Source organism: Ciconia boyciana, chromosome 1 (assembly GCF_034638445.1).
Source record: "Ciconia boyciana chromosome 1, ASM3463844v1, whole genome shotgun sequence".
NCBI classification, from domain to species: domain Eukaryota; kingdom Metazoa; phylum Chordata; class Aves; order Ciconiiformes; family Ciconiidae; genus Ciconia; species Ciconia boyciana.
In genome coordinates this window covers 29,418,723-29,562,901 of record NC_132934.1, presented here as the reverse complement: position 1 = coordinate 29,562,901, position 144,179 = coordinate 29,418,723, and the positions used below count along the sequence as shown (strand labels likewise).

At 37.7% G+C, this 144,179-nt stretch overlaps 1 protein-coding gene and 1 long non-coding RNA gene across 10 annotated transcripts; one reads left to right on the top strand and one right to left on the bottom strand.

Moving 5' to 3' along the window:
- Nucleotides 1-51,168: 51,168 nt before the first annotated feature.
- On the bottom strand, nt 51,169-62,278 carry LOC140651768 (uncharacterized). 4 transcript variants are annotated; one of them, XR_012042512.1, is made up of 4 exons: nt 62,059-62,278; nt 59,907-60,125; nt 58,909-58,999; nt 51,169-54,317 (listed from the first exon to the last, which is right to left on the bottom strand). It is a non-coding gene; the product is annotated as an uncharacterized lncRNA (long non-coding RNA). The 4 variants fall into 4 exon arrangements; XR_012042515.1 differs by having other exon boundaries at nt 51,169-53,621; XR_012042513.1 differs by lacking the exon at nt 59,907-60,125.
- Nucleotides 62,279-62,350: 72 nt separating this feature from the next.
- MDFIC (MyoD family inhibitor domain containing) lies at nt 62,351-117,891 on the top strand. Of its 6 annotated transcripts, none has more exons than XR_012042508.1 (6): nt 62,351-62,492; nt 64,582-64,737; nt 76,240-76,371; nt 99,264-99,539; nt 111,948-112,270; nt 116,518-117,891. XR_012042508.1 is itself a non-coding variant. In XM_072861608.1 (5 exons), the coding sequence occupies exons 2-5, from the start codon at nt 64,647-64,649 to the stop codon at nt 112,193-112,195; spliced, it is 747 nt and encodes a 248-aa protein (XP_072717709.1). In that variant the 5' UTR covers nt 62,351-62,492; nt 64,582-64,646; the 3' UTR covers nt 112,196-115,712. The 6 variants fall into 6 exon arrangements, 4 of the variants coding, with proteins under 4 accessions (XP_072717709.1, XP_072717737.1, XP_072717727.1 ...); XR_012042510.1 differs by lacking the exon at nt 116,518-117,891 and adding an exon at nt 115,651-115,712; XM_072861608.1 differs by lacking the exon at nt 116,518-117,891 and having other exon boundaries at nt 111,948-115,712.
- Nucleotides 117,892-144,179: the final 26,288 nt, after the last annotated feature.

Sequence of the window (144,179 nt, the reverse complement as noted above, 5' to 3'; positions counted from 1 at the left end):
TGATCTGTAGTGGCTGGAAATCTTACATCACTCAAAGAGTTAACCTGCTTAGACACATTTGTGAATGTTAGCCGCAAGGGACTTTTGTTTGCATCTAGGCAATTCTTTTAAAAACCTGCTGTCTCTGAAAAGGCTTCAGCCATGCTGACTTGCAAACTGTGCAACCCTATAACCCGCATACCCCTCGCTCCAGCTCCTCCTCCTCCTCCTTACTGTGTAAAGGGGAGTGTAAACAATATTTTTATCTTAAAGACAGGGCTTCATGACTGCTCCTCTACTGCATAGCTTTTTAGCCACTACGCAGCACAAGGCAAAGGTATTTCTCTTGTGTAATTTGTCACATAATCACCACAGAACACTCAGTCCTTCAGAGGGCTGAAGGAGTCTGAGCTGTCTAATAAATTCACCCTTTGCACGGAGAAAATGTTTCACAATGAAATAATAAAATGGGGTTTCAGTTAGGAAAAATGAGATAAACTGGTGTAGCAAATAAGTAAAGATTATACACGTAGGCAACCCACTGATCAAATATTTCTTAGGGCTATCGGGAATCTATCAAGGATACTGAGCCAGTTAGATAAAGAAATTACTGAAGAGTGATTTACTGAGTTGTTTAAGAGTCATGTTAGAAAGATTATTTTGCTCACAGCAATGTGCTAGCTCTGTTTTATTTAATGATTAGTTAAAAGCTGTGGTAGAATATTGCACATATATGGGAGCTTCAGTCATTTATTTAACTATTGGTTATGCTTACCTCTACACTGTCAACCTGAAAATATTAATCATATTATCAAAAGCTTAGCTTTACAGATCTTTCCTCTACTCAGAGTCAGCATTAAAGAAATACTGTACATTAAAGAAAACACCAGCATGTCTCAGGACCTTACCATTTTGGTAGGAGACTTCTGTTATTTGGACATTTGAATCACTGGACATCTGGCCAGAATGGATCTGAAACGACTGTCTGTACTTTGAGTCTCAGGAACCAAGAAATAAGTATAATTACGATGCTGATGAATTTGTCTTTGACATATTCTAAGCATCTCCATTGAGCAGGCAAGAGGACAGTGCTACGGAAAAAAATCCCCAACTGGTGACTCCCTATGCTGACAGTGGCCCCTTTCTGCAGATCACTCATCTCCGGAGCTCTGCAAATTCAGAACTGCAAGGAACGGCCACTCCCAAGAATCAGCATTTCCCTCCACAGCACTTCCCCGTCTGAAGCCTCTGCCACCTTCCTCTTTGCTGCTAGATGCAGAAGGGAACCTTTGGCCCTGATTGGCACCTATGATTTCAGAATTTCTGAAGTGAATCGGTCTCTTTCCATTGCTACTTGCACTTAATGCTTCCCTTCACTTCTATGTTTCATTGTGCAAAAGCACAAGTGGGAATTTTCATTTGTGTCTATTTTTTAATGGACAGCAGAGGCCATTTTTTTCTCCTTCTACTTCAAAACCTTAACATTTTCCCGAGTTTTTTTAAATTAATTCCACACTGGTTGCCTGAAATAAGGGAATCTAAAAACATAAATGTTGATTTTCAGTCTTCAGTCTTTTTATTTTCTTTCCCAGCATAAGTTGAGACCTGAACTTATTTGAGGCCATGTTAAAAAACTTTTAAGACATAATTAAAAAAAAAAAGGAGAGAAAATGAATTTGCCTGTCTGCAAAGGTAACTCATGGCTAAGAAGTAAGTATTAGCATGTTTGTTTCCCACAGAGTGCTCAAGTAAAAACACTCAGTTGTCAAAGACTCCTAATGATTTATGGTAAATCATTATTTGTGATTTATGGTAAATGATTTATGGTAAATCCTTAACAGGTAAGATTAGGTAAATTCTGGATACATCTCATCTTAATCTTCATGATGTGAGCTTCTGGATTTTCAGGGGTTACAGGTGAGGAAGGCATTAACCGCAATTTTGGAGCTATTTTTCTTCTAACTTGCTTTCTTTTGGCTCAGACTGTAAGCTATGATGAAGCACAGGAGCAACCTTCACACTTGCCCGTATTTGCAGTATTAGTTTGTCAACTTTATACAGGTGAACATGCCCATTACCAGCAAAATCATAGGAAGGGATCTCAGAAGCTAATTGACACCAGCATTGCAGCAAATCAACTTAAATAGCAAACATACATAGTATAAGCTCTGGAATGAATGCACTCTAATAACAGATATTTCCAGGCTCTGGATTATGATGGATGTACCCAGCAGGGATAAATTACTTCTCTCCACAGCATGACTGTGCCTAGGAGACACATGCTCTGCCTTGTGTACTTTTATCTTTCACTATACTTCACAGAATCAGAGCAGCACCAACATATAAATGTTCTTGTTTGCTTGCCCCACATAAAAGACAACATGCCACTACCCTGTTCTTTGCAACTCAGGCCTATACCCACTGAACTGGATGCCCATCTTCACAGGCAAGTGCACAAGCGCATTTCATTTTGCTGTTAGGTTCGCTCTGCTGTGTTTTAGTTATTCCCTTGGGGCTGGTATCTAACATAGGGGAGCTTGACAGTTAATGGATGGCGTACACTCTGGCTTCCTGAGTCCGATCCAGCAAACACATATGCATAGTGGCTGAGCCATTTAAATGCAGGCAATGGGGAAGGGAAGTCTGAGAGTTGATGTCTTTCTGCTATTACCGTGCTACGTAGAGTGCTTAAGTTGTGTTTTATTGCTGCTGGTTGGAAGGGTGAGACTAAGTTAAGAAAGGAAAAATGTTGCTAAAGGCCAGTGAAAATCTTGTACTTGCTGAGACCTTTTAAGGTGTGCAGTAGCCTCCCAAGAGAAATACCAAAGGTCCCTTTGCTTGCAACATGTAGGTTTAGAAAGTAGAGAATGTGACAAAATGTGCAAGAATGAATCATTCTCTATTCTCAGGAAGACCTAGGTGCAATAACAAGCCTTCTCCATCTTCTAGTTTTATGACGTTAGTTCCTATTTGTGTATTTCTAGATTTAAGAATCTTGTTAGCAATCAGTTCTTAAGGAGATAATGTACTTTCTCAGTATTGGTCGGTAGAATGACCAATCAGCAGTAATATTCAGCTTTTAGTTCCCAATACCACATTATTTTTGTGACAACTTCCACTTTGACCAGGCTTCTAATACAAACCCTGAGTGTCTTGGGTCATAAAACAACTAACTTCTGTCACAGGTAAGGAAGACATTTTCCTGATTGTACAGCCACAGTCAACTACAGAATTGCTTGAACTTTCCTTTAAAGCATAGGGTAAAACCTGGCTTTGCAGAACAATCAAATAAAAACAGTTACAGTCATGAACAAGGTAATAAAGAAGGCTAGAGTATCAGTAATAGTGATAGGGTCCTCCTCCATCCAGGCAACAAATTACTCAGTTGCATCTTGGATTTTTGCAATGGGGGCATAAAGAAAGAGTTGGTAGAAAATAGCCTAGTATCAAATGATCACCAATTTATTCAATTTAATTAACTGGAAGAGAAGTAGCTTGGGGGGTGGGGAGGCCTGCATCCTTTCCCGCTAGCAGCGTTCGGTGGGGCACGGGCACCAACTCATGTGCCAGCGCAGCAGCTGCACCATGATGCAGCCGCCACCCCCACCAGCACAGCTGCATACAAGCTTGCAAGGATCTCAATTTCAAAAGGATAAACTTTGAAAAATTAAGGAAACTAGTTAATGAGGTCAACTGGATTAAAGAGCTTAGGGATTTTAATGTGGAGAAGGCGTGAAATTTCTTTAAATCAAAGGTGTGAAAACTGTCTGGAACTTGCATCTTAATCAAGGGGAAAATCTTGTAGGGAAGGGCTCCAGAGCTGACTGGATAAATAACCATTTCTGAAAGGGCAGGAGAAATAAGCAGGTAGGCTAAACGGATAGGGAGTATTCTATGTCTGAGAGGCCAGGAAATAGAGAAGTAGAGATACATGCCAAAAGTCAGGCTGAATTAGACCTTGTAAATTAACAAAAAACTGCATAAAGTTTGTTGTTGTTGTTTTTTTTTTCCCCCAGCCATGTATGTATAAATAGAAAAGAGAATAGAAAAGGAGAAGCTCAACGACAGCCTAATGACTCGCGGGTCAAGAATAAAATTGTTCATGTGTGGCATCAAATTTAAATCAAATGTCTTGTTTTCTGTAAGGACAGGAGTGCTGACTATGGGAGGTGAGGACAGGCTGGAAATTAGAATATCCAGTCTGAAAGTAAGGCTAAAAGCCCAATGCAGATATGTCACATAGGCCTAAGCATCTCTATCCCAAAACCACCCAAATAGGTAAGTGCATGAAAGTGCAGGTACAGTGGCAGTGATCTGAGCGCATCTGTCAAGTGAAGTGAGGAAGTTCTTGACAGGGATCAGCAAATAGAGCCCTTATATTTTAGATGATGGTGGGATGTAGGGTAGCTTAAACACTGGAGGCCCATTAGTCTGATTGCAGTATTACACAAGGCTATAGGGAAAGTCTTGAAAGCAAAATTAAGGAACAAGGTATAATGCATAAAACGCAACCTAGACTTTCCAAAGGGATGTCTTGCCAAACTAACTTGACCTGTTTCTTTAATAAGATAACCGATTTCCTAGCCAAGGGAAATGCAGTAGGTCTAATCTCTCTGCAGTTCAGTAGGGAATTTGATTTAATGCCACTTGCGAAGTGGTTCAATGAAGTTTAGTAAAATGCAGGTAACCAGGCTACCAAAATAAGAAAGAATAAATATCAGTAAGTCTGACACAAAAGCAACGTGCTCTCCCTTCCCCCCTGAATCAGTTCATACTACTGGAAAAAGCAAAAGTAAACTAAACCCATCATACTTTAATTTTGTTTTGCACTGTAACACAGAGCTAACTGACATTGAGAGAAATGTGTGTTGCATTAACCAATTTCATGTTATATTTATTAATGCACTAGCTGGACACAATATTGCTTGTTTTTCATAGAATTAATGAAACAAAATGAAATTACATCATTAGAAAAATATGTTCATTTTAAGTGCATCATATGGAAAATAGAGAAAAATAGTTATCTACCCCAGTGCCCAAATTAATCAAGCGTAGTAATAGATTGCAGAAAATCCATGTTTTTGTTTAAATGTATTAACTAGAGAGGCCAATTGAGATTAGTACAGGCAAGCCACCCCTGGACACTGTCTCATTTACAGCACTGCCTTGGAGAATAACGTGCTGGTGCATATTTCTGTGTTGTTGACTATGGTTCCACTCACTCTCCAGCTGGGAACATGTGCTCAATTTTTTATTGGCAATGGGTGTTTTCATGCTTCTACTTTCTCTGTTTACCTGAGTGTTTGCATGAAGTCTATCTAATTTATGATTGGAGGATTGATTGTGCTCCGAAGAGTTCTAAACACTTTTGGTGAATCAGTCATGTTCCTTAGTTTAAAAGAAAAAAAAAAAGAAGAAAGAAAAAAAACGGGGGAAAAAAGAAATAAAACAGAAAAAAGCCTCTATGTGTGTAATGTCACTTCTCCCAAAGAGTCTTTTCCTTCCCTTTCCCGTACTGCTTAACAGTGTTTGGTATATCTGCGTTTTTAAAAGCCTGAATTTGGGGAAATAGCCAGTGGTACTGTGAAATTTACCTTCCTTAGCAACAATTCCAGAAAACAGATCCCTGAAGAGTTTTTCTCCTGCTATAGTCTCCCACGTATGGGGACAGAAAATGTGATGGGGAATCCTGAATATTTTTAAAGTACTTAAAGCTTGCTAAAACACTTTGTAATTCACTTGCTTGCTGGAGATGCTCTGATGCAGATTATGTTTCAACGGATAGTGATTTGCGAATAAATACTTGGCAAACAGTTGGGAGGCAGAGATGTGAAACAATCATAGCCTTGGCTATTGCATTAGCCACATTTTAATGATTTTTTTTCTTTCAGAGGGAAGCTCAGCAAAATTATAATTTCTTTAATAAATAATTAACAGTGTATTATTTCAATAAATAAATTAGTGTTTATATAGTAAAGAATACAAATGTTTTGTGCATACATTCTGACCTACTTCTCCAGTCCTTCTTGGCTGTTTCCCAAAGAATTATTTTTAAAAATTAATGATGAACATCAAAATATTTCTGTTTATAACATCATATCAATGGTAGTTAAATCTATAAAATAATTCAATCGTTTATCCTTCTTATCTTGGGAATGTTTAATCAAGCTTGATATTTGCTTTAAATTAGCACTGTCAAATGTACATTTGTATAAAATCTCCCAAATCATGAAAGATTTATAATTTGAAATGTATTTGGATTATTCTCTAGTTAATCAGCTAGATAAAAATTAGTGGTACTGTAACTAGAACAATTAATTGGATTTAAAAATTAAAAAATAACTGGCACATGCTACTTCATGTACTGCTTCACTTTGGAAACACAAATAATATCATAACTACATCAAAGGAGGTTTGTGAACTGTTCACTAAATCCTAAATCCCTTATTTTTTCTTTAACAGCCAAAAGTTGTATTTTTTCTAAGGGAGTTTTAAACCAGAAAGGGAGGAATACGTTCTTCAGGTAATGATTTATAAAATTATTTATGTGTTACAGCTCAGTAAAACACATATGCATCAAACCACAGATGAAACTTTAAGTAGAGAGAATTTCATATTTAGTTTAAGTTTAGGAGTGGGTATTCCTTTATTTTACATTGTCTTAGAGGTTTCCAGGCAGCAAGGGCTATCTACAGAATATACTAACTTTGCTCTGTACATTATTTTAGTTAAAAACCCTTTTGCGCTTAGCATCATTAATGATCAAGATCAGCTTGTAAGTAAAGCACCAGTGGGCGGACTTTGCTGCACGTCCCTGAGAAATGACTTCACTGATGACTTGCAGAGAGTGATCAGTATACCCCATTTCTGTGAGGGCTGGGCTGGACTGGTAGGGTAGTGGCAGCATGGAAAGCTTCAAAGACAGTACTACCCACTTCTGGGCTGTCCAGAAGAGTTAGCCAGGGGGCCGGGAGTTTGGTGTCTGGCAGGTAGGCTCAAGGGGAAAAAGGAGGTTTAGAACAGAGGCATGTGGCTGTTCTTGCTTGGGAGAGACTAAAGGAGCTGGAAGATACTGGCATGGGGGAGGAGAGGCTTAAAAATATCCTTTGCTCTTTACACTGAAGGAATGCCAGAATTTAGATGTTCTGGAGGTTTGGGGAAAGATAATGAAGAAAAATACTTTAACAAGAGAAAGTGAACACAATCGTCTTAGATTTGTAGCCTGATCCTCATCCCAGATCCCAGTGCCTCTTATGCCAGCCTGTATATCCCAGGACTGTGAATATACTTCTGTCTGTCTCACAATGCATTTGTTGAAAGGAAACCATCAGGGGAGCTGCCATTGGGGTGAGTAGGACTTCAGCCTTGCTCAGGGTTTCAGGAGACCACTGTGATAGAAATAATCACTGATGTGCCACATCTCTGGTGTTCTCCAGAACTGTTGCTATTTCTTGCTGCTGTAAGCAAGTATTAGTTTATTATCCTTGTACTCCACTGAACCCCCAGTCTCTTTCCTTGTAGTCCAAAATGTTAAACTGATAAAACGTAGGTCTCCTCATTCACAGCAGGATGTGCTTTACTCATTCTAGCAGGCTAGCTATGCTTTGTGCTTTTAAATTATTTAGACCTGCCAGATAAGTCAGAATCTGTTTCATCTGAGCCTTGTCTTGTACGCTATTTTTTCATCTCACAATACTGCCATTAGTCATCACAGGCAAGCTTACAGGCTAATACAGCCCTTCATTCACCTTCTGGCACTGGAAATGCTGCCTTGGGCCTTCCAGAGCATTGGAAATTCTTCAGAGACCTCTTCCAGTCCTCCAAGGCAGTTCAGAAAATTCTGTGGAGATTTGGGAAATAAGTAAGAAAATACCATATAAGATGGATGGAATTTCCTATAATCATTATATATACTGGGCAAACTTTCTCCAGTCAGGTCTAGGTTTCATAATGTGAAAATGACTATGGACTTTCATTTGTGAAAGAATGTTAAATATTCACAATGGTGACTAAAATGGATTTTTCTGAACCCCAAAATAAAATAAGCGCCTGTAATAATAATGGCCTTATAGTATTGAAATGATGGAAATATGGAGCTGGCTTTCCTGAAGGAGCAAGGAGAAGGCTGAGTTGTTGCAAGGGATATCAGCTTACAGCCACGGCAAACTTAATTAAGGCAAGAACTCCACCAGGGTCCCTTTGCACTGCTCTGGTAGTGTACAGAACTAGACACCTGTCCTAAGTAGGCAAGGGAGTATTTTTGGATTGTGCGGTATGGCCAGGCAATGAGAGGTATATTACTTTGCCGTTCTCCTCTGGCTGGTGAAATGGCTCCTTGGTGGTCCCATGAAGACTTGAATATTGAGTGTGCAATTCAGATCATCTTCTGCTCCTTGACTAGTGGAATTATGTCTTGTGCATTTACAGCTTGTCCCAATGCCTTTTTCCTGCCTCTGTGATCTCATGTGTTATCAATAGCTTCTGGACAGATGAAAGATGCTCTGCTAGGTGCCCAGGTCCACAGCTGCAGCCTAGCACACATACCTCTGCCTTCCAACTTCCGTGGTCCAACTGCAGTCCTAGCTCAGCCTTCAGAGTCAAATGGCTTGGAGAAGTCTATCAAATGGTGTTGGGAATTGCAGTGAGGGCTGAAGTTGTCTCTAAGCAACCTAAAACCCTGGAAAATCCCAGGGGACACAAAATAATTTCTATTTACTTTCTGGTTCTCTACCCCAAAATCCTGATTGGGTGTAAGGGCTGTGGCTGCAAAATTGAAAGCTGCAGTCTGGCCAACCTGAAATACGAATGTCCTGCCTTGAAAGTATGGTGTTGTTGGGACATGATGGTGCCTGCTGAACGCATACACTTGCCAGGAGGAAGGGAAGGCACAATTGAGGACGCAATGTTTGTCCTGGGCAATCTGATCTGCTCACAAGAGGAAATCATGCCCACAGCAGGAAAATGCCTTGAAAGCATCTTTCAGATACCTCAGGAAGGTGCTTTATTAGTTTTGTGGAAAACTAGTTTATGCTCGGATCTGCATGAGGTTTCAAAAACGATTAAATAGGAAAAACCTAGTGCTGCCACGCTAGGTGAGGGCTGTCACGTTCTCAGATGTGCTTCACCTCTCCTTCGTTTTCTTGAGCGCGAAGGATTACCACCTGCAGACAGGCTGCCCTTCAACCCCTTCAGCTTTGGAGGGCTCCTGCATGCCTCCCTGCCCTTCCCCGGTGCTCAGCTGCGTGTTGCGTGCAGGGACCTTGCTGGATGTCCCAGCCTGGTTGACCTTGCACGTCTCTGTGGGGTTGGAAGGCACAGTGTAAATGAGGAGAGCTCTGGCCCTCTTATACCTTAGGCAATACAGAAATATCCATGTGTATCCTCTACTGCTGGAAAATAAAAGAAGATCTCACACTATCCTGTTGGTAGAGTGCTCTCTGGGGTCTGCTGATCTGGCAAGCTGTATTTTTCATGGCAGTGAGTTCTCATGCAGTTTATCAATTTAAGAGTAAAGAATGCTGGAGGTTGGTTTGGGTTTTTTTCCTTCATTTTCCTTGTTTTGACTTCCTAAAAATTCAATGAATTTTTTTCAAAGGGAAGATAGAGGTTCATGTTTCTGAGATCAACAGCAAGATACAATGGTTCGGTTTTCTCTCTGGTGTGTATTTGCTCTGTGGTATGGCAACCACTGCACCACAGCTGCTTCCCAGCCCTGCAGCTCCCCAGACTTCCCTTAATCCTGGCCATTTCTTCCTAAAACATCTCATCTCAGTAGGCCCCAAAAATGAGAACATTCCCACTATTTTTTTTCATGTAACTGCGTGAGGGAGGGCTGTACATCAGCAGCAAGAGGCTGCAGTACTCGTGTTCAGGAAATACCACAAAGCAGAAATATTTACCTACTTTGCAGACACTGGCACTCTGTCCTCACCACAGTAGCTTGGGCTGGAGACCAGGACATGGCACACATTCTCTCTCTTCCCAGTGGTATTAAGGTCAGAAAGTAAAATACAATCTTGGGAATTAAGCTTTGGAAAGAGGGGCTAAGAGGTGACTTTCTATCTCCTGTCCCTGTCCTCTCCACTTCACTAGCTCAGCACCCAAATCTGCCGTCCTCCTGCTGGAGGAAGGACTCTGTAGACCAGGGGGTTTCTACCACCATGTTATGCTTCACCCACGGTGCAAAGTTCTCAGCTTTCAGTGAGAAGTTATTAATGCTGTGACATTTGTGCTGCAGCCATCGATCAGCTATGGTGTGATTTTCTTAGTGATTTCCCAGTCAAGCAATCCCTAGATAATTTAAGAAAACATGACATAGTTGTGCTTCTTTCTGCTGCTTATGTGACGTGATTGTTTTACTGGCAAGGATAAAATCAACACCAAAACACACACACGACGCTGCAAGTTTTGGAGATAAATGTATTTTTGGGCTGTGATTTTTTTTATTTCACTAATGTGTCTATAAAGGCAGGTTTTATTCCCTGGATGCTGAATGTGCTATCTCTGTATCAGACCAGCAGGCCTATATTACAACTGTGGGTTTGGATCTCGATTCATATTTTAAGTCTCACTAAAATCCAGGGTCTCTGGGCAAACTGGGGTTTGGGTTTTTCTGATGGCCATGCCGGTTTCCCTTTTTAGAGAAAAAACAGCTCAAAATGTACATACAATTAGATTTCCCAGCGCATAGGTTAGCTTTCTTTCTGGTCTCCATGATAGTGGTATTTTGATATTGGATTCTGCTTCTGTTGTAATTCATAGCCTGGACAACATCAGTCATCCACCAGTTGTCTTTATTTATTCTTTATTTTGTGCTTGTTTTATTGGACCTCTTTGCATTTGAAGGAGAAAGAAGGTGTGCTTTCAAACACCGGCCAGCCTTTACATCCTCACATTTAATCTGGTACTTTTGGTGTTCATCAAGAGAAGAGGTATAACGTATGCACCATCATATATGAAAAAGGAATGAAAAACTATGTGGCAGTGGTAACCTGTAGTCTGAAAATATTTTGGGGGAGTTGTGTTCGAGGGACTGGACATTTACCTGGGCTGTTTGTAGCAGTGGACAGAGCTGGGTGGTGGCTGGGAACGGACCGGACAGCCTGCAGAAGCTGTTGGTATTCACACATGCTGGAAGAGCAAGTGGGATGAGGAACACCAGCCAAAAAGCTGCAGGGTAGATATCCCTGACACAATTACACCGCAAACTCATAAATCAAACTTACCTCAGAGATCATACAAAGTGTGCTTAGTTCACAGGTTGCAAAATAAATTATTTCAGCTGTTTAATTTGGTTTTTGTTATTTCAAATTAATTTAAGCAAAGGTTTTCATCTGAGGAGCATGCACCATCAAATGAAAGCAAAATTTTACCTAGGTGGTTCCAGAGGAGATTGAATGTTTTCCATTTTGTAAAAGTACAGTGCTAAAAATGTTTATTTCTTAATACTCAGTTGCCCATAAAGTAACAAACACAACTACAGTATTTCAAAGTTTATTGCTCTGGGTGGGCTTGGATAAAAGGCCATATGTTTCTAGCAGGGTCTCTTCAGACCAATAAATGTAATGTTGCTTTGCTCATTCAGAGCAGAGCGATTCAACTGTATAACCATTTCAGTTTACTACAGAAGCTTTTACTGTAGAAACACACCTTTATCCATGGGGGTACTTGCTTTGTTTCCATAATGCTAGTAATGTCTTCCTTCTTTCTGGGAGTGTTTAAAGAAGATTATTACAGCTGGCTGGCACTGCCTCTGAATGCCAAAGCCTTCTCAGCCTTCTTAAAAATTCTGCATTGGGTATTATTCATTTAGTTTTTAATTATTAGCATTTATATCTGTTTTTATATCTTTTGCATATCACTCAGCTGTTCAAAGAGAGTATTCCCACACTGCCAGTCTGAAGAGCTTCTGTTTGAAGGCACCGGCAGCCCAGGGAACCCTCCCATACGCCGTCTGTGGCCAATCCAAAGAGCTGACGATTGGGTTCTGACGGTGCACATTAAACCAATACTATTTTGGAGTCACTTTATCTGTGATCTTAAAATAATGAGCTCAAAAAGATTATTTCAGTGTCTTTCTAACGAACTATGCTTGCTTTGGTCTCTCTGCTATTTCTTTTTACTCACATACGGTTTATTTTCCATTACATACTTACCCTTTATGGCCTGATATTCTATTTTCTAAATAAGCTGAAGGCTGTTGTGATTGCTATGGCTGGGAAGCTCCTGCAGAGGCTGCCAGAGAGATAAAGTGCAATTACCAGCATTATCTGGATAACATAAAAACTGTGTTAGATGACATCTAGAACATTTTTCAAATAAATTACTCAGCATTTCCATTACCCCCTCCCCCAGTTTCCTTGTACTTGGAGAAGTAATTTCATCCATAGCTTAAATGGGATGTAAACAAAAATTTTGTAACTTTCTCCCTCTGTTTCAGGGTCAAAATTAAATTCCATTTTTTAAAATTGGCCTTTTGATATATACCCATGCATTTTTAAATCTCCAAGGATAATCTCTCTGCCAGGTCTTGATTTCCACTGTTCTAGCTTATGCTAGCTTCTTTTGTTCTCATTTTTATCTTGTTTTCTAAAGAGTCTGTTCACATTGTACATGTTTGTGCTACGTGTATGGGAGATCTAGGCATTTTAAAACCTACTGAACTATTTCAGTGCATATCTGTAAATGCCTACCAACTTCATCAAAATACTTAAGACAGATCCTGGTAATTCCTCTACTGCAGGAACAGTTGCAGTGTTAAACTTAATTTGTATTAGACATTAGAGAATCAACATTTAAGTTGTGGGGAAGAGGGAGAGAACTTCTTCTAAAAATTAAGGACTTCTGTAAAACTGAAGTTTGCACTGTATTACAAATCAAACAATCCAATCTTCAGTTAGGTTTCTCTGTCCTGTGTATTTTTTATTTTCTATTGGAGATCGTATCTTGAGTTACATTTTTGCTATGGTTAGGTCTTTTTGCTATTTTCTCCCCTATGGATTATTTGATATCTAGGCTTGGCTTACACTGCAGCCTTAATATAATTAAGTAAAAAATGTCAACCAACACAATTTCTTTTGAAACTAATCTGTCTTAGTTCCACTGTTCACACAACTCCTTAGTTCCTTCCATTTGGTTTCCAATTTCCTCTAGCCCTTGAATCCTCTAGCCCTTGAGTATCTTTATATCACATTATCATCTGCAGACTAGAAAACTCTTTCTATATGATAGGTATTTTGTTCTAGATATCCTATTTGACTTCCTAGTTGAATAGCTTGTCTGATGTTTAATAGAAGGTAAGTGTCTGCATGGGTGTTAGTTCAGAGGAGTTAACGAACCACATATGTGCATATACCAAATACTCATGTGAACTGAACTTGTTCTGCCTTGCCCCACTGATTCTGTCTGCACACTTCCTATCACTCTTCACAATGAAATATATTGAAAACTTAAGTTTATGTGATTTTTTAAATGTTTTTGTCTTCTTTGGTAGAAAAATTGTGACCAGCTACAATTAGTGACTGAACTTGCAGAATAGCATGCTGCCTGTGTTTTGCTTCTTGCTTTTTTACAGCTTTTTTACCTAATGATAGAGTGCTCTTTGGAACAGAATAGTATGCTGTGATTTCAGATTTTTTTTGTGGGTGTTACTGCCTGCTGCAGTTGCTGTGCCTGCATAATGAACTGCAAAGGCCCCACTGTGTGGGTGCAGCATAGGTCAGCAGAATTAGATTTTCTGTTGATGAAGTTTCACCAGTTTCCTGAATGTAAGTCAAACTCACTTCAAACAGTAAGGCTCTGTCGGCTGTGGGGTTTCATTTTTCGGATTTTGTTCCCCAAGCACAAATGTAACAGTACTACATTCATGTAGCCTTGCCCTTTCTATTTACTGTCATTTAAGTGGATCTATTTATAAAAACTAAACCTGGCTAGAGTAAACATCAGCCACGGCCAATCTTTGGGGCATTCCTTTGTACTCACAAAGGAAACATCATTAGAAATGCTTGTAAGACCAAAACTTAAAGTCTTTGTGTTATGTTACAGATATCTCAGGTGGTTTCACATTGCTCAGAAAGCTCACAGGGGTGTCATGCAGACACGATCCACTTGCTGGATTGCAATGAAAGATGCTTGAGTATCTGGCACGTGCCAATGAAATGGTGTAGAACCCCATTCTTTCTTTCTTGAGCCACCAAGTGCTATTTTTGTCTTCACAACAGGTAGCTCTTCTGCTTTTTTGTACATCATGGAGATAATTTTTCAAAAGAAAGATCCTAGTCAGATGCTAATTTCATTATTTCTATTATTACTTTTATCAGCCTATGACATTTCAATATCAGTTTGAAATGTTTTGTAACCTTGAGACAAGTGACACTGTGTAGCATCTTTCAAAGGAGACAAATCAAAAATTAAGTGTAAGTATTAATTTTGCAAAAATAACTTGAAATGTTGTTTTAATAGTTTTGGATACATGCTGTTGTTTTTACCTGGCTGCTTTCAGTGACTGCAATGTTAAAAAGGGAAGTAATGTTGAAGACTTTTTTACAAGTTGTTGAAATCTTTGGCAGTCGTGCCAAATCAGATCACGTAGCAAAAAAAGTGCACATGTATTGTACCATTGTTATCTCTGGTACATAGGGACATCTAGATATAGTAGAAAAGAATGTGTACTTCAAGTCCATACAGCAATGGTTTCCTGAACAGGAGCAATGGTACCTACAGAAGCATATGGCACTTTTAAATTTCCACTCTGATATGTCTAATTTCATTGTGGACATTGACAGAGAGAAAGATGGGGAAAGACAAATTTGCGTACCAATCAGGATAGGATATAAAGAATGCTGGTATATTGCAGTTTAACAGAGTATTTGAATTCAGGATACTCTACCATCAAAAAGTAAGAGATGTGGTACAAAGCTGATAGAAACGTGAAAGCCCGCAACATGGAGAAAAAAGAAAATTTATCTCTAAGAGGAACTGGTTCAGAAATGTCATTTACTGTGCCTAGTTAACTTACTAGTGCTTTGAAAATCTGAAACATGTGTGATGCACACCATCAAATAGGGGATTTCTTAAATTACAGATGTATGCTAATTACTCACTTTAGGCAGTGGTTTGTCTGAAGCAGTAAATGATCCTAGACTTTTTGTCTTAGCAAGAAAAAAATCTTACCACTAAAATGTTGGGGACTGTTAGTCACCAGTGCAGGAATTGCCACTTTTCTAAACCTTGAATAGAAATGAATTCAATAAAAAGAGACATTATGACGGATTTATAAAAGCAACGTTCCTTTACATAATGGATTTTCTATTCTAATGTTTCTTTACTGTAATCCTTTAAAATTATGCAAAAAATTTATTATTTAAGTGATAGTAAAGAATTCATTAAAAGATTAATAGTTCTGGTTTACCAATTCGCTTACCAGGTCACTTAATTATTTAGTTCATTAATTCTGTAAATGTCAGACTTACCGTGAACTCTAGTGATTTGCATAAGTAAGGTTATAGTTCTACGAGCAATTGTCGTCTAACAACTTCAAACAAGAATTTGGCATTATTTTTACATTTCAAATGAAATAAAGTGTTTGTGTCTACACACACACATATATAAAGATGGGAAAACCAATCTAGCTAATTGATCTATCAGTATTAAGAATGGCTTGAGGGGGGTTATTTTTTTCCAAAGCATCAAGAAGATAGCCTGCAAATTAGACTATGTAAGTGGGACTTCTTTTAGGAGCCACATTTCCCATTAAAAAAGAAATAAAAAATCAGTCTTTGAAGGAAAGATGAAGTCTTCTAAAGCTTTATTTATTTATTTATTAAAAAGTATTACTCATTGGAATAGTGAGATGATGGTTCATTGCAATTATCAAAAGGATCCTAGTACTGAGGTGACATTTCAGATAAAACAAACATTTACACTATACTAATGTGATCCCAACACTAGTACTTACATGTATAGATTTGTATGTATACACACACATATATATGTACATAAACATGCCTAGAGGTACAGAAGAAATACTTTAAAGAACATTGGAATTAGTCTAAGTAGCCACTAGCTGTTATTTGATCTTTAGTAGCCATCAAGGCAAGACACTGTACAGTATGGCACGATGAACCTTCCTTTTGCATAGGTGAAGTTTTCCATTCACTTGGTAAGCCTGAGTGGAGAACATCAATAGCTGGTCATTATGCACCATGTAAAATAATTTGATGCCCTATGATGCATACAGGCTAAGTAAGGCCATCTTAAATAATTTTTATTGTGGAATGATTTCTTCCATTACAGATTCTATGCACTGTAAAATAGCATGGGGCTGTAACAGTCACAAGCCAGTGTGTACTCATGTATCTTGCTGCAGCGAACGGTTCAATGTGAAAATGAATCCTTTCTGGCAGGCTAAACTCACGGCCCTCTGTATTAGTGGCATCTGCTCTGGCATGTGAATCAGCTTACTCTTAGTGGGTGCATGCCAAGCAAACAGAGGTTTCTAGGGGGCAATACATAATCTGTTCAGACCCACTCCCGCAGCCCCCATGAGTGGATCCATTAAGTACAATTAGTCTTGTAATTAAGGGCCACAGTATTAAGCTCTTCAAGCATTTTTTTTTCTTTTTGACAACATGGAATCAATCTTGTGACAGCTTCGCTGACATACAATCTTAGATCTTGATAAACAAAGTAGGAGGATTATAGCTAAAATTATGTGAAAGCCAGTAAAGCATGAGGTGCTCTTACACAAATTAGACTCATTCAGATCTGTGGAGTAAATAGGTATAAATAGAAGGAGAATAAGTCAGTGTTACATATACACAAAAGAGGCATAAAGGTATAAAAATGTGAGCTTTAGAGACAAGAACCTTTGGATTTTTTCACCTAAGACCTTTGCATGTGTTGGATGTTTCCTGCTGGAATACACTGCACCTTTTGCAGTGTCCGTAATTTTGGGAGCAGCAGTGTGAGTTTTTGTATGGTCTTAGGAAATGCTCAGCAGGTGTAGTACAAAGAAATGTAGAGGGGAAGTCTTGTGGATTAATCAGCTATGTGATTTCCTGGGATCGTCTGTATGTGTTTATGGGTAGAGAGGTAGGGACTGGGCTGATCTCAGTGACTTTGGGACACAAATAGGCCATAAAACTCCTACGTCCTTTAAAAAGTTTTGTTACATTAAAATGGGATCTTTAAAGAGAAATAGCTGAACAAAAAAATCAATGTAATGTCATCTAATGTGAATCACCACAGAGCTGGCTCTGAATAGGACACAGAGTTCGTAGACATTCAACAATGTTTGTGGACAAACCAAAGTGATCCTCAAAAAATGGCAGAAGTCCTATAATCTGATCCTATTTTACTTGCAGCTAAAAGGTCAGATTTTTGACTGTTTGGTGGTGCACAATAGTTACTCAAATATTTTTACTAGCTCTGAAACCTTTTGGGGAGAAGAACACAAACTCAACCATACTGAAAGCATTTAACTTTGCATGTAGCAAAGCATTTAATTTAACCATGTTCAAATATAGTTACTTACAAAATACTGTAGCCAAAATAGTTTTAAATTTGCTGCCATATTTCATAGTTTAATCAATGCTTTTGCTTAATTGGGTACTTGCTTTCAAAAAAAAAAAAAAAAACAACCAACCACCAAACCCCCAAAACATTAGTGTAATAAAGACAAACCTTTGTGACATTACGTTAGTCTTTAGATCCTAGAAATCTGAGGGTTGGATCTAACCTGAAGTCATGGTATAACAAATCTGAAGATCCTGTACAACTCTACCACAACAGCAGGTTGTAAAAATCACCATAAAATCTGATACAGCATGACAGCACTAGTGGTCTTGCTTGAGCTTCTCGTGCTTCCGTTCTTCCTACGTGTTGTACCTGTATTAGCAAGGAGGTTCTCTAGGTAATCATATGAACAGTAATACAGCTGGTGAAAAGGACTGAGTTCCTTAATGCCTGATTTAAAATTAAACCAGCTGCCTTTTCTCAGTTCCTCAATCATCAGTGAAAGGACAGGCAGAAAGATGGGCTGACAGCAATCTCCCCCATTTAGGTGAGAGGAAACAAGTTAGGTGGGATTGTTGCCTTACCCTACAAAAAATACTGGCTGATGATCCCCAGGTGAGTTTACTGTTGAGTAGTATGTCAGTTAAACTTTGATTTGTCATTTTCCTACATCCTTTGCGCAATGATATGAATACTGCAAACGGAATGGCAGAATACAATGCCAAATCCTCTGCAGCTCAAACTAGTTGCTGTAATGTCCTATGGTTAATAAGCATTAATTTTCTGACTGTACAGAGCTCGCACATGCAGAAATCCTCTAAATTTGCCTGACACCTAGGGCACATAAGAACAACAGCATTGTACTTAAATCTGTAACTGTTTGCGGTATATTGTCTTTAAGCACGGCAAGGACTGATGATACTGCACATTCAAGAACAGAAATAGTCCGGATACAGAGTTTGCAAGGCAGCCTCCTAGCTGCTTGCAGATGCAGCTGGTTTGGGTTGGAAGCTGCAGCTGAAAATGAAGTGTGGCTGGATGCAGCTTCTAAATATCAGGCCAGAACCCCAGCTGATGTATACTGGCACAGCTCCGCTGAAGTAGTTATGGTAGTTTATGCCAGTTAGGCTCTTGCTCAAGAGCTTTTCTGATGTGCTAACTTGGTGTTGTTGGCATTTGTCTTTATTGCTCTTCTGAGCTAGATAAGATAATCCTGATTTCTTAAAAATCCAACGTTAGCCCTCCCAACCCAGGGGCTGTTTGTATGTGTGACATTATCAAAGTTTAAAAAGCTGTCAAAACAAAAATGCTACTTCAGTGCAGGAGAAACCTCATGTAGTCACTTTATGTTGAATTATCCAGCTGTGTTGCAAAAAATAGTAGTGTTTGGATTAAGAGAACTGTCATTTGTAGGGTGTATTTTGAAATATGGTGTATTTTGAAGGTGATGGACATCAGTGTTTCATCAGCTTTGTATTACTGAACAATTTGGGGATTTCCTAATGACTGTTAATAGCCAATGAGTATATATTCTTCACTACCTACTGGTCCGTAGATTATTATGGAAACATCCTTCCATCTATTTCGGGAATACAGATCAGGTCAAAATCTGTCTCCTCCATTACTGTAGTCAGTATTAGGTGTTTCTGATGAACAACTACTCGGGCTTCCTGATTCTAATAGTGCTTTGAAATGTGAAGATTTAATAATGCTTATAAATTATGCAGCACACAAACTTCAATGTTATAAAGTAAAAATTGAGACCATTTACAGTTTTATAAATGTCTGCATGCTAACTGTTTACCTTTTGTTCTATATCGTGCAAAACATGTATCTCCTCAACAGGTATTACAGGTTGTTTGGTATAAAAGGATTTTAAAATTTTTTACTATGAAATCTGAAACTTGAAGCAAAAATATTTGTTCTGAAGAACTGGAAATATCTGACATATTCAATTCTATTTGGAATGATAGAGATACAGCATTACAAAATAATCATAGGATTAGTATTCAGCCTGTGACTATTCAGACTATTGCTCAGATAAAAAGACAAAAACAAATGTGAAAGTTCTATGAAAAAACATCCAAGGCTGTGAAAGTCTAAGTACAGGGGACATATTCTGTAGTATCTATTCCCCATCTTTCTATGGTTTAATCAAGTACCATGTTAATAACTCTGATACTGTAAGACCTTTTACTAGCTTGCTCTGATGTTTTTCTGTCAAGGGCTAAATAATAGTTTTAGCTCTCCAAAGAACAACATAACAAAGATAAGGCAAATGCCAGGAAATGTATTCATTAAATAGTCAAGAGAATGCCAAGGACAAGCTCACTGTATAATGTGTTAGGAGAACATCAATATTTGAGAAAAGGAAGATGCTGCTTTGGTATAACATATTTGTGAAAACTGGAATAAGCATGTTTTAAGCAAGGCTTCTCTTTAATTATTGTCTGAGTTTCACATAAAGTCTGCTTCATCAACTGGATAAATATTTGACTGCTGTTCAGTAAATTGCATTAGTTTACTTTAACTGTATGCTCAGCCTTATTCAGGCATCCTACATTAGGCAATGTAGTGTGTAATGCATCTCTGCAGGTGACCAGAGCTATTCTCTGTATGAGGTAAATTAAAACTCATATTTTAAAAATTAAACATTCTTGCACTTCATGATTTCAATATTTAATTATAACCTGTGTCAGGGCCTAATCTCTGACTGAGTCAGGCATGAAATTAATCAAAAACGAGGCAAAAGCTTAGCAGTTCTACTGCACTGTAAAATAATTTTTTCAGCAATTCTGTGATTCTGACAGAAGTTTTATGAGAAAGATGCCGGTGAGCATGTAGTTAGGGCAACAGTTAAAAGTAAGTAGCCAAAACAATGATGATTTTTGTTAGTTGCCTTGAAAAAAACCCAGCAGAACAGTTTACTCCTGAGATGTGAGCACATTGAGGACGTTGTAACATTACAGACACGATCAGACAAGGAAAGAAATCTTTGACTCTTTCTAAATCTATTTCAGGAAGAAAACCCAACTACATTAACAAAGCACAGCTTTGACATTCTCATGGAAGTTGCATCAGGCTACTAATATAGGAGTAGATTGTTTTATGTCAAGCTAAGTATACTGCAGCTATAGACAGTGTAACTATATTTTACTTTGCAAAGTCCTTGTGCAAATTAATTTGCTGTAAATGAACTATTTGTAGTTCATTGACTGATGGAAAAAGCTGGTGCAGAGCAGTTAGTTTCTTTTTCACGGTGCATAATAACCTTATCTTTCCCCCCTTTTAATCTGCTCTTTTAAACTCAGCAAGTTCAGCGCCAAACTTTGTAGCTGAGAAACAAAGGAAATGGTGAGGTGCTGAAAAAGGCTGAAAATAATTCTTGAAATTTCACAAAGTTCAAGCTTTTTCTGCAAAGTCAGGAGATTGTGCTTCGGTTTTACATGAAAAACATAGTTTCGGTTGGGTTTGGTTTATTTTGATGAATTTGTGTATTTTCTGTGGCCTCAGCACTTCCTGAAACGAATCATCCATAAAAACAGGAAGCGCAGATGCGGCCAACAATAGTGGAAAAATTCCCAAATGGGCTCCTAAAAGCTGACTGAACTACTTTAGGCATAACAATATAAAGTATATAAATATGTTTGAACATACAGTGTAAACGGTAACTTTCTCCCATCCCAGCACAAAGCTGACTGGCTTCTGAAGGCAGTCAGGTAGCAGGACCGGCAATTATTTTATTTAGCTCAGCTCTATATTCTGCTCAGACACAGGCTGCCTTTGTGGGTTTAGGCTAATCATGTGTAACCTCCTTAGTTTTACCTGTTGTAAAACAGTTCACATTGCTAATGATTTGTCTGAGAATTAGGAAGGTGTTTGGCATATGTAAAAATTCTTATTATTGCTGGAAGAAAGATTTGGAAGGCGGCAGCTGAGCATGAACTTAACTGCTGGTTTGTTTATTTGGGAGATGGAGCCATTCTAGCAGGCACAGATCTTGAAGTGCCGCATTTTAAAAAGAAAAAATTTTTTGCAGAGTTTTTATTCATATAAGCGTGCTGCCCAAGATGGCCAAGAGCAAGTCTAGCCTTTGGTGATAGTTTGAGAACCACCAACTTACACCCAGTTTGTTCTTTTGTTAAGACTATCCCTTAGCCCTGGAATCACACTGGATCTCATCACTAAGAATATTTTACACTCATTAAAGTACCTTGGCTAGTTGCAACTAGAAATCTACCTGGCTTTGCCTAGCCAAGCTGGTGTTCTCGGGGAAAGCCTCTTGCTCCCCAGACGTACAAGGTATGAGACAGCTGGTGTTGATATTGTGCCACTATCATTTCTTTAAATGCAGGTGGGTTCACTGCTTTCATTCCCCCCAAAATAAAGCAAGTAAATGCAGACTAAATAATTTCCTCCTGTATTCAAAAGCCAATCCAGTTGTCCTTGGGAAGCCAAATCTTGTGAGGGCTGTGATGACTTACCAGGTGGGACTTACCAGGCCCAACTCTGCCTTGTTGCCTGAGCTTAACTGAACCACACCGCCTAAACAGGATTTGCAGTCATTAACATACCTTCTGGTGAATCTACCAATTATTTTAATGCCACGTACTCATCCTTTATACGTAATTTAACTTTATGATAACATTTCAAAAATATACAGAAATACTGCATGAAAAACAAGCTATGTGATCTAATGCACTGGTAAAATAAATTATTACAAAGTATATTTGGTTTTAATACTGTTGGACAGCTTCTGTTATGTGCCATGAATATTACATTTAGTCATTGAGCTGAATCTGTTAAGAAAGGTTTAGCAGACTTTCTGAGTATATATTTTTAGTAGACTGGAGTACAGTAGAGAAATTCAGAAGCTTGTTTTTCAGCTGATTTAAGAACATTTGGGTCACATTAATATACTTTTCTGATTTCCTTCAGGCTTTTTTGGGTTCTTTGAGATCTGGAGTTTCTGTTGTACTTTTGGTTACAGGATAAAATCTGGTTCTTTATAGGTTTCTAACGTGTGGTGAATGCAAATGATTTAAAGCAGTTTGGTAGGATTATATTAGCCAGTGTAACTGTTGCTGTCACTCGAGCCTCCCCAGGTATTCCTCGGAGATGCCTCAGCTGTTGACCAAGCAGAGTCCACACAAACTCTTCAAAATCAGGACCACACATCTCATGCATGCTGCTCCCTTTTCCATGTGGGGGAGAAAGATTTAGACCCAGAGAAAAGATATTTCTCCAACACATTGAATAAAAACATCAGCTTAGAACAGCCCCAACTTTTAAGTGAACTCAAATAGTTTATTCTTTTTGAAATAATGAATGTTATCATTTGTCTTTGACATTTTTTAGAGTTGAGTTGATATGCTAAAGAGTTATTGCAGAGTATGTGTGGTTGCATTTGGTGAGCCTTACACAATTACATTTGTTAAAACTTATTTTAACTTTTTTTCTGATTTTGAAAATCAGAAAATACACTGTACTCTGAATGATAGCTGCTTTGCTTATAAAACAAGATTTATCACAACAAGGATTTGTTTTACATATAGCACAACAAGGATTTGTTATACATATAGTTATTGTTATGCGGTAAAAGAAGATAGATGAAAAAGTAACCACTCTTTTTTTCATGCAATTCAAAAAGGCTTTTTTTAGCAGCCTGAAGGTTATTTGGTGTAACACCCTATTTACTGGGAAACTTCAATAATTTCCCAATATTTTCATTTCTAATAATGGTGTAAAATAATTACAGTTTTAGGAGTTCTATAGCCCTCACTGCTCTAGAGGTTTTCTAAATATTTTCATTATCTGATAGAAAATGGCTTTCTGCTCAGTATACCATACAAATCTGACCATGAAGTTACTTACTAGGGTAAGTGAAAGGTGTTGGTCTGTGCTTTTATTGCCCTATTTATGGAGTGATTGCTAAACCCAACAGTACCTTATAACCTCATGAATAAATCATGGAATCAGTCACTGTATTTATAAAAATGTCTGATACTTCTTTCCAGTTTCCAGCATTTGAACATCTTTGGGTGACTGAAATATATAATTCCTAAATGGCGATCAAATAAAGTTATCAGGGCTGGCTTTTGTGGCTCAAAATGCTTGCAAGCAAGGGCTCCCCTGAATTAAGGAACTCTGAATGTCAAAGCTAATTCATCTGTGTTTACACATACATACCACGTTCATATTTTCGTGCCTGTCTGGCTAGGAAGGATTTTATGGTTCTTTTCAAATGCAGAGACAGCCTGGCACTGAGAGGCAAAAATCTCACATTTGAAGCTGTGTCACAGTGCTGTGCCTCCTACCTAACCCTCCCCTTCCTGCACAGTCTTTTGGACCGGAGGACACGAAGCTTATATGGGTGAGCAGAGCAGGCAGCTCCTTAGGCAGACTGGTGGAGCAGCAAAGCAGTTCCACCACGGGGCAATGACAGTGCTGCTGACAGCACACCTGGTCCCACTGCATGCTGGCCCTGCTGCCATCCCCCAGCTCCATCCCGCCCCATGGCATCAGGGGGTGAGAACCAGCAGGGACAGCAGCATGGCTTCGGCACGGCAATACTGCATGGCGTTCATGGTCCTCTTGTGCCATTGAAGCTTTAACCTGGCTCCACCTGAGGCTCAAGAGAGCAGTGAGATCTTCTTCCTAACATGCAAAGGCAGAATCAGGACGATGGCATATGTGTTGGGAAATCTCACGTTGCTGCCGGGTCCTGAAAGCTTTATCATGCTGCCCTCGACGCTTATATTGATATTGCCAGCTATTTCCCATCTCATGGCTGAGTATTGCAAGAAAATGACTACAGCAACAAATCTCGCTAGACGCCATACAAACATAATGCTGCATTAATATCCCATAGACTCACACACTTGCTCTAAGCTGTGTTTTGTGCCTTTTATTTAAAATGCCATCATCCCTGTTGATGACTTTACTAATGTGCTCCAGCCAACTGTGGCAATGATTGACAATGTCTCAATTTAAAACAAACTGGCAGTGCTACTTCTTCCTAGAAGACAGCCCCTGAACACTCAGTGGTCCTGGGGGTCTCGCTGAGCCTGGACTTGCTAGTGAGTCCTGCAGGCGGTTGGAAAGATGCTGAAAGTCATTGGTACTCACCCTTAGGCACTAATCAAATACCCAGTGGATCCTGTGGTAGGTATCACAAACCTATGACCAAGGCTCACAGATTCCTCACAAATTGCATACTTGAGGCAGTGAGAGCCACCACTTATGCTGGCTCTTTGACACCAAAATCTGGGAATGTTGCTCCTGAAGGAAATTCAGCTCCTTCACACAGCTGGGCCAAACCCCTGTTAACTCTCCTGTGCCTAGTGGTAGTTTAGAAAGCTGATTTCATTTATTGAAAGCAAGTAAAAAATCTCATAACAGGGACTATGTCTACATGTTGCTTTTAGTCCAAAAGATTCTAGCTGGTTAAGTCTTTGTTATATCTATGTGTGGTATATTTGGCTGTAAATAGTCCAGTACTGTAAATAGGGAAATGATAAATTAGTTTTCATTTCAATGCAGTAAGAAGTAAGTTTAGATGATTTACCTTGAAGGAAGTGTAAACACTTTCATGCAAATTGGGTCAACCTGGGACTCATTTGAAAAGGACATGGGAACATTTATTTCTTTGAATGTCGAAGATATCTAACCTAACAAAATGTAGATTCAGTGCTTCTGACAGGCACAGACTGTTCCTTGGAGCTCTTGTGAACAGTTTCTCTCTGTGTCTCACATGCCAGGTATAAACCCTGATCTATCTCCAGCACTTGCTGCATTGTTTCACTCCTTGTGAAACACTTGCTCCGATCTTATTTTGAATAGTTTTATGTCTTCTGTACTATTTTATTGTATATTTCAGGTGCCTGAAAGTAAATCACCAGTACACACCTTTTAATATATGAAAGGCTGGACATATATATATAATAGATATATATAAAGTGCTAAATATATATATATAAAGTGCTAAAATTAAATACACAGGTAACTGAAACTTGGATTTTCACATCATGACTTTTTTTGTGCACTTCTGGCATATTTTTAGTCCTTTTCAGACCTGACCTTCTGTCTTTGTAAGTAAAACATGTAGAAATTCAAGTCCACATTTACCATCTTTCCCCCCCCCCCTACACTCTAGTATTAAATGTGTACACATTAAATCTAATGGCTGATTGTTTTTGGAAGCATTGGCAGCATTCATCCTCCACCTGCTGGTATCCTTTCAGTGACAATTTCTGTGCTATAAGCATTTTTAAATAGTTCCTGATACATGAGAACAGAATGGTCTCAAAATGTAGGCAGTTTAAAATGTATGAAAAGGGAGTTGTCCTCATATGTAACATTCACTTATGAAAACATCAGTAATGTATAAAAGGCATTTCTCAAGTAACTGTGCTAGCATATATAGGAAAAAGTATAATTTTCCATGTAAACAAGGAAAACAAACCTATTGGTAGTCTCAAGCTTCTTCTCAGATAACTGGAAGCCCATTTTCATTTAGATAATTTGAATTACTTGTTAATATTCCATTAATATTTGGAGGGCAGAACCAGTATGAGGGGCAAATACATTTTTCTCAGGATTCTTCATTATTACTGTCTTCCAAGTCATATAAAATATCTCTTGACAAAGGGAAAGGATGATTCAGAAACCAAGAATGGTTGATGCTGCATTTATCTTAAAAGAAAGAACCATTGGGTGACTATATGAAATGAATATCAATCTTTGTTATTAGTTTCTTCCTATGCTAGTGTCCACATAATGTGGACAGCCTATTACTGCTTTTTGTCTGATTGCCACCTATATTTGCAGTGTCAGTGGAAAGATATTAAAATGAATGAACTTAGGGGCTAAACAAGTCTGTCTTCAGTTCAGATTTAAGGCATATTGGCAAGGTAATGTGGGTGAACTCCCAGGGGCAAATAGACAGTATGTCTGTCATATGACAAAAAAACCCCTAGAAGATCTGAGTTTCAGAGCAGCATTTGGGGAAATATTTGGACACTTAGGCGTAGGATTGCAAACTTTTTGGGGGAATTTTTTTTCCCATGGAAATACAGATCCATGATCAGGTTATCTTACCTGCAGTGAGTCTGATTTATTCTCCTCTGAATGTGTATGTAGAGCTATGTGATTGCATTAGGCTATTAGGATTCCCCAAGACCTCTCAACCTTTCTGATGTTACCAGACATTTGGAATCTTGGATGAAGTAGGATGAATCCTGCCCAAGCAAAACTTATAGTAGGAAAATCACCAAGAGCAGGAAAACCCAGACATACAGTAGCCTTATTAAAGTTGTTTTTCCTTCAGAATGTTTCTGGTCAAATACTCTGGTAAGAAAAAACATAATGCGAGAGATTAAGTTTGTGGATAACTTGTATTGTTTCAAACCTGTATTATTTTAAAAATCAAATACCTCTCTATATAAAGTTAACATGCATTGCCTGTATTTTAAACTCCTCTGTATTAGCCATAACTGAAAAATTATTTTCTCTGAGTTTAACTTTTTTTCTAATATTTATGGTCAACAGCAAGCCAAAAGTGTAGTTATTTTTCTAATAGGTCTTGTTACTCTACCCTGCTCTCAAAATTTATAATTCAAATTCATTTTAAATAGCAAAAAATAAAGAAATACGCATACTGAAAGAACATTAAAACTTCCATTACCCATGACTTCTGGGAGAGATGGCAATCTACAAAACAAAGTTACTATGATGTGATGTGGTACTTCATTTCACATATGGAGAACATTCAATGAATAGCTTCATAGAGAAGCACTTTTACATCTGTTTAGCTATGTCCTCTTGCAATGAATTTTGATTAATATTTCTGTGGTGACTACAACAATCAAATTTGAAAAAAACGTTCTAAGGAAAAGCCTGTAATGTATGTTTAGCTATGTTAATGCAGTGGCACTGCAATACATGTGAAGAATTGGGCTGAAAAATGTAAGTTGGCATGAAATATTATTTACAGTGTGCAGCGGTCAATCGTATTTGCTTCAATTTAACTTATATTTGGCCCATATTTATTTGACAGTCTCTGTGAGTAACTTGCTTGTCATACGCCAGTGGCGTCTGGGTTAGAGCGATGAGCCTCTGCTGCTGGAGCAGGTGTGGCGGCTGCTGGGTGTCGTGGTTTAACCCCAGCCAGCAACTCAGCCCCACACAGCCGCTGGCTCACTCCCCCCTGGTGGGATGGGGGAGAGAATCAGAACAGTAAAAGTGAGAAAACTCGTGGGTTGAGATAAAGACAGTTCAACAGGTAAAGCAAAAGCCACGCATGCAAGTAAAGCAAAACAAAACAAGGAATTTATTCAGTCCTTCCCATGGGCAGGCAGGTGCTCAGCCAGCTCCAGGAAAGCCGGGCTCCATCACGCGTAACGGTTACTTGGGAATACAAACACCATCACTCTGAACATCCCCCCCTTCCTTCTTCTTCCCCCAGCTTTATATGCTGAGCATGACATCACATGGTATGGAATAGCCCTTTGGTCAGTTGGGGTCAGCTGTCCCAGCTGTGTCCCCTCCCAACTCCTTGTGCACCCCCAGCCTCCTCGCTGGTGGGGTGAGGAGAAGAAAAGGCCTTGATGCTTTGTAGGCACTGTTCAGCAACAACTAAAACATCCCTGTATTATCAACACTATTTTCAGCACAAATTCAAAACATAGCCCCCTACTAGCTACTATGAAGAAAAATAACTCTATCCCAGCCAAAACCAGCACACTGGGGTCGGTGTTGATGCTGGAGCTGGTGGGTGCTGCCGCCCCTCAGCACTGCGGTGCTCATGCACACGACTGCAGCTGCTCGCTTACCGTGGCAGTGGCTGCCTGCCTTTGCTGCATCACTGCTGGCAGTGTGTTATGCCTTTTGTTTTTCTCTAACAAGTCAACATAGACAGGTTTACAGACCGGACAAAACATGACTCTACACATAATACATGTAAAGCAGAATTACGCAGTTTCATCAGTGGCCTCTAATTGGCTCCATTTATCAGCCAAATAGTAAGCATGTAACATGCTGTGGGCAATGTTTTGCTGTTGGCTTTGGTTTTAGCTTTTTATTTTATACTGGCATGAAGCACGCCAGAAGACCTTACGGGCTGCCAGACTGGGAATTACTGATCTAATGGTTATAACAGAGATTTCAGAAACAGGACATCTGCTGCTTCTTCCTACTAGTTCCACTGGCTTTCTGTATGACATGAAGTAGATCGTTTCCCTCCTCTCTGTCTTAATTAACTCACCATCTATATTATAAAGATATTAATTCCTACCCATCTTGGCCTAAAAATTATTATTATTACTGTGCTGTGGCTTCATATGAATGTGCATTTAATAAGTAAGGGATATTTCATAAATAAAATTATTTGCATGCCTTTCTTTTGTTTTGTGCTATGTCAGTTAGATGCTCTCTTCAAATCTGAACATGGTTGATTGTCTCCTATATCTTAAATGATTCTTCTGTCTGACTTAATCAAAAAGAGTTGTTTCAATGATGATTAGAACTCCTTCATTTGTCTCTAATAAGACCGTTTTTCAGATTGGAAAAGCTGTTAGTCCCTCTTCCGTGCAATCAAACAACCTTTATCTGCCATTTGGTATCACAAGTAGCAGTTTTCTTTATGCCCAGAATGCACCCAGTCTCTTTTGGTACAAGAAAGAAAATTTTATCCTTTTCCTCCATTTTCTCTGCTTCATTTTCACTGAATGAATGGGTGGGATATGCCCTTGTTCTTACAGAATGGGATGTTATAATACCTGAACTTTATCCCTTGTATTTCCAAGTGATTGGATCATTTCTTCCATTCTAGTAAAATTGGATAGTGAACTCAGGTTTTCATAATACCATGACATAGACTGGCAAATAAACCACAGGATGCTTTTTTTTTTTTCGTATTTCAAAGTGACAAGATCATCAGAAACTCAGTAAAGACACTTTGCAAGGGGGTTAAGAACATTTTTCAGACTGTTTCTTCAGGAAGATAAAAGTAACACCCATTTTTTTCATTTGGCTGTGGGTGGCCAATTATGAAGACCTGTCTTTGGATGAAAGAAATAGGGAGAGTGAGGCACCTGCCTACTTGAATCCATTTCATACAGAAATATTTTGCACTATGTGGCTCCTCAGCCCAGCTAGCTATTTGCTAGTTGTGCAAGTACCTAAGTTTCAGCCAGTGAGCAGGGTGGGGTGCTGATGCTCGTGAGTCCAGACACTTACCACCTGCCTAAATACCAACAAGATTCTCTAGCTTGAGTCCAAGACACAGGTTCAAGCCTCAGAAGTGTTCTCAGACCTTACAGGAATTGGACACTGTAACAGAAAATAGCTGGAAAGAGACACTGACTTGGCATGTGTCTGAAGATACAGGGCAGGACCTCCTTAAGATGCTGCAATTAGTGTAATCTGAAACAGGAATGTGAAGCCAAATCCTCCATATCTAATGTGAGAACTTCCTAATCACCAGGCTTCTAGAAAAGGAGGTAGAGCTTCCTCAATGTTTCCTGTTAAGGCTATTAACTGCTGCATTAAATAACTAAATGTGAATTAGGAGAAAGGGTAAGGGAGGAGGAAGCAAGGACATTCTCCTGGGACACAGGAAACTTATATTCACGTACCTGTTCCAAAGAATGCTTAATTATTTATATGAAATGCAGGTCACCTGGTAGAGAGACTAAGTTTCACCTAATAACTGTCAGATAAACACCCTGAAAGTGGGAAGACTAAGCAGGAGACAAATATATTGCTCTTGTCACTTCAGCCCCTGTGATATTGCAACTGCTTGTTCTGTAGGTAATTTCCTTTTGATAAAATAAATGGTGAAAAATAAGTCTTTCCATATTACCCATTTAAGCTGGAAATGATTCTTCCCCACCCCCTTTTTGAAACAAAGTAGAATGTCATCATGGTACATGGAAGGGCAGCAGGAGCTGTGAACTGGTAAACTAATTTAATTCCTCTAATTTAGATTTAGTTGCAACCCCTTATTGTGGAACCAGCACTCCCAGTGAGTAATCAGGGAAAGATGGTTTACCTTTGAGTTTATACCAGTATGGCTTAGGCTGAGTAAATGCTAGGTGTGCAGAGTATCATCTAATTGTCTAGTTTTCCCTACGGGGGTCTATCCCTGTTAGGCAAATGCTGTGCCAGCCCAGCAATGGCTTGAACCTAACCTGGGTAATAAGTGCACATGAAATTTAGTAGCTCAGCAGAACCCAAAGCTTTTGACAATCAAATGGTTAACCCTTTCACAGACCTGTTTCTTGGGAATTGAATAAATGAGGGTATTGTAATGTAAAGAACATTTGTTGGCTGAAGGCCACCATGAGGGAGATTAGTGGGGGGTATTAAAGATGAAATTATAAAGTCTCAGTGAAAGAGATTCAGTTGAATTCAATGATAAATGACAGTGAAAGGAAGAGAGGGATATTTCTGAGATGAGCTGTATTTCCCTAAAGAAAAATACTTGTGAGATCAGATTTTTAAAGAAGGAGTATTCTTTTTTTATTATTGAAAAGGTTAGATTATATCATTTTTGAGAGCTCTGTTCTACTGAATGTAATAAAAATTGACATGAAGTGTTTTAAGTTTGTTGATAATTCCATACTATTCTGACCCACTTTATCTGAATATCTTAAAATTCAATTTCACTTGTAGAAGGTATTCTCATATTATCCTGCTATATAGGCTACAAAAGGCTGGTAAATCCATAGATGTTCACGACCACTCATGCAGAAATGAAATATTTAACTACAAGGGTATCTTGTATTTCAGAAGTTATTTGCTGACACTTCACTCTCTGATCCTTGTAGTCCATACAAAATGATTTGCACATAGGAAATATAAGTAAATGCTTTACAAATTTACTTTTTGAATATTTTGTTACTACTCCTAATAGATTTTATTAAGTGCTTTCTGCTCAGAAATGTTTCAAATGTTGTGGGTTTTTGTCATTTAAAAGCACATTGCATGTACTAATCCTCTTAAAGGATTCCTCGGTTTTCCTCAACAAAAACAATAAGAGCATAGGGGTGTACATTCTCATAACAAGACATATGAAAGCTGATGTGTATTAATTATGCTTATTAGTTTAACTTTTGTTAAAAGAAAGATTAATTATAATGCTTTTATTATAGGAAAAACTCCTTCCATATTTTACCTAAGTATAAACAGGTAGAAGTCACTGATTTTTTGCTTAGTTTGAGTGGTTATTAATATAGAAATCTAACTAATCTTTCTCCTTTAACATTTAGAACAAATTACAGTGCACATTTCATCAAGTAAAAATGCAGCCTCATGTCATTCTAAATCACATTAAGAATCAGTTGAAGTTGGGGAGGTGGATGTCGAACTGTCAGTTTTTAGAAAGAGTGGAAAAACTTGAGATCAGATTTTCAGCCTACAAATTCAGATGGAAGAATTTAATCAGCCACTTTCTGTGTGCTTCACTGACTATCAGAAGTTCTGTCTGTCACATACAGATGTGGATGTGAATGTCTGATGTGTGTTTCCCAGGTCTACCTAATTGGATAACTACAGAACTGGTATTAGAATAGACAGTTAGTAGTCAGACCTGTAAACGGACAACAGCCAAATTTGGAACGGGAAGCTATATATTTTCAGTGTAACTTCTATGTCAATAAACTAGTAAAAAATATTAGCACCGAACCAGCCTTTTCATATTGGATTTTAGGATACGGTTCCTATTATAGAAAATAGGTTTCTGTTGTTTGTTTGAAAGCATAACTCTTCAATTTTCATGTGTATTAAATAGCCCTTATTTTTATTTTGTGCACCCTGGAATGGAAGGAGAATAGAATGACACTTAGCAAATACTGAGAAATGCCTATGAACCATCTCACCCCAAAGATTTTCATTCTTAGTCACAGGCCCTGGTAACCCATAGGGAATCCCAAAGTGTTACTAGCCACTGTCATGGATAGAAATGAGAACATTACAAATTTTACCACTGTAAAACACTTTCTGAGCCTGCCTCTTGTGCTATGCAAAGGCTATTACCCCATCCAACTCCGCAAACAGACTGTCCTTTATTATGTGTGCGATAGCATTAGCATCACAGGCAGTGTTCATTTTCTTGCCGTTCCCCACTACAGGACATGTAGAAAAAAGATTCATGATCGGAGCAGACACTGTTCAGCGGGATTCGAGCGTTGACAGAGCAGGTTGAATAGTAACATACGTTTCAAACATTATATTGTAAAATTCCTGTAACACATCTGGTCAGTGCTCTTGCTAGAAGTCATAGCCTGACTCCACTGGGCACACCGTTTTGCCTCAGTTCAGTTACTTGTATTTAAATACAGCCTAGACAGAATGGAAAGGCAATGAGATTTTTGAATAATTTGCTGGAGGGCTTAAAATATCTTAGTAGAACAAGACGACTATCTAAAAAAAAATAAATTCTCCTGGGTGGCACATTCATGGCTTCATGACTAATTTGAGATGGCATAATTTTAGACATACTAAGAAATCCTATGACGAAGACAGAGCTGCCGCATCCTAAGATTTCAACCTACTGTCATAATGTGAGGGTATAAGGACTCTAGAAAGGGTACAATACTTGTCAATTAAATTAAAAGTGCCAGGATGGTTGTCCATGTTGTTGAGTTCCTGAAATGGCAACATGTCTTGTTTTGTTTCAGATGTTACCAAAATCCATACTTTCATCAACTCAGCTATGGAGCATTTCAGGGGAGATGATACACTTTAAATCAAATTGTTAAGTAAAGCAGGAGATTAATTCATTTCTGGTTCCTATTTGGTTTTGGGTAGAATTGGAAGTTTTGGGTTATGCAATCTTAAACAGTTTGAAAACAAATTATTTTTGAGGATTTTATCTCTCTGTGAGGTGCTATGCCAAAACTGCAATTGGAAGGATATTTAAAGTAAAGTTTATTCCTATGAGCAGGGGATCTGGTACTTGGTGTTCTCCAAGGTAGTTCTTCAAACTGGCTTGTTGCCTTGGTCTGAAATAGTCCAAACAGTCCAGTTTACAGGAAACACAGGAAGATCAGATCTTATTTAGGTTCTGAGGAAGGGAAATTATGATGTGGAACAGCACTTTAAGGTATGATAGAAAACTGGTAGGATTTTTTCGGTGGGTTTTTTTCTCTTTTTTTTTTTAAAGTATAGTATCACTTACTGACTTCCTTATACCTGTGTTGGAGGAAGCACCTAAAGAATTTTTCTTTTGAGATCAAAACAAGAAAGATAAAGAGGTGTCTAAGTTAGGAGAGGCCCTCAAGTTAATATAGTTAAAGTGTATTTATTAAGGGGGGAGGGAGTAAGAGGATTGTAGGCCCTCTCCCCACATTTAGTGCTCTTAGGTATGACACGTACAGTGGCATGGCTGCTTTGCTGTGATATCCTAGCATATCCCCTCCATCTACACACTCCTCCTTGTCAAGAACACTCTGCCTGCATCTTGAACATATTCACACTTTACTAGTTGTAAAACTAAATAAACAAAGAATGAGGCTTTTTAGGAATTTCCTGGAAATCCAAAGTGTTCCAGATTCTTAACTGTAATACCATTTGAGAGTAGGGTGTGTCTTATTAAACTACTGATACTACAGAGCATGTCTGAAATCTTGATACTGAGGCCTTCCAAGATGCAGCTATATTTATACTGCATAATAGTAATGATTTAAAAATAATATTCAACAGCACTGAAATGCTCCTTCTCTGGCAAACAAATCCTGGGTTTCTGTTGGATTATTACTGTTGTTCTAGGGGCAAAATGGGTTGACTGTGTTCTTTTACTGTCTTACCAACCACCAGGACACAGCAATGCCAGATGGTTGGGGTTTATAGCCAGCACTTTATGTACATTAAAAAATATTTAATGACGCTCTAATCATGCTCAAGAGTAGCCTGGATTTAGAAATAATGTCTCAGCTACCAATCACCTGCAAACAATGAATAACCCCTGAGAAAGTGTGCCAGAAAAAACAAGAGATTGTGTATACCTTCCTGGAATTATGAACAGATTTCTGACTTGATGGAAATTCAAGTAGTGTCAAAAGTTGTGGAAAGGAAAGGTGTAGAAGGGCCATATATATAGCAACCCAGAAACACAGCTATATTATTAGGACAGAAATGTTTAAGTTTAGCATGACAAGAAGTGTGAAGAAATTAAATTGAAGTGTAGCTAGATATGGAGATAGTGTCTCATTGAAATCTTTCACCTCACGCCTGGAAAAGGTCTTTAGAAAGTTTAAATAAGAAGAAAACAACACAAATATTATAGTACTTGAGTCATGCCAGGCTCATTTTCGTGTCTTCTGAAAGTGTTAGAGATCTTGCAATTATAAGTAAAGAACTGAATGGAGAAAAATAAAGACAGTAGAGTAAGGATAAGTATGTGGGATGTAAAAAAATTAGTCGAAGTCAGTTATTTTTAAAAAGTTACTTGTGTACAACCTGTTTACACTCAAATAGAGAGAGCTCATCAATCCTTAAAATTGCTTCACGCTTCCCAAAATAAGAGCCTGTTTTCTTTACTTGTAATTTTGCCAAGCCTGAAACATCTGTTCGAAAATTTCCCATACAGACTGAATTTTTGGAAAATTTCAATCCTAATAGATAAGTTTATTCCAAGAACAAGATTAGACTGAAAAATGTGATGACTTATCCAGGGCCACAATGGAAAATTGAAAGAGATGAACTAAGCCTGCACCTTAGAAATCGTAGCATAGTGTCTCAGTCACAAGGTAGCTCTTCTTTACAAATCAACATGATATGTGTGTTTCATAATTCAGCGTGATTTACTAAAAATCTGTGTCCCTGGAGAGAAGCACTTGCCACAGTTATTTTTTTATATTAACCCCTCCACACTTTAAACACAATAGGCACGTAAAATTGCAAGAGCATAACTAAGTAGCAATGGTATCTCCTGGCTGCAATGTGTTGCTAGTTATCAGGATGTGATCATGTGGAAGCTAAAAAGGAGGGAAGTGATCTTGAAGATTTTTTTCTTCATGTATATCTCATTATTATTAACTACCAAAAATAATACAAATGCATTTTTAATTGTACAGTGTTGGAAAAAGAGAAACTGTGTCAGAACATGATAGAGCTGCAGAATTACTAACGGGGAAGGTTTTATTTTTCTCAAAAGAAAGTTAGTTACACCAAGAGATTTCAGTTCAGTTGTCAAAAGAGCCATTTAGACTTCATTGTTAATAGAACTGGAGAGGAGCCTTATGTAAAAACCGAATTTAGCCCCCTCTATTAGGAGGAAACCTGGATCATGAGCCCAGCTTCACACCTTGGGCCCATTTCCATAAAATTCAGAGGGGTTTAGTTCAACATACACTGTTTAAGATGCATGTAATTCAAATAGCCTTCTGTAGAGAATCTTCAGTGCATTCATCCTTCCACAAAGAGGTTCTCCATAAAAGCTCTTTCTTTCAAGCCTGATAGCTCCTGCACATGAATAACTTTCACCATAGGAACTCACTAAGGCAGCAAACCCTGATCTTAGTGTCTTTTCAGAAATAACAGGCTCTTGGAACAATATTCTCTTAGCTCCCTTCAGAAGCAATTAACTGCTTCAAGTACACCTGGAGCTTATTAAGTCTGGGAGAGGCCTTAAAGCTACAGTTCACATTTCACTTCAGTCTGGTAAGAAATCAAATAAAAGGGTGATTTTAAGAAGTCAGGTAATGCTTATTCCATATTTCTGGCAAGCAAAATATTCTATAGAAGGTGCTTGCTTCCTTTGGCAAGAGAAACCCTATTTCCAGCCTAGGAAGCTTCATATCGTATGAATATTTCATTTCCCTTCACTTTAACTGGAGAAAATGTACAGTAGGACATTTTAAAGGCTTTTCTCAGTTTCCAGCTGTGTGATCTATACAGCCGCATAAAGATCTATGGCATCTGCTAAGACTGCCTGCTTTCACAAATGACATAGGTGTAGCTATGGTCACCGGCTTGTGGGGACTCTGAGATGGCTGATTACGGGACACAGTATCAAGCTATTAAATGATAATGATACTTGATGATATACATTAATTAAAACCACCAAATTAATGACAGCTGTGTTTCTCCAAATATTCCCCTTTTGGCTTTGGGTCTGTTCTCAGCATGAGGATGATTTGGACAAAATTCTAGTAAAATTATTTAGTAACCTCTGTTTGGAAAGTGCATGAACGTTCTCCGCTGAAATTTGTGTCCCTCAGACTATACCAATTCACAAAGGGTGGTATTACCTGGATGTGAATTTCCCCTTCTCTGAGAAAGTGAATAAAACCAGAAAATTGTTTGGAGGAATCAAAAGCAATTAAAGAACACCTAGGGCTCTAGTTTTCTTTTAAAACTCGGATAAGGTTTTTGGATGGTCCAAAGTCCCGATAGTCAAAGAGGACAGGAAACGGCAGGAGTAAACACATCTGAGTATCTGGCATCGAACAGACAGATTTCATATGCTGATCCCACTAATGAAATCCCTGTCACATTTGATCATGCTTTAGGTAAAATCACAAAGATGTGGATGAGATAACCCTGAAATAAACTTTTTGCTTTAGTAAAACTACATGGATCTGAAACAGCTAGAATCAATCTAATTGGGATCTAGCAGAAAGAGTAAAATACTGATTTCTAATATTAAAGAGCCAAGACCTAAATGTAAGCATAATGCACTTCAGAATGAATGTGACAAATCAATGCGGTTGGCTTTATTAGCTAATAGAGGCTATAGATGGCAGATCAACCTCTTCCTGGAAGATGGATGAGAACTGACCTGCATTTCACTCTTGTTCCATAGCTTGCCTTGCAACTGGCAAGGAGTGTTTATACCTATTTAAAGAGTAGTGATTTTTTGTTGGTGGTCTAAAGGCTCCACATAAGGTCCAGATGATGTTCTGTGAAGTGGAAAATACTGCATGATCGAGGAGCCAAGGACATGCAGATATATATGAAATTTGGGTAGATAGCCTTTCATCTGGCATTCCCTAATATGTGAATCCTGTCTGAAATACTGGCTATTCAACTTTAATGTTCTTTGAACATATTTTAAATAGGCACAATATAAATGATATTCCCTTCAATTGGCACTTCTCCTGGGACTTGCATGCCTTAGAGCATTTTTAATAACTTAGAGACATTATATGAATGTAATGGAAAACTGTCTATTGTTCTTCCACTGGCCAAGGAGCATTTACCTTTATAAGAGTACCAGGATGTTTTGTGACTCTTTCTCTCCAAAAACAGCTCCAGCAGGCTGAGAGCAGAAAGAAAGACTATACTGACCATGGCATTGTTTTAATGCTAGGTAATCTGTCAGACTGGGCAAAGACAACGGGACAGCTCACAATATACAGATGTGTGTAGATTAAATGAAAATATCAACCTAGCTTAAAGTGAGACCTGTGTTCCTATTAGCAGTAACTCTTCCAAGGTTGGCAAGGGATCGCTCTGTATGTTTTCAGCACACTCAGGAGAAAACACAGAGTCAGTCTGGGAACATTGGTGAGAGTGAGGACATTGGTCTCAAAGAAAGCAATGGTAAAGTTGGGAGGTTATTCTCAGAGCATGGCTGGTAGCTTGAAGAGTAGCATCAGGATTGCATTTAAATGTTTTCTGTTCTCATCTGTTTATCTGGTGTTTTGATAAGCAGTTGAACACTGCCATAACAAAAGTGTCCTGAAAGTAGTGCTGTGCTGATTCTTCAATTTACATCTTCTCAATATCTATTGCATCAAAAATTTAGAGAGGATTTTTTTAGTTAACTTTTTTTTAGGATTTTCTATTGGTGGTGGTGGTGGGTGTTGATTGCATTGATCCCTGTTACTATTTTTTCTTATTTCAATTGAATCAGTTGTGGCATTAATGATGGGTAACAGTCTGAGGGTTTTTTGTTTGGCTATATAGCACAGCACCCATTATAATTATGTAAATTAAACCAAGGTAATAATAATAAGTAAACAAAAATACATAATAATTTCATATTGTTTTTTGCCCTTCATTTATTGGGTAGATAATTTCTGAGACTCACTGTAGCCTTTTAAAAGTTCATTGTTATAAAGTAACAGGAATACAGTATAATACTTAGAAGTAGGATTGGAAAAGAGAAGTTGTGTAGGAAAAAGAATGCTATGTGAATAGCACAAGATAAACAAGAGAAACTAGGAGAAAAATATTTTAGAGGCCTGCAAATTCATTTCACTATGGCTTTGTGAAAAGTGTATATTTTTGTGGGATTCCATATTCTACAATTGAGACAGAAAGTGAGAGCCTACATATTTGACAATTAACTTTATCAGTTGTATATATTTGCATTTATAACTTTGAAGTGAACTTTTCCTTTTGTAAGTGTTCAACTATAGTAATTCCTAGAAAGAAGTTATGAAAGAACTTTATGTTCAACGAAACCAGTAAGTTTACATTTTCCATGTAATATGTTTCTTTCTTTTTGTATTAGGTTTGCAGGAGTCCTTCTCCCCCGCTCCCTCAGATTAGTTTATTTCTGTTTTATAAAGAGACTTTAGCAGAAGAGAGGAAAGCAGTTTAGATCCAGTCTCTGTGAAAGCGATTTCATTCAGTAACAAGTTATCTTCTTTTAGCTTGCATTTTTGTACTTATGCCAGGAAGAAAAAGGATGCGGTGTTAGGCTTTGAAGATTATGGCTTTCATTTTGTCTGTTTCATGCGATATTTTGTAGCTATCTTGAAAAATCATATACAAAATAAAATTGTTTTAGCACTTATTCTGGGTGTTGCTTTTATATCTAAGAGTGTCTAGCAGACACTCTTTCAGTACCAATGGATTTTTCACCAGTCTTCAGCTTTAATGCTTCTGGAAGATGCTCTTCAGATAAGTCTTCAGGCCTTGCTTCTGCAATTAGATCCACTTGGGTGAAATCATGTGAAGGCCCATTCACTTCAGATAACTTGCAGGTGCCTAATGTCTTCAGGTCAAAATTTAGATCTTCAAAGCCATTGCTCTACTGCTGTTGCATGTGTCCAAGGTGCTGCCTATAAAGTACTCGACATACATTTCTGGATATCACAACCACAGTCTTGGTGGTGCCAAACAAGCCTATGGTTAAACACCTGAAGATTTCAAAAATTCATCTTTTTGCCTCATACATTAGCCATGTAGATATCCTCAAATCATACTTACCATATAAAAATAACGAGGTTGGTTTTGTTCCCAGTTGATCTAACCTCTGCGCCACGGGGAATGCTCTTCAAAGACCTGAGAGACTGAGTCAGTCAGAGGTGGGATTTGAGTACGGGTCTCCTGCAATCCCAGGTGAATGCTCCAGTTGGGTCTACTGTGTGTAATATCTACACTCTCTAACTTACTACTCCCAGCTCTATGCTGTGGTTGTGGGGATCGACCTGTGTTAAGTGCCTAAAATCAGAAGAGAGTTCACATCTGAGAACCTCAGCAAGGGAAAGAGTCAATCAGTGTCCAGCCAGGAAATGGGTGGCTCCCTGCCTGGGAGTGCTGATAGATATCCTTATTCGCATTTCCTACTTTGTGTCATTTCCCTGCCTTCGGTGGATGTTATTCTTACAAGCCTATTTCTTTGTGAGCTTCAAGGCAGCAGGAGCTTGTGTGCCTGAGCGGGGTTACAGATTCCACCGAGCAGCAGGGTAATTAGGTTCAACGTTGCAACAATTTACTTTGAAGTCCATTACGTGGACATAGCCTTGTTAGTTTATCTCTGAAGACTGGAGAATGGAATACAGGGATAATTATCAAGAACGGTAGAAAAGACAGCCCCAACAAATAATGTCAGGAAAATTAGGAGGTCTCAAAATAAAGGAATTGACCTTGTAGTGTATAAATAATGACAAACAGTGGGACAAAGGTTGTGCTTTTATTTTGAGAAATGAGACAAAGGACCTGACAATACTCACAGATAAATAGAAGCATAACATCCACAGCAACCCCAACTGTCAAAGGTCATTCTGGAGTCACATTTTAGAAGTCACTGGCTTCAAGACTTCTTTGGTAATATTTCAGCAAATAAAACAAAACTGAACTTCCAAGATTTCTCACTAACCGTAGCAGCTATTCATCATTCTAAATCTCTACCGGCATTTTTGGAGCTTTTCTGTCACCGCCACTGGAGTGCCAGGAAATTCCTGTACGGAGCTTGTCTTTTCACCCAGCAGTTCCAATTACTTCGGTCCTTGACTGCCGCTTTGACAGCATCACTTCTGAGCCATCCAGCAGTGTGATAAAAATTAGGAAACAACAAAAACAACGCGTGGCTTTTGAATAGGCTATTTCTTAAAATGTGTTTGAATACGTGTCAGTTAATTACCATGCTCCGCGGTCATAAACCAGAGTGGATTTCACCATTTGTATTTCTTTCATCTGTAGTCAAGCGTTTCTTCTCCGAGATCTGTCACAATAACTGATACAGTTTCCCTGTGTCTTCATTGTGAGGCAGAGTTGGCTTTTTTAACTATTATTGGAATTATCCTATACTTTGTAATGAGTATAAATGGATTTTTACAAAATAACTAAGTATGGTCAGAAATTCCTTGAGATTTTTATAGACAACACTCTTGCATTTTAAAAACTAACAACTTCAGGTACATGTATAGAACTATTTTTAATGTATTAAAAATCTGAAGTAGAAAATAGAAACAGTATTTTGTGATGAAAATTATACTGTCTCAACATACTTTTGCCATTAGTTAATAATCTGTGTTTTGAGTATAGTCACAGCCTTGCAATTTGAAACAATTCCCTCGGAACACTTTTTACAATAATAAAATTTATTAACGTATTTGTGTCCACTGGGCTGGTAAAGACCAATTCCTAGGAGAGTCTGAATAAAACCATGACAGTCCTGCTGAATTCTGTGAAGCCTTAAGACTGAGTTTCCCTTTGTTAAAAATCAAAATGTGTCAGAAATCTACTGACTCAGAATAAAATTGCAGGTTACAATTTTACCCTTGGGCTTAATCAAACATGTGGTGTAATATCAAATTTATTGTGTACTTTTGCTTTGAGCTTTGCTGACATTTCAATGCCATCAGCTCTAGAAATGTCGAAAAATGTGATTGTCTTTTTCTGCATTTGGATATGGTGCCACAGTTCACCTTGGCTTTAACAAGTTTCATGATATTGTCCATTTTTAAGCTGATAGAGGCCATTTTAAAGATCGTATTTGTGTATATAAAGAATCTCATATCACTAAGGTTATTATCATGAAAAACTACTGTACTACTACTCATATGCTACTATATCATTGATTTTAAAGTCCACAGTTCTTGATTACCATATTTATGAATGCAAAGATTATGTGATGGAATATGATAAATATATAAATAATTTACTGGCTATGTTTTTCCTTTCAGATATTCATAATTGTTATATTTTAGACCCCAAAGCATATTCTTTTAATCTTAATCAAACATAGAGATGAACCTGTAAGAAATGTATGCATTCAGTATCATATTGCAGATACACTTTGTTTTTCAAGCAGATAAAAAGCTTTCAAGTGGCTAGGACACATGCATTATTCCCACGCATGTGTATAATATATATATATATTGTTTTAGCGTATATGCATATAAAAAGGCATAAAATAAAGTGGAGGTTTTAAATCTTGTTTGCTTTCTGTATTAGTTATGTTGTGAAAAATACTGTTCATCTATATTTGGAATTAGTGTTGAGTTTTCTGCTATTAATTTCTTATTTTATTCAGGCATGTCAATTTTGTGTAGAAATCTTAGAAGAATACCACCTTTCCTGCATTTGATACAGAAATAAAAAAGTAATTCTTACTCAACAACGCCCTTTCTTCAAGGATCTCAAAGTACCTCATATAGGCTGGAAATGAATGTTTGCACACAGTGGTGAAGTAGGTATTACTACTGTATTTTAAAAACACAAAAGGTGAGACATGGGAGGACTATATGGTTACATCCACAGATCTAGGCGTCTAACTGCATCTCTGTGTTGAAAGCCCTCTCAGCTCACATGCTCACATATGGAGGTTATGGCAGTAGCAGCTCTCCTATGTATGGCAAACCCTGCTTGTCCCAGCTGCCACTGGAACAGGGTGCATAGGGATGGCAACTCCTTACATTGGTGGTGTCTCTCGAGACCCTTTGTCGTGAAAACACTCCCTCATCTGCCATCTAATCAGGGTGGTGCTTATACTCTTTTTAATAGAAGTTTCTATCAGCTAAGTTACCTAAGCACCCGTTTTCAAGTACATCCAGGCATGTTTGTCTTAATACTGCTGACCCTAGTGGTCACCCATCTGCTGCAATATCACAACTGAAAAGATGTGTTCAAGCACAGCGTTAACACAGAACTGGTGCAACATTTGCTTAAGCTTGCACAGGATCTTATGCCATAACTGAGAAAATGCAGCTCTCCTGAAAGCCAGTGCTAAAACTTTAAAGCTGTGTTTTCTTCATGTTTTGTTGCTGATGCCCTTTAGGAAATAAATTTTTTTATTTTTTTTCTGTAACTATGAAGTCCATATGAAATGCTACTTATTCAGTGCCGTGTGAATATCAGTGATTACCTTTTAACATAAGTGCAACTCAAAAGATTATTACACTCTGATTAGTGCTTGTTATTATTGTTTGTTTCTAGGCTCCTGTTTTTCTGTAGACCCTCATCTGCTGCCTACAGAGAATGCTGGATAGCATATGAAAGAGAAATGAGCTTTAAGTGACATTCACACCTCCTAATCTGAGCTATTTGCAATTATTTTATAATCTTACAAGAGAAGCATTAACAGCTGATTGAGACTACAAATGCTGCAGGTAACAGCCACAAGGATAAGTCATGGAGAATTTGCAGGTCTGGCTGGGATCCTTCAAATTGTAAGCCAAATGCTAAACATGCTCCATGACTGACTGAATTATGAACTGCTCTTTGGAAGTCCTCCTAAATATGAAGTGACTTTGTAGCAGGGAGTATTGAAAGCTATCACATTATCCAAACTTCTGTGTTCAAATTTTGTCTTACCTATTAGGTGAATAAAATTTACCACCCTGTCAGGTACTCGCCATCCTGTAGCATCTCTTACTTTTCTTCACCCATTCTGTACAGAAATCAGTTACCATCTCTGTCCCATTTAATGTCATTTTTGCCAGTGTTATCCCAGTTTTCTCTTTCTATTTAGTGTTTCCTGTTGTATTTGGTTTAGTATTTTGGGCTTTTCCACATAGTCCAATCTGTGCAGGTCAGTCACAGTCCCATTTTTGGGGGTCAGAGGCTACATACAGACTGCTCTAGGTTGGAGGATCATCTTGACATCCAGACTGCAGGTTAGCTGCCATCAGGTGCTCATGGAAGGCATCCCTAACATGCTGCCCTTTATTTCTTTTGATTAGCCATCTTTTCTGCACCATGCATGACCCATCACCTCAGCAAGCAGCTCTATACAGGGGTTCTGCCTGTCACTTCTCTTCACCACCACAATGACCTGACTGCCTGAGTATACTGTGGCAAGACAATACAAATACAAGAAAGGTGTCAAAAAGCAGTGAAACTCTGGGAAAGAAGTGAATGTGTTGTCATATGAGGCAATATCCCAGTGCTTGCTATGGGAGCAATCATCTGTTCTGCCTGGGCCTGAGAACTGCAAAGTGGTGCTGACAGTGGTCTTCAGCTGAGCAATACACATGGGACATTGTCCAGCTGCCACTGGCTGGAGCTGATGTGAAGGTCAGTTGCACTGGGTGATGCTGGTTTTTGGCTACTGTCATTCTCTATCTTTGAGATGATCAAGAACAATCTTAAATTCCAGGATGCTTTCATTTCATTCAAGTGAAATGAAATGTAAATAAATGTTAAGTGATGTGCCTGGGGAAAAATAACCTCAGCTTTAATCATATACTAACTTAACATACACAACCTGTCACTCAGGAATGAGATCTTCAAGTTATAAATAGTGGATAACTGTAGAGAAACAGTTGTATGAAAATGTCAGCTCAAAACAGAAAATATCATTTTGCCTCTCTGTAACTCTACAGTGTGCCCTCATCTCGAACATGGTATATACTTCTGGTTCACTTTTCGCCCCTCCCTCCCCAAGTCAGAAAGATACAGAGAAAATTACAAGAATGATCAAAAGTATGAAACAGTTTCAACATGATTTTTAATTAAACATCTTAAGACTCTTCAGGCTAGAAAAAAAGACAAGTGAAGAGGGATGTAACAGCAGTTTATAAAATCATCAAGGGAATGATTGTGCACTGTCTCTTCTAGAGAGAAAAAGTAGCTATCAGATGAACTTAGAATATGGCAAGTTCAAAACAACAACAAAAAAAGATATAACTCTTCATGTAATTAAGTTACTACAGGACATTTGTGGTGTTAAAAGTTGACAGAGGCTTGAAAAAGAATTGGAAAAAAAATCCATGAACTACTCAAAAAGGCTATTGAATAAGAAGAACTATCTAGTTCAGCTAGTTCTGAACTGCAAATATGTGTGGCCTGGAAGAGTAGACTCAGGAAATATAATTGTTCTTGCATAGGCTGGCTAATGCCTTGCATAGGCTGTTCTTGCTGCTGGCTAATGTCAGAGACAAGAGAATGAGCTACTTTGAACTTGGTCTTACCTGGTACAGAGATGAGTGTCTATTATGTTCTCTACTTATTTTTTATATTTCATTAAACAAACATTCCTTTTCTTATATATCCCTATAAACAGAATTAACAAGTGCTTAATTCTGCTTCTTGTTGTATTTGGTACATTTTTCTTTGTACACAAGTTTATTCGAGTTATTAAGACACGCAATGGAGCACAGGACACTGCTACTGTAGCCATGAAGAATGGTGACTTTTTGGTTTTGAGGGGTTCATTGTAAAAATATTATATTGCTATTAATAATTACCTTTCATTGTGCTAAGTTCTTGCTTAAGACTGCTCACATTTGAGGAGGCAGGGATTTGTAAGCCTTTCTTTGTTTTAAAGACTCCACTAGCCCCACAAATTAGAATTCAATAATCAAGTGGAACATGGCATATGGGTTACACCTACATAGCCAAGCTGACCATCCTCTGTTTCGCTTGAGGGTCAAATTTCTGATTAGCAACTCTGCATATATGTTAATCTCCAACCTCAGCTAAAAGTACTTTTGGCAGAGAAGCCCAGGCATGAATGAGAGAGAAGTTCTCAGGCTCAACACCCGACCTGCTATAAGGACATGGAAGCAGTCTGCACCAGCTTGGGCTGAGGGCCACAGAGCATTTTCCACTGCAGACTGGAAAGAGGAGCCAGTCCCTGAGACCCTTTCCTTTCTGCCCTGATGTGTTCTCTGAGGAGGGAGTGACAGAGCAAGGAGCTTAAAGTGAACAGAGCCAAGCAGGCACTTTCTCCTGGACAGTGTGCTAGCAGTGCCGCAACTGCCCTTTCCACTTCCATGACTGAGATCTGTTTCCCAGCACATTTCATATTTCACATGGCACACAACTGAATTAATCTTCACAGTGTTCCTATGCAGTGGGTAAATGCTGCCATTAAATAAAAACCCCCCAACTTGTCAGGAGACAGGAGCCAGGCAGTGACACGAAGGCTTCTGAAATTACCCTGCCGCTGGGCTCAGAATTCAGGAATTCTTTTCATTCCTGGTACTACGTTGAGGTCATCTCACTCTTTGATGTAGCCTAGAAAATGAAATGAGCTATTAAAATCTGGATACATTTCCCCATTAAATTAGAAACATTTACAAGTCCAGCATTGCACATAAAACTTAGATACCTTTTCTAGTGATAAAACCATAACTAGATTTTGTTTCTCATACATTTTGGATTGTGTGACCTGTGGTCTCTCTTTCTCTATTTGGCTTGTGGTTTACATCGTTATGTAATTGTTACATCTACTTAAAGGTCAGCCAAAGTAAACTTATATTTTGTCGGAGGTGAGATGTAAACAACTGTTTGATCTTGCCCTGCCATTTTTCTTAGGCCTTCTGCAGAGCTGGGTTATAATGTGCCAGTAATCATAAAAGGAGATTATATTTTAGAATCTGTATTGTATTATTCATAAATATTTCAAGGTACCTGCAAACCTAGGTTAAGAGCTATCATGTCTCGGGAAGCTAAAAAGGCAGCTATTGTGCATTCATTGCATTCCATACAATACAAGCATGTTTCTGCGCAACTGGACACATATGAATATTGACAATGCCCACTTTCGTCACTACTTCCTCACCTTAGCTTGAAAGTAATCAACTAAACTAAGAAAAGAAAGCCAGGAACTCTTACAAACGCTGTTGCTCTGTATCTAAAATCTAAACCCCAAATATAAATTATTGAATGCTTTGTTTTGAGAACTTAAGCATTTGTTCACTGCATTTTTACTTTAAACAGATGCTGTAGATAGAGATGTAGTCTTTTTGCATTTACATAGGGCTGGTGTTATTAAGAATATCCACATGAGAAAAGGTTACAAAGATTATCCCTGTAAGAAGGTGAATCAGATAACATATATTGTAATATAGAGTACATTTTGCTGTAGCTGACTGACACGTTTAGAAAAGCTGATGCTTTGATGAGAAGATCAACTGCACAATATTCTCCCAGCATCTTCTCCAGAGTCTCAATGCAAACTAACATAAGGATGCAACGTATGTGTCAAGAGAAATAAACACACATTAAACTAGACATTCATTTTCCTCAAACTAAGCTCTGAAAGCATATGCAACAAAATACTGGGAAAAGGTAGAAATGCCAACTTTACGGCAACAGTCACATTTCAGATAAAGAAAAGCTTTTAAATGAAGTTGTATCCACAGTCCCTAGCATAAAATATTAATAGTTCCAGCTATACCACTTTATAACTGAGGAGGAAGTGTTCCTAGGAGAGAATAATTTGTTTTAAAAAATCGTGCTGTTCAACAAGTATTTGTAATTAAAAATGTTTATCTGTTGGCTAATACATAGGAACATTGCTGATATATGTTTGACGATTTTATTCAGGTGTGTGATCAGAGCTTAACATAAAGCAGCCTCATATAAAATTGCAAAGGACTATTGTTGAGCTCATATACTGAGGCATTAAATTATCTTATTTTTGATAACTTGATTAACCTAAAATGGTCTTCCTGTTTTTCGTGTAGGAGAACTCTAGTTAAATGTTGTGTTCATTCGTCTTCTTTTCTTAAAATAGCCTGGGAGGAACTGAACGGCATTGTACTTCCCCTCTCTATATGCTGGAGGTCAGGGATTTTTGTTTCGCACAGGGCACCTCTGCTGTACTCTGCCTCACCCCCGCTACAACGTCCAGAAGAGGTGGCAAGCTGCTTTTGACAACGTGAGCTCCGCTACGTTCAGTGTGAAAAGGGAGCTGGTTGTGGTCAGGTGTGGGCAGCAAGTTGTCATTTAGAAAATAGTTCCCAGCTAATGGATAAAGTATTTTTAAGCATGCTGGAATGGTTCCACAGCCAAGCTGTTATAAATGAATAGGTCTTTTGTTGTGAGCCTTGATCTCTTCCCTCCTTCCTCCCCTTCTCCCTCCCCCCCACCTTTGTCAGGATGAGTCAATATCTTTCTAATTGGGTGTCCTTTCTGGACTTTTTTTCCAGGTTTTAGGCATTAAGAAAGTTCAAATCCTTAAACACATAGCCCTGGTGCCCAGAAACCATTTTTTCCTTTAACAGATTTATTGCTTCAAGAGGTATTCATTTCTGAAGGCTCAACAGTATTGTTATGGGTTTTTTTGCTGCACACAGAAAATGTAAAAGGAACTCAGTTGTACTTCAGTGAAACGGCATTATCATCCCAAGAATGAACAAACTGATTTGTTATGTCCTTAACAAGAAGCCAGTCAACTTCTAAATCATGTTGTGAGATTGTTCTGAAACTGTGGACCAGTATGCTTTCAGAGATAACTACCCTGCTATCTCGATGGTAGCTCTCATTTTGTTATCACATCCTTTCTGACTGCCTGAGGAAAGCAAAAGCGGGTAAAGCCATCTCTGTCAATAATACCACAGGTGAGACAGGCCAAACGTGAACACTGATAGTCGGGCAAGACTGAAAATCTGGTAATGGTGCCTCCTAATGGAGCCTCCTGACGTGGGCCTGTGGAAGATGACTAACAGGTGTATTTGCTGATTTCCTAAATTCTTGTCTTAAGATTTTTAACAAATAATTACTGCTGGGAATTCATTGGTACCTGCTGTCCCAGGATCTCAGGCAAATATAACCTTCCTGGGAAGCAAATAGTGCCATCCTTATTTCATAAATAATAAAAAGAAGACATGCAAAGATTAAGTGTTTTGCTTGTAGATACAGTGAAAGTTTGTGGTAGAGTTTAGAAGAGACTTGAGGTTTCTTGCATTAAAAAAAAGGCAACGGTAGATGCAGAAGAAACTGTGTTTAAAGAAATGCAGCTGGGAGTCAGAATTTAGATGCACTGACACTGTATTCAGTTTGAGGCTTGAGCGATTTTTAGAGAAAAAAATGGAATCCCTCATTACATTAGAGTGAGATTTATACATTTCTTTGTGAAGAGCAGAATGTAATGATTGAACTGTATAAACCATTTATGCATAGGGACAGTTTCTTGTATGGACAAAGTCTGATGTTTGAGGTAAAGCAAAAGCAGCTCTCTGCAAATTAGTATAAAATCTCATCATGTGTAGATGGGAAGGAATTATTCCACGTGATTATTACTGACTTCTTCCACTCTTCCCTGAAATACCTGGTGTTGCCTGCTCTCTGAGACAGGCTGCTCTGGGAGAGTCTCGGGGTGACTCAACACGGCAGTTCCTCGGAGTTATAACTCTCAGGAGTTATAGAGCATCTGTGAGCAAAGGGGAGTGAAAATCAGTGCCACCCCCTGCAACGCTGCATACCTCTGCTTCCTACCTTCTTCTGAAATTACCTAGGGAGAAGAAACTAGACACTGAAATTAGACATCTAGCAACCATAAACAAAAGTAATAATCTATTTTACAGTGCAGTAATAGTCCATCTCCAGTCCTTGCTAGGATGCTGTTAAAAAAGACTATCAGGTACGTTCAGAAATTTGGATTTCCTCCCTTTTATCTCTGTGAATCATTGCTAGTGGTTATGAAGTGAGAAAGTCAGAAAACTGAAGACAGAAGACTGTTGGGGCAAATGAGGCCTTCTTTTCTTTTTCTCCATAACCGTCAGTGAGAAGGACAAACACTTTATGTTTCTTTTCTGACTAACGGTTAAGGAAGTGCCAGCTCGCCACTGCAAGCAGTGTTACCTGCTTCTGCGTAGTCTACTTGGACAGACTCTCCAAACCTGCCTGCCCAAGTCTCCAGCATCTTCCTTCCAACTTTCTTCTTCATTTCCACTAAATGAAAGCAGGGTTGAATTTTATACCGCTTTAGGCTGACGCATATAAGTTCAGGGGAATAGGAAGAAGGAGAATGATGATGAGAAATGTCACTGGGTGTGTACAAATTGGTTGCCCCAGATCAGGAAGTCACCAGATTACAGCCTAACGTTCTTGGGTTTAGTAGTTCAGCTGCAGAAGACATTACCTCGTTTTTACATGAGTACTAGTGATGCCTTCTTTGTAAAAAAATAAAATAACCAAACATTGCTATTTTGTGTATAGCAGACTACTGTATGGGATCTGTGAATGATTTGAGTCTCTTGGTATTCACTGTCTAAATAAATATGGAGTAGTATCCCTGCATTGGCCTTTTACTTGTGACTCATGGCATTAACTAAAAACAAAAATCAAAAAAATCCCCCAAATCCTCGACTCCAACTTCCTCTCCAAGCTCTTACGAGGGTTTTCCACCAGAGCCTCCCTTCTCCTAATTCTGTAGTGGCCTCTTCCTAAGGCGTCATTCCTTACTTCATTTATATTTTTGGAGGTATAAACGAACCAAGCCTGTTCCCAGGAGATTGGAGAATTGCAGCCGCTTTGGACTTGTTTCCAACATGTGCTAACAGGCCAGTTTAGCAGATGATAATTATTACTCATTTACAGTAGCAATATGAAAATGAGTCATAAATCCTAACTGAAATCATGTATGTTCACACTTCAGTCTCAGCCCTCAGTTTCTACACAGGTAATTCCCTCATGCAATTATTTGTCCTTCACCCTGCTCTTAGGGAGAGGAACATACTCCTTCTGAATTCTATATATGCTTTACCCATACCTGCCCTTCATGGGACATGAGTGTGGGTTCTCGACTGCAGTTACATCATAGAATTTCAAACCTTCATTTACCTAGAAAAACCTGACTTCTTAATGTTGTTTGTTAAATGTGCTTCTCTTACTGGCTGATGGGAAAAACGTTCATGTGGCTGGAATATTCCAGCAATAAATAGCTCTTGTGATTATCAAATGCCTCGGCTCCACTTCAGCATTTAATCACCCTCAAAAGCCATAAATTGCCTCATATACTCCTCCACTACGAACACTGTCTCTTAATCAAACTGGATTAATAAGTTTAAGAGACATTACCCATTTATATGTGAATTTTGGTAGGTCATGAGAATAATGAGCCAGATGTACAGGAGATGTAAAGAGCAATATAAGTTTCAAGTCCATAACTTAAAGCTTATACAACATGCAGAGAGCAGAAATATGTGATATTAGCAGAGAAAGCTACCAACAGGTTCATGGTCATTTACACTTGACATAATGTATTTATTTACATTCAACATGGAAATGTTTACATTATTTCTTGTCCTTAATGGGGTCAAAGAAACGCTTAGACCTGTTGACAGGGGTAGTTTTCAGTACTGTCTGATACTCGGCACTGCCTGTATTTTTACTTGGAAAGGGTTTTGTATCCAGAACCAGAGCTAAAGGTTTGCTCCAGAAACCCTTCATGTATTGATTTTATAGCACTGTGAAGGAGATTGCTTAAATGGTTTCGTTATTGCCATTTTTGAAGTTTAAATTTACATATCAATTACTGTATATATGTTATTTAACCATACTTAAAGAAAATAGCCCAAACACATGCTTATTCTAGCTGCTGCAAGCATTCTTTCCAATAGCTGTCAATAAACATCTACCATACACACACCTTACCTCTGCTCATTAGCTGTATTAGAAATTAAAGTTTTTAACTGCTTGCTTATCCCAAAGTATTAAAACTCAACTATGTGGGCTGTCACAAAGTACAACATAAGCAAACCCCGTCCGTGCACAGCAGCACGGAGTGTGTGTGTGTGTTTGTGTTTTGAATCATAAGGTTGTAATGAAAATATTTTATGGTACGATCCTCTCAGTCCCAGTTCAAGAGCTTCAGATCTGTGACACTATGATACAGGCTGCGCTAATCTACATATAACACTGACTTGGTACAGTAGTGTGTGTGTTCACAACTGGAAATAAAAAAGCTGGGTTTTGCTAGGGGACTGCAGGTGTAGCCTGTGGTTTGCAAAGATAAGTGAGATACCATAACCTGAACAAATTTAAATCTTCTGATTTTGCACAGACTATAGTGCAGGTGCCAATAGTACAACTTTTCCAGTCTTAATAGAGCCACATCCCCTTTAATTGATTTATTTATTTTATTGTCCTGGTTTAGTCCCAGCTGGCAACTAAGCACCACGCAGCCGCTCGCTCACTCCCCCCTGGTGAGATGGGGGAGAGAATCGGAAGAGCAAAAGTAAGAAAACTCGAGGGGTGAGATAAAGACAGTTTAATAGGGAAAGCAAAAGCCACACACGCAAGCAAAGCAAAGCAAGGAATTCATTCACTGCTTCCCATGGGCAGGCAGGTGCTCAGCCATCTCCAGGAAAGCAGGGCTCCGTCATGCGTAACGGTTACTTGGGAACACAAATGCCATTACTCTGAACATCCCCCCCTTCCTTCTTCTTCCCCCAGCTTTATATACTGAGCATGATGTCATGTGGTATGGAATAGCCCTTTGGTCAGTTTGGATCAACTCTCCTGGCTGTGCCCCCTCCCAGCTTCTTCTGCACCTGGCAGAGCACGGGAAGCTGAAAAGTCCTTGACCAGTGCAGCAACAACTAAAACATCTCTGTATTATCAACACTGTTTTCAGCACAAATCCAAAACATAGCCCCATACCAGACACTATAAAGAAAATTAACTCTATCTCAGCTGAAACCAGGACAGTATCCACCCCTTATTCCATACCATTTACGTCATGCTCAGGTCTCACGCTATCCAATACATTCTCATTACCCACCGTCACCCTTCCCATCCTTTGATATAATACACATGTATCATTTCCTTAGTCTATGGACCACCCCTACAAAATATTTGTAAAATGTCCATAAATGTCCACAAAATGTCCACTGAGTTCATTTAGTCCATGACTTTGGGCTTCATCTCTTATGGTTGTTACTCAGGACAGGAGAGGTGGTGTGTTTCTTGGAGTTATTGGGCACCAAAGCCAGCTCAGGTCAGGTCACTGCTGCACTTGCACTGCTTCTTGTAAGGCTTCTCCTCCATTTGTTCAGGTGGTTCCGGCTGTAGTAATTCCTATAACATGCAGCTCAAATCATGGGTGACAACAATTTAAAGGTATATCCATTACAATCTCCACCCCTGGTCCTTTTGGGCCAGGTTATAGGGTTTAACATTGCAATAAACTCCTCCCCTTGCTCCTAGCCTGGCTAGCAACAAGGGGTTCCTGCTACAGTAATTCCCACAACATGCAACTCAGATCCCGGGTTACAACAATTTAAAGGTATTTCCATTACAATCTCCACCCCTGGTCCCTTTGGACCAGACCATCAGGTTTAACATTGCAATGAAGTCCTCCCCTTGCCCCTGCTCCAGCTTGGACTTATCCACAGAATATAGTACCTTCAGAAGTAAACTTGCTCCAACATGGCCTCATCCACAGCCACAGATGCTTCGAGGTGTACCTGCTGCAGCATGGACTTCATCCACAGCCACAGATGCTTCGAGGTGCACCTTATCCAGCATGGACTTATCCTTGGGCCACAATCCCTTCAGAGGTATACCTGCTGTGGCACAGACATAACCACGGCCACAGATGTTTCAAGATATACCTGCTCTGGCATGGGCTAATCCATGGGCACAGGTGCTTCAGGGTGTCCTGCTCCCACGTGGATTCATCCACAGGTCACAGTCCCTTCGACTCGAGTTCACACTGGAGTTCCAGCCTGTCCAGTACAGCAGCACAGAAACAGCAGCGATGCCCTGGCCATCTGCCAGCCCAGGCGCAAGGCCATTGCTGTTATCAAAATGTTCCCAGGCACAGCAGAGTAAGACGATCAGCAGTACAGCAGCACGGCAAGCAGTGAAAGCAAAAAGCAGCCACTAACGAGCCCTAGACTCTAACATACAGTAAGGCAAGCAAGCCTATGGCAAGCACAGAAACCTGCTGATTAATAGCTAAACAGCAATAACAGCTATAAATTCTATCTGGCACATTCCAATCAAATCTGTCATTATCTCAAACCCTTCAAGCCCCACACTGGGCGCCAAAAAGGACTGTCGTGGTTTAGCCCCAGCTGGCAACTAAGCACCACGCAGCCGCTCACTCACTCCCCCCTGGTGGGATGGGGGAGAGAATCAGAAGAGCAAAAGTAAGAAAAATCGAGGGTTGAGATAAAGACAGTTTAATAGGTAAAGCAAAAGCCACACACACAAGCAAAGCAAAGCAAGGAATTCATTCACTACTTCCCATGGGCAGGCAGGTGTTCAGCCATCTCCAGGAAAGCAGGGCTCCATCACGCGTAACCGTTACTTGGGAAGACAAATTACACCACTCTGCATGTTCCCCCCTTCCTTCTTCTTCCCCAGCTTTATATACTGAGCATGACATCATGTGGTATGGAATAGCCCTTTGGTCAGTTTGGATCAACTGTCCTGGCTGTGTCCCCTCCCAGCTTCTTCTGCACCTGGCAGAGCACGGGAAGCTGAAAAGTCCTTGACCAGTGCAGCAACAACTAAAACATCTCTGTATTATCAACACTGTTTTCAGCACAAATCCAAAACATAGCCCCATACCAGACACTATAAAGAAAATTAACTCTATCTCAGCTGAAACCAGGACAATTATCAGTCTCCCAAATTGCACATGGCATGCAGAAAACTGATTCTTTCCCAACAGTGATATTTTATGAGATTGCCAGTGGATTTATAAATAGCCAGAATGTTTTAAAATGCAACCAAAATCCAAAGACCAAAAAGGAAGACTTAAGTAGAAAGAACCTAGTCATAAATTAATGAAATTAAACATTCTTCATACATTAAAAAATAAATTGTAGTATTGATTAATGCAGTGAGAAGCACAATTCCATCCCATTACTACCATATTATTGTCACTTCAACCTGAACTTGCAATTTTCACAAGTTTCAGCATTTATCTTTAGAACTGTCACCTGTCATGCTTAATGAAACTAAGTGACAATTGTATTTCTTTTAGTACATTAATATAATTAGGGTTTTTTTAAAACCCACTTCAGGGTTAAAATAAATCAGAGAACTTCATTAACTATTGCAAGATAAGAAATCCAGCTTGCTGCTTTTTTTCTAAAGTACTGTAGGTTTGCCTTACTGTTACTTTGTCTCCTTTAATAAATATTGATTAGGATTAAATACTTTATAATATATCTTTTTCCATTCAGGAGTTCTAGGCATCCACCTTCACAAATGAGGATAAATGTATAATCTCATGGTCTACGGTAGCATATCCTTTACACATGCACGTTGTGAGTGTAGTTAACTACGGGTGTCTAGACAGATACTTAGACAAACATTAATGTATATGTACAGAAATCTGTTGTTTGTTTCTAAAAACTTCACTTTATTTTACCATATTCCCAATGTATTTCCCTGCAAACTGCAGAGCAAATTAATGCAATATTTTACATATTGCTGTATCCATGGGTCAAGATTCTGATGTCGTTTGCAGTAATTTGAGGCCAAAGCCACTCCATTGTTCCCAGGTTCACTCATTTACGTTGAGAAAATGAGATCAAATATCTTCTGCTTTATTTTAAAAGTATTATACTGTCTCCTTTGTCACGGGAGGTTGTTGGTGCTATTCACCACTTCCCATTCCATAACAAATCTCATAAAGGAGAAGAATTTAACGTGTGACAAGATATTAGAAGCTGTGGTTGTCATAAAAGAGTTCTTTTTTGGTATTATAAAGGAAAAAATAGCATACCTTTGTGTTTCTGCTTACCCTCCTGTTTTGTCTTTTCCAGCTACAGTTTTATAAAAAGAAAATTCAATGGCTGATCTTTCTGAAGTTTTAGCGTTTTTGTACTAATTCTTCATATATGGTACCAAGATTTTACAGTATGACTTGCACAATTTTCACATTCTCACAGACTATTGAAGGTGTTTTTTTTAATTCTTAGCATATTTGATCCCATTACAATGGCAGGCAGAAGGAGATACTTACAGAGTATGGGCCTTGAGTGCTCCTTCACATAAATTTCCGGATGTAAATTGTGTTTTTTTCCTCAAGAAAATAAGACCTTGCTGATGCTACGGTGTTTTGAGATGGCACTTCAATAACCCTTTTCTAAATTTTATATGATTCTTTTTCAGAATTACCCACAAATGGTAATACAAGGAGGCAAGATAGATGCAATTCTGGTGAGAAGTATTTATTGTTTTGGGCTGAGAGTGCGGGGTGACCATAGGAGGAGTGCTCCCATTCTCAGCCTCAGGACAGACTGATGCTGAGGTAGGGAAAAATGGAGCAGGCTGGAATGTCTCATGTCCCCGCTGCAAGTGACAAATGCCTGACAAAAAATGGCAGTAGCATTTGTGCTACTCCTTTGATTTACTCCTTAATTATATGGTGTAAACTAATTAAAGTATACCTTTTGCCCTAAAAAACAGGTGTCAAATCTTCTTGAAGCCCACAGTAAAAGTGTGCTTGCAAGTTTAACTAGACTCTGGAGAGTATTGGATCAAGCTCAGGATTGGTTTACCACTATTACATTAAAAAATCTGACTTTTAGAAAAAATGTATTTTACTAACATAACAAAATTGGGCAAAAATCGGGGAACTGGTCAGAGATCCAGGACTGGAACACCAGAGATTCTACAGTGAAAGCTCCCATGCCACAATTGCTTAAATTTTACTTGGCTGTAGATCATGGTTATCAGAACTTTACTTTTATTATAATAAAGCTTATTAAACTGAAAATCCAAATAACTTATTGAGAAGATGTAAAGCTCACTTTGGAAAACCACAGAAAATTATTTAACTTCTTTTGTTGATCATTGATGATCAAGGTAATTTATGGACTGCTGGCATTTATATCTTGAAACAACCTCTGAGAGAGAGCAGCTAGTATGTTAGAATTATAAAATAATTGAGTACAAACTATCTTACTTTTATTTACAATCATAAAAGAAAAAAAAACAGCTCAGACCTGAAAGTAACTGCTTGTATAAGTTTACAGGAGCCTGTTTATAGCTCTTATAATGTAAAACAATGTTAAATAAAATTATACTTTAACATTATGACTTTTACTGCATTTTCATTAATACTTTAAAATGTTTGAAATAAACCACAGAAAAAGGAAAAGAGAAATGAAGGAATTTGTACAGCGTAATAGGCTTCCTCACTAAACTAAAATGTAACCATTTCTTTTAAAGGGAAAACACTAAAATTCCAGTGATTTTATGTCCACATACACGCACACTCTCTCTCTCTGATATGTGGTAGATATTACACACCGTAACGGGGAATATAATTGTGTCCATCATTCAGTGCGCAGGACTGCATCCCCATATATGTGATCCAAAAGTACCAGCTATATGGGGGACCCTTTGAATCTAAATTGTGTTTTCTGATTGTATTAATATTTTAGCTGAGGTATTATTATATTCATGCATAAATATTTGGTTCTTGTATGGTTGGTAGTTTATACTTGCCATTAATTGCCAGAATACTTATCTGTATACTTTTTGGAGTTAATGTCTCTGCAGTGATATCAGAACTATAAAATATCTTTCAGTACTGCTTATTAAAATAATACAACTGAAAGTATTTTAAAACTAATACTCAGTATGATCACTATGCAGTCCTTGAAATGGCATAGATAATTTCCTCTTGTGTCTTTCTAGCTGTTCCAGCAAGTCTAAAGGATGAGGAAGGGAGCTGGGCAAAAGCCAAGTTGTCCTTAGCTTTTATTTTGCTTCCTGGGCAAAATACATGTTCTGTGAGCGTAGACACAGAATTATATCAGAACTGGACCCAAGATTTGCATTACTTTCATTCAGCTAAGCAAGAAACTGAGGCAGAAGACTATTTTTCTTTAATTCCCTGTTTTGGACAAGTAAGGGTGCCTTTTTCCATCTTTACCTGCATGGATTGCCAGGATGCTCATCTGCCAGTGTAGAAAAACAAAAACTTTTTGATCCAAATGAATTCTTGTAATCATGTTACTTTGTAATGTTATTTTGTAATTGTAGTTCTGTCCCATCTAGAAATTAGTATGTTCCTGGCTGGCAAAAAACCCCGTTATTTTAGGCAAATATACAAACAAACAAAATCATGATAGTTAAAAATACTAGTAGAACTGACTGAGGTTTATTTTTATGTTTGTTTTTCCTATGACCTGTATTTTACATGTAATATCCAAATGAGCATTTGATGCTAAGACCTTAGTCCAGTCATTCATATGGATGCCAAAATGAAAAACCAGGAGGATATAGTCAGGCAATTAAAGAAAATATTATTATGAGATGGAACAGAGAGGAAAAAAAGACCTCATGAAATATTTTACTTCAAGAAAACTGTAATTCACAGAACTGTTGCAGTACTGGATTTTTTTTTTCTTTGTGAGTTGTAAAGATATGGGTGAGAAATGACTGTGCAAGATGGCACAGTTGTGAGTCAGAAGCATGAGAAAATAACTTCTGCTTGTATGTATAGCAATGACGTTTTATAAAAGATTTGATTGTGCATTCAGTATTATGGACTCATAATATGCAAATGCATTCTGCTGTTAATACACATTCACAGCATACATGTTAGTGGTTCCAAAGGAGCTGTTACGATATATACTCTGAATATGTATTAGGAATAATACACAATATGTAAGTAAGAGCTTTCTATATTATGAAAATATAACACAGAATGCACAATATTTTTAATATTCATAGTGTACTCTGGCAGCTCAAAAGGAGCAACTGTACTGCGTATTATGAACTCATATTGAAGATGCACAAAATTAACTAATTTTTATAGATCTCTGGATGCGATACCATGATCTCACACAGCAATATAATATAGAGTCTTCTGTCCCACTGCATTATTTATTCTATTTGTAAAATATACTTTTTTTAGTATTTTTCATTGTAGTATTTTTGGGAAGGATTGACTAGGTATTCTTTTTATATGGAAAGATTTTTATTTTTGTGGAATTCTAGATACGGTATTTTTGCAAACGTCATTTGATATTGGCAATTAGTTTGATACTGCTGAGAAAAGGTAATGTAAATTTCATGAATACTCACAATTGTAAGGAATGTGCATAAAATACTAATGTAGAATAATGCCAGACCCAGATACTGCTCAGGTTGCAGGAGCAAAAGGAGCCTTGTTAACCTGAAAACCAACAGAAATATTTGGCTTAGTTTTTTTTTGCTTGCTATAAGTACAGCCTCTAGGATTATTATGACTAAGTGGTTCACATAAATTCATTAAGCTATTCTAAATTTACTATTTCTCTATATAGTACATGTTACAATATTCTGTGTTCAGTTAGCCACGCTTTTTAATCAATATTCCTTTAAAAGTCCTGTCCCATTAATTCAAAATATCCTATGTCCATTATTTGTCTTTGCTGGGAAGATCTTTAATGTCAAGACAAGTTCCAAATAATCATGAATGCATTAAAAAATCAGTAGTTTGAAACATTCACTTTTGCTGAATTTCAGGTTTCTTCTGAAGTCCTAAATAAGTTTTTTTTATTAAGGTGCAATATTAGCTGCAAGTGAAAAGCTGAATAACTGAAGAGAATACATGCAAATAAATTAACTGTTGCAATCCAGCACGCTTAGTTGTAATGAATACTGAATATTTCTTCTTGACTTATTTGTAGGAATGTAATGAATTACTAGTTGACATTTTGTTGTGATGAAACGTCACTTTGCATGCCTCAATATATGATCTGTTACTTTTTCATGTGAGATCTATTACCTGCTTGAGTGAGCTACTTGCTTGAGCTTGCTAAGGAATAGCTGAAACTACCATAAACCATACCATGTGATGTGTTCTGCCCTAAGTAGAATAAAGCTTGTTGAGCTGAATTCATCTTCATGCAACTCCTTGGACCTCATTGGAGTTACATCAGAAATACTTCATCTCAGAATATTTTATTTTGTTTTACTTCCTAATTTATCAATTTTAATGAAATCTTTCCCATCTGTGTTAGAAAATATTTTACAGAAACAAAATATTTCTTATACTATTATACTTACTATAAACAGAAAAATAAAATGGAGAAAAATACCTTTTTGTATTTTAAATTCATGTTTACACTGAATTTAATTCTCAATTGCCAGCTTGAGCCAGCACAAAGCAGTCATTAAGCCTCATATTCCCTTTCTCCCCATGGTGGAGTCCATCCTGTGGCAGAAAAACATCAAACCCGGACAAGAATCATATACGGTAGAAAGATTTCTTCTTGCTCCCAGGGTAATGTACAGCATTACTGGAACCAATTGCTTCTCTAAAAGAGAATGCATTTCTTTATTCCATTTCTGGTTATGGAAGGAGTTAAATCTGCATGTCTCTAATTTCATTTTAGGCATCCTACTGTTTATTTGTTTCTATGTTTATGCTCTGTGGAGGTGGACTTCCTTGGACTAGAAGGGGCTATTTGCCCTGTTAGGACCAGCTAGCTGGTGTCTAAGGCACTGTCAAGCCCACAGCACTTTGATAGTTGTATTTTATAGAGTACAAATCCTCATCTACAACACAGCTGCATCCAGCTCTGTTCTGGCACCTGACAATTTACATGGCTTTAAACAGGATGTTTTGGAGAAGGGTAATATACAAACTAGGCCATGAACACCAGGAACCAAAAGTACACCAAACCAGGCATGGTAGTGACCTTCAAATTCCCTTTTACTGTGCTCTTATGCATATACTGCATGTATTTCTGCTTTTGATCTAAACTTAAAACTAAACTTAAAAAAAAAAACCAAACAACAATTTGTAAGCTTCACTTGTAATACACTTATTTTATAATATAATTTAGCTTTAACTCCAAGTCTTTTCTTTAGCCCTTTTAACTATAACAGTCTTCCCATTTCAGTGTTGCCACACTATAAAATATTTAGAATAGAGATCCTGCCATGATCCTAATACTGAAAAGAGCTATGAAGTTTAGAGTAATACACGTGTTAAAAATGCATATTAGAAAGTTGAAAATGGTATCCTCTGGTATCCTCTGTTCCTGCTGATGGAAGGAAGCCAGCATCAGTTAAAGAGTAGCCTTGAGGAGGGACAGGTAAGTTTTATTATGGGGAGAAAATCTGGGTACCTACACCTGCACTGATCCGTAAGGAATAGTTATTGATCACTTCTCTTCGCTGTGCAAGCAGTAATATTTTTAGTAAAATATTTTTTATTTGAAGAGTTATGCACAAATTTTCTACAGCACTGTTGAGATGAGCAACTCTGCTATCCTAAACCTCCTCCACAATAAACTATCTAATATCCAAAAAACCTCAAAGACTGAAAGTTTGCCTTGGAAAATTCAAGCTAGAAATATAGCTTGAGTTTTTAATAATATAAGTAAATAACCTTTGCAGCAGTTAATTCTGGGATATTGTGGGTTTACTTTAAATAAACAACTTGTGTCTTTCTAAAACACTTTCTTTCATTCAGTGACAAGTCTGTTTTGGCTGGAGGTAATATCTATTGTATGGCTTGTGTAGGAGCTCAGACTAGAAAATGGTGATGACCAGTTTTGTCCTGAAGACATATGATTATATTCTTCATTTTGTGCACTTTTAATAGGAATCAGTTTTACAGGAATTTTTTAATAGGGAAAAAAGCTTGGAGTTTTGTTTTTGGGTTTTTGTTGTTTTTTTTTTTCTTTCAGGAAATTTTTACCTGCCTACAAAGTATACTTATTGCCTATTTACAAGTGTTTTGAGCTTCTCTTCACTTTCATCCCAAAATCTGCCATTAATGGTCTAGAAGACCATACCTGAATTTTATGATCTAGCAATGGAAGAGTATATTGGAATACTACGTGCAATGGCTTATAACTTGGTTGCTGTAGTAAAATATAACATATCTCATATTTGCAGCCTACTTGAAAGGCTGCTGATGTTAATGTCTGAACTGCCCACTTCCTGAGAATATTCAATAACATTTTAGAATGATACATATTTTAAAGGAAATTAATAAAACAATTATCTTAGATTAGCTATGTATTTGTTAGAACTATGTTGTATTGTCAAGAAGTGCTGTATGGTTGGCTTATGCCAATGAACTTTGCCTATCTGTGGTATCTCATTAACAGTGATCACATCTGGACCCAACTTTTTACAATCATCGTAGTCTTTGGTATGTAATGTATTATGTGTTGCACAGTATTTTTAATGTGCTATTTCAGTTAATTGTGCTTTTTGTATATCGAATTCTCTTACCTTTTTTTAATCTGATTTTGCTTAGGGTTATCTCCCACTGTGCAGATGCAATATGGCAATATCAGTTGAAGATACTCTTCCAATCATTTACTTACTTTAAACTCTATGTAGGCTGCTACACAGTTGAACCTTGGCAGGGTGAGCTCATCCCATCTTTTTTAAGCTGATAAACTGGACGCCATGGAGTTTACCATGTGGGTTTCACAGATAAGGTTAAAAAAAAAAACAACAAACACCAACCCTGGATGGTATCTGCTCTTCATAGGCATTTATTATCCAATGAAATATTTTGAAGGCAGGGTGTGGTTGGCTAAATTATTGCTCCTCCCACTGTTCTCTGCTATGTTTCCAGTTTCAGAGGGAAAAACACAAGCTTGTATGTTGCATATGAGTCATAACGTCTGCTCTGCTCCTGACTCACTTGGGAGTTTGAGGTAAGTCATTCTACCTTATGTCTCAATCGCTCTGCCCCCAGGACAGCAAGGGGAGAAGGAACTAAGGAAAGTTACGCAATGTTTTCATAGATGAAAACTGTAGATATTGAGACCAATACTATTATTATGCAGTATGATAATAATTTTGTGTGTCCAAATGGATTTTTTACATAGCTTCTTCCCCACATAAAACAATTTTTTTGCATTTTGTCATGAAAAAGTTTAAAGAAAGATTATGTTGTAACATCTTCGGTTACAGAAATACTTATACACGATTGTATTTCTCAGAGGAAAGTATATGCACCTTTCATCACACTGTTCTCTTTTGCACCAATGACTAATAATAACTCGATACAGTGGTGCAAAATTATTGATGACTTCTGAAATAAGAGGAGGCCCTGAAGTGTGTGGAGTCCCACACAGAACTGGCTCCTACTCAGGTACTTACACTCTATCCTGGTTGGTTTGCAAGCATCACAGGGAAATGCTAAACTTTAAGAAGTGAACTTTTAATACCTGAGCATATTCCTTAGCACTTATGATATCAAAATCAATATCCATCAGTTATAGTCTCTTATGTTAGGATGTAGATAGCCTGTAACTTGGCTATTTTGTCTTCCTACTTTTGTTTCCCAAAAAATACCTGGCTGTACTGTGTCATGAGACATACTAGTAAAGTATATTTACTAAAGCATAATAAAAAATCTGCTTGTAAGTTTTAAGGAAATTACAGTTTAAACATGGACACACTTTGATAGAGAAAGGTGATATGCCGTGATAGGGTAAGCAAGGTAAAGCATGTAGCTTATGGACACCAGCACGTGTGTGAGCAGTAATTGCAGTACTGCATGGTGTGGGCAAGAACAGAGCATGAGGCTGACGATGAAATCAATCTGTGCCATGGGAAAGAAATGTATATCCTATATAGAGAAAGCACAGATAACACCACTTGGCAGGTGATAGTGGAGGAAGTAGTTTGCTCTCTAGGGTTTAACTTTTGAAAAATGCTTGTTCTGCCCTTCGTGCTCCTTTGAATATTTTTGTGTGCCCGCTTGAAAGTCCTTTTTATAGACATGTATGTATGTTACCAGTTAAGGTACACGAGAGGGTTAGGTTTTGTTAGAACTGACCTTTGACAGGGGTGGAAAGACCGGGAGGACAGGCGTGGAGGCCTACGGCGTTTCACGTGCCTGCCTACCGGCTTCAGAGGCGCAACTGGTTGAAGGCAAGCGGTAACCGCAGCGGACAACTTCTGAGCCAGCGGTTGCACCATTAAAAGTGCCCCTGCACCGCTGCCAAGCGCTACAGCTGCAAACCCTGTCCAGGCATGAAAGCCTCCCTTTCAGATTTTCTTTTTTTTTTTTTTTCCCTTCTTCCCTATTTCTGCTTGACGGGTTTCGGCCTCCTGGGGGAATTTCCGTGGCTGGAGGCCCGGCTGGGGGCGGAGGGCAGCGAGGCGCCCCGCCGGCCCCCCCCCCGGCCCCGCGCAGCCCAGCCCAGCCCGCGGCCCGTCGCTGGCGGGCGGCAGGAGCTGCACCACCGCCGCCCGCCGGAGTGGGATGTTTCATTGTCCGGAAATGATGGGGAAGGAGTGACTGTGGCGGCGGGGGGACAGCGGGTGTGAGTGCCCGTGCGTGCGCGCCCCTGTCCGGGGGGAAGGCCCGCGGGCGCGGGGCGGGCGGCGCGAGAGGCGGCGGCCGGCGGCGGCGGCGCGGGGAGCGGCGCGGAGGTTCCCGCGGCCGGGGCGCGGGGGCGCGGAGGAGGGCTGGGCGCCGCGGCGGAGCGGGAGGAAATGCGGAGGTAGGGCGCGCCGCGCTGCTGGCCGGCTCCGCCGCGGCGGACGGGGCCCCCGGCTCTCCCCCGGTACCTCCCGCGGCCGCCCGGCTGACGGCCCGCGGCCGCCCCCGCCCCGCAGCCGCCGCCCCCCGGCCCCGCGGGTGCTCGCCGCGGGGGGCGGGCGGCGCGCCCGCCGCCGCGCCGCAAAGTTGCCGCCGCTTCGTTGCTGTCCCTCCTCAAACCCTCGCCCCCGAGCCGTGAGTTTTCTGCATAAAATACATTAACGAGCCCTTTCATTTGCTTGTTCCTTCAGGGTCGCGTGTTAGTTTTGGTGGAGGGGGGTGCAGGCTCTTCATTACTCGGTGAGAGAGCTGGCAGATGTCCCAAGTGAGAGAACCTCTTCCTCCGGGGCCTGAAGGGCCAGAGCAAGCTCCGACTGAAAACAGCTCTTTGATCTCCCTCCCTCGAGGTAAGTTGCTTTAAAGTTCCTCTGTAATTGTTGCGCCTTTTATTTGAATGATACATTTACTGATTTGTTTTGTGGGTTTTAACCCCTCTTCTCTTTCCCTTCGCCTGACCTCCCCTCTTTGGTGTAACTCTGTAACACTTTCACTTCTCCTCTTTATTGTTTTAACAGCACCGGTGCTCAGTACTTGAAAAGCTGCAGTCAGAGGCAGATGCTGGTGCTTAAAAATCGCTTTCTTGTTTCTCAGCTTCGTGGTTATGTTTAGAAGCTCTTTCCTGTAAAGCTCTCCTTCCAGGTCTTGCAGTAGATTGAGAAAGGTTGATCCAGGAGCAGGAGCATTGTTCAGGTTGGAGGTCACTTTCCTGTTTTTTCCTTAGATTACTCTGTGATGCTGCAGCTAAAACCAGTTTCTGAAAGTATTAACCTGTTTGGTATCAGCTGTTCAAAAGGTTGTTTAAAAGTACATTCATCTTAAAGAGAAATTCTTTAAGTTCTGTTTTATTTGCGTTTGCTCAAAATACATTGATATTATGATCACCTTCATGTAGGGAAGTTTGGCAAGGTGTATTGGCAGGTTATCCTTAAAATAGGGAAGTATGTTTGCCCCTTGAGTCCTGGTCTGTGAAGATGAGACTTAATTATTCTTTTTCATTTACAGCTACAGCTTTGTTTTCCAGAATTCTGACAGGAGTTTAAAAAGTCTCTGAAGAACTGACAAATAAGCTTGTTCAAAAACTGTAACTTTATTCATAACTGGTTAACTGGAGCAGAGCCTGGTAACACAGTTGTGCAACTGTGGATTAAAGATGCAGTCTTGTTTTTGTAACTTGGAAAATCAATAGCTATGTGAAATCAAAGTTGAAGACTCATTTCAGAAACCAGAAAGTATCCGTAACTAAGTGAAAAATGTTCTGGCAGGGAGACATATTAAATTGGCTTATAGTTATTGTTGGGGGTTTTTTTTGTCCTAGAGAATGACTCATAACTTCTAAACAGTAAAAAATAATAATAAAAAAAGATTAGATACAGAAGATCAGGCATGCAGAACTGAACTGTTAGAATCATGTTTTTGCCAGAAACATCAGTATCTGTGATACATGTTTATTTTGAATGTGTTGTTTTTATCTGTCATGTGATTAAGTGGCCACACTGGTTAAATTCTGCATGTAGGCCATACATCAAAGTTGCTGAAGCTGTAAGTCAGTGAACTAACTAGCCTGGAAAGTGGTCTCGTTCTTACAGTGCCACTTGAAATTGAGTTTTCACTATGAAATAAAGTCTTATGTGATTCCATTTTGTAATATTTTCAATGCATGCTCTTCTTTTTATGAAAAGTAAGGAATTTGTTTTATAAAAAACAAATACTGATCTGTCCACGGACAAGTTATGTGCAGAAAATCTGAATGACACAATTACAGCTCACAGCTGTTAAGGTGGAGGATTATAGAGTTACTTTCTTAGGGATCAGTAAGGTACAAACAAGTGTAATATATTGATTCAGGTTTGCTCACTGGCCACACCTTTCAAGGCACATGCTCAATTTTAAAGCATATATATAATTCACAGAAAGACGAGGCTGTTTTTTTACAGAATTCAGCATTCAAATACCTAATTTTTATTCTAATGAACTTAGATTTAAGGATAACTGTGCATATTTGTTGCTTTTTTCTAGCCTGAGTCTGTTGGGGAAATGGGGGTGGAAAGAGGAAGAGGTGAGTTCATAACATTTCCAGTCTATATTCCAGCTTTTCTGTTGTCAGCTTTGCAGTGTGTGGTTACAGGGTAAGGTAGTCCAGATATTCCAGGACTGAAGATCTAAGATAATATGTCTGGGACTTTCAACACCCCCTGCTCTTTCTGTACTACTCCCAGGACATCCAAAAGTACACTGACTTCTCTAGAGTTTGGTGATAATTTTAAAAGCTGAGGTTGAAATTCATATTATTTCTGGAAATAGGGTAGAGGTATTTGGAAAAATCTGCAATAATTTGAGATAATTACTGCTTTACTTAGAATCACCTCATCATATTTCTGTGATGACTCCATATATTTACAGTGAGATACTTGAAATCTGTGTCCACCTAGGAATAAAGATTCCTTAAGCAGAAAAAAATGGCTTATGTTGTATGTATAATAAAGTATTAAGTGCATTCTACTGAGAAAGAATTTTTGATTGGTAACAGCATACTTTAATATGCTTTCTGTATTTTTTTAACTGGTATAGATACCTTATATCCTGAGAACAAACTTCTCTTCTGTAGTTCTCTGAGGTATCTTCAAAGTGCTACTTTTGGTTGCTATCATATACATTCAGATGCTGAAGCCAAATTGTGTTTTTCCATGAAAGGAAAAGAAACTTCAACTGAATTTTAAATATTCAACAAATAACCTAATTAAAAACCAGACAAAAGTAATAAAGCTTAGGCAGATTTCAGGGATGTACATCGGTTGTGGACACGGTGAAAACTGTGGGTTGAGACATAGTTTGGCCTACAGATATGGCATGCTCTGGCTTTCCCAACTTAAAAGAATTTTTGTGTGTTACTTTAACCAACATGTTCTCTCAACATCTCCCCCATCACTGTTCTTCCTTGTTAGTTCATTTTTGAATTAATGCATAAATATTAGTGAGATTATTGGACTTTGCCCCTCCACAATTAGTGTGCTATGAGAGAGAGCAAATGAAATCATAGCGTCTTTTGTGGCAATGTCTGTACTCAATTTCAGTCTTTAAACTGTTATCTGTGCCAACGGAGTCTGCTGCTCTGAGGTACAGACTACAGGATGAAAGGTTTAACCTAATTTCTGCAAACATCTAGTTAATTTTTGCCACATCCTTCCAAAAGTGTAGCTCTACTCATGCACCCTTGTTCAAGATCCTGGTCATGCCATCTCTCTTCTTCTCCTGTAGCTCCACAGGCCTTGGAATCAAATTATGACTACTTCTGCCTGTGTGCTGTGTAATGTAGTCAGTGAATAGTGTCATCTCTATGCTCAGACCACTTCAGTTTGGCTGTGATCAAGTATTTTCTCCACTGGTAGGTACCAAAATAATGTCCCTAAGCAAGGAATGGGACAATTAGTGACCATTAGCCTCTCTGCTTTAAGAAAAATGTTTCATATGTTAGAGGTCATGTCGTGATTATTGCCTGGACTATGGGTAGACTTTTTTCATTAAATTCTCTGCATTTGAATAAACCATGGAATACAAGAGAGAAATTCAATGAACATGGAACTATATTTAGAGAATCCAGGCTACATCTTAGAAAATGTAGGACTGTCATCTATAAAGTATTTGGAATGCTTTTACCTTTGCTTGTTGGTAACTACATGTAACCTAGGATAATAAGTGAATAATATTTAGCTTTCTCAATTTAGAAATTAAATAAATAATAATAATAAAAAACCTATTACGAAATTGAGACTGGGAATTGCACTTCAACTATAAGAACTTTCTAATAACTCTTTAGATGATGGAAACCACTAGCATTTATTTTTTTTAATGGGGTGGGGGAGGAGGATGGGGAAGTCTAGTAGAAATATTAAGGGTCAAGTGACCTTGAAGGGTCCATAAGGGTCCATAAAGGTCAAGAAGGGTCCATAAGTGACCATTCTCTCTGGTGCAAATCATGTCACTGTTGCTGGATGGAGATGCAGTTCTGATTTGGTGTCTGAAGAAGCCATATTCAGCAACTAATACTTCCATTCAGAAAAGTACAAAAAGCATGTGCTCCTTTTCAAGAATGTGATTCAAACCTCTTCATGTTTTCTGTGCTTAACTGTTTTCATGATGAGGAGCACTAAAGGAACATGCTGGCTAGATGAGATGGGGTGACAGAAGACTTACTGTGGGGAATGTTTGGACATTCTTGAGGCAACAACGATTACTATCACCATAATTATTGCACTTTACCAGCAGTGCCTCAGTGTTATGAGTAGTGGATTTTCATTTTAACGGTTAACCAGTGCACTCAGATTGCTCAAACTTACCTAATACTTCCTCTATATTTGTGTTCCCACTTATAATCTGGTAAGAGCTGAGTGAATCTGTGTTAATTTGTTTCGGCTCTGTCTGTCAGTACTGAGGCATTTATTGAACGTTACTGACTGAAATAAGTAAAACTTTCATAAGTGTCTAACTCTAGTTTGTCATGAAAATATACTTCTGCTTTCAGTTTCACGTGCGTGCCATTCCAGTAAAGTGATTCATGTCCACGTGGGTGTGATAGACTTGTATTTCATAGAGTTGACTGTAAAGGTCTTGCATCAAATTTGAAATACTTTTGTTCCATCTCATAGGCTAATTTTATACCAGAATAATTCTTCTCAAATTCCATTCCAGGCCCTCAGAAGTTAGATTTCTCTTTAGATTTCTTTGTTTTAAACACTTGTTTTTCTCCTAATAAGTAGCATCCAGCAATGAGTGTGTTATGCTAGTGTTTTCATTTGGATCAGCAATGTGGTTTGAAGTGAATCTCCTGCTCACCCCCGCTTTGGTTTGCATTGTGGAGTGATCCTGGGGAGTGACCTGGACTGGATTCCTTTTGGACAAAATAATCTGAAAGATGCACTGCAGGAATGTGCCTAATTCACTCCAGCCACTAATAAGCCTTCAGTCTTTGAGATTAAATCTGAGAGCTAGTCCAAAGTAGAAAGCCCCTGGAACATGTATAATACGGAATGTGTCCTTAAAATCAACTCTTTCACCGTACAGGCCCACTTTTGTTGCCCCATGCTGTTGCTAATACAGCCATAACCACTGAGTATTGCTTAGCACTTACGTGAAACTCATTTGGACACATGTGAAACGTTGTTGGATGTATGACATAAACTTATAACTGACCGCATGACTATTAGTGTGATTATTTGTGAAGTTTTCACTTATGTATTTGAACTTTTTAATGCTTTTAATAGTGCAGAGTACCTATTTGCATGTTGCTATTAATTTTTAATTTATCACGACTGAAATTTGTCCAGGGCTGTCAAACTTGTAGTACATTCATAGTTGTTCCATAGCTTGCACCTGGAAAATTCTCTGTAAGAGCTTTCCAAGAAGTTCAGTTGAATTGCTCTAATTTTAAGAGACTGATTTTTTCAGTGGCAATTTTGAGGCCATTGAAAGTTGCAATGAGACATTTAAGTGAAAGCCACTGAAATGAAATAAAAATAAATTATTTATTTTAGTTTTGAAACAATCAAACATCTAAATGGAGGCTTCCAACTCCATAATTTGTGGATTATCAATATTAATTAGATCGTACAACCAGTCATTAATGAAATGAGATCGTTTCAGGCAAATAATGAACTGGAATAGGCATTCTGTTACACAAATAGCACAGTTGAACTTACTTGTTATGTGAAATGCCTAAAAGTTTTAGGCATTTCATGAAGTAGCTGGTGGGTGTTACTGTTAATGGTTGCATTGTGAAACCTGGTATTATCGTGGTTCCTTTGTGTTATTGTTGTGAACAGTGGAATTTTCGGTAGGAAATAGCATCCTCAGTGGTTCCTTGCCAGCGAGGATATTAGTGAACAAAGGAAGCGTTAGAAATGCAGTGTTTGCCACATGCTCTTTAATCCCTCCCAACTGCTGTAGGCTTGAGACAGAGAACCGTTTTGTTGTCTTTCCTTTTGGAAACATTCTTCAACTGTTTTGTTCCTCATAGATCTACTTTTGTGTTTGGGTTTGGGGTTTCTTTTTTTCATTTTTGTAATTTTTCTTTGCTTTGAAGAACAAAATTCCATTTGGGATGGTTTGAGCTTTGCACATGTATGTTTAAATCTGCGTCTGCTTGTTCAGGGATAACTCAGGCCTTCTGAGGATTCATGTTTACATCCCAGCAGCTGGGTCAAATTTAGGTGCCTAAGTAAGCTTTGCCCTGTGCTTCCATCATTCCTCTGCCCTTAAACAGTAAAACTGTTGGGCTGTTCCTGACTCTGCATTTTTGGAGGTCACAATGACTCCACTGTGCCAGTCCATTCTGCTTGTCCCTCTCTTCTTGATGAGAATGATGCACTCAGGTTTCCAGAAGCCTTTCCCAGCAGTTGGTTTTGCTTTACTTGTTATTTGGTGCGGTCCCACCACATTGTTGGTGAACAGCAAATGAATGTCATAGCAACAAAGCCTTCTATTGTTGCAGTGACAGGATTTTTAACTCATTTTACATCCACAGTGTCCATGTGTCAATAGACAAACTCTAAACCTGTTTCTCAAGTCTAGTTTGTCGTGGTGCTAGTCAAGCACTCTTATAGTTCACATGCTTGGAAGAGATGGCTAACTCAGTATGTAGGCTTATGTGTCATCTAATGAATAGAAATCAGCTGCCAATCACACTCTGAGGACGTGCAACCCACATAATGTGGGCACTTGTTTCCATTTTTTTTTGCATGTTCAGAGATTGAATATTACATAATTACTTATGCATTAAGGTATGATGCCATGTTTGAACACAATGAGACCCATTTCTGAGTAAACTCAAGAGATGTAGCGGGGCATGCGGGGGCAGCTGAAGTGCAAATGTACAAATGGACAAGCACTCGGAGAAGAAAAGTTGGTTATTTGTCAAAGACTTGAGCTCTTTGAGGTGTGTCCTGCAAATGTACATCCATTACCTATCTTTTTGTATTTGCTATCAGTTTTGTGTATTAATTCCACATCCACTCAATATGCTCTACATTATCATAGAGAAAGATAGAATAAATATAGCTCTGAAAAGAGGGATACTTCACTGGGATGTTCTAAGAAATTTTCAGGAATTAGTTTGATCTATATACCAGCAACTTTACAAAGGCATAGAAGACAGGATTGGAAGGGGTCTGGAGAGATTGCCTTGTATACCCTTCTTGCCTAACTATACCTAAGTCTTTCTTGACAATTCTGGCTATTTGTTAAATTTTCTTTTTGATAGGGCTATTGTAATAGTAGCCTTGTTGCTGACCCAGACTGCTGACACTATTCTGTTGGTGGTGGAGTCTTGTAAAATGTATTTGTCATGATGCAAAGAAATGTATGTAACCAGAGGCACATACTCCAAACAAAAACAGGAGTTAACAATCAATGTTAAAATAGTCTCAAGGGTGAAAACAAGTTTTGATTCTATGAAATACATGTATTGCTGTGTAATTTTAAAAATAAATATAACAAGATTATGGTAAAATGAATGTATGTACCATAAAAGTGATTTATATATACTGTAATAATTCCAAATGACAAAAAATTAGGAGTTCACTTTGTTCACTTATTTCATGAAACAGTAATTTTGAGATGTGATTAAAATTTTAAATTTTTTCACTAAGTGACTTACCAGTTGACTGTAATACAGATATGATTTGGGCTGTTAACCATCTCAATTCTATACTTTGCCAGCATGCTGTATCTCTTCCTTATTTAAACCTTAAACTTGCATTAACCTCTACACAAGTAGAGTTTGTGCCCAGGCTTACCTTCAGGATAAATCACAGGGTACTCTGTGTGGGTGTCACTCCTGCGGGGCTTTTGGCTAGAAGCTCTTTAGCTCAGGGACTGCTGTTAGTTCAGGAGAGGTACGCAGCCACACAGCCAGGTTGCTGGTCTGGGGGCTGAACCGTGGTAGGTAAGAAGACTATGTTGCTTTTGTGACATGACCTAGAGTAACTTACTGTGGTTTTGAAGAGAGATTGGATTTCTACCTCAACACTGCTGGACTCAGAACATAGTGAGTCTTTTCTTTCCATTATTTGAGCTGCTAGGAAGAGTATCTCTTTTTCTTCTTGGCTGTCAGTTTTGGAGGTTAGTCACATGAGAGTGGAAGGGTGTACTAAAGGAAGCAGAAGCTAAAATACTAAGGAAGTATTACATAAAAATTCTTAAGGTGAAGCTTGATTAAAACAGAGAAGTGTTATAAATTTATTTGAAGGTGCAGTAGAAAAAAGCCATACCTGTCTATGGCCAGATCCAGCCATTAGTATTTGTGCCAGCTGTAGGCTCTATGAAAACTGGTCTGCCACAAGCATGGCACATCAGAGAAGATTAAGGTCTTTGCGTCGATTCTTACTGGATTTATAAATGCCTTATCTTTCATAAAGTACTCTTATCACTATTCTTATGTACCTAACAGAAGAATAATGGCATCAACAAAACACACACTGGAGTGTTCTTGAGGCTGTCTTCATGTGTGATTGGTTGTAGTTGGTATGTTGTAGTTGCACCTCTAGAATAAAAAAAAAAATGTTATGATCCTATCATCAGCTGTTTATTATAAGGGAACAATCAAGAAATTCCTTTGTGCTAAGACTGAGACCTGGTGCACATTCAAGAAGAAACAATCAGGACACCAATGTTTGTCTATTTTCAGTGTTCTGACGCATCAGAAGAGATGTATGAAGAAATCTGAAATAAACATAGCTTAAGGTGTAGTTTTTCTAAAGCCCCATTGTACTAAGTCTGGCTGGGATGGAGTTAATTTTCTTCATGGCAGCCCCTGTGGTGCTGCGTTTGGGCTTGTGGCTAAAACAAGGTTGGTAGCACACCAGTGGTTTGGCTGTTGCTGAGCAGCACTTGCACAGCGTCAGGGTTTTCTCTTTTCCCACTCTGCCCCGCCAGCGAGTGGGCTGGGGGTGGGCAGGGGGCTGGGAGGGGACACAACCCGGACGGCTGGCTCAGGTTGACCAGAGGGATATTCCACGCCGTATAATGCCACGCTCAGCAATAAAGACTGAGGCGAGGAGGTTTTGGGGGAGGTCTCCATTGCTTAGAGACTGGCTTGGGCATCAGTCTGCTTGTGGGAGGTTGCGAGTGATTGCCTTTGCATCACGTTTGTTTTGTTTTTTCTTCTCCTTTCCTTCACTTATTACACTATATCTCGACCCACGAGTTTCCTCACTTGTGATCTTTCTGTTCTCTCCCCTGGTCCCGCTGGGGGCCGGGGGGGGAAGGAGCGGCTGTGTGGTCCTTAGCTGCTGCCCAGGCTCAGCCCAGCACACCCACAGAGCAGCATCTGCCAGGAGATCAGCTGCTCCCGTGGGTAATCCTGGAGTGCAAAGTAAGATACGAATACATGTTTAATGGTGTAGGTTTCTGTTATGCACATTCCTGGGGAAATCTTCATGTGAATTCAATAGATCAAAGAAGAGATACTCAATGTTAATTGTTGTAAACTTCCTATCAAAATTGTTTGGTGTTCAGTTGCAACATTGGTTTTTTTTTTACTTTTTAGTAGTGTGTCTTACTTCTTTCTTGTTAACTGTTAATATCGTTTACATGGTTTTGACTGGCCGTTTACCATATCCAGCTGGAATAATAAAAGTAAACATGAAAAATACGCTTACAACCTACATAGTTTAAAAAAAAAAAGAGAAAAAGATACTGAACCGAAAGCAAGCAGAGGAATGAAAACTAAATTCCTATGAATAATGATGACTGATTGTATTCTGCACTCCTTTGGATTTCTTAGATAAAAATGTAACCTAGAACACTGAGGGCCCCATAATATTAACATTAATGTTTCCTTAGAGTCATTTATTGTTTACTACATGAAATAGTAGGGCTCTGCAAAGTCATATCCTATACAAGAAAATTGTATACAGTAACTCTGCAGTTTTGTACTACCACTGCTGGGTAGATATTGTTGTAATCTTGGTGTTGTTACTGCAGTAAAGTAATTTAAGAGCAAAATCTCTTATAATAGCTCATTTAAGCTTACTGTATGTGGAACGCAGAGTGCTTTTACGCTAGCTCTCTCCAGGACACTACTTATTTTCATTCAGTCTATTTCAGGGCACTTTTCAAACACTTTTGAAACAAATTTGCACCTAATACCTAACTGCACAGGCAAAATCATCTTCCTTCAATACAGTCGAATTTGTATCTGATAGATATCGGGTAGAAATAATTTGTATCTAATGTCTGTCAAAGGGGTCGAAAAAATCTGGGGGTTTTTTTGGACAGAATGAGTATCTGGTTGAGATTAAGTCATCAGGGAAAGATGCAAAACTCACTGAAGCTAATGGATATCTTCCCAATCACTTCAGTAACTTTATGGCAATCCCAGTGAAACAGTTCATCTCAGAATGGGCTTGAGGAAATATTGACAAGTTGTTGAAGAAATGGTGATGGGAGGGAGGGCTGAGAGAGAAGTACCATGGAGGTAGCTGGGTCAGACATTTCAGAGGTGGAAATTAATAGAAGGGGAGCAGTAGTGCTTGAAGGCACATGCTACTATACATACAATATGGCATATATTATTTTGAGTGATGTTCTGTGCCTCAGTTTAATAGGGTGGATAACAAAGGCAGAAAGTTAGGATTTAAAATCAAACTGCTGTTGGTTACATAAAGAAACTAACCTTTAGTATGTCGCAGTAGCAATAAGTGATTTTTCTGTGTCTCAGGACTGGAATTGTTGCTTTACTAGAGGAGATGGTATCATTACATTGTGATAAGTGGTTTATAAACACCTTCTTGTTTGAAACAAATAAATAGAGCTAACAGCCTTTTCAACAGTTGCTTGTTTAGATTTACTGTAAATATTAAATGTTGTACATATACTCAAAAAATACTCGAGACTGAAAATGTTTAGTGTTTTACAGATCCCTCGAGTAAGTGATATAAACTGATAATCTGTCACTGTGAATAATGAACGAAGTAATTCCAGATTTGGAAATGTTTCCTTGAATGCCAGTAGGAAAAACCTGTAGCAATCAAGAACAGGAAGATTTGTGTGTGTGAATTTGACTATTAAAACATTAGTGACAGCGCAAATGAAAGCTGTCACCTTGGTTTGGGAAAATGCAGGTCTGCATGTGTTAACTGGCGAAATCATCAAAACAACAAGATCTGCTATCTTGTGAAATAAGAATGCCTCAAATAATCTTACCATGGAAATTTCCCTGCATCTTGTATATACTTGGAGAGAAGAAATAATTTTTCCTTTCATCATGGGCTAAACGTTGACTTTTATTCAGGAATGGCTTTTAAAAGGCTATTTCTTTCACTGAAAAATAGGTAATTGTGTTATAATAAATTTTCTGAATTTCTGTACTAATCAGTTTTGAGGTTTCAACAATATTTGTCTTTAATTATATGTTCAATTGTAAAAAACAGAGAACAGACTTCTGTGGAATTTTTGTGGCTTTTATATGCCAGAGACACGTGTACGTGGGCAAAAAATAATGTTTTTTTGTGTGACAAAGCAATTCAAATTTTTATCTGAAAATTTTGTGCATGATAACTAAATATAAAGAAACTCAACCGTAACTTCTTGTTACAAAAGCTGCTAAGTATTGTTTTGCATGATTAAACACAATATGACTAAAAGACTTTCCTAAAGAAAGGTCTTCTTATTTTCATCTGGACAAGAAAACAAATTGAAAATCAACTTTATTAGGAATTATTTCTAAAGAAACTACATGAGATGCTAAGACAAGTTATATTTTATACTCTCTTGTTTTTAATTTTCAAAGATGAGTTTTGTTCACATAGAGAAAAGATACCATAGAAACTAATATCTTAAAATTTCTTTTGACTTAGAAAAAACTGACCAAGACAATACTGCGGCAGGAGATAAAGACATAAAACAGCCTTCCAGTAACCAAAGTATACAACCAGAGATTCAAAACCAGTCCATCTGGGGAAATCGCACTGATGGTGACCTCATCAGAAGTAAGTACTTCCAGAACAAATTGCTGCCATTTAGGCTTGCTTTCACAGTGTAACGGGATACTGCCTGTTGACTTAGTTAAATGTGTGTCAAATGCAATTGTGTTGCAACTGTAATGCATGTCTACTGAATTTATTTCCCGGAATGACTTGTGTCAGCATGCATAAGCAACGAGTTCAAAGAAAGGTGTGATTTGAGTGGTGCGGTATAATATAGACCTCTGCAGCATCTACATTTTAAGGCCTTAATGTTATATTCTTCTCTTTTCATTCATAATGGGATCTGTATATTTAGTAGGCACATGAGCTGCAGTATGCAACTGTGCTAGGTGTCATCGCCTTTGATTTCTCAGGTTATACATTTAAGTGGCAGAGTAAACTATGCTGAGAGCAGTTGCTTCCAGATACACTGAGTACTGGTCAGATGTAAGTTTATAAAGAGGTTTGAATCCTAAAGTAGCTAGTCCTTTCAAAACTAGAAGAATGCTGTAAGACAAGGTTTTAGGCCTTAAGTGCTACGGAATTGTGGTTTTGGTTTTTTTTTAAATTAGTTTTTACAAGTCCACATTCCTAGTGTATGTCTTGGATGCTTTCAAACATAAAAGGGTGTGCAAGATTATTCCCATTTTTCTGTCTTGAATTGAAGATCATATGCTGTCCAAAAGATCATCCACAATTGCACCCTCCTGAGGCGAAAATACTTCTGTCAACTGCCAGAGCTAATACTGCTTTAAAATGCTGTGAATGCTTGAGTGTTAGTTACTCAAGGGAGGGGCAGCATGAGAAACTGTTCTCTAATTATAGGGTGTATTCAGAAAGCAAATGTACTAAATGCTGAGTGGTGCTCCAGCTCTCTGAGACTGTTGTCTGACCACATACTTCAGGGTCAGTCTGTCTTTACACTGCACACGTACTACACAATACACAGTGGGGTAAATTCATATTTCTGAACCTGCTGTTGCTATAACTGGTGATTTTCTCCAGTTACCTGTTTCTTTTTAGTTTTGTTTTGTTTTTTAATTTTATCTACACAATCAACTTCTCCTGAACTTTGTGTTAGCATTTTAAGTTCTTTCCAAACCTTAGTTAATACTTTTTTCTAAATAATGAATCCCAGTAAATACTTATATCCTTAATGTATTGAATAGTTATCTAGATCCTTTACAGGAAACTTGAATTTAGCATGTCAGATATTTATCTGACAATTTAAAAATAATTCTTAGGGGGTTATAAAGAGGAAGACTTTTCCTTCACAGTTTGAGAGTTGCTGTCATTCCAAAAGATCATTATTTTAGACCTAACTGTCCCTGGACGAGCAATTGGTTTGTGCTTGTGTTGAGGACATGGGAAGGTGTGGACGGCATCTGCTGATTTTGGAGTGGCCTCCTTCTCATTCCCTCTTCCTAGAGGCTTCCTTATTCCTAGACCCATGGGAAAGCAGATTTATTTGGTAGCAGTTGGCAGCGTGCCTGAACTATGGAGGAAAGGACCAAGGACAGTAGGGTGGTGCTGTGCTTCCTCTAATCCGTTAAACACAATGACATACTGTAGTGGCTGCACTGGGGAAGTGGGAGAGGAAAAGGCAGATTTTTCAACATATAGTAGAAATTGCAGCAGATTGTGCAAGTCCCTGGTAAAGTGACTTGACAGTTATATGCAGTTACATGTCCCTGTGATGGGAGGGTTATCTGTTGCTGAATTTAAAAAGTAACAGGAAAAAGGGCAAAGATAGGATAAAATTCTGAGGTATAATGTACTGCTCCACTGTGCATAACTGTGCTCCTCCTGGAGTGACTAGTAGTTCTACCTTTGACTTTGTGAAAAGCAAGTTTAGGTGAAAGCTGGAAGTTTCTAAAACTCCTAGTCTTAATAATTGAGTTTTGTGCAGTAGTGGCTTTATTGTGAGACATGCTTGAGTAGCTGCTATGAAGCAATCCTCTCTTTGTTTAAAATTCATGATTTTTTTTTAACCTTTAATGTTAAAGTCTTCTAGATGAAAGAAACAAAAATTATTAAATTAAAGCAGCTTCTTTTTCTTCTTTTTTTTGGGGCTGTGGCTATGAGTAGGGAAGTCTGTTCTACTTTAAAAAATTGAGGAACAGTGTTTGGCTCAATTATGAGTACTTCTTGCAGTTTGCAGAAGTTTTACAACTTGATCTACCTAGTAACGATAGTTTGAAAAAATAGAACAAGTAGAGCAAAGAGAAACTTGTTTATCACAAACATTACTTAGGTTTTTCCTCTTAAGTAACAAGTATTGTAGCTCAGAACAGCTGTGATTCAACCAGATCTATTACCCCACTAGACTAAAGTTTGCAGAATATTGCATATTAAAAGAAGCTTGAGGTTAGAAATAAACAGTGTTTTGATCATTACGGTCTAGTTTAAAACTGTTTCTTCAAATTGTTTTAGACAGGGCATACTTCAATTTTCTCAGGTATTAACAACCATTCACCACTATCCTAATGATTCTGTTTCTTTTTTTCCCATACAGATTGTTTTCCACCCCCACAGTTGATACATACTCCATTTGTGTTAGCCTTAGTTTTCACTTTATAAATGTTTCCAGCATTTAATTTCCAAGGTTTTCCTTGTTTGCAGCTGTTTTATCCTGCTGTTATATGGAATTAGATTAATCAGTCAGTTTTATTGGCAAACCAACAATGAAGTCCAGTGTTAGAGACTGTAATGACTTCATTATGTATGATTTCTCATTTGCACTTGTGAACTCAGTTTACCAGGCAACATCAATAAACTAAAATGCTGCCCTGGTTTTCCACAGTGAGATGTTTTCAGTTCACCTTGCCCTGCCCTTGCAGTCCTTTTTTCAAGCCCCCTCTTTTTAATCTCTAGATGATGAGATTCCCCCAGATTAGCCCTTTCCCCAGCTCCTTTGGAGCATCCTTTCTCCCCCCAATGAAAACAGTCATAGTATCCCGGGTAAATGGGTAATCTTATGGGAAGCTTCAACCAAGGAATTAAATCGTTTTTGAAAAGAGCTTGAGAGTCATGGCAGAGGAATATTAGCTTCCAGTGCACCACTGCTTCAACAGTATACAGGCTACTGTATACTGACATATAAACAGAGGAGAGCTAAATAAGAAGAAAATTGTTATATTACCTTTCTGTAGTAATTGTTAATGCACTTGCATAACTGTTACTGGAATACTGCATTCAGTTGGAGAAGGGTCAGGGGAGAACCACAAATATCTCAGGAATTACTGGAGCAGTTGAAAACATGCCTTATTGTGGAAAAACTCCTGACGTTCAATCTGTTTAGTGTTAACAAGGAGGATAAAGAGGGGCTTGCAGAGTCCTTAAGAAGCATGATACCACAACGAACAGAAATTTGGTAAGACAATTCTTCAACTGTAGCAGACAAAGGGAGAACTGAATGTAATGGCTGGAAGTGCAGTTAGACTAGAAATAAAGTGTACATTTTTAAATTGAGTATTTGAGAACAGGAGGAACTGCCAAATATTTGGTGGTTTTAGGTGTATTAAATTGGCCTTACTCTTCACAAGGTGGCCATTGCTATCCATATCCTCAATTTTAGAACCTGAGTAAGGGAGACTCTCTTTTCCATAGTGATTCCCCCAAATTGGGATAACCTTAGGTTTTTCATCTCAGGTATTCTTCAAGGCAATGTTGAGACCTATTCCTTTCCCTTCACAGATGCACACATATTTTGCGTTTTATTTCAGGCTGTAGAGGTTCTGCTTTTCAAAAGAGCTTAGCCTTAGAATAGCTCCATCTGCTTTTCCTTCTTCAGCAGTGCATTTTAGGTATCCGCAAACACCTTCTGCTTATTATCATTGTATGATCTGGTGGCCTGTAATGGAGATGTTCTCTTTCTGTTATCACTCACCTTTGGCAAGTGAGGAAGAGTGGATGTTAAAACATGCAGCAGGGTAACCTGTAGGAATATAGGTTACAAGAATGAAGCTGTAGGAGTTTTTTGCTGCTCCACATGCCCTGCTTTGTTCTTGGGAAAGGTTGGGGTTTTTTTTTCCCCCTCTTAAAAAAAAAGGCTGTAAAGGTAGATTTCAGAATATTTAGGCAGAATTTTTACAGAGGGTACTAGGTTATCATCAATGTGTGCTGTTATGCAGGGGAAGGAATGTTTAGGAGGGAAGAAAATGCCAGTCTTGAACACTATTTGCTTGTGAGGATTTAATCTCCTTTCCAGTTCTCAAGCAGGACCTTAGATATGTGATATTTAAGAAAACAAAAAACATCTACCATAGATTCAAATTGTCATGAATAATTGATTAATAATAATCCAATTCTCAAGATTAAATACCTAAAATATGCCCATGTTTTACAGATAGAAAGGTCATTGCTATCCATCATTTCCTAGCTTCAATTGCCTCTTTCTCCTCCATGAAAAACCCTCCTGATAAGAGTGGTTCTTCAGAGAAAGAGATGCTTCATTCAGTTCTGTGGGTATTAAACCATTTTGAATGTTCTTGTGCCCACTATTTTATTTACTACATTCTTCTTTATAGTGTTTTGTTTTATTGAAATACAAACCTAGGTATTTTTCATCATTTTGTTTTCTATATTTTTATGTTGACAATTTTACTTTACATGACTATTTATTTAATTTTAATGTCTGGAGATTCACTTTTCCTACTATTTAAGTGAGTGAGTGATTTCCTTAGTTTAAGTTATGCAGTTTGGGTTTGGGACTTTTTTCCCAAAAAGAACAAGATAATCTGCTGTTAGAACTGTTCTTTTTTTTAATATATTAATCCAAATATCTTTTCTTGGCTAATTTATACAGTCATCTTACAATTATTGTGGTTTCAAATAACTGTGTTTATTCTGTCTAAAAAAATAGTGCAAAGTGCTTGAGATAACTTAAGTGGTGCTCTTCAAAGCTAGAAAGTATGACAGATACAGTCTTCTTGCAGTGTAACTGAGTGTGTGAGTGCAGAAATTGCACAAACTAGATTAACGGAAATTATTCAAAATACATTGCTGAGTCTGAGAGGTGTATTCTTTTAGTTACAGAAGCGATTTGTGTACAGTGTTCCAAATATACCCAGGTATTCACTTAATCTGGCTGTGAAAAAAATGTGAGCTTATGAATGAACAAAACTTTAGTCAGTTCAATACTTAAATGCAGGAATGCAGTACTTGATATTTAGATCCTTCTTTAAAAAAGATAAATCTTTGCAGAATTGAGCGGTAGAAGTAATGGAGGTGTGAAGGACCTCCCTGAGAACTCCTCTGCCGAAGAGATTTTCTAATCCTCTCCCCCAACACCTAGCCTGTGTTACTTCTGTTTCTCCCTCCAAACTGGCAGATCTCTTACTACTTCTGTTCCAAAAGTCCTCAGAAAACTCCTCTCATGCCTATTGAGGGCTCTGATGGGTTTTTAACTTCTTCCCAACCAGTTGTAAGATGGCTGACAACGCATGCATTTTTGAAGACATTCTTTAAAAATACTGTGTGTCAGCTAGTTCCCTTAGCACAACACAGGAGGTAAAATGTGATGTATTATAATAGCTTTGTACTGGTTTTGGCTGGGAAAGAGTTAATTTTCTTCATAGCTGCCTACTGGGGTTACACCACAGCAAGTCTTCATCTACTAAGTAGTGAAACAGGACTTTGATTATATAAACTGGAAAAAAGCGAACTATGTTGTACAGCATATTGGGAGTATTCATGCCAGTCAAGATAAAGCATCTCATAAAGGTGGTAGTGAAAATTATGTTGTTTAACAAAATTTTGGAATTTAGTTGCCTTGAAGGCAGGCCAGTGTGTTGTGCATCAGAAGTACTAGGGCCTGTGAAAGACCCATGGATTTACTCCTACTGATGGTGCACCAGTTGAAGCCGAGGAGAAGAATGAATAACAGTGCTCTTGCAGTAGGCTGAGAAATATAAATGAGAAATCAGAAGTTGCTGCTATCAGGGTAACAAGAAACCAAACATTTTCAGTACTCCAAATGAACTAATCAGAGTTTGCAGCTCATACACATATAGGCAACTGGAGCTAGTGTTCGCTACTGTTCACCTGAGTCTTGAGATGATTCAGCTGGGGCTATTTAGATTTCCCTCCCCCCTTTTTTAATGGATGATGATGCACTCTTTCTAGTCTCTACCTGAAAGACTTGTGCAGAAAGATAGGCCTTTTCTTGCTGAAAGTGTATCCATCTTCTTGCCATTTTGATTTCCCCTAGGAATTTCTGGGATCAAACCTCTCAGCTGAGACAATTTTACATCTAAGGAATTTCACACCTCATTGTTGCACAACCATAGCATTTTCATTTAATCCCCTCCTGGGCAGAGAGGCGTTTTCACAGATAGCTGTATCCTTACAGTTACAGTCTTCAGAGTTTAAGACTGGGTCTTCGGTGTTTACAGAAGTCGCCTGTGGAATGACCCAAGTGTCGCTGAAGTTAGTAGTCCCTTACTTGTAAACAGAGCTGCTGTGGGATGCAGATGTTTTCTACGTAGCCTCTCCCCTGCGACTCGGTTGAATGTTTTGAAGCAATGCAGTTAATGATGGACTGTGATAGGTGAGGCATTTGTATACTCTGTGGTGACTCCGTGTGGAGAAATAAACTTCTTGCTATTGTTGATCCACTTACAGAACAGTAGTCAAGCTCCAGTGAGAACTTTAAGCTGCACCAGATGACCATAAGATAGATGCATGTATTCTGCATATCAGTAGTAGCCAGAATTACCTGGAGCCTTTCGTTTTCTGTTTTACCTTACTTCTGACTCTCAGAACATCATCTGAATTTATGGTCTGAGGCTGAGGAAGTTTGGATGGCAGTAATCATCAGTACCAGACAAAGGTGAAATTCTTCAAGTTAATGTGAAGATTACTGTGCTTGCTGTGTTTGAGCCTGAAGTAAATTGTATCTTAATTTCAGAATATTTTCCTTTGTTGTATTGGTACTGTCTCAGAATTAATGTGCTGTTATGCCTAGATGGGAAAGAATATTTATATTCTTTTTCTGATTAGTTCCTCATATAGGGGAAAAAGTACAATATATTTGTAGTGGTTCCTTAAAGAGGAAGAGTAATAAAACTCTAACTGTGTTCTACGTGAAATGTTACACTACAAAACCAATGAGTCAGTATGGTTTCAGTCTATTTTTGGTACTAATGGTATTCAGTTAGCCATTTTGAGCAAAGAAAACACCAAATTACAAAGTGCGTGAAAGTATCGTCATGCAAGTTTTACTTTTAGGAACCTGTTTTCTGGCAAAAATGTCTTGAACTGAAACCATGGCAAAAATTCTCTTAGTTTTTCTCTTTTTAAATTTTATTTTATATTTGCTGTCATGTGTGGAATGCTTGGAGTAAGTTTATACAGCTGAAAAGTAGTACTGTATATTGTGTGTACATCAAAATAATTAAATTATTTATTCAAAATTTAGAGAACCAAAATACTTTTTAATCTTTTAATTTTATATTTACTGGGAAAAAAGTGAGAGATCAAGAGGGGCTCATGGTCACAGCAGAAGGCTTAGTTAAGTAATTATGGTTAAACATTTTTCTTCTTTAAATAGCTATCCAGAGGAAAGAAAGGTCTGAATACTACTTACTTGTTCTGCATTCTGGTAATATCTGCAGTGCAAAAGTACCCACAAGTACCTTTCCCAAAGGTATTTTTGTAAAGGACAAGAAAAAACAGGAGCCTATGACCTATTTCCATGTTGTTGTGGTGGTGATGGTGGTTTTTTGTTTTCCCTTTAAAAAAAAAAAAAAATTCTTCATGATCCAGACCCAAAGGATCCCTTTGAAAAACATTCAAATGTCAAACAGCTGTGGTCACTCAGGCTATTTCTAATACCAGTTTTGTTAACTCATTATACTGATGAGGTAGGCCTCCAGAAATATTGAGGCTTGATTTAAGAGAATGATGAATTATTTGCCACCTGAGCCTTAACTATTTTTAAATGAACTGTAGTGTTCTGCCATGTGAGAAACATGTTTTTGTATGGAGACTGCTGTTGAAATTTGTGGTCATGAAATGCGAACCCATGGCATTCTAACACAAGAGCTTTCAAATTCTGAGTTTTATGTGTGGACCCATTAAAATTAAGAGTCTTAAATTTTACTTTTAAACCTGCTTCCCTCAAATTCTGTGCAGTATCTCAATTGTTATGTTTTTACTTTAATCTGAAGTTATAATTATTATGACACTTTTTTAGAGAAAATTGTAAGATTTAGCAATGCTAATATTAATTACAGCAGAATTTCAACTAAGAGGCTATTTCCTGTTGCAGAGGTTCCTCAAATTTAAGTGAGTTTTATTGATTTACAGCTCAGACTTAAGGTTGTATAATGTTTGCATAAAATGTTACAAAGTTTGCTTTTGAGACAAGTCAAGTAGAGCAAACTGTTAGGCAAGCCTGTAAAATATGTGGCCTATGAGTCAGATTTGACCTTCAGGGCAAGTTTTTGCCCCTGAGAGACAGCACAAGCTGTTTGCCCATTTCTTGTCGGAGCAGGAGCAAGGTTGCCTTCAAGTCTGGGTAGCTATGAAATAAGTCTTTCTTCAAAAATAAAACCTCTTAGCCAGTTAGAAGGCATGTGCCTTTTCCCATCTCCCTTCAGTAGGTGCATATTTTAACTGCATTCTGTAAGTTGCAAGTTGAAATCAAATTCACATTTTAACAGAAAAGCAATGGAAGATTCTTACACTGACCAAAATTGGCCGTAAGAGCACTGCCAAACCAGAGTGAACATCTTGTATTTCTGAGTTGTACAGACCTAAAGGAGATTAGTCAACAGTGGTCCTTTTTCTTGAATTTCAAAATGAAGGAAACATTAAGTTTTGGTGAGAAGATTTGGGATCAGCCTGCCTGAAAAGTTTTATCTGAGTGATCAAACCGGGTTTTTCATAGAAGTGATATAAAAAAATATTTGGATGGTGAGGCAGGATACGGAGCTAACTTTGAGTAACGCACATGTAGTTTTCATATATGTAATTTTATTAAATTACACCAGCTCATTTAACAATTTAGTATTTCCTAGCTACTTGCTTTGTAACTATGACCTTATAAAGTATTTCCCTACCTCAATATATATTATTCTTACTGTGTGCTGACTTTTTAGTGATAATAGCCACTATCATATTTACAATGTAAAACCAATATTGAGAAATACTTTTTATATGGGAATAGCTCTTTCAGCAGACTATACACTAATCACTCTATAAAGTATCTAGCAGTGTACGTTCATGCATCTGGAGTGTTATAAAGACCTTTCTTTAAAGATGAAACATCTTTCTTAAAGACGTTTTGTCATAGTCTTCATCACAGCCATTCTGTAAACTGTTTTGTGCTGGACCAAGACTTGGGAACTTGAAACTAGTGTGTGTTTTATATTTACAACAAATAAGACCGTATTTAACTTTTAAAAGATACGGAAGGGAAAAAAACAATACACAACACCATTTTAAAGGAGGAATTCTGATAAAAGTTATCTTTCTTTTCTTCCTTGCTCTTCTTTTTCCTTTCCTTTGACTGTTACTTCATCTACTTCTCTGTCCACTTGATTTTCTGATTCCCATCTGTAGGGTAGTGTTACGCTTGAGGAATCTTTTCCCTACAATTTAATCGATAAACTCAGTCTTAATTTTAAATAAATCACCGTTTGACCATTTGTGTATTACAGAGCATCTGCTACTATAGCTCTGTGAGAAGAACAGCCTAACGGAGAGAACTCTTTGCAGTGCTGTGCTGCCTCCTTTAACAACAGAAATAACCTGGCAAAAGCTGTCTTTCATTAACATGTTAGCATTCACAACAGATTCTGCTGGGATAGCTGGAACAGGGAAAGAAGTTTAGCCCTCATTATCAATATTTTGTTGGATACTTGTGGAACAGATCCTTACGGAAAAGGAGAGAAGACTTGTTTGATTAGCACAGGGAAGGTTCCTGTAGAATGATCCACTTTGCTCTCAAAATTTAAACTTGGAGTTGGAAATCCATTTCACAGTGACTATAATGCAATGGCATTTCAAGGTTTTGATTATTTAAAAAAAAAAAAACCTTTAGGAATTACGGTAATTTTGGAAGAAAGTAAAGGATGTGGATTGGTGATATGGTAGAAAGAGAAGTGGTGGCTGTCGTGGTGGAGTCAAAGTTGGAGGAGTGCTGAAGGTTTGTTCTCCTTCTTAATAAATTGTGCTGTGTCCTCTTTCCCTTATTTATTTTATAAAGTAAAAAGAGAGAGAGAAGACAGACCCATCCCTGTTATAGTCACTGTCTTTAAGCCATTTTTCTTTTCTGTTTGCATAATTTTCTCTAATCCCCCCTTACCCTCTTTTTGTTGTTTGTTTGTTTTAAGAATCCTTTTCCCTGTTTCCCCACTTCTTTGTCTATGACAGTTACGTATCTGAGCAGTGACGGGAAGGTTGTGCTTAGAGGATGACTGCAAATGTTTTTAAAGGGCTTCACTATAAAGGCCTGTTCACTTCAGCTTCAGTGTGTTAACATCAACATTTAAGCTATTTTGTAAGTAGCAATGAACCTTCTTATTAGAATTAATATTTTGACTATTGGAGAATTAACAGTAAATTAAACATTATGAAAAGGTACTGTGCATTCAAGAAAAAACCAACCCTGTTAAATATTACAACAGACTATGAAAATATCAGCTTCTAGAGTCATGTGGTTACGTCAGATTTGAATTTTCATAAAATAAACAACAAATTAACCTGGTCTTAGTTTGTAGCTACTGACAAAAGCTGAAAGTTGAAGACTCAAAACTGAGAATGCCAATAGAAAGGATATATTTAAAAATGAAGTGATTGATGGTTTTTGAGTAGTTTGGCTTGGCAGTACTGCACTGTACAGAAACAAGGAATTTTGTCTAAATTAAAATAACACTATTTAAATATAAGGTGGCAGGGAGATGTTCCCATTGTGAGTTTTTAATTCCAGCAGCCTAAGAAAATAATATGGCATGATAACATATAGCTAGTTATGCTGAAGGAACGGTAAAGAAAAGGGTGCTGGAATTAATTCCAAGTGGTAGGGCTATGGCAGCAGTGCAAGTAAAATGGCAGATTGCATGAATCTTTAGTGGAGTGGATAAGGATATATCAAAAGCAGTGCAGTTCTGTCCTTTTGGCAGTTGTTTGAGTGGATTCCTAAGAGCTTTTTTGTTTGGGGCCAAGAAATGCAAGAAGGGAGGCCGAGATGTTTCCCAAGCACGAAACAGCTGCACAGCACAAAGGGATGGAGGCAGCAGTTTGGCTCACCCATCACCAGCCTGGTGGAGCTGCTGTTGCTGATGATGACATGAATGTTTCTGTGGGGCTGAAGGCTTGGGTAAGCAGCGAAGGAAGGTTGTTCGCATGTGATGTAGTTGCTGTCTTTGCTATGAGACAAGGATTGCCACTGTACTTTGGGTCTTTTTGGGTAGGAGGGGGTTGCTGCCTCAGCTGTGACTTTTTAAAGCTCTTGAATTGTAAAAGGACAAAAAGATGAATGTGACTGTAAATTCTAGTGCTTTCACTTAAAATGCTGATTCTTTACTGTGAAATCCTTCAGCTTATTTGCAAAACCTTATAACAAAGTGTTTTAAAATGTAAAAATGGACACTTTTCAGTTATGTGAATAACGTTGACGTAGCACAGAATTCACGGCTGTATCTGTACTCCATTTAAAAAAAAAAGTAATTGTGATCAGTGTACGGAAGGATTTTCTTTTTCCCCTCAAATAAAGGGAAGCGTGTCTTCTAACTAAGACTAAACAAAAGGTTTTCAGAAAAAAGATCCTTGTTGCAACAAACACTGATTCAAAGTATGGGCCTTGCCCAAAATTTAAGTGCTACTTAGAAGTATTTTTAAACAATAGGTGAACTAAATAAACTTCAGTGGGCCAAATTACGTAGCTTTATAAATTGAAAGAAATATTTTTTATATTTTTAATAGAGAATAAAAATGATTCAATATGTAATGTTGAATGCTTTTAAGCATGTTGAAATAAGAATAGTCCCTTTCTGTATGTTAGAGATAAAAACCAGTATTCTGCTGCTATTCAGTCAGTTCTGCAGTATAAGGACTTGCAGGTGCTACTGGTCTCTACTATACTGAAATAGTTTGAGCATAATAATTCCGTAGAGATTTGTATCTCATTTTGTGGATGGAGTGGAGAATCAGAATTTTAGCTCAGTTGTGGGATGAAAGAGAAAAGTTCTACAGGTAATTGCATCCCGTTAAGACAATTTACCTGTTTCTTCAGATAATCTGGTACTTTCTCCTTTGTGTTAATGTGTTTGTGTCTCTGAATTTTTGTGCTTGTAGCTGTGCTTGTGCTGGTAGCTGTGCTTGTAACTGATGTGACACTGTATTTTCCTAGCAGGACAGATTTATAACTGTGTGGCTCAGATACCAGAGCTTTCTTGGGAATTGTTTGAGTAGCTTATGCTTTGCTTCCTTTCAGGAAACTAAATGCATCGTTTTTCCAGGAAGTTTGGTCTTCACCACGCACGGTCAGCCATCTGACTTTTGCACTGCTCTAAGGGATGTGTGTGTGAGCAGCAGGCAAAAACTCATTTAGCATATTTTTTTTTTTTACTATATTGAATTCATATAATGAAGGTCATGTATGAAAGCTTGGCCAGGATGGGTGGGTTTGTCCAGCTGAGTCAGAAAGAGGACTTCCTAGATCATTTTGGTAGAATGCAGTAAATAAGTAAGTAAAAAACATTTTCCTTTGCGCTAAGTATTGGTGACAATGATTAGGTGTTAAGCACATTCAGCTTTGAATTGAACACACAAATCTCTTAGTTGATAGATTTTTACATTCTGAAATATATCATTGTCTTTCCCTTCACCATCTGAAACTACTGTTTTAGTGTAAAACAAAGTTAAATTGCCTGTGGGGTGGGGGAGGAAAAGGGCAGTGAGCTCTAATGCAGAGATGTAGCTTTTGCTCCATGGCTGCTTGCAGTTTTGAATCTGGTTCAGGGTGTGAGGGGGAAGGAAAAAGAATTTAGGCTTTCCAAAGACTCTTATCAGAGGACTTTTCAAGGTGTATTCTCAAGAATCTGATTTGTACAGCTTGCGCAAACACATTTTGGGTGAGATTTTGCCATATCCCTTTGAGGCACACCAAACCCATTGGTTAAAAAATAAAAAGAGCTCTCGTTTCTGGGTCATCTTGACGCCAAGCTGGTGCATTAGTGGCATGAAGCAGCTCAAGAACCAGCTTTGGTTACGGCAGCTCTGCCTGGACTTCCTTTGTGCGACTAAAAATCCTTTGGTGCCATGGGGTCCCGGGAGCGCTTTGGGATGGGGAGGCCCCGTCATCCTGCCCACGGACATAGCGGCCAGGTGGGATTGGTGACAAGGCTCCTCTGCCCATCTCCTAGACCCTGCTTGCCCTGAGGGAATTCCTGTAGCCCAAGGGCATCCATAGCAGAGACTAACCCTTCTCAGTGTGTTTAATGTTGTCCGTGCAGATACATGTTGCTTCTCTTTCTCCTCACACTTTGTTTTTTCAAGATGGGGAAATAGATCCATACTTGCTGCGTGCTCTACTACATTTCCACTTCTTTTTTCCCCCTGACAGTCACTCTATTAATCATCTGGTCTGTAGTAAGGACAAGCTAGGTCATGAGGAGTATTGTTGTGGACCTCAAGTCCTCTCCCTGCTTTCTGACACAGAATTTCCATTTTCCATCATGCCGCTGTTGCTGAATGTGGCTGATTTTTGGCCTAGGCTCCAGGAGCCTCTCTGACCTCGAGCAGAAGGGGAACTATTGCTTCAACTCTAGATCACTGTGCCAGTACTATGTGTTTATCTTTGTCTTATTTAATTGCTTATCAACTAGTGATTTATCATTTAATTATTTTCTTACTTGTAAAATCTGTAGCAAATACTTCAGCCCCAGTGGGGTTTTACTTGTGAATTTGTTTCTTCTTCCCTACTCTTTTCTGCCCTCACAGACTGAAGCGGCTCAGCTCACTATGTATTTTTTCGCTTTCTGTCTCCTTCCCCTCCAGAGCTGTCGTCTTCTGGGTGGTGGCTATCTGCTCTTTTTTCTTTTGATTCTTTTGTAATGTAAAATCCCAAGTTTTAGCCTGTTCCTCGTGGTTACTGCCCATTTGCTTCTCCTGTTCCATTTTCCTTGCAGCTGTGCTTTCTCTTTCTTCCTTTGGTTTTCTGGTTCTTGCTATCAGCTGATGCCAAACTTAGCATCAGCTCTAGGTTGCTGGAAAGAATAGCAGAGAGAAAATAAGTGCAGCAACGGGGTCAGAAACTCAGGTATCAATGTATGCATTACTATTTTTGTACTGATGTTCTGTGTGTTTTCCCACTACCTTTTTACATTACCCTCTCCTTGTTGCTGTCCTGTTTTTACTCCTGTTTTTTTTCTTTCTGCATCTTGCTAGTTTTGTTAATAGTAGCACTGGGTAATACTTAGAATTATAGAGATGACAAAAGACAGAGCACTAAGAGCAGGGGGTCAGATTCACACTTGAGGTGGAGCACTTTTTGGAGTCTTCCGAAATTTTGTCGCTTACATGAGTGGAGGACTAGAAATCAAGGGAGCAGTGAATGTTAAGGGAATTGCTCATTCCAAGCGTTTGCCTTCATGTTCTTTTTAAAACCAGGTACAGACAGTTTTTGTGTATATTTGTACGAGTTTAACTGAACACTGTAATTTCATCATCTGAAAACTCAGTATATATGGTCAGTGGAGAATAAACCTGACCTTTGAGTATTTTCTCACTCAAAAGCTGATGGCTGTAGCTCAGCTGAGAAGCTATTTGCCTCACCATCCGGTGTTTTTTCTTGCAGTGAAACATTGTCTAGTTTGTGAGTGGTTGTTGGGGTTTTGAGGAAGGGAGCAGGAGGTGGTGGAGCCAAGAGGACCTGTTTGTGCACTTGCCCAGGTTACGGCTGTTAATGACACTGAGGTTATCTCTCCTATCTGGTACATCCTGCTGTGCCGCTTATGAGGCAATACCCAGCAAGTGATATCCTGTTGTTTGTAGCTTCTCTTTGATGTTTATTATTTGATTTGGGAACAAGTAACACAATGGTGAGGGGCATCAAAACTGTTCCAAATATTTGACTTAATGTCTTAAGTTCCATGGGACACCAGTGTATCTTTATGCAGTGGTATAACCATATGTCGTAATAGGTACTAATTGCATAACTGCTCTAATTGTCATGCCAACAGCTTGGATTACTTTTTTGAGTCTAGTGGTTAATTAACCTTCCTGTTAAAATTAAAGCTGCAGAAGCAAAGCATTCTGTTCCTCGGTGAGGTGGGATTGTATTCAGTTGGCACCCCTTTGTATCCTTTATAGTCTTGGGGACTGTGTTCACGTTCACTAAATTACTGATTATTTGTATTTCAGAAATAGATCACTTTCAGCACTTTAGAAATTAACAAAAAGCCTAATTCTCTGATTTTTAATTTTTTTATTATTTTGTTCTCATATCCCATTTGTACAAGCCATGGTGCATTATAAAGAAAGATTTAACAATAACAGCTACAACAGCAACAAAAATAGAGTAGGTCATTATGCCTTTTAATAAGTTACCTATGTAGAAAGCATAGGAAGAAATAACTAGGCGTTTCGACTTCAATTAAAAAAAAAAATTAATTACCTTCAGAAGTAATTGATAAATGCGTAAAACACCATGAAATGTTGGAATAGTGACCGTGAGTTAACCTGCCATTGCACATATCTGTGCAACAATTGCCACTGCTGTAAGTAGTTGTGATGCTATGAAACATAAGAGCAAATAGACTGCAGTTCTTTTACAGTCCTCTAGCAGAATATGTGAGGAGAAAAATGGATGGATAAATGTTGCAAGTGGAAAGCTTGGAGTAAAATTTCCCACTTTTGAACACAGCTTTATATAGAAATCTATTCCCCAGGTGTCCGAATGCCTGTTACCTCCAATACCTCGTTTTGTGTTTGGCTCTTCTCTTGGGTTTTTCATGGCAAGCTACTGCTGCTTGTTCTCAAGAAATGAAAAACTGTATGCTACAGTAGGAACTATATGTCACTTCATGTAGATGTGGCTTAACAATCATTGCGTTATGTGAGTCATCTTTATTTCTAACTATATTGCGATCTAGCAAGAATTTTCAAATCTTCTTCAAAGTTTATCGTAGATGCCAATATTTTCGGTCTCACAAAAAATATTGCTAATGATTGCAAGATTTGTGTGTGATAAAGAAGGAGAATTCACTGATAATGGTAATTAGAAGACAAAAGGATATTTGGATTTTGAGATAATTGTTAAAAGATAGGTAATTAAAAATGTTAAGGATTTACTCAGTTCAGCAATAACTAAAAATTTGCTGTTGCTGTCATTAAAAAAATCAGCAGGCATTTCTTCATTTTGAAAAAACACGTCAGGAAGGAGGATTTGTAAATAGAGAAATTCACTCCACATTTTCAGTGGAAATGCCTATCAACTTTGTAAACCTCTGGCTACCAGCCCTTTTCATGCTTCCCTGTGGTAACTGCTTCTTTCTGGGTATGTCAAAGACATCTTTATACAATTCCTGGAGCCCTTCAAACAGTGTGTAAGGTCCTGCAGTGCTTCCAAAGGAAAGCACTGCAGGTGTCTTTGCACAGATTTAAGAGTACTCTTGCCACCTTCTCGTACACTTGTGTCGCCTTCTCAACCCATAAACACACATGCACACATGCATTTGCTATTCTTGTCAGCCCTTCACCGACTGAGAGCTGACGGGATAAAATGTCTTTTCCCCTTTGTCCCCTGCCAGCCCCACTTCTGTTATACCTGGTGTTCCCTGGATGTGTTCTCAGACGTATTTTAACAAAGTGTTCTCAGTGTGGGTCCTGTAAAACTCGTACCAGCAATTTTACTACAGTATTTTCATTACAAAGGACATCCTATTTCATAATAATATATTGTATTCATTTTGAAGATGTCCTCATGTCTTACAAGAAGCAAGTCTAAAAAGGTGGTTGATGCTGTTAGTTGGTACTTTGTTTTCCTTGTAAAGTCAGCATGGTATAAAAAATTCAGTGTAAAAAATTGATTTTAAAAGATAGATTGTACCTTGATGGTACCTTGTTATTTAGTTAATGTATGCCTTCTGTGATATAGAAGCTGCAGTATATGCTATTTATGTCCTAGAAAATATTCAAAAATAATTGCTGACAAAAGCCACTTCACAGGTTGACTCAGAGGTACATCTTGTAATCTGAATGTTAATATTCTGGATAGCTAGGCAGAGAAAACCATTGATGTAGTTTGAAGATCCATGTAGAGACTAAGTCAGGATTTTAGTTAGAAAAGTGGGGAGGGAGAGGGATTGAGATATTTGAGTTCTCCCAGCTTCACTGAAATTTTATGCTGATTGAGCATACGAATGCATACAATTTGTAATATTTTTGAAAAGGTAAGATTTTTTGCTAGTCAGTTGGAAATGTTGCCTTTTATATCTCAGGAATTTATGTCTTTTCCAGAAGCAATTTGGAATCACCTTAATTTTACTCTAGAATCCAGGCAGCCCCTGGTTTTACTGTGCAATCCGCGACTATCTGTCATATGCTTTATTTTTCCCCTCAAGCTTAGGTCTGTGTTACGAAGAAGTACTGACAAAAAACACAGGCCTGATTCTTACCTCCCTTGCATGTGGTCCCTTCCCTGTGACCCATGCGGAGGGAGCAGGAGCAGCTACCACTGAGATCAAACAATTTCTCCAGCTCAAATTAGCATGTAGATCTTGGCCTTCAACATCAATGGACCCAAGCAGGACCTCTGTATTTCCTAAAAAGAGCTCGTCCTCTTTTTGTAGCTGCAACTGTTTTGGGAGGCAGACAAGTGTCTTGAACTGAAGTGATACTTTGTATTTTCTCAGTATTTGAAAATCCCAAAGGTTATGTTTTTTTTCACACCCAGGAGTCATGGATTTTTATTCCTCCCTAGTCCACCTGCAAAAATATTGCCTCTGTGGCCTGATCTGATGTCATAAACTATTGTGTCATAAACGAAGAAAAACAGCGTTCTTACCTCTCTGGGTATGCAGTCAGATGACCCAGGCTGTAAACTGGAAAGTATTTTTTCCATCGGTGGCATTGGCCAGCCTAGCAAACTCCACGGGCATCTGTATCAGCTGCCTTGGAATTGCTTTTGATGTGATTAGGCTGCTAATTAGCTGTCTCAATTCTTCTCTCCCTCCTGATGTTTTCTTTTGATTCACTTTGACTCCGAGGAGTCTGCATTCCGTGTATGTTTGTTTTTGTGTTTTGTCTAAAATCCCTAATGGTAGCTTAGACTGTCCTCTTTTGGTTGCAAGTTTCCCTGTGTTGACACACATTTTTCTGTTAAAGGCATGCATCAGGATTTTTCTCCTAAGAATAGCTGTTATTTTGCAAAGTGTAAACAATGTATTGTCAGTGTGCATATATACGTGCATATTCATTTAAACTGTGCTAAGGGTTTTACAGTCTGAATGAGAATGTGCATAGTGACTTAAAAACCATCAAAACCATACTAAATGTTTAGTACTCGAATATTTATTCACCAGATAGTAACTTCACAATTAAATTATTATGTAAAGTCAGTTAAATAACAGCAGAAGTTATTGTATTAAGGCCCACTTTGCAAGGAAACCAATGACAAGGAAGCAGTGAAACACGCTAATAGATTATATGCTATAGCAATATATTGCCTTTTTATTGCTTTTCCACAGGCAGCAGATTCATGTATAGTTATTACTAGCTACATTATCTGCTAGTTTTCTATCAAAAAAGATTCAGTCTATTGAATCATTAATCCAATATTTATCATTCTTATTGAAAATCCACTAGTGTTAGCACTGTATAAAATATTGACTTAAATCTACTGGTTTTGCTAAAGATTAAAAACATATTAACCTAAAAAGCACAGTATTTCTTAGGACATTTGAAACCATTCATTGTGGATGTTTGAAATGACAATATTTCTATGTTGTGTGAGGAATGATTTTTTTTTTTTTTAAATCTTTAACATATAGTAAGTGACCAGTGCCATCCTGATTTGAAGATGCTGAATGTTCATCCAACTCATAGTTGAAATTTTGATGTGTATTGCATTAGTTACTGAATATCAAGAATAAAATTTTTGCTCATACATAGAGTGTAAAATGGGATCTTTTGTAGCAGCACACGGCCTGTTTAGAATGATATAACAGGCGCTGAATGTTCACATATCAAACAAAATGCCATCTTTCTGTAGAAAAGAGGTGTCAAAAAGTTTCTTTGTACCTTTAACGCATGTGATTATGTAGTACAAAATGCAGAGTTTGTAAAATTTCTTGAATATACAGGCAAAAAATGAATAATTCAAAACAACTCATAAGTTCTACATTCTATTGTATCTTTTATAACGCAGGCAGAAGATAGCATTGTGTTCCCAGTAGAGCTGAATTTGCACAAGTTACACCTCTGAAAATGCCAGATGGTCTATGGTCTACTTTTGAGAGCTGTCACATATGTAAAGATTTGAAAAAAGAAAGACAGCTGAATGAGAGCAGTGGATCATTAAAGAGAGAGTGAGAGTCCCTGGGTATCACTGTGTTTTAAGAAGCATTGTGTCGTTCCCCATATTACACCTTTTTTTTTTTTAAGATATACACAACCTTTAAAAAATAAGGTAAAAATATTTCTGTTTTAAACTGAGTGGTTGTGGCTTAATCTTGGAACTGTCAATTGCTTTTGTTCTTTATGCTAGAATGCGGTCATATGGTTCCTAATTGGTTTCAAGTGTGTTTTAACCATAAGATTCAAGTCTCCCTAGTGCAAAATTATCAATAAAGTTAAAATAAATTTAAATTGAGATAACTAATCCATTTGGGGTTTTATTCCATTTTGATTTGACCTGCGTATCACATGTGAATACTGTAAAGCCAGTCAGCTAAAAAGTTGTATGTTAATGCTAAAAGACTGAAGTAAGAGTACTTTGGGAACAGGATTATTAAAAAAAACCCCAAACAAAACCCACCCCCTCCCCCAAAAAACCCTTAATAAAAATAATAATAAAAGCAAACAGGAATGACTGTTTAGATTCCCCAAGACTTCCCTTTCACCCCCAGTTTGACAGAAACACACCTAATTTTGAAGGTGGAATTTTGGATAATTTGTCAAGTTACTGTATTGTAGCAAAGCACCAAAAATATACAAACAACTGTAAGCTGCCACCACCAATTTAGCTGGCTTGGAAAAGGTCATAACTGTCAGTTTTAGAAACCTGCGTGTCCAGACATACAGAATTTTTAGTATAGTCTGTTGCTTTTATTTATCGAGGAAGGTTAACCCCTCCCCAGTATTTCTAGGTTATTGGTGCAACTGCACCACTCCGCAGTTGGGAATTGTAGGCAGCGGCAACGGTGTGAGGAAGCACTGGTACAGGAAACGTGAAAAACACTGTTCTTAGTACAGTTTACATTTGAGTGGGATAATCAAAATAAAGCTATGGGGAGCTACGGGTATGAACACTGAACTTTAGAGAGTACAAATTTTGATTCCTGTTGTTGCTAAAGATTTTAATTTTGGCTGTAGTTAGGTCTACATTGACAATTTTTAAAATGGAAGGATTTGATTAGTTTTTTAACAAAATTTGTTTTGCACATATGTGGAAAGATGTCCTACAGAAAGGGTTCTTGGTAGTATACTTTGAAAGAATCCTGTTTCAGATAGGAGGAAACTCCCTAAAAACTTGTTTTGGGGTTTTTATGGTAGTGTGGAAATGCTATAAATGGAATTCCAGGGTGCAGAAAGTGCCTTGCTCATGCTTCTGTTCATAGGTTTTGCAAGCACTAATGCAAAATTGAAAGGAGAATCAGTTTCTGTATTGCTATCAAAAACTTTTTGGGCAACAGTTAGTTGTTCAGGTGTCAGATAGTGTTGTGCTCCTGCTCTGTTGGCTTGGAGGTTCATGAGCAGTTACTGCTGGTAATGGAAGGGAACGATCTTTGTCCTCCCTGCAACATCTTTGGGGAGGCTAAAGCATAAATGTTTTCCCCCAGGCCTCCCTTTCCTTCAACACAAAATTATCACTTTTGTAAAGTAGGTTCAATCAGGGTTACTCTGACCAAGACAGATGTGGGTAGTCTAGGGCATCTTCTTACAATCTTACTTGCTGTGACTCAAAAAATGAAATGTCAAGAAAAAAAAGAACCAGTTCATATTTAAACTATTATGAAAAGTCTCTCCTTTTGCCTGTGAATGTGACCAGGAGTTAAAGTTCAAGATTTATCTGAGGTTTAATCTGGCCAAGTTTATCTGGAGGAAGCAATCTGAGAATGGTATCAGTGTCCTTGATAAAAGGGAAGCATAGAGGGTTTCTTAGGCAAATTCAGAACTGAGAGTCTTTTAAGAGGCTGTGTTGGTCTGTGTGTCCCAGTAGTATTTGTCTGAAAGTTTGGTCACTTGTATCTGAAGTGGTCAGTGGAGATGTTTCTTTTAGAGGAAGCTAACTATAATTATCTATACATAGTTATCTTGGACACAGTGTAATCTATATACGAAGCTATACTGTGAAATTATCTGAAAATGGATATGAATCATCTGAAAAGAGAATGAACTGCAGCACTGTTTTTCTTTACTGCTGGCACTGTCTAATCTCTTGTCAGCTGAGTCTTCAGTAGAATCTGGGCTTTTTCCTTGACATTAGATTTATAAATAGTTGAAGATTAGACTCTCTGAAAACCTCTTTATGTCCAAGCATGATACAGTAGTGTTTTGATTAGGAGAGGTGATTGGGCTGATGCTTTTTGATTATGAAGTCTTGTTGTGTTACTATGTGTATAGTTTAATTAGTTTTCGAGCGAAGTCTGCATTTTTTTTCTATATAAGAATCTTTAATTGGAAACTACTTTTTTTCATTACAAAGTTTTACATAAAAAAAAAATCCTGCATCTTTTCTTTCTTTAGATACAGACTTTAAATACATAGACAATGTCTTTTCCATGTTATTAAAAATACGCTCCTTTATGATACTGTAGCTCAACAAAGAACAGTCAAGTTTTGTGCCCTCTCATTAGAATGTACTCTTGGAGTCTTAACCAGGCCACTGCAGATTCCTGCCTTGACAGGTTTTGTATTTTTTTCCTTTGACCATTCCAGTTTGTTGCCATTAAAGCCCTAACTGGCCCATTACAGCCACTTTAAATTCTAGAATTCCTAAATTCATTAGGATTCTGAATTGAGGAATGTGGGTGGGGGGATCTCTGGCTTGCCACTGCTGTGCAGTGCTTGAATGCATGTTCCTTCTGGTTACTGGATCACCTCCTCCACTAAACCAGATTTTGATTGGTTTTGTTCTTCCCAGCAATCCACAATCTTTATGAATTTAAGCTCAAACTATTGTTAGTTACCTGGATACTCCTATTCTTCTCTGATATACTGTCTGTGGTGGCTCATTGTTGGGGGGCCCCTACCTTGTCACTCAGGTTATTTTCTGAAGACTGGCAGGTTGGCCAACCTACAGCTTCACTGCTGTTACTGCAGTCTGTATCTTCTCTCCCATACCTTTTTCTCTCCTTCTGTTGCATTTCCCCCCATTCTTCATTTGTGTCCCTTAACCCAAATTCATCTCAGTTTTGCTACTTTTTCTCCCATTCCTGATTTTTTCCTTCTTCAAATTACTTGCCTTATTCTCTCCATCTAATTCACAGAGCATTGTGAATATTTCTGTGCATTGACAAAGGGGGAATCTAGGCCTCATACAGACATGAGGCACTTTCTAAATACCTAGTAATTATTTTTAATCTACAGATATTTTTTGCTTTCTTTTTTTGATGGGGGAATGTTAACTTTTCAGTCTATTCTTTGATCAATACAAGCAATGAAAGTTGCCTTCCCAGTCTAGCCTAAAGTGTTCAGTTATCAACTTAAAATTTAAATTAACCCTTTCTTTCTTTCATTTTAAGCACAACCTCAACGTTTGCCTCGGCCGAATACTTCAGCACTGGAAAGGGGTGAGGAAGAAAGTGGCAAAATCCAAAACGGCCACGCGGGTCTGAGTAATGGAAGTGGAATTCACAGTGGGGTCAAGCACACACCTGCAGACAACAGAAAACTTTCGGCTCCTGTTTCAGAAAAAATGCACAGAAAAATTCAGTCTACCTTGTCTGTCAACAGCAACAGCAGCAAGAAGAGTAAAATAAGCTCTGCGTTTTCCCAAAAGCCAGGTACTTCACCTGAAGGTAAGCAGAAATTCTTATTAAAAAAACCCAAACTGAATAAAGACTAGCCAAACCCCATTCTCACTAATAATTACACAATCAACTGAAAATAATTGAAGAGCATGACTCATGCTCCAGAAGCAAATAGAAATCATTATGATAAAACACAAGTTACTTCCCCAAAGGAAAATATTAAGTATTTGAAAGAAATTGAAGCAATGGGAGATTTCTTGCTTTCAAACATTTGGCCAACAGAGTCTGATAATGTTTTAGTCTCTCTAGTTAGTATCCTGAACTGATAGAAACTCCTGTCAATATTGTCACATATACACCAGAAAAAATGTTAAAGCACTAGTTCAAAGCATAATAAATACTTAAATCCAGTATGGCAGGCTCCATGAGGGTAGAGTTTGCTTTTGAAAATGTTCTGTTAGCAGGTACTCTGACTAGGCATGAGGTCTGAACACTAGATAATAAAATTTGGACCTGTGCTTCGATGTTTAACGTGCCTTATGCTGTATTTGGGCTGTAAATAATTTGCATGAAAAAGCTTCGTACTCCCTATGCACAGCCTAAATAAGCAAAAGTAAATACTTTCCCTTACGTTTTAGCTGTGTGTGTATGTTTTCACTGCTTGCAATTACTCTAATGGTCCCAGAGTTCCTGAGTCTCTCCTCAATCCACTGCCTTCCCATTAGCACTAATATACTTGATGGGCTTTGCTCCTGCCCATTCCAAGAGGGGTGCAGAGGCTCTATAAATTTTATTGGTTTGAGGCAGGCATCGATGCGACTGGTTAAAAAAAACTCTGGGGGGTGGGTACAGGCACAGATTCTTAGAGAAATGGGAAACGGTACTGTTCAGTGAAATGAGGAGGATTCTCAGCCTAGATGAAGGGAAGGGGGATCAGAAAGACTGTACGTAGTGGCCTGAATGAAGCCTACTGATGTCAGTGGAGTGACTTCTCTTGACTTCAACTACTTCAGTCAAACCTACTGAGTGAATCTGTATAGTAATATCATGAACAGCCTCACTTGGACTGTCCATGGGCTGGTCCTCCTTGCTGTGGTTTATTTTCATATTTATCTTCAAGAATCTACTGTTATTTTTCTGCTGCACTTTCAGTCCTGTAAAATTTCTTTCCAAGATCACAGCTTCATACTTGCTATATTCCTCTTATCTCTTTCTGTTATGTGAAATGCAGTTTACCCTCCAGCCCAATATTTTTCTTATATATAAAAAAAACTGTAAGTCAAGAGACCTAGGTCTGTTCGCATGACTGGTACAAAGTGCAGGCCTCTGAATTTAGGAAATTCAACCTCTGAAAAAGAAATTACGGAGTTCTAAAGAGACGGTGCCTGCCCTGTTCATGCCCTTGTACAATTATTTATGGCAAGCACTTCCTTTTTTTCTTCTAAAATTATATTGGAATAAATACAGTCAGTGGGGTTTTTGTTTGTTTTTAATAACCTTGGCAATGATTATGTCAAATTACTGAATGATTGAGGAGAACATTAATAAGATACCTTCAGATATAGCTGTAAATACTAATGTCTGATTTTATTAACCAACACATGATTGTGTTAGTTGCATGAAACTGCCAATATACAATTTTTTATATACAGTCAGAAATGCTGATATTTTTAAAGGTATGTCTGATTAGAATATAGATAATTACATTGTGTTGTCACATTGTCTTACATATTTTCAAAGTACAGAAATACAGGGTAATCCTTACTGTCACATGTAGTTTCTTGAGTCACCTAATAGCTAAAATTAAATATATTAAATGTTATACATTTAACCTTGTAATGTTCTCATTTTGAATGTGGGAACTTGGATATATGCTCTGAATAGCTTGACCTACACTGCTAATATCTGCTGCTTTAAGTTTTATGTTAACTCATCTGAGTGAAGCACGAGTTTTATTGTGCAATGATTAAAGTATATTTAGGGTATTTGTGTCTACACATCTGCATGCACACATATATAAGCCTTCTGACAGTTTCTTCAGCTTTTCAGTAATTTACCCTGTAGGGCTGCATGAGGGAACTATAGGCTATAAGTAATATTCTTATCAAGCTGTTACCTTGCAGGAAGTATCAATATATAAGTAATTTGTTCTATCATCCATCAGTTTTTTGATAAGATGCATAATCAAAGACTCTTGACATGGTCAGTTGAAACAGCTAAAATAACACAAAGAAGAGATCACTATTGAAGGAAAAATTATTTATCCATAACTTAAAAAGAATTGTGTTCACGAATTTAAGAAATGTTGATCCCTTATGACTACTTCTGGAAGGCTACACTTAAAAAACTCGGTATAATTAGCCAGGTTATTTGTTCAAAGGAGTTTAATTGCATTTAAACCAGCGATACATATACTTGATGAATACATCTAACTATACAAAACCAAAAGAGTACACTAGTAAGTCCTGTGACTGAGGAAAGACACTCTTTCAAAATGGTATACACAAATTGATTTGAACCTAACTTCTACAAATTCTTTGTATTATGAATCATACTTTTGTGGGCAAAAAGGTATTTTTGTGAACAGTTGTCTCTTCTGATCCAATGACATTTCTGTAGAAACTATTGAAAAGGTTTACAGGAAGACAGAAAAGATAGGAAACTATTGGAAATTATTTTCAATGTTGCATGACTACTTGGCTTTGCTTTAACTTGTACCATGTTAACCTCATAAGCCATTGGCTACTGCTGAAGAGCTGCTGGGTTTGAGTTTACTTGGAGGTGTGCGTTTGTGTTTGTGCACGTCTATACAGTATAACAATATAACTTGTGTGCAGTTTCTTATGTAATCTTACACAGAAAGAGACAAATTATATTAATTTTTGTACTGGATGACCTTGGATTTTATAATCTAATCAGTAGCTTAAAAAAAAAAACAAAACCCAAAACAAACCTGAAAATACATGCCATGTATTTTTACTTCACCTGCCTTGTGTTCCACCTTGAGTGCTCTGCTCTATTGCCAGTCAGGAGAATAACTGGTTTTGTTAAGTGAAACAAAGTGGCCAGAGAAAAGAAATAGAGTATGTCCTCAGAAGAAAAGTGAAAATTCTTGTCATCAAGCTTAGTTTAGACTATAGAAAAGAGAAAATGTTTTTCACTTTTTCTTATTCCCTCCCAAAAGCTGCATTCTTCTTGTTTCTTCTTAAAAGACAAGATGAGAAAATTTCTGGAGCACTACACCTATTTGTAATGCAAGATAAGTCCAGGTCTGGTAGTTATTTTGCTCTAGAACATCTTATCTATTGACAGAACAGAAAACCTGGTAGTGCTTGAAGCAGGGTAGAATCAAGAAACATCCAGGCTTGCCACCCATCCTGCGCAGGAGCGTATTTGGGCTTATGCTTATTTAAAAGGTTAGCAAATGCAGCATGCTGCGTCATATACTGCAGACTTCAATATATATACCAGAAAGCTAAATGGAGTCTAGTGTTATTTTACCCAGGATATCACATCTTCCCATGAAGAAGGTCAGTACTGCTCCTCTTGGTCTCCAAAGTACTAGACAGCCCTAATGCAAGCTGTAAAGCCCCCCAGTCCCCACCCCACCAAAATCCCCCCACCATAGTTAGCAACTCTTTTATTAATTGTTCCAGCTGCAAACTCCACTTGCTCTGTAGATCACATCATGTGAGCTTTCGGAATTGAAGTTGCGTTGGAAGTGCTTAAAATGTAACAGACATTGTGGTAGCGGTAGTATAAAAGCTTTAAAATCTGCCTTTTTAAATGAGCCTGTAGTGTATGGAGTCGTGTCAGCATTCCCGAATATGCTGTTTAGAAACACTTTCACATCCAGTGAGGCTTAGGAGGGTGTGAGTGCACTCACCAGCTTTGCTTTTCCTCTGCATCTATTATTAATCCATATTGTCTCTGAAGAAATCTTACTCAGCTCCATAACTTACACTACAAAAGCCCAAAGGAATTATGAAATAGTAGGAGTGTCTCTCTTAAAAAGCAGTTTTTAAACACTGTTTCAGTTCTAAAGATTTTTCAAAGGGACGGGATAGGTTTCAGTGCATATTGGGTATAAAAGGTTTTTTTATTCAAAGAAATTTTCATAATATTTTAATTTTTTTATGTCAGAGGTGCCACAGTTCTTCCAAAACTCTGGTCAGTAGACCACTGGCAAAGCAAATTGTCACTCTCTTGCACCTGTTAGGTGTAGTGCAGAGGGACACCTTGGAAACCTGAAAAAGCCATTGTAAATGGGTAAAAAGAAGGCAGTCTTATCTGCTGTGTTTGGAAGCAGTGGTACCTGTCCAGAGCAACTTAAAGAGGGGAGGAGGTCTAAAGGAGACAGCAATGAGGCAGCTGAACAGTAAACATAGATGTTAGGAAATGAAGAAAAACAGGTAACTGAATATATACATATGTGTGTCAAAGAAGTGGAAGGTAAGTAATAATGACATATGTAGAGTTGGAGGAGGAAAGGGAAGAAGAAACTGGGCAGTGGGAGGGATGGAAGAAGAATTTAATTAAGGGGGCGGAGGGGGCAAAATGAAGTAGGCAGTAATTATTTTGTAAAAACCAAACCAAGTTTTCCTACCAAAACCTTATGAAGCTTGATGTTATGCGTTTTTTTTTAATCAAGCGATCTTTTATAAAAAGTTAATGATAGAGAGAGGGAATACAGGTTTTAATTCAGTTTTGAAATGGAGCTCTCACTTCTGGTCAAGTTGCTGTGACCTCACAGGTTACTACATTTGTCAGGGTAGTTCCCACAACTCCAGTAACGTGGTAATTTGCGGTTAGGGTGGTACTTCACATATTCAAAAGGCTGAGAGCATACAGAATGGCTGTATTCATCTGGAAATGGTAGCTTGTTAAACTATGGTGAGCGAATCATGAGCCTGCCTCCTGTATGTATGGAGAGATCTTCACTTTATTCCTTCCCAGGCTCTCTAAACCAGAGAGGCACTAGAAGGCATCTTCTTTCCAAGGATTTTTTTCAATATAGGTCTTAGGAGGTGTAATAAGGCTAGATGCAGCAGTGAAGTAGATGAAGAAAGCCTGCAGCATGGGGGTGAGGCTCTGGGGAAGGACAGGCAACATAGGCTTGCTGCCAGATTTAAGTTACCACTTGTGCTTTGCCAGGAGCAAGGCCTGAAGCAACCTTCCTCAACCTTCTGGACTGTGTATCTTGTGCTACTGAGCTTAGAGATGCAGTGAACAATCTCACCCAATGTGTGGGTTTTCTTAAAATCCAATGTTTAAAATTCAACATTTCAGGGTGCATTTGAATGAGACTTTTTTTCCCCTTCTTTTTGATATAATGCAACTTCATCTCTTCTAGATGTTGAATCCAAGCATGGGGTTGGTGGGCGCTATTTAACTCACGCTGCTGACTACAATGATTTATTAGAGTATCCCAAGTGATATTGATGGCTTAACTGAAGACAAAGCAAGTCCACCAAATAGCCTTTGTGTTAAGCCATGGTCTTAAGAACCACTAGGTGCATACACATGGAAAGTAGTGAGTAGTTCTCTTAGCAGGGTAGCAGACCTCTTTTTGAAGTAGGAGCATCTTACTTTGGTTTATATAACTTTGTATAAACTGAAAAATAGTTTTCAGTCAACTTTACTTTCCTTTTGGGCATATGATTTTGAATAGGATTTTTTTAATTATTGTTTTTTTTTCCTCAAGTGACAGAAGAGCAACAGTAAGTTTTCTTTCATATACTGTTCTGTCATTGGATTGGTATTATTTACTGAAATTCGGTTTGAGTGTGCATTATACCGTGAGTAGCCTAACATTGCAGAAATACCTGCTGGCCATCTCCCTCTCTCTCTCTCGCTTTCTTTTTTTTTTTAAACATACATACACTTCTGAAATCCATCCCATAGCATTCAGTAGCATTTAGGCAGCTACTTAGTATCCCGCAAATGTCTCTACTTTGGCCAAAATTTCCATTGTTATGTTTTAGGAATTGATTCAAAGTGTATTTGTGTCTGAGCACGAAGTGCTGAACAGAGGTTTTTTTGTTAGACAAGGTTGTATCAGAATGCAGTTGTCAATCAGGCAATGGGAAATAACATTATCATATGGTCAAACCTGTGATTTTTAAGAAGGCATTTTGAAGAGTGGTGTGTTTTAAGGATGGTTTATATTTTTGTTTGCATAAAAGTCTTGGGAGGTGATTTACATGTTGTGTAACAGGAGTGAGTGGAAAACAGGGCCTGTAACGAAAAAAGGTCTTCCTGCAGTATCCATTTTATAAGGTCATGTTCTAGCTAGCACCTAACTGGTATCAGTGTTTGCAGTGACGAGCAATGACAATGAAAGCTTCATATTCTAAGGAAGCCTTGGATATTGTAAATGGGCACGTTTCTTAGTATAGCTCTATGTTTGAACTGGATCATTTTGCTCCTGAAGTTATATCTGTATCGAGAGTTTAGAATCCAACCTTTGATGAAAGTTTCCATGTGTTTTGCAGTGGAATTTGCCTGTTCAGCCAACATTTTAATTTTCTTGATCAATAAGAGATGATCGTTTTCTATTTTAAAATGCTGAAATATCACATATATTATGATTTGTAACTGTATTTTCCCCCATCTAAGTAAATGTAGCTCTGTTATCTAGGGATAACTGTACTCCATGCGACAGGTCAGTTTGTTCTTTCTGCATTTCTTACTTTTCCTTGAGCATTTTCCTGGCTGCACTGAGTTTTCTGGAAGGGGATGGGTAGCAGTACGTTCGAGGAACGGTGGCGCGATGGCGTGCATGCCGCTGCTCGGTAAGTTTACGCCCCACCTCTGTGTAATGCACACCTTTAAGAAACTTGTGCCGGGTGGTTTTTCTTCACTCGCTGTGCCGCTCTGGCCATGGGCCGTCTCCGCCGTCAACACCGCGTGCTCATCCCTGCCACTGCCGGCTCCATGCCGCTGGCCGGCGGGACGCCTGTAGCACCTGCTGAGGCTTCTGTTCAGGGCTCTGTGGGGGCCTAGAGTAAACCCCTGCTGAGGACCTCAGCTGCCACTTTGATTGCGGTTTTGCCCTTTTTGATTCTCGCTGTGAGACAGCGGAGTGCCTGGAGATTTGTTTTGAGTTGTGTGAACTCAGTGAATATAGTTAGTAAGAAGCTGACCAGGGTCACCATCCTGTAAGTGAGCTTATTTACCATTGCAGACATGAAAACCTGTTATCATATGTGACCTACCTTCTTGGTATGAAAGCTTATTGGGTCAGTTTGTGACAGGTTAGTGTCAAACATTACAAAAGCAGCACAGATCAGCCTGCATGTGAGTTTCTCTGTATATTTTTCAGTTTAACTTCTGCATGCCTTGTACAGTTTCGATGGTCGATAGTTCTCTTAAAAGTCTGTTTCTTAAGTAGAGCTGCACCTTTTCATAAAAATGAAGAGGAGGTGATAAAAGGGAAGTTGAAATAAAAGAAATATACATTTCAGTATTTAAAAGGAATTGGATATCAGGGTGATATCTGCATGCAAAGATTTTAGAAATTAAAAGTGGTGTGCATGTGCAAATGTTTCAAGACATGGACAAAACTTGAAGTTGTTTTATTGTTGATATTGTTTCTTTTCCTTAAATGAGCATAGCTGTTACAACTGGGATAAAGTATAGAGTGGGGCCCTCTGGGCTTTGAATAACAGTGTGTAAACAGTTTTAGGGGTTTTTAGCCTATTTCTTGTCTGGATATTGTCTGTGGTAACATTTATAACCCAGTTAAAGTAGATGTTACATGTACTGTATACACTCTTTGGTTAAATCAGCACAAAGTAGCTGGATGTGCGTGTATGATATAAGCAGCAAAAACTTGGACGAGTTGTCTGGGTTTCTATTTGCCTTGGCATTGTTTAACAGTTTTGATAAAGTTCCCTAACAAATCTGTAACTTTTGGGGATGTGCCAAAGGACTAAGGAAACAGCTTTACTTACATCGGTATTTAAAAATGCTGCATGGGATGACCCTTTTAACTTCAGGTCTAACTTTGATCCCAGGCAAAATTAAAGGATAATTGAAGATGAGCTTTTGTGTCTGAAAGCTCATCTTTTTTCCCCAACTGTGAGTTGATCTAATAAAATACACTATCACTGCCTACAGACCAAGCCTATCGTAATTTATGCCATTCAGCATAGCTTTTGGGAGCTTGGGTCATAGTCAACAAATGTGATACTGTGTTTTGATGAAATGAAATGCATTTGATAAAGGAACTAAGGCAGTTGTACTGTTTTGTTTGGGGTTTTTTGTATGAAGTATACCTCTGTACAGCGTTTGACACTCCACATCCTCACTTTTGTGTGGTGCCGATCTGTTGTGCAGCATTTCTACATTAATTAGAGAAAAGTGTAATAGAAGAATTGAAAAGCAATGGAAGTTTGAGACTGGTGTGGTGTAGTGTGGAAGTCTTAAGGAAAAGCTCATCTTCACTAATGGTGGGCTTACATAATGAGACATAGACTAATTTCTTCTTTCTCTGTGAAAGTATTCGATGAAAACTTAAACCCCAAGAAACTTGGGAATTAACTATTTATCAACAGTGCTGCATCATGAACATCAAGGCAGACGGAGTTTGGTCCTTGGTAAAGACATACCCCTAATTCTTAATTGCATTAGTATATCTAATGGGAAAAAAAGAATGAGAAAGGGTCTAATTCTCAAACAAAACAAAGAAAGTAAAGAACTAGATCATTTTAAGCTAGCCTCTCTTTATAGTTATACAGTGTCATAACCAATATTGCTATATCATTTCTTTATCAGAAAAGACTAAAATATATTCAAGGTTTCCAGAAAACATGTTGTCATACATTAAGATCATCAAATTTACTTTTTTTCCAAATTCTTCCCAAATATATAAATGAAGTTTAGTTCCAGTTGGATTGATGTGTTCCACTACTCACTCATCTGCAAAAACTATTAGGATTTTGATGTGGTAAGGTCAAAGAGTGAAAGTTAAGTATAGTCTTTATTCTTAACATGTTAAAATAGTTTTGAAATTTGAAATAATTTGTAATTTAAAATAGTCGCTTTGGTCTTGGAAGCAGGATAGAATTATTAGGGAGTCTTGTGCAAGCAGTGAAATATATTTTAGTGGTCTCCAACATGGTAATGAAAAACCTGAGGTCATCTCTTTTGGAGTGAGTTTTATATAGCATCTTTGTGGCTGGATTCCACTGATCATGACAGCCTGCAACAGTAACCAAAGGAAGTGGTTTTTAGCTGTAAATTTTTTTCTATGGAACTGACAGGTTGCTGTAGGGATATGGGTACTAGAGAAGGATGTGTGAGTTCTGTTTAGCATGTAGATTTGTTATTATTACAAGAAACGACTGTAACTGTATCTTTTCCTTTTCCTTATAATTACCGCTGTAGATAAGAAGCGAAGAAGTAGGAATCATACAGGGAAGAAATTATTCTTCCACCCATTTTATCTGAATGTATTACAGACCTTTAGAGTCATGATTCTGAATTCAGCGAGTTAGGTAGGGCTAGGTAACAGCATGTTTTGTCATGTGTTAAATAATTGCTACCTGGATAGCTATTAAAAGTCAATAACATGAAGAATATGAAAGCATGATTATTTCAGGTCTGTCCTTGAAATGTGGATCAAAGTTTATGTTCATTGTACAAATGAGTCATTGCAAGAATGAAGAGTGCAGTAAAGGGTATCTCTACTTTATGTTAAGTGTTTGTATAGGTTAAGTAAAACTGTTATATAAAGATTTTCTAAATGGAAAATTAGTTTTGCAATCTGGGGAGAAGGAAATAAAAATAAACAGTAGGTAAATAAATCCTTTTAGTCTTTCAGTCAGTGAAGAAGAGATGGAAAGAGAGACCCTCCACAGAGTTTCCATCATAGCACTAATGGACAAAATTTCTTTCTGTGTCTTGGACCATTTTTGATAGCTTTTACCTTTGAAATACCTTTATGTAAATCAACACAGCCTCTCCTTGTAAAGTATTGATTTAGCATTTTTTTAGATTAGGAGGGAAAAGTTCCCTTGTGGGTCCAGAAAGTGCTTTCTGAGTGCAGTCCCTTTTGTTTAACCTACGAACTCTGTCTCTTGTCCATCAATAAATATGTATATTATAATTTCTGTGAATTTTTATTTCTCTCCCTTCAATTTTACATATCCCTGCATGAAGCAGGAAAGATTTGTTTGAGCATCTTATTTTCAGTACTGATACACGTAAAGTTTTATTGTGGTGTTTTGTTTAAAAAAAAATTTGTAGAACAAAATTTGTTGCGGTATTAGCTTCTTTCAGCTGTGTTTTAAAGATGCAAAATAGTAAAAACCTCAGTTCCTCAAATATGAAGGCTTCTTGGATAGAACTCTTGGCTTCTTTATCTTTTTCCTTCATATTAAAAGAAAATCTGAAAGGAGATTGTACCTGAACAAATTTAACACCATCTCCATGACAACCAGCTAATTAATCGCTATCGGTCTGGCTTTGGTCCTCTTCAGTGAACTGATACTCCCCAGCTTTATTTCACATATCTTCTGGGTTTTCTATGAAGGTCATTTATTTAGCGACAGTATTTCTTTGGGAAAAGCAGCCTTTTAATACGAGCAACAACTTTCTTTTAAAAACAGCTCAATCTTACCTGTGGTTTCCTCTCAGTTTTGCTTCCTGCACAGTAGTAGGGAGTTTTTGAGGTTGTTTTTTTTTCCTTCTTGCTTTTCCTGATATTTCCATTTTTTCTTTTGGCCATAAGTGTTCATTATGTATATTATGACTGTGACCACATTGTAGTACAGGTATTCCCAAGCTAAGTTTGGATCTAAGTAGTGTAAGAAGTAGGAGAAATCAATCCCCAGCAGTGTGATGTTTAGAGTGGGCTAAGAGCTCAGGTAGTTACTTTGCTTTTTGGGACAGATTTTGCAGGTCTGAGCTCCTATCGCTGCATTGCTTTAAGTATTCGTGCTTGCTAGTGTAAAGTCATCTCTACACTATCCTGCAGTCAAAGTTTCTGCAATGTTAGAGGTACTTTGAATCAATCAAGATACTTGCCATGGTTACTGCATTATTTTTGACATTATAAATATGTTTAGGAGGCCTGGTAATTGTGTTACTATTGCAAGTAATTTCAAGCTTTCCCTTATGATAACAGTCTCCAGCTTGTGAACTGTAAGAACGTAACATCCGTAGATGGTGAGACCAAATGCCCGTATAGCTCAATATCCTGTCTTTCTTACTGGCCTCTCATAGCAGATACCTGTGATAGACTGTAGGGACAGGGAAAGGATGAGATGGTGCAGGATATTTTTCCCCTGAACATCTTCTTGATCTTCAACTGTCTGTGGCTAAAGGAGTTCAAGGCTTGCAAGCAGTAAAAAGAAGAATGAAATCTGAGGCTAGGAAAGAACACTAATTCTCTATTCTGAACATTTCTTGTATTTTTAAGTTTTCATTTTCTTTCTGGGTTCCTGTTCAGTGCCTCTTACAATTTAAATATGTTTATACATACAAATTTATACATTATGTGCTTACTATGGGAGGAGAACAACTGAGCATGTCCCTCACTCCTGCAGTCTCCTTTACACTGGCACATGTTTAGTTCCAGTCTTTGTGTTTTCCTGTCATGTCTCAGGGATGTATTAGTTGTTTGAAGTTATTCCATATATTTACTCTTTGGGTGCTGTATTTTTTGCAGGCAGTTTGTGGGACACCTCAATTATCTTACGTAATTTAGTAGTACTTATGAGAGATGGATATTGATCTTCAAGTGCAGTTATGAACTCTATTGAAGATTAAAGTAGTACATTAGAAGGATTGCCAAGAGATTTGTGTAGGAAAGCAATAGAAAAATCCATTTTTTGGCTGTATGTTTTGTATATTGTTGAAAGTACAGAAATACATATGCTGTTATGCTGGTTTTAAGGTGTGCATAAAACTATAAAGAAAGCAAAAATGTTGTGGCAACTCCTTTATTTTTCTTCATAACCAACAAACCAACAAAATAGCTTCAGAAGGGCAAGATGCACTGGGAGAGGTTGGAAATAATTTTAGTTTCCTTCATAAGCTGATTTTTTAATTTTTTTTTTTTAATTACTTTGTGGGCCTGCTGGAAGAAGTTACAACTGAAGATAATAGATACGGATATTTTACATAATAAATGACTGGAGAAGTGGATCTAAGCGGATGTTGAGTACTTGGGATTTGCATGAAGTGAAGTGGTGAAAGGAAACTTGCACCAAAACCAGTGCTGAACTGGAGATGAGTTAGGCTGCAAAACTGACCTTGAAGATGGGAAGCATGTTCTTTATGGCGTTAGATTATGTCTATTCTGAATTGTTGTCTTTCAGCTACTTATTTGCATTGTGATATATCTGGATTTAGAATAATATATTAATGATTTCTTCTTTCTTCTTTCCTTTTTTTTTGTTTGTTTTGTTTGTTCATACATGACATGCTACTGAACTGGTACGTATGAAGATTGCTGCGTTCACTGTATCCTGGCTTGCTTGTTCTGTGAATTTCTCACCCTCTGTAACATTGTTCTGGGACAAGCATCCTGTGGCATCTGCACATCGGAGGCCTGCTGCTGTTGCTGTGGGGACGAGATGGGGGATGACTGTAACTGCCCGTGTGATATGGACTGTGGCATAATGGACGCATGTTGTGAATCTTCAGATTGCTTGGAGATCTGCATGGAATGCTGTGGGATCTGCTTCCCATCATGAAATATTTATCCCTTTTTATTTTATTCTCTATAAAACTGGAGAGCTTTTCTTTAAATACATTTGAAGAACGACAAGGTAAGATTTTCACACAACCAACTGGTATTGCACTGTTAATTCCCTATATATAAATATTTTTTTTTAAAAGCAATCCTCAAATCTGTATTCTAACACAAATTATATAGTTTTGTATGTGAAACTCAAGCTACGTTCCAGCTTCCTTTTGGCTTTGCAAATGGAAGACTTTATTGAAACCGAATTACAGGCCTGATACCACAGGCTGTATGAGGGCAAAATTGCCATTCAAATTGAGTGACAGGTTTTGGTCACAGAAGAGACTACAGGGCAAAGCCTTAAGTATTTGCCTTTACCTACTTTAATGTTTAAACGCTCGAATGCCTCCATGCATAACATGCCTTTACAGGCATTCTGAAAAGCAAAATGTCTTTATTTCAATCTCTTTGGGTTGAAAGCAACTTAGCTCTGTTATTTTAAACTTAATTCAAAAGTCAGCATCAGGAATCTACTGTTGGTTTTGCTACAGTGGTCACACTGGCAATATTTCTTTTGTTTTGAATGTCTCATTGGTTTGTGAGAGATTCCTGGTATTTTCCTTTGTCAGTATTGATACTACGGGAAGATTTGGCAAACTCAAGTCAATGTAAGTTTTGCCATGGACTAGAGTACCAAGATTTTGTTGTTATCAATCAAGACAGAATAGAGAACTTATATTTTACTTCAGTACTAATATTACTTGAAATGTTTCTTTTTAGAAAGAGACTTTGGAAATGTGTGTAGGCATGAAATATATCCTTAAACTAACAGACTAACTAATAGACTAACAAATCTTCAAAATTTGGCTCTAAAAGGGAAATTATCAGAAGTTAACTCAAGAATCTAAACCTGTACATTAGTGGCCTTGTCAGTGTTTGTGGCGTTACAGCCAGTATCACAATACTTAGTATTTATTTCTTCACTGTGCAAGAAAGATCCACAGAGGATGACGGAATTTAAACAGGGTATAAACACCAAATTAAAACTGACCTGATGAAGGAATTCTGTCACTAAGTGCAAAAAGCAAATACAAAAATGTTTATTCTCAGATACATTTTAAGTGTTATTTTTAAATAACTGTGTAAAAAAAGGACATTTTTAAAATGTAAGGAATATGATTTAAAATGTTTGAAAAATACAGTTAGGATCCAGTGGGCGACTTTCCCTATTACACCATTAAGGTTTTCTGAGGAATATCTGTCTTTGTCATTGTAATTGTGAAATGAATTTGGTCCAACGCTTAAAGAGGTTTATGGTATTCCCAAATTTAGGGAATAATGGTACCCATTTTCTTTACCATCTGATAGTTTTTCCCCTCCATGTCTGTAGCTCATTGACTTTTCTGTGTAAACTACCTATACATCTTGATCTCACATACTTAAACTTTCCTACCTACACTCCAGATTTCCCATTTGTAAATTGTTGGCTCTCGTAAATTTAGGCCTTGTTACAAGAGTCATCGATAGCCAATAGCATGTTTCTGTTGAGTGAATTGACCATAAATGTCTCTTTCCACTGTAGTGAATTCAGTTTATGCAAATGTGACAAGCTAAAGATCACAGGGGTGTGAAGCTAAGTCAACAAATGGTCTGATACTAACCAAAGCTTCTCCCTGTGAACACTGGCTAGTAGTGCCTACTACTGCAAGTTATCACTGAAGGTAACATAGCCAAATCCTCAGCTATACTAGGGAGCTGGGAGGTGTTGCCTTAACATCTACAATAAGGAGTTTTGCCTTAACATCTACAATATTGTGGTGTATTCTGATGCAACGCAGATTTACTCAGAGGGTTTCTTACCTGTTTTTTGATAGTTACTACAAGAATTGATTTCTTACCATGTTTTTTTTTTCCATGTATTGGGCCAGATTCAGATCTGTGTTGCATAAACAAAGTGCATTTCCATTGTCAGAATATTCCATTGGTTTAGCTCCAGCTAGAGAGCACAAAGATATTATGGTAATAGGCAGGCTAATAAGAAATCATGTAGTTAAACTGATAAATTCCCTGAGCTCAGAATCAGGCCCATGGGGCTCAATTATGACTCCTAAAAGTCTGAACCACATTGGGAAGGGGGAAGAGATGCCTTGGTTGAGTGGCAGTGCCTGGAGGCATTTTGCCTTTGTAAGGCATAATGCCTCTGGGGAAATTGGGGGCATCACAGTGAGCACTGGGACTTGATGCACCTTGGAAAAAGTGTAGATAGTGCTTCGCCCATTGTAGGTCTATGGTTGACACCGTGGTGGTGGGGACATGCTCTCTGGGGCTAGGCAGCATCATTAGCTGTCCTTCCTTGTGTCCTTCTGGTCACAGAGAGGTGAATTTTGGCTGTTTCTTGTCTGATGGTGCTTTTGGGGACAGTGAAGAGGATTTCCAGTCTCCTGTCCTGCCCCGATGTCTGTACCCTGGCAGAGCAGTTCCAGTTTTGTGTTTGAGAAACTGCACATTTGCATATCAAGCTTTTAGTGAATACTGGATGTTAGTAAAAATTATTTTTACCACAGGATGGTATAGTACTAAAAAAAAAAAAAATCAATCTAGGGAGCCCTTTTTCTGTGTAAAAGTTTATTTATACAGTTTGTTCTGCACAAACCCTTGTTTCTGCTTATGGGAACTCAGAAGTTTTCTTCATTGATTGAAATTATGAAAAATTGGGAAATGTATTTACTATTAAGCATTTACTATTAAGTACTGTTAAAATACAAATACTAATACAGGAGCTCTGTTCATGCATATATGCATATGTGTGCAAACTCTGTCACACATGTGCACACACACACATATGCAGATAATATTATTTCTTTTCCCACTTCATTTGTGAAATTCTAGGAAGTGAAAATAGTGTTTATTAATCATAGTGATTAGAAGTATCAAAGTATTACGGACAATTGAAAAAATAAAAAAAAATTGTGATTTGTTTGACATTTAAATGTAATCTGCTACTATTTGTTGTAGAGATATTAGCACTTTTGTAAAATGTATCTTTGTAGCAGAGAATATTAGTATGTAGTTTAAGGAATTCCTTTCTATATTTATATTAAATTCTGTTTTGTAATTTTCACTCTATAGGCAATCTATAAGCACCTTGTGTAATTAAAACAAGCAGAATTAGAAGGATTCAAATGTGAAAATATAGTTTAAATAAAATTAAAACATCAGAACTTAACTGTCTATTTTGTAATAGTTATTGTGAACTTGTACAGTGTTTCAATATATAGTTCTGCAAACTGGCCCATTTGAAAAAACGGTAACTTGCTATTTGTATTTTATATCAACTGGATGTGCTATTCTCAAACACTATTTTGAAATAAAGATTTTTATTTTGAAACTTTGGAATATCTTATTCTAGTCTTGCCCTGTTACTGTTCTGAATGATAATTTCATGACTTATTTGTGATTTTTCAGTTGTAACACTTACTGAAGGCTTTGGCCTTTGGGTGATTTGCACAGAGGGTGAGCCAGTGTAGGTGAGTTGTCTTATATATGGAGCTAAACCAGCTCAGTCACTGGAAGCTGCGCTAGCATGAATCTCCAACAGTAAAAAAAGTTTGTCATTAAGAGGGAAAATTAATTCCTTAGTGTAATTGTATTAATGAGGTGGAATTCCAGTAATGATTAAATTTGATCAAAATGAAAATTATTGTAATACATCTGCTGCAACAGTCTTCATTTAACTAAAACCAAGCTGAACCTAGAGTGTAGTTGATTCATAGTATTGCAGTAGACATATTAAGGTCTAATGGCCTTTGTGGCCTATGAAACTGAAGGCTTATACACAGTACCACTATTTTAAAGTAAGGTATGTTTTTAAAATCAGTTAGTTTAAACACAGGTAGATTAGACCGCTTCATCTGTGATTTAAGCAAAGATTTTTTTTTCATGTTGGCTTAAGCCGAGTGTGAACATACCTATGCTACTTTAAAACTGCAGAAACTGCATGTCTACAGTTTTTTGCACTAATTTTTCTATGTCTATTTTAAATTTATTGAATATTCTACCATGTCTGTGTATACATGGGCCCTTAGAGCGTCTAAAATAATTATAATATGTCTCCTCTGGGTATTACAGAAGTAATATGTTAAAACTGACAGAAATTCTGTGCTTGAATGTGTACCATGAAGTCTTATCATTGAGACTGTGTGCCAAACTTCTCTTAGAAAATAATTGTTCATGAAAGAGAACTAATAAAAGCAGAGACAAATAGCACTGTTTGAGACTTATTACAGGTGTTCTAGCTGGTATCTATAATACATAATATTTTAATATTTCTAGAAAGAAACGTCTTCTATGAAGAGGGATCATGATCAACATTGGGAGCTTTTGGATTGAATATTGACTATTTCAACTATAGTACTTCGTGTTAAGAACTGTTGAGTTTGGTGAATCATTGCTTTTATAAAGTAATCTTCTGAATGAAAAGCTTTTCTGAGCTGTTCACACATTTTTTTAAAAAATTGTCTTAATGATTGCAATATTTGATGTATGCTCTTGGAGAGCAATGCCAATTGTATTGATGTATTTCCACAGTAAAGCTCCTTCTGCCAGCAGCCTTGTAACTTTCTGAAAGGTAACAGATATATCTGAAATCTTACTCTTAGCCCCAAAATTAAATTAAAGATTAGAGAAATATCTCCCTGGTATCTTCTTTCTGTCCCTCTCTCTGTCAATATGTGGGTGTGCACACTGTGTTGGAAGACTTCAGGTAGCGTTGATGGTGACAGTAGTAGCTCTACAATCCTACAGGCATTAATCTTACTTTTTTTTCTACCTTCTAAACCTTCTGCCAGCTCTTTTAACTTCCAAAGAGAGCAGGGGGACCTTAGCAATTTTAGCATCAGGATATTGAAAGAAGTTAAATAAAAATAATACCCTGCACCCACTTCCACGATGCACTTGTTCACTGTGCTCAGTATACTCGAATGCAAAGTTGATTGCTTGTACAAAATTCAACCTCCTCATAAGCACTTGCTTATGCTATTTACCAGTGATTTTGTGCTAGTGACATAAAAGGATGTCCTTTCTCTTCTTTAGAAGTCTTTGATATGGCGGGGTATTTCTACTATAGTTGGAAAGAGAGAAATTTCTCTGAATTACCATTCTGCAAAACAGGCAGATGTTGAGTTTGATTAGGTGATCTTAATCTCTGTATGGTTTTTAGTATATCTGTTCACCTCACTTAAAACTTAATTTAATAAAACACTACGTGCAATCCTGTTTGCCTCCTTTATATATGTATATTATAGCAATTGTTAGTACGTTACCATTCAATACTCATAAAAATGGGATGTTAGGTGAGATTGTATAACACCTTTTATACCTTCAGTAGTATCTTACTAATTTTTATTCTGATATGCATACGCTATTTTAACTGACAAAATATTCCACTATAATTGAGGCTCTTTATATCATCTCAGTAGGGTATGTAATTGGTGCCCAAGCACTATACAATTCCTCTTCAATCAGTGGTGTAGGCTTCTGCAATTTGTCTCATCTCCAAGTTGCACAAAGTGACCACACTGTGAATACACTGTACTCCAACTTGTATGTGTTGCACATGACAATCTTTTTCCACAGTGCCTACCTTTGTTTCTTTAGCTTTATCACAAGGTGGTTTGTGTGGTTTTGGGTTTTTGTAATCTTTGTTGTTCAAAGAGAACAGAAAGGGCTTTTTATTATGGAGGTCTAGGACAATACCAAAAGGTATGTTATGTTGTAAATTATTTCTTCGTCTTTTCTATGTTCACTGCTATGTGCAACTCCTAGTCAAATAGACTTTTGAAAGTGATAGCTTTGGAACTTTGGAATATATCTAAGTAACTGTAGCTCAACAGTGTTTTATATTTGAATATATGAAGTTCAAAATATATTGATTATGTCTTGCTTATTGAAATAAAAAACTCAAAGTTCTGTTGAGATGGACTCTGCAGAGTCTTGCAAACTGGCAATCTTCAAAATAGTTCTACTCACAAGAATAAGACCAGTACATTATTTTAAAATTAATACCTTTTACAGTGGCATATATATGGCAGCTTTTAGATTCTGTGCTACTTTCAGTTACTGAAGACTAGTAATAACAAGCTTGGAAAAAGAAATGCATTAACCAACATGGGTTTGCTTTCCTCCCGAGGAAATGCAACTCCATTTGTCTGTTTCTTTGTGTGAGGAGGAGGCACCTTGATTACCTATTTAATGTAGACTAACAGCAGTGGTTTAGAATCCACAGTAACTTCAAGGTCATTACAAGTAGCATGTGGAAGGTTAAAGGGAAACATAGTGCAAGGATTCCACTACTGTTGACAACTGCTGTCTCTGCATCAGTAGTCTGCTTTGCAACTACCAAGCTTTCATGGGGTTAAGTTTAAGAAAATTAAGGTATCCATGACTGAAATTTTGTATTCAGTCTTGTTTCTTCAGAAAGAATAATTAGACCTATTTACACAATTACATTTTAGTAAACTATTATGCCAGCTTAACTGTAACACATATTCTGGTAAAAGTACATTAAACAGCAATCCAAAAGCAATTTAGCTGCTGAAGGCATTATTTTCTATCTAATTATTCACAAATTAATGAATAAAATTAAATTCCAATCACTGAAAAAATGAACCAATGGTGAGAAGCAGAACTACAGATTAGTTAAAGCTATGCAATGCATAACAGAATTAAAGCTTTCTTTTATTCAAATTCAATGCTTAAAAAAGAACAAATCCATCATCTTGAAATTTGACTTGTATCTTGACATTAAAAATAATATGAGTAGAATTTTCAGTGGGGTAAGCACAAAACTAGTTCAAGTAGTGTCACTCTCAATTAATGTACTCAGGTGGTGTGCCCATTAAAATTCCCACTTGTGGGTTCAGCTCTCTATGCAAATGGGGTCATTACCTGGAGAATTTAATTGGGTATGACACTGGGAGTAGGAATTTTCCTTTCAAAATAAACCTACTTGCACACATTTTCACTAGAAATTTGATTGTTACATATACTTCATATTGTTTGGCTCTATAAATATTTACCAAAATTGAGAATGTCTTCACTTATTTATTTTTTTTACAGGTGATTCATAATGCATCAAAATGATTTTTAAATTTTTCCATGTATTGCATATACAAGTGTTGTTACAAAAACCTCTGGTGAAAATGTATTTTTAGGTGTTAAAATTATATTTTTCAATGTTTCATATCCTTTTAAAGCTGATATTAATTTTTATAGCATCTGAAAGCAGAACTGTAATATTTTTTGTAGTATATGTACATGTAAATGAAAAAAGGCTATATCATACTGAACTTGTACCTCACACATTGTTTGGAAAGGACAAAAATATACTGTGTTTCTGAGTAATACTAACTTCCAACTTTTGCTGGAAATTACTTTGCAGAATCATTTGTATAAACAAGGCTAATACTGAAAGAGGTTAATTCCAAAATGCACACACAAATATTGTGGAAGCACAGAAGTACATGGTTGGAAGGAACTTCTAGAGAACTTCCAGTTCAGCAGTCTAAGCTGAAACAGTGTCTAAAAACATGTTCTTGAAAACGTCTGATGAAGGGAATTTTGGACGCTAGAGATAGTCGACACTAGTGCTACAGTAGTCTTACAGATAGAAAGCTTTTTTCTACCATCCCGTTTTCATTTCTGCAAGTAAGACTGATGTATCCATGTTCTATTCCCAGTGGATGTGTAGAACAATCACCATTCTCTTGTCATCACTTTCATATATTAACCTTTCATATAGTTTGTGTACTCCTGCCTAGTTTTCTCTTACCTAGTCCAAAGAGATCCAGTCCGGTTTCTTCAACCTGTCTTCTTCAGTACGACATTCATTTCAGGCATTATGTACTGTATGAGCTATGCTTCTCATTTCAAAGTATCACAAGACTGAGGGAACAACTTGTGAAGGGACTTTCTCTGCTAATGAGAAACATAAGTGTTGAATGGTATATTGAGTTAAGAAATATATTCATGTCTATAACATGCATGGACTTCTGTGGCAAGAAAGTTGACAGTATTTCAGTTGCACCTTAACTTCTGTAAAGGAAACAGTCCAAAGAATCAACATTATGATCTTCTACATACAACACTTGAAAGATTTTCATGGGATTTGTAGAACGCTTGTAAAAATTTCCAGGGTGGAGACCTGCAAGTGTTGTCTTAGCAAAAAAAAACAGAGAAAATGAATCTACCATGTCATTAAAGCTTATCTCCATTTGTTAACTTCTGTATTTTTGCTCCATCTCAGCTCTCAGCTTCTTGCCATTTCTGTTCAGCACTCTGTTTACTAATCCAGCATCCTCCATGTTTTCACTAAAACTTCCTCTCCAGTTCTATTGGTTATCATTGCTTCTTTGATGCCTAATTCATATTTATCTATGCAAAAAACACCTGCTACTGAAGAGTGGTGTTTTACTTACCTGCAACTTTGTGGTAGCCTTACAATATGGTTTTAAGACCTTAGCCAAGAGTGGATTTTAACATAAACAAACTGCATTTCAAAAAGTTAATGCTGCCTTACAACTCTTCATGTTCAAAAATCATAATTAGAAGAATTTGGAGAATGCTCATTTTATTCTCAGGGAAAACTATTGGAAGCTTGATCTGGAAATAATGACGAATTAAATTACGGAAAAAGTACTAATGCATGTCAGTATAGTTTTATGGGAAATACCTCTCGATTATTGTTCACTAATGAGAATAAAAGTTTGGCTGATAAAAATAATTGTGTAGCCATAATAGTTAACCTAGCACTGCCAAGTCCACCACTAAACCATGTCCCTAAGCACCACATCTACGCGTCTTTCAAATACCTCCAACCACTCAACCACTTGAGTGGTGACTCAACCACTTCCCTGAGCAGCCTGTTCCAGTGCTTGACAACCCTTTTGGTGAAGAAATTTTTCCTAATATCCAATCTAAACCTCCCCTGGCGCAACTTGAGGCCATTTTCTTTTGTCCTATCACTACTTACTTGGGAGAAGAGGCTGACACCCACCTCTCTACACCCTCCTTTCAGGTAGTTGTGGAGAGCAATAAGGTCTCCCCTCAGCCTCCTTTTCTCCAGGCTAAACAACCCCAGTTCCCTCAGCCGCTCCTCATAAGACTTGTGCTCTAGACCCTTCACCAGCTCCGTTGCCCTTCTTTGGACACGCTCCAGCACCTCAATGTCTTACTTGTATGACATCCTGATTTGCAAGATTATACTTTAATATGTGCAGATGAGGTAGACTGAAACCAAGTAACTGATAGGTCTCTAACAGTAGTTGTCAAATGAAATAATTGTTAAAAGGGTGATTTTAGAGAGGTTCTGCAGAAATTGGTACTGTGCCTGCCACTATTCAACATTTTCATCAGTGATCTGGAAGCATTTCTAGCAGAATTTGTAGATGAATCAATAGTTGATGGAACAGTAAATTAAATATGTACCTTGTTACAAGGTGCTTATTTAGAGCAATCTGGGCCTGTGCAGAGGCAATGTTTTTCCACACTATGAAAGGGAAAGGAAATATTTAGAATTTACTTCATAGAAAAAGGATTCATTTTAAACACTTTGAAAAGAGTTGAGGATCATGATGAAGAACATACTGAACAGTGGTTTTCAGTTGAAATGCTGTGGCTTTTCATGGTGACCTTTCGATTTTTAGATGGGTAATGCAGTGAGTGGGAACAGGGAAGAGTGTGCACTTAGGAAACCAGTTTCAGACCACTGCTTTCTGACCTTCATGTTTTGAAAAACAGAAATAGTCCAAAACAGAGCCACTGAAATGACTTAGAGACATAAAATTGCTTTAAAAAGAGAGAATTGCAGAGTTTATTCTACTCAGTTTATCCAGCCGAAGTCTGAGATGTGACTTCATCACACTGTACTGGTATCTTCACAGGCACAAATTACTGTGTTCTGAAGCTTTACTTAATGTGCCAGGGTGATGCAGAAAGAGGTAAAACCTACAGCCAAACAAAAATTGCTGTCCAATTTCTTACCAGAATGTAACTGTCAAGATAGTAATGAGTAGAACAAACTACCGAACGCAGCAGTTGATTACACACCTCCTGATAGTTTTAGCTCACAACTGAATGCTTTTCTGAAAGATACTCTTACCTTTAATAGGCTGTGTGTGTATATGCATACATACATATGTATATATAGCATATATCGAGAAAATATATATATAATCAATAAAAGTTGACCTGGATGGAATTTTATTTCCTTTCATATTGGAGAGGTTAGATGAGGTGGTGCAGTAATACCTCATGAATTTGTTGTCTAGCAGCACTAACAGATTATTTTAATCATTTGAATGGGGCTCATAGAATTCTTACTTTTGTCAAATATTAAAAAGAATAGAAGGAAATGTTTTTCCATAAAACTTCCAATGCCATAATATCTATATATTCTAGGTGTATAAGAAAAGTAGCGTTATTCTGGGCTGTTTATCACCTGTATTCAGAGAGATTATCTAATGAGGAAGTGATGTTTTCTGACGCGTGCTCTGCAAATGAGATACGTGCATCAGGTAAAGCAGGGACAGGTCTCCTGGGTCTACAAGGTGGATTGCTCCTTGACTGTCTTCCCATAACGGGTTCTACAACATGTCTGTGGATTGGGATTTTTATTTGGTGGGATTTTTTTTCTTTCTTTCCTTACCCTTGCTGGTAGGAGCATGAGAAGTACCAGTATGTGTGTCTACTCTGTTGAAATGGACTTGAAATGGTGCTTTTTTTCGCTAGTACAGGATCTCCACAACGCAAAGATATACGTCCTCTCTCACGGTAGCTGTCTGCGATAATGTGGTCACTGATGTTTCCCATACCAACATTCAAATATGGTGAATGTAGGTTATAGTTCTGGACTAATAATTCAAATAAAGATTAATTTCTATTGCAAAAATGTAAAACACATTAAATGTTAATTTCAAGGGCAAAGCTAAATTGAAGTCCCTGAGAAAATACTTTAAATTAGATGAATTACCTGTAAAACAAACATCATAGATAAAAAGTGAATTTACTTAATATAAAAAAGTTAATAAAACGGGCTGTGAAAGGAAGATGAGCAGCAGTGTTAAGATAAATAGTCCACTCACACCGAACTAAAGCATGAAAGTTCATCTATGATATAGAATTTTATGGAAAATTTACAAGACAAAATGCATTCCAGTGTATTAAACAAAGGACCACTGGGGTTTGTGTGTTGTGAGCTGTCAGTAGGCTCATCATAACCATTACAAATCTACTCTGAAATGTTAAAAGAGCAAAAATACAGAGCTAGAAGGTCCAATTCCTCTGGGCTGAGGAAAAGAAGTGGGTACTGGCTTTTTTTTTGTACGCTATCCTTCCACATGTTGCAATGCAGGAAATTATAGAGCAGGTGGAAAGGTCAGGCGTGCGTAGAGACTTTACTGCATATTTCACTTCCCTGCTCCTTAGTTAGAGGTTAATACAATGCTGTGTTACATTGATTCAGCAATAGTTTTGCATTCCCCTACTCCAGGAGAAATTTAACTCAAAAACGATACCATTAGGTTTATTTATTTATTTATTACCCTCAGGCTACTTCCATGGTTCTGTGGTGTTCTTGAGGGAGTCAAATGATAAAATGAAAATTGACCCCTGTGGAGATCATAAGTAGTTTGTTAGACTATATTTTGAGACGTATGGGGATTTCTCCAATGACAGAAATGAATTTTCCTTTTCTTAGCCTGGTTTCCAGAGAGAAAAGGGCTCAATAATCCACTGTGCTGTATATGTTTGCATGTGTGTTTGTCCATTTTCTTATTCCCTACTAATGACTTTTAAGCCTGTTGGTCCCATTTAAACCAAGTGAAAAATGAGAGTAATTTTTTAAAAAAAATCCCAAACTAACAAAAGAGAGTGGGCCTATTCTTACCCCACTGAGGGGCACTTGCAGAATTTGCTCAGCTCCTATAAGCTGTCAGAGAATCCACAGAAGGGAGACTTACCAAAAATGTTGAATTGTGGAAAAACCTACAGCTGAAGTTCACGTTTTATTAAATGTAAGGGAATCAAGCTGAGCGACTGAAATCACACAAATGAAAATTAATTCCACTACTCATGGAACAAGTTGTTTTGCGTGATTTAAGCTTGACTTCCGTGAATATGAATAGTTTAAATTGCTTTCGAAATAAATCCCACTTATTTGTCTCCTGTTTTGTAATGTTTGATTTTGGAAAAGTTACTGTATTCCCCTTTAATGAATCGTGTTTTTTCCCCCCCTAAAAAAACCTGACTCATTAAAGGGGAATACAGTAACTTTTTTTCCCCAGCTTTCTAAATCTGTTGTTCCAGGGTAGCCTTCAGGAAGAAAACTAGAAATGGCTGAAAAAATAATTCGATAGTGACTAAGAAAAAAAGTCTGAAGTGTTGAAAAAGAAACTCTTTTTTTATTAGTGCATACGTTTTTTTTATTTTCTTTTTACCAATAACAACTTTTGACTCAAGACTAAATTTTTTAAATTTTAATTCCATATGACATACTGAAACAACCTTTTGCAATACATTTTTTCTAATGAAAAAATAAATAATATACTGCATAATTGTGCTCCCAGTTAGCATTAATAAAGTATTGTATGTGTAATTTTTACAACTGGAAGTAGTACTGTGGTTGTCACATTTTACTGTACACATAGCTTGATCGTTGCAGAGTAGACATCTGCCAGAAACATTTCAGTTTAGCATGATGAATTTACTGTAACCCTGTCAAAAATCACATAACAATGCCAAAGTATCGCTTTGACTATAGGTTGAAAAACAGAAATAAGTGTGTTGAGGAAGGTTTTCAAATTCTCTCAGAATCCAGTCATTACTGGTGTTACAGCCGGGCACCTAGGAACGCTGCTGCTCCGTGGGGGATTCCTGGGAAGTGAACGTGACTTACCTGGCCAGGGTAGTGAAAAGCAAGATCCTCTGGACTGTGGGTGCCCTGAGTAGGCTATCAGCACCCCAGCAAGGATGCTGGCACACAAAGGGCAGGCAATTTGCACAAAAGTGTAAAGATTTTTTGAAGCCTTTTGTTAAAATTAAAATGAGAAGGGCGCAATTTGTTTGTGATGTCGTCTGTGCTGACTGTATTTCAGATGCTTGGGTTTTTTACTAATTATGTGCGAAACACCGTATGCAGCACTGCTTGGGTTAATATGCTTGTTGAAGCCTTGTGTCTGAATTATTTGGGCCCAATTCTGAGCTCAGATAAACAATAGAAGAGACAATCGGGGAAAGCGCATGCTGTCTGGAGGCTTAATGGTAATTCTCTAGGATCCTGATATTTTAAGAGACAGTGTATCGGGAAAGTAAGTACTCCTGCATCTTTGAGAAAAGATTTTTCAGTGTAGTATGTGGTTTAAATAAATGTAGGATATCTCACTTTTTTCTCAGGTTAGATCTTTTTGTATTTTCAATAGAGGCCAAAGGTGTTCTAGCATGTTTCAAATAGAAGATAAGATATGATCCTGGGATGTAACTCAAACACCGCATTTGTATATTTTATAAAACTATTATTTATGAAAGGGAATTACAAATGTGCATCCACATTTGCATAGGCCCACTGTCTGCCTTCCTGTATGAATATTACCATAGCCTTCAGGTAAATCCTGGAATTAAGGGTATTGTATCAATACATAGTCTTCTTTAATGGACTTTTAAACCATAAACAATGGAACTGATTGCTCACATGTAGATACAGTTAGTGTAAATTATTATTTCCTGACATTAATATATTAAACAACAGACATGCATTGTTTGTCCTATTATAATTTTCTATTGTTAAGCTGATTTCAAACACTGCATATAAAGGTCTGATGGCAGAGTAGCAGTCTGCTATGGCATGGGAACTTCTGCCTTTGCTGATTTGTATGAAAAACTTCGCCATCGAAACCAGTATTAAATGGAGGAACCTGCATCTCCCTCTTCCTTTCCTTTCTCAGAAATGTGCCTCAGAGTCACGACAGATGGTGTCAGGCAGTTTGAGAGCAAAAAAACCCCAAACCAAAACCAAAACCAAGCAAAAACAAAACCCGCAAAACCTCCTGAGAGGTTATAGCTTGGAAAACTGGAAACCACGTTAAAAAACAGACAAAGGAAGAATTTCTTTGTTCCTTCAGAGAGCTTTGGTGAGGTACGTGGGAAAGCGCCTGTCCTGTGAACTTTCCTTTCAATATCTACAATCACTCAATTTATCTCTATAAAATGTATTGCTGTGTGACTGTAAATGTTAATATTTGTATATGCACATGAGTTCCTCTCCAACTAAATATTCTTGCTTGGAGTGCTTATGGCTCACTTCCTACTCTGCCCTGCTCCTGTGAATAACCCAACGTGCTGACGGACTGACAAGACACCCTATTCTGCTACAGCTGAATTAAGGCCGATACACGTTACACACAGTGCTGCCTGACAAATTGAATCAGCTACTCTAAGTGATTTTGCCTGTTTCAGAGTACTGGGAAACTCAAAGGGCATCAAGTCAAATTACACATTGATCGCAGTGTGCCCTGTAGCTTTTGCACACAGAAGGAATCACATGCAACACTTAGAAGATTAGTGGAAGAGACTGCATCAGGGGAATATCACATGTAAGCCTGTAGAAGTTGGACTTCTCTGGATGGTAGTAACGTCGCAAGTCTAGCCATCCAGATAAGAGCAAAGTTTATGTTGATGTGCGCTTCCTAAATGACACAGACATAGACTTCATCATTCCTTCTTGTAATTCCTTGTAATTCCCAATTTAGCCATACCATAATTCATGTTTGGTTTGGGGTTATTTTTCCTTCTTCGAATAAACAAAATGTCAGAATATCACAAATTGGAGTGATGTCTAGATTTGTTTTATATAGGAATACAAATCCATGCATACTAATGTTTATGAACTGCTATATGTTAGACTATCTTTAACCACGGAGATAACTGATCTACTACTGTATGACCTACAGCTATCATACAACTTGGATGACAGACCAGTAGTCGGATGCCTGAAAACACAATTTTTATTTTTAAGCTTTTCTTTGGAACCATAGAGGCTAAGTGCTTCCTTAAAAAGCAGTTGTAAAAATAACTTCAAAGAAAAAGTCCAGAAAACAAAGATTGTCATATGAACTGTTTATGCCAATAGCTGACATTTAAAAGACAATACAAGATACTGTATGACTTACAATGATGTGCCAGGCACTGCACAAAGACTTATCTTTATTTCATTTGCAATGCTTGAGCTAGCTGAGGCCTCCTCCTCCTTGGTATGCTGATGAGCAAATTTTGCACCAACTCACAGCATGCTTCTCAGAGGAGTGTCATAAGTATTACTAAAAATAATTTAAATAAACTTCTGTGAACTGGATCTCAGTTTATTGACCAGTAATTTATGTACAGTAAGATCAGGTTCAGCTCGGATGTCTGTGTTTCAGCTTTTCTGAATAGTCTTCCAAGTCATTTAGTTCACTAAATGATCCTGAAGATTTCTAATTTCTCTCTGTTGCCAGGTAGATTTCTTATTTGTTCCATGTTTTCTTCCAGTTAGTTATTAAAAGCACTAACACCATTTTTCTCAATTTTGTTTCTATTTCTAAGAAACCAATCATTTTGTTTCTATTCTTGGTGTTCTCTCTTACACTCATAGGCCTGGTAAACATACCAAGAAAACATGTTCTCTCACTCCTTCTATTAACTGAGGTTGCCAATCAACAAGAGGTGACAGCAAATGAAACGGAAGGATTCGTATTGTGTATGTACAAACTTAAGGGTTGTTTCCTGTCACATTCTGTGTTTTGGAGACATCCTTTACTTCTCTCACCTAATCCTTACTGCTCAGTCACGATAAATATTTTGGGAAGAATATGCTGCTCCAAACTCTTCCTAACACAATTTCTGTTTGTTTGCTTAGGCTGAAAGCTTTGTTGTTTGGTTGGTTGTTTCAGTGAATTCCTTCCACAGAAGGAAATTAAATATGTGGTTTTAGTAGCTTTCTTCACCAGATATGGAGGTGGTTTGGATTCAAGGACCGATAGTCTTTTGACTGGACTTAAAAAGCTACTGTATCTGTTGTTTAAGGTCAGATGTCTCAATAAAATCTTTCCATAGAAGCGACTCATTAGCTTGTACTTTTATCGGCTCCCTTCTGCAATTTTTTTCCCCAGCTTTCTTGATTTAAAAAATGACAATGATGGTATCTGAATTTTGTGGGAATTTCTGCACTGTGATGCATGATATGAACAGATTTTTTTTCTAGTTCTGCTTCTGGGCTCCCTCTGATCTTTGTAATGTACAGTGCAGTGCTGTCTTCCCTAGGCACTTCTCTTATCATTTTCTTAAGTGGTTCTTCTGTTCCTCATACAGGGGTAGCTTGTGGAGCTATGCAAGGGAATCATTCACAACACCAGCTAACCTGCAGAGAAACATTTATAAGGATTTCACAGAAATGAAGAATTATGAACATTGGCCTTTTTCAAAGCTCAAAATGAGGAAAAATGAAGATCCCACAACTATCCAAAAAGTCTTTCCCCTTGACCTGCAAAACCCAACACATAGATACAAAAGTCTTACCTATTATAGATGCAACATTATTCTGTAGGAACTGCTTTGCTTAGGACTGTATTAAGATCATAATTAGTAAACAAAAAGACTATTCGACTAAAGCTAAGCATTTGTTCATAAATGTTTGTTTTCAAAACCTGAACACCTTTTCTTTCTTCCCCTCCCTGCACGCACCACCCTTCACACAAAGCAAATACACAGCGGAAGTAAATTGCTCTTCTCAGTGGAACAAAAGATATTTCATTTTTTAATAAGCATCTGATTGTTTTTGGGTTTCTCCATTTTTCAGTTATTGGTAGTATATGAACTGCTGAAATTGATCCTCTTGTTTAAAGTTGTTTGGAGTTTTCCTCCCTGCCACAAATCACAGTTGTGAATGCTGGAGCTCCTGTGGGCCAGGTGACCTACCTCCTCCTGTGGCTTACAGCATGCATCCTACCAGCTGGCGCTGAGAGAAAACCTACTGCTTCTTACCTTCTTCTCCCACTTTGGCTTCCTTGGTACATGTGCTTGTAAATGTTTACTTTTAATGTTGCTTTGATTTCCTCTTGTAGCTACTTCGGGCTTGCTCCAGTGTTCACTAGCAAGGCAAGAAAGAGATATTCAAAGAGATTATCAAAGAGATAATATTTAATCTTGAAAAGTAACCTATGCTCATCTGAAGTATATGAATCATGTCCTTGCAGGCACAAAAGATTGTGTGCAGAAGCAGCTTATACTCCTGCTTCTCTTTGCAGGTCTGTCTCCATAAGCTTGATCATGAAAGTGATTATTCACTTTGTTTTCTGCTTAACACAAAGTATTTGTTACTTACCATGAAATCAGTAGATCCTAATACTGAACCTGCAACTTTGTTTTGCTGTTTATCTTGTATAGTGTTGTGTTTATATATTAGACTGTTTTAACTTGGTAGGACCAAATTGATACTTCTAGAAGCATTTTTAACCTGCTACCTGGTGTTTTGTTATGTCCGAAGATAGAGATTTGCGTTATAGAAGTACTGTACGAGGTAGGTAACCTGAGAATCCATCAAAAACTTGGAAATTGCCCCACGTCTCCTTTGATTTTACTTGGTGATTTTAACAGCAAGATAGGTGTTATTTTGAAACCAGAGAAATTACAAGACTTGTGGGGCAGCCCTGCCACATCATATGGCAAATATGCTCTTCGTATGAAGAGCACATTTTGCCCACAGGTGGTTTAACAGCGGTTTTGGTTTTGCTTTTTCCAGTGTAAGTTGGTTGTGTCTCTTTAACCTATTTGTCTTCATTTATTTATTTTTCTTTCCCCTTTATCACACTGTGAAGTGTTTTGGCCTGTCTTTTTCATGGCTGTTCATGACAGTCTCTTGTCTGTTCCTACAGAGCTTCTGCCTTTATTCTCTTCATCACAGCATGGCCGGTCAGCCAGTCTCGTCGGCAGGAGTTAACTGGAACTTGGGTACTTTTCCAGTTGAAGGACAAAACTGTTCTTCCTGCAGCCTGTATTTCAACAATGAGTAAAGAGAAGTTTTGTAGTCAACATTAAATGAAAACACATCGTATCCTGCAGCTGGAGTCTTAATCTTGCATTAGGCTTCCCACAGCCAGGGCTGCAAGTGGCAGCTTTTAAAAGCTGGTGGTACTGCAGCTCTTGGTTTTGCAATTACAAAACTCTCCTTTCAGTTAAAATTGAGTTTGTGGCTGCTCATCACAAAACTACCAAAAAAGAAAGAGCTTTTGCAGCTTCTTGCTTTTGGAATTGCTGCTGGGAAATCAGTGGAGCCCAGTCCTGTTATTTTATAGGAGACTGCAGTTTCCATACTGAAGGCAGAAAACCACTCTAGACTTTATTTAGCAGCATTGCTCTCCATTTAATTAGACCTTCCATCCCTCTGTCCTTGGATATCTTCCTTTCTGGAATTAGCCGAGTTCTCTAATAGTGGAGTTATATAGCTTGTAAAAATTATGCTAATCTTGTTGTTTTAACAGCTGCATGTTTTGGTGTTCACTTCCTGTGTTGTTCTTGCAGAAGGTGCCATAATCTTAAATCCTCATCTGAAAACGTTATGAGCCTGTCACTTTTTTTCTCTTGACTCGCATTTCAAAGAGATCTGCTTCTTTTTATCATCCTGTCTGCCTTCCCATTACAATTTTACATTATGATATTGAAGCAGTCTTTGATCGTTTTGTAGTTTGCGTAGGTCCTTGTGTAATATGTTCACTTGCTTGTCTAGTAGCATGTTCACTTGCTTGTCTAGAACGCTGCATGTCAGTGAGACAACCTGCACAAGCCTAATCTCATCTGCCTTGGTTTTTTGAATAGCTGGCATATTTTGTCTGATGTGCTATATAAATTGTCTGAGTGTTTGGCTGAGCCCTTTTTGATAATTAATATATTATTCACCAGGGATTTTTAGAAATACATTTCCTCCAACTTTCTCTTCTTTCTTTTTCTGAATAATAAGAATTGCATATGCACAAGGCACTGTCACTGCATCTTCCCAGTTGCTCCCCACCCCTTCACTGACATGATTTACATTGGTAGATAATTTGGAGGTTTTTATGTTACTGATAGTTAGCATATGATAGTGAAAATTATTTTACTGTTGTCAACAATATTCACTCTCTTTAAGCACCTGTGTTAAGATTCGGCATCCCTGTGCAATGATTGTTATCTTATAGATCTTTTGAAACAGAAAGTGTGCTTGCTATATTGGCAGAGGTCAATTACACCTAAGTTATAAGTTTCACTGAAATGAAGAAGGCTAATGAGTGAGGAATGAGTGTGAGTGGCAGAATCTATTTCACTGTGTTTATGGGTGACTACCAAGGATTCTCTCCTCCTTGCACCCCTTAAACTGAGTTTTGGGGGTTGAAGACTTGTAAAGTTTATTTCTTATCACACAGATTGATGATTTTGGGACTTGTTTTTTAATCAGGAATATGTGTAAAGTGAATTTACATGTATTTGCATGGTTATTAAGAAGGAATTTAAGGGTAATATAAATAAGAAACAACATTACAAGCTTCCAGGAATTTAATTTATTTTATTTTATTTTATTTTATTTTATTTTATTTTATTTTATTTCATTTCATTTCATTTCATTTCATTTCATTTCATTTCATTTTATCTATTCTATTCTATTTTAATTTTCCTTTCTTTTTTTGTTTTATGATATTGCCTTACAAAAGAAAGGGCAGGATTCCTGGTTGCTATGTAATACTTGGGACTATTGATGGGAAACAGGGAACAGCCAGCAAAGTTCCTGTAGGGAAAGGAAGGGGAAGGAAAGGGACCTAAACTTTCATTTTGGCTGCATTCTGCATAGCCTGAAAGCCTCAGGGAAACTTCCAAGTGTTACAGTAGGTAGGCTACAATGTACTGATCCAGTCTGAAGATAACCAAAGCACAGCTGAGGGTGGGGAGTCTTGAAACTGATTAAAAGTAATCACAGCCCTGTGGCCCGAGGCATGCAGAAAACAGAGCCATTAATGCTATCCGAGAATCCATATAATGTCCTACATAGCAATTGCCAGTAAAGAGAAGAATAAATTTCCCTAGCACTTCTTGAAGCCAGGGAATTTCTTATTTCTGCCGGTGTGGCAAATAAGAGCGTTATCCTGAAGTGTCTTGAGCGTCAGCCCTGATGCTGGTGGGGAGGTGAGGTCCCGCCACACAGGATGAGCTTTCTATATCCAAGGGGTGCCTTGACTTTTCATGTTTCTTAATTTACAATCCAATTTATATCCATCTTAATTCATAATCCAATAGAAGCTATACTGAGTACCAACATCTTATTTTGTGCTCAATATATTGTAATATATAGAATAACAGTGGGGGGAAATTGCTGAAAAATAATTGCAATGAGATATTTCAATAATGGCTTATACAGAACCTGCTGGGAATACCTCATATACTGTTGATTTCAATAAGAATATTTACTGTAATAAACACAGTAGAGCTCTATTTTTAGTTTAATATAAAGATTTGTGTAAAAAAAAGATGAATTACATTACTCAGTTGTATCTCTTGAATTATCTTAACCATATGTGGTTGCTTTTAAAATTAACCAATTTATTATTTTCTAAAGAGCAGCTGGGGAACTGTTTAATATATAAAACTGAAAGCAATGTAATTACAAACAGAGGGGCAGAAGTAATATTATGTAGTCACAGTTTAGAAACTGAGCCTTGAGTATCTTAATATATGCCTACATAAATGATTAGTGTTAGTTTGCTTCAGCACTTACCTCGATGGGATGTTTTTGCCATAGCACGTTTATTCCACCTGTTGGTAAACCAGTAAACCACCTCATTCATATTTCTTCTGTGGTTTTTTTTTCTTCTCATTTGTACCAGTTTCAGCTTGTTTTAAATAAGTTCCTTATTTTCATGCACACATAAAAATGAACCAAATCACAAAGGAAGCTGAGAGCATTTTGAATAGAATTTAAGAAATGTAATTATTAAAAAAAAAGAAAGATGACATTTCAGGAATTTTAAAAGTACACGTTTATGTATGCATTTAAAAATATAAAGCTCAGTTAGTGTTTGTGAAAGATGTTTCAGCATTGAAAGATGTAATGTGTACCCTCCGCATAGGTCTTTGGCTTTTGTGCTTGGTACACAAAGTAATTATGTGCGTGCTGGGTAACGATGCAACCATTGCTGCTGGGTCTAACTCACTGACCTCCATAGATGCTGTATATAGTATCTGCCCACGTATTTGTAAGGGTTAAAATTATACAGAATGATATCTTTTTACCCTAGGTGACCACTGTTTTTAAAAATAATGGTCATAGTTTTAGAAATCAGGGTTTATTCACACTTCTCAGCAGCCATAATTCTGTACAAGTGTCATAAATTGTTACTCTTTTGCATTATTTAGGGTAGCTCAGGGTGCTTTGAACCAGAGGATTTTTTTCTCACTTTATTAAAAATACTGAATTTTCCTTATTTTTTCGGTGTTGTACATTTTATAGTGCTTCCTTATTAATGCCTTTGTTTTAAAAATGGGGCAGAGAGACTCCTGATCTCAGCAAATATCTTAGTGAGTATACTTTTGCTTTGGGGCAAGCACAACTTAATATTCATAAATCTTGGAATGCAGAGGCGGAACGTGAAGAGAATCAATGTAGATTCTCAAGCATTAGGTATTGGGGCTAAATATCTGATGTGAACAACTTATCAGAGGATTGGCAACATTATTAAAGTATCATGTAAGAGCCAAGCTATTTCTAAGTTTCAAAAAACCATGGAAAGATCCCTAGTATTAGTTGACATTTCAATAAAATATGGCTAAGAAGAAAATACCTCATATAAAGAGACCTCAACAGACTAACATAAAATGAAACAATAAAGTAGAAGCCAGTGCAATAAAATAAAAATAGGTCCTTGTAGTGATGCTTGAAACCTGAAAATCAATTAAAGCTAGTTTTTAAAACGACAAGCAATTAGTTCACATTATAAAAGACACAGCAAATCATGTGTTGCATAGAGTGCATGTGTGTTTTTAAAAATATTTATTTTTGATTGATGAAAGAGTCTCAATAGGTGCCCATTCCATGCATTGCTTGTTCCACAGCCACATTAACATTAATTGTCATCGTCTTAATTTACACCATGGATAAAAATTTGAAGACAAGTATAATAGAAAATAGTCCATAACAAATATACACCCCTCTAACTGAAGTTCAGGTTGCACTAAAGAAGACCCAAGAAGAAAACAGGCTTTGTTACATGTGAAAGACTAGGAAGTCAAGGCTGTGGGCAGATCAATGGCAAAAACCAGTTCCCGTGTCAAAACACCTTTGGAAAAAGCATTCTGCTAACAGTTCTCTCTCTTTGATACTAAGGGGAGTCTGTGTTCAGCATTGCGGATGACAGGGACACAGGATGGTATGGAGATGCTGTGGGGCACCCTGGTCACCAAAGCCTGGTCTAGGAGACTTGATTATGGGGGTTGCCTCTGCTGCCCCAGAGCCACTGGGATTCTGGCCGGAAAAGGCCAGTTGCTGATTACACGTAAGTGACTTTGGGAACATGAGCTGTTTTTCAGTGCATGATATGTGTCCCTTCTATGTTTGATCCAGAGAAGTAATGTACTGCTTCCAAGACATTTTTGAGGTACCTGTCCTGCAAGCCTATATGCAGGCACAGAATCCTGCTTCTTTAGCACAGTTCATGCCTGGGAACTTCTGCATTTAATGACCTATGACAACGAGGCATTTTTTTCATTGGCATTTTAAAGAATTCTATTGAAGATGAACAAGAAGGAACAGAATCCATCTTTCTCGGCTGTGCTGGTTTTGCAGGTCTAGCTGCAATAAAAAGCATTAAAACTTTTTTTTTCTCCTTATTGAAGTCAGCAGATCCCACGCAGAATGCTCAAAAGGACTGGCTCTGTGGAATAAAACCATGCTATTATTACTCAGACATGGTAACACTTCAGGGTAGAGGGGAAAAAAAAGATTTTTAAGAAGTGCAGGACTACTCTATTTTACCTGTGGCTCATTGATGTTAAGTAGCGTACACTTTGTCAAATTCCTATTCCTTTGGTCATCACTAGTGATCTTGTTCTATAATATCTGGCTTTAATTTCATTTCTTTGTGCAGATACTTATTTATTTTTTAGTTTATTTGAACTTTATAACATAATGTTTGAATACATTGATATCAAATAATGGATTTTTTTCATGATACCTTCTTCTCAGATGTTTATACATTTAAGATGATAAACTGTAATTCCTCCAGTGAAAGCTGGAAATCCCTGAAAATAGGTAGGTGAAATGTGACACTTAAATGTGTGTAGAGAGCCATTTCACAACTCTGGTAAAGATCTTTTTGTATTTATCTCAAAACAGGGAAGGCAAAACCTACAAAGCCTATGCCCTCATAGGACCCAGCTAGTGATACTAGAACTATGACATCGTCATGCGTTTGCAGCACTCTAGGAGTATGACTGTCCCAGACACTCTTAAGATGAAAGCATCAATAGTTTATGTATGTATATTTTGGTTTTAAAAATACTGTCTACTGGAGTGATTACTATAAAATTTGTGAAGGAAGCCATGTATGAGGGACTGGTTGTAGACTTTAAACAATTTACTGACAACTGGTGAAATTTTGTGCTGCGTCTTTATTAAAGTGCAGCTTTCAACCCAGCGTGCAGGACTGAAAAAATCTTTATACCACCATTGTGCTCTACTGATTTTAAGTGTGGGCACAGAAACCAAAAGCATTAGAGTTACTGTAGCATAGCAAGGTATTGCCTCTCAGCTAAGCAGTGGTCATGGCCATATGTACGATCTTCATCCCACCCCAGTTACAACTGAAAACCAGTTAGTATTAATTCCATTACTTTTGATCATATACTATTTTGTAAGGGGTTTTAAGAGCAGGTATGACCTTTAAAGGTTGTCCCCACTTCCCTTTGAGCAATAATCATAGCTGAAATCCCTTCTAGATTGTGTTCCTGCCCCTTCATTAGCAGCCACTCTGCCCCTGTCTTTGGGTCTCCCACCAGCATTGCATACTACAGCAGGAGTTGTCTTGCACAGGCTGCATCACAGGCTTTCCCTTATAGACTTATCTAAGGCTATAAAGCTGTTCCATGCTGTCACAACAGCATAAAAGACGAGAATAGTCTGTGCACATTGAAGATTCCACAGGTGTATTCTAAAGAGAGAATAAAACATATTAATTGTGAGTAAAATTGTCCTCAGTCTATAATTTTTAAACATCCCTAAAGTGCGTATAACCACGAGAGTGCTCTGGAAGAAACAATTTGTTTCCTTCTAAGACAAATTATATGTAATTTCTATAAATGTATTTTGTATGCCCACTGTGGGTAGAATCTCATAAGAATTCTAATATGAGATTTCACAAATGTTAGAATTACGTGGAGAAGAATTTAGAAAAAGTGTACAAGGAACATAGGCTAAAATTCTTGATATATCCGCTGCAACCAAATGAATGTACATATGATCAAAAACTAGTAAACTTCTTCAGTTCTCTAGTCAAAATGATGAACACAGGCTTCCTGATTTTTTGCAAGTAATTTGAACAGTGCTTGAGCTGTTTGTTGGTGAATACTTATTAAAATAATAGTTGCTTACTGAATGTAACCTTTGCAAATCTAACAGAATTAATAGTTCAATAAAAAAGGTCACACCTCTCCAAACCTGTTAAATCTCCTTGAGAAAAAAACCCACAATTTTTACTTACATGTATACTGTCACAGGTTCTAAATTCATATATTTTTATGTTTTTGGCAATAATCTGTAACAAAATTTCTTATTAAAATGCAGCCTTCTCAGCTTCAGAAATACTTTACGTATCCTCTGGAGAAGATGCAAGAAATTCCCTTAGTGGTTACATAAAGATGAGGTCAGGGAGCACCATGCAGTTCAAATAACAGTTTACCAAAACAGACAAATAAAAAATAAATCCACATTGTAAATAAATTATTATTATTGGCCCTTTTTAGAAACTTGAGCTCTCTGTATATGTGAGCACAATTTTGCAAGGTGAAAAGAGTGACTGCTTGCCTTAGCAGAAAAGCTCCAGTGAATAAGAATGACTTGCATGTTTATATAGATAGGAATTAGCAGGCATTTTCAGTGAAACATTTGTATTTGTTAATAAAACTTGTTTTTCTGATATTAGAAAAAAATGTTTTATCACTATGTGGGAGGTTATAAGATTTTTACTATCTTTTTGTTGTTGTTTACCTCCTTTGTTAACAAAATTTAACCATTAAATGGATCACCAGACTAGTTAAAATGACGCAATGATGAGTAACAAATAAAGTAGGATAGTTTCCATGGATGTTTGAGAAATTCGGTGTACGTCTTAGTATAATTTTTTTCTTTCATATATAACAAAATTTATTTTTCTTCTAGAGATCAGCAAGGAAAGCTATAAAATTAGTTCAACTTGTCAGATTGAAAGCTGTTCTAAATAGCTTACATAGCCAAAACATGACCTTTTGGACCATCAAATTTCCTGACAAAGACACTGATTTTACACTAGTTCAACCTGTCTTATAAACTTTGTAATGTATGCTTATCTCTTATCCAGTGTTTTTTCCGATGTTAATTTGGAGCTGTGAAGATTTTTTTTTTTTTTCATTTTGAGTAGCAGAGATTTGAACCGATTTTTGTTACGTGTGCTGTGAAAAACATCGTGACCTAGTAGATAAAGGATTTATACGCCTCATATTTTCTGTACATGGTTTTGTAGGTTATTTAAACTCCTGGGGCGTGTTAGTGGTCTGGCCTACCAGCAAAATGCAGAGGTTAATTTGTGAAAATATGTTTTATGTAAAGGAAATTCCCAGGCATTTCAGCATTAGTAAGGTGGTATGGATGAGTTTATGAAAAACATGAACCTTATTCTCCGCAAAAAGTATTTTTGCCCCTAAATCCCCAGGGTGAATGTATGTTATTTAGCAGATAGAAAAGTGTAGAAGACTTTCAGAACAGGGGTAGTCAGACAAGTACTATAACAAGGAAAGCTTTTGGTCTGGGGAGTGCAGGAGAAAATGAAGACCTGTCAGTCAAGGCCGGACTGCCACCTGGTGCTCACAGGGATAGGAGCTGCCTGCCTGGGCTCTTCCTAGCCCTCACCTTCCAAATTAATTGAAGACAGCAAGAGAACTTGCCCATTTACTTAATTGTTCATAACTTTAGGACTGTATGATCCGAATTATTACATTTCTTAGCAATGTAATAATGTAAAATGACAAATTTTGTTAAGATTAAACTGTATCTTTAAATTATTTAGAGGTCTTAACTGTTCATTAAAAATCACCTTCATAAAACATGTAATTGTGTTTTTATAGAAGAAAATATGTATATTCTGACTGAGGCAACACCGTAGAAGTTTAGCTAATTAACTGTTTCTGAAGAGTTCTTTTGAAGACATATGTGTGGGCATGATTTTACTTGGCATTAGTTGTCTCAAATTGTTTTCTACAAAAAGGATAACCTAATACACTAAATCCTGTATATATTCAAGATGCTTCTTTGAGTCTGTCAGAATCCCGTGGGTCGGATGGATACATCAAATCTTACTCCTTTCACATAAGCTGGGGTTCATGTTGTTTAACTTCAGCCACTCTGGTGAGGCAGCTGGGCTCCACTTAGAGATGCAGAGGGGCACTTCCAGAGGGCAATGCATCCTACCCAAGACTGGTCTCCTAAGGCAGAAGAAAGATGAAATTAACTCTAGAAATGGCCATTTCTCCCCATTGACTATAGCCCTAGAAGTCAGATTAGACAGGTAAAGTTAATGAGAGGAATTGCACTTACCTTTTCTTATTTGGAAAATTCTACTTTTTTGACACAAAGAGCGTATCTCAGCTATGAGCCATGACTGGCTGATGCTGCATATTAATTTTCAATAGATTTCCCTCCATGCTGTGAAATAATCATTTAATAAAGCTTTCAGGGGCAGTGTGAACCTTAGTAATATAGCTTTAATAGATCTGTTGCCTGGGAACTTAAATCAAGGCTTAGGCCCAATGCCAGTATTAAGGTAAAGACCCCCATAGGTGTCCTTGTCCCTTGTGTAGGTCTTAGACGATCCAAACCAGTTTTGGTAGTATTTTTCTTGGTGGGAATGTTATCAGCAGTGTTCAGTGCAGACCTCTGCCAGAGAAAAAAAAACAACATCCTAGTTTGGAAGATATATAAAAAATGCCAGATGATAATATTTTCCACTGCTGAAATCCATCTTGTATCATCTGGTCCCAAACCTTAAAAGAAATTATGGAAACATACTGTATTAATTACTTACAATATTTTTAAAAGAATACATTATTTTATTAAATACTGTCACAATTGTATTATGTACAATTTTTGGAAAAAATCTACGTATTCACCGTAAAATGTATCCAAACCTAGTTCATAATAGTTCACTCTTGAAAGAAAGTTTTGTTAACCACACAATGGGCAGAATGAATGGTTATTACACTCTCTCCTGACAAAACATGACAGAGGCACAACAGCGTTGTGTCCTTCACCTTTAGCTTAGTCCTTCACCAATCTTCTAGCTCTGCTCCTGTTGTTGCTTAATAATTTTGAAAATTTTGTGCATTTATGTAGCATGTTTTAACCCAGGAAATATTAAAATGCTTTTGTAAGTTATGACCTTGGTACAGTTTTTAGCCAGGGAACCAGCCCCTGCTACCAAGAGGGCCTGGAGACAGGTAGCTCTGTTGGAGCTTTGGAGAATATAATGTGAAAACAGCTGTAGCACCAGATTGACAGTTGATGCAGTGCTTTTTCTACTCTGTGCTTACCTAGTGCTAAAACCTATGTTGGAGAGAACCTTTACTTCACTTCTCCATTTAGAGACCACAAAAATAGTCGAGTCTTTGGGCTCCATGAATACCTGCAGTCCCTCTGTGATGAGATTTTGTGCAGGGGCTGCAAACAGAGTAGAAGGATGCATATAAGAATTATTATATGCTTTCCAACATTTCTGCAGTGGGAAGCAGTAGCCAAAAGGTTCATCACAAGTTCTTGATGAAATAGGTTCCCTCATAATGAGGCTTTGAATCAGTGACTGGGTCCACCTCTGCTTAAAACAATGTTTTGTATTGCAAGGTGGTAAGCATCTTTAAGGTCTTTAGGTAATATATAATTTAGTCATTAAGTTCTGTGCAACATAAAATAAATAGTAAAAATTCCATGTACACTTTTAAGTTGGTTAAATTCTGATTGGATGAGACTTCATTCTTTATTATGTATAAACAACATACATATGAAAGTACGAAAGCTTAGAAAAAATTTTGCCATTGCTGTTTTTAGTAGTATATTTTAAAATATTTGGACAAAACGTTTCCTAGTTGTATGCATCTATAATAACATTAGATTTGAGCAGCATGTAAACAAATGAAAGTTCAGCACTGTGTCTAGAATGCCCAGCCTGAGACTAAAATATAACTAACATAATCAGTCTTTTGTTGTTCTTGTAGCAAAACAAATTCAATAGTAGTGGTTGGAAAAGTGTAAAACTTGGAAGCAGTTTCCAACAGGACAAATTTAAGATCTGATGATGACATCTTGGAAGGCTGTACAATTAGAGGATTAGAGGTGTAGGACTGTCCCATAGTTGACAGCCCATCAATTAGCAAATACTTTAATGACACTTTAATCAATGACAAATAAATTTTAAAAATCCCCATGACCTTACTGGTCTTTCAAATCTTGGAAAAAAAATGCTAATCTCAATCCTTGATTTCCCTTTTGGCAGCTTCTGCAAGTGAGCTGGAAAGTGTCTGTTAAAAAGGAACAGCTCAACTGAAACAAATTCCTCTTGCTTTTGTCTCCAAGTGAACTGCACTGTGAAAGGACATGAAATGTGAATGCACTGCTTAAGAGGTTTACAGTAAAAGATAAGGTACAGTCTGAGGGTAACTATTAACATCTCCATTGTACAGCAAATGCTCAGAATGGTAAAAGGTTGTTGTTCAAGAAACAAGTAAAACAAAGCTTTAGTGTTTTTTAAAGGCTCTCTGTAGATATCTAAATTTTTCATGTGAGTTGTCCTCGTAGCCTTGTTAAGAGCTGTTATTAGAGCTGCATGAAGAAACTGCTAGTTATTCAGGTGTATGAAGTTATATGCAAGAAAAGTATGTGAGAAGAGGGGGAAATGCCCTTATATTCACTAGTGATGATGTTAACTAATATATTCTGATCCTAACAGTGATGCTTTAATTGAGCTGGAGAAATGTTCTTCTAACATTTATGCTGATTTGTCTTCATTTATGGATCAAACTTTGAAATAAATGAGCTTTATGTAGTCAAATTTGTATGAAACTTTGTATCTTTACAGTTGTGCATGTAATTATTCCACATGGGGGCCTGGATAGGGGCTTCCTCCAAAGTCCATGAAAGTTAATAGTAATCCACATTGATTTCAGTGGATGTTAGGTCAGGCCTTATGTGCAGGTATAGAAAACTGCCAACTGGAACTTGAACATACAAACATTTAAGTAACTAATATTTCATTTGCCTTTATATATCTAGGCTCCTGGACTGGACTCCTGAAAATATTGAAAATGGGACTTTCTGAATACCTTCATGTTGTGGTAGGCAAAAAGAAAGCTATATTGTGTATTGTAGTTAATCTCCTAAATGCTGACACTTCCTTTGGGGTAAAGGATGAACTGAATGATCTCTCCAGATCTTTGCAGCCATTTTCTATTATTTTAATTGTATAGATGTTAGAATAGCTGATTAGAGGTGTTGAAAGGATTTAAAATATACTTGCTGACTTATGCTCGTGGAGTTTGATTCATTTGTCTCTTTTTTACATATTTTGATGGCAAAATATCACGAAATTCTTTCACTAAGGTAGCAGTTTAGAGAAAAGAATGCAAATTCAAAAGTGAGTTTCTGCAGCAAATTTGTATGCCTACACTGTAATGTGCCATAAAGTACAATTACAGAGGGAGTCCTTCTACTAGGAGAATTTTAGGGTCACAGAGTAGACTTTGTTGTCATTTACACTGGACTGAATCCATTGACTTCAAAGGAGTCAATGTAAATTTAAAACGTTGTACTTGAGATGTGAATACAGACCACTGGCTGACATTTCTTGAAACTCACATATGATTTTGGTTAAATTAATTAGAATTGAAGGAATATAGCAAAAAGTACATATGTAATTTTATTATTTACTTCACTGAGCTGAGCATGGAAATTGAACCAAAAACCCTATTCAGAACAAGACTCTTGTGTTGTTTTCTTTTACAAAACATAAGTGTAGCTTTGATTGCTGAAATTTTGTGGGAGCTACATGAAAGTACAGAGAAGAAATGAGACTGAAAATTTCTGTTTCATCAGTCTTCAAAAAATGGTGTGAAAGTCTCCTGAAAGAGATCCAACAATCACTCTGTGAAATAGTATGAAGGCATGGACAAAAAGAGCTCAGAAGAGACAGAGAGTAACTTCCTAATGCAAGGGAAGGCTTTCTTTCCTTTCTTTTCTCTCCTTCCACTAAAACAGTGTACGACTGAAGACCAGAGTTGGGATTGATCTCACCTAGTATTGGAGACCTATATCTGAATGAGTTACCCCAACATTTTTGGGAGTCCAGGCAGAGAAATGGGTGCTTTCGGGTGCAATTTATCTGACCTGTTTTAGAGGAATTGCGGCTCAGAGGTGACTGCTGCTCTCACTATGAAGAGGGTCTTGGGTCAGAGGAGAGTGAGAAGTTATATTTCACTATTTTTTTTTCTTTTCTATGGCCAGCTGGGTTTGTGACCTAAAACCATTTCTTTATTCATGGAAGAGATCTGTTTTTTGTATTAAAAAAACAGTGTAAGAACCATGTGCCAGAAAGCTGGAAAGCTGCCGCTCTGGTGCTTTTAGAGTGGAGATTAGAAGAGTGGTAGGTCATCTTCCCTGTCTCTGCACTAATAAATGGGTAGCTGGATTGCCCAGATACATTACATCTTCTGGGGATTTTCTTTAGTCAGATTAGCTAAGAAAGGCTACTATTGTATGTTTAATATCTTGATCGTGCAACACTCCCCGGCGAAGGAGACTTGGAGCACAACTCTTGGCAGACAGTATGGCAGGATTTCCAAATAAAAATATTTCCATTTCTTACATTTTTCTTCCTATTTGAAATTTTCCATGGGAGAAATTTTCTGACTAATTCTGACCACAAATATATTTTACTGAATTTGTTACAATATTCTACCTTGTATCCCAGTCCTAAGGGGAAAAATGGTATGTGTTGTAATCCAGTCCTAAATAACCATGATGAATGAAACTTCAAGCCTAATTCATACATTAAGAAATGCTAAATTCAGCCAACATAAATGATTTTATTGTAAACATTGATTGGTTTGTACCAATGTTTTGTTCAAGAAAAGCAACTCATAAATAAAACCGAATATACTTACTCAAAATTATTTTGATGGAAAAAACAAGGCATTGTTTAAATAACTTTACATTCTGCTTGCTAGACAAAGTTTTGACTTTTTATTGGAAAAACAGAATATTTTAATGAAAGTTGTTCTCCCCAGGGATGAGAAACATTTGCCACTTGTCTGTATATTTCTATTTTCTAAATAAAAAGACCAGCCATTGTACAGCTTATAAGAAGTGTGAAACAGTTTTCTTCTTTCTAACCCACTGCATATTTCACTACTGGAAAAGTAAGTAGTTTATTAGATTAAGTTAATTTAGATTAATCAGACTATTTTACAGTTAAAGCTGTAGAACACATCACAGATCTTAATTACCCGTCCTGGTTATCACAGAATTGTAACAAATTTGCAGGTATTATTTCTCTCAGAAAGTCTGGTCTCCCTGTCTTACCACCTCAGAAGAATAGCAGGATGTGAATGTTACGTACACGCTCACAACTGGGTGATGCTTCTGGTTCGTGTTGCCTCCC

Excerpts from the sequence above, each read along its gene's own strand:
- MDFIC (XM_072861608.1), top strand. The coding sequence starts at position 64,647 with ATGTCCCAAGTGAGAGAACCTCTTCCTCCGGGGCCTGAAGGGCCAGAG. Across the intron at positions 64,738-76,239 it reads TTTGATCTCCCTCCCTCGAG|AAAAAACTGACCAAGACAAT; the intron begins GTAAGTTGCTTT and ends CTTTTGACTTAG. Across the intron at positions 99,540-111,947 it reads GCCAGGTACTTCACCTGAAG|ATTGCTGCGTTCACTGTATC; the intron begins GTAAGCAGAAAT and ends GTACGTATGAAG.